Source organism: Pelmatolapia mariae, linkage group LG10_11 (assembly GCF_036321145.2).
Source record: "Pelmatolapia mariae isolate MD_Pm_ZW linkage group LG10_11, Pm_UMD_F_2, whole genome shotgun sequence".
In the NCBI taxonomy this organism is placed as follows: domain Eukaryota; kingdom Metazoa; phylum Chordata; class Actinopteri; order Cichliformes; family Cichlidae; genus Pelmatolapia; species Pelmatolapia mariae.
In genome coordinates this window covers 50,883,416-51,027,594 of record NC_086236.1, presented here as the reverse complement: position 1 = coordinate 51,027,594, position 144,179 = coordinate 50,883,416, and the positions used below count along the sequence as shown (strand labels likewise).

Genomic DNA, 144,179 nt, shown 5'->3' with positions numbered 1-144,179 from the left:
CAAGACAGACCTGTTTCAGACAGCATAATAAAAAGTTACAAAATGAAATCAGATTTGTTTAATTTCATTTTTTAAATGCTCATCAGGTGTAAATGAAGCCCAACACATTGCACTACTGCACAGGGCTGTTCAACAGCAATTTAAACTCTGCTTTTTACCCAGTAAGCTATGAGCCAGCATGCACAAAACCAACACCCTAACATGCATCGACATTGTCTTTACATGCAGCTGCGCCTTCCCCACAGTTAAATGTAAAAACATCTTTATGTGGTGTATGAAATTTCACCCCTAACTTTTTTTGCTAATATTAGTTTTTGTCTGTAACTAACACTCTGCATAGTTTTGACTGTGATTCCTTTGGGATTCAATTTATTTAATGTATGCAACTCTGTAGTTCATCTACAAATTTGTTCTCAGTGTGGTCAGCCTATCAACATCCCTGTTATACAGCTGCAGAACATCAAACACTTCTGCTTCTCATTGGAAACATTCAGCTAGTGAAGTGGCTTTTCCTGTAAAACAGCCCATTTGTTTCAGATGTCAGAGCACAGTACATTGTGTTAAAAATACCTCTACACAAAGCAACAATAACAAAACAAGTCGTTACTAGTGACCACAGGTGTCACCAACTGACCAGAAAATCTAAGTTGTTTATTTTTTAAATTTCAAGGTTCATGTGAAGGCACTGGAATAATTTGAAAATTGGTGGCGTTGCCAAATTGAATAGGCAAAATGTAAAATTCTAAAGAAAAAAAAAGGTAAAATCAAATCCTGAGGCGGGGATAAGCAGTTTACCTCCTGACCTTATGAACCTTTGTTCTCCCGCCTTTAAGCCACCTCCACCCAGCCACTGTGTTGGTTATTTAATCTCTTTACAATGGGTACAGCCTGAAATGGCAAACAAAAAGCTTAACATGTGCTTTCATGGCACAAAAAATGTCCTTAAAAACAGCACGCCATGATTTAAAAACTCATGACAAAACTTCTGACCAGGGTTCAAAGATTTAAAACTGCAGCATATATGGGGTCATCATTCCCCTGCTCCCACATGGTGGAGCATTACTACAATATTTAAACACAACAATACTGAGCTCAGAAGAGGAAAGCTGCCCCACACTAAATTTCAAAAAACCTTGTTTTAAAAAAGTGTAAATTTGTCAAGACCATTTATTTATATCAGTATCAATATCAGCTGATAACAGCTAAGCAAACAGCTGGTGGTTCAGCTGATACACTTCTGTGTTTCCATCTTGCAAATCTCATATACAACGTGACCCACCTCCAGCTCAACTCCTCATTTTTATGCTGTGTCTGACTTCATCAATGTCATGCCATTGATGCCTGCTCTGATCTGTATTCTTAGGGGTCATGCTGCACCTCTCAGCCTAAAGCTTTTCACGCATGCAAATGCAAAAGCAGGAAGGTACCAGCGCTGAGCCATACTGTCAAACATGGATTACTGTGGACAGTAATAAGAGTTTCCTTTGACCATAGTGGTTATGAACAAAATTTGAATGTCAGAGCTGAGTAAATGTGTCAAAGTTATCAAGTAGGTGTTTTCTTCGACTTTTCCAGGTTGGTGATTGGAAATTCCGAGGCCCTATCAAATACAGAACTTTGCCTTTATCTTCAGACATTTGTGCTCAACTTTGATAATGTGGAACCAGCAAACCAAGACACTGTCACAACCTTTGGACATTTTCATGAAAAGGTTGCCAAAAATGGTCTAACTTATAATACGGCGTGCTATAGTACCAGAAAATCACCTGCTTCATGCCAAAAACTCTTCTTCATTCACCTCTTTTCACTCTCTGTCTGTTTACACACCACTCTGCATTTAATCATTAATCTCTGGCTCTTCACAGCAAATGACTGCACGTTCCTGAGCCTGGTTCTGCCAGAGGTTTCTTCCTGTTAAAAGAGAGTTTTTCCTTCCCACTGTTGCCAAGCACTTACCCATAGTGGATCATTTGTTTATTGGGATTTTCTCACTATTACTGTAAGGTTTAAAGGACTTTGAGTTGACTGTTGTTGTGATCTGTTACTATATAAATTAAATTGAACTGTGTTGAATTGAAAAACTTAAAGTTTGAACCTCTCTTCTTGTTACAGGCTCCTTTAAAGATCCCTGTCAAGATTTATTTCACATTTAAACCTGACAAATTAAACATTTTTTATGCTTTTTTTTTTAACATTTTGAGTCTGTTTTCATTAGCTGCATTTAGAGACATATCTATGACAAGAAAGACCTATCCATTCATTTGCTTCTGCTTATCCGATTCAGGTTTGTGGTCAGGCTGGAGCCTATCCCAACTGCCATAGGGTGGGAGGGAAGGTACACAACCACGTACACTTATGACCAAATAATCTAACCTACACGTCTTTAAACTGTACTTGGAAGCCATAGCACTCTGAGATAACCCACGCAAGCATGGACAGAACGTGATAAATCCACACAAAACTGGCCTAGCCTGGACTCAAACCCAGGATGTTTTGGGGGGTTTTTTGCTGTGAGGTAATGGTGCTAACCACCCCACTACCCTGAAAGAATCTCTGGGCCTCTTAATTATATGCTAAGAGTTTATCTGTGCCTTCTATTAAAAGGGAATTTAAAGTTTATTTCCTCTTTACTTTTGTCTTTATCTTCTTTTGTGGTTTACTTTCCATCGTTTCTTAGCAGCAAAAGTTGTGAGATCAGTTTGTGCACACGTGACAGACATCAAAGATTTTTAGCCTCGCCTCAGTTGTCAGAAAGTCTTTTCACTGATTAATGATTGCACTTGTATACTAGGGGTATAATTTGAATTGAGAGCTTTGTTGATCTTAAAAGCTGTGAAAATGCCAGCAGGTCTGTTCAAACATTGCCACAAATAACATGGCTACAAACACACCGAGGCGTGGATTGACCTTTTTACTGCTGCACTGGGGTTTTGTCAATTATTTATCTGGAAAGTGTTTTAGGGTGGAGTCACTCACATTGTACAAAAATCACCTGAATTAGCAGCACACACCAGATGGGTGTACTGTAAAGCAAGCTTATTAGGTTTACATGTACAGTGTGTTCCTATGTCACTCGTGGATAATGTCATCAGAAAAAACAATAGTGAAAATGGGTCCTTTTTACAGCTGATTTATACAAAACTCGGGTGTGCTACATAAGCAACCTTAATGACACTGAAAACTTTAGGCTGAAGACTTTAGGCTCATTTATCTGGCTTCATAGTACACCCCTCAGGGACTGGATAGTTTTTACCATGCTTTTAACATGGGAAAGAGGGAAAAGTATATACTGCTGATCAGCTTGTTGCTCAATTGGTGCATCACTTAATCAAAGCAACATTGATGCTACACATCAGTGGCTCATACCAAACCATCCAGTTAAAAAAAATGAAAAGATTTGATGAGATAAAAATCTTTCCAGCTTGAAAGTCTTTCGTCAACATTAGTGACCTATTTGAACACCTATTTAATGTTTATATAATTTATTAAGTAACTGGATTAATCGTTAATCACAACTTTACAAAGCTTGGATTTATTAATTTAGTTGCCGGGTAAAAATCTTGATGTTTAAACATGCATGTAATCAAACCGTATCCATATTCATGACGTGTTGTCTCAGCTGCAGTGAGGTGAGTCTAATTGACTTGGATAGGGGCAGAGCAAGTGCCATCAGCAAGTGGAGTGCCTAATCTTAGCTGCTGTTGACATTTAGGTAACTCGGTAAGGTATGTGGTAGGAGGGAGGGGTTGTTGGTTGTGTCCGTGTTGAGTTGTGAATGCTGACGATAACAAGCAAATGTGGCTGTGCTTTGGCAGGAATGTGTTAGAATAAAAACCCCACTGATGGAGAAAATGTCTAAAAGTCTATTTGAGTTAGGGTTAACTGATCTGACTACCCAACAGAGCATGGAGCTCCCTCGGGGTTACCACACCCCCTTGTCATTCCAGGAAGGCTTCTTCCCCTGATCTGATAAACAAACATCTCTCCCTGCAGCCTACCTAGGTGTCTGGCATGGTGTCCTTACCTTTAGAGGATTCAGTTTTATGAATAAAACTGTTTTAAAATGTTAAAAAGAAAAAACAAAACAGAAGATGGATGGTGAAATTGTTTTACACTGTTTAGCAGTACTGCATGTAGCAGTGTGTTTAACAAAAGACATAGATAAGATAAGATAATTCATTTTTGGCCTATATTTAGGATGGACTATCTCAAAATTTCTGCTTCTTCTTCAGTCCTAAACTATAGAATCTCCTCTGTTCCACAAAGAAAGAAAGAAAGAAAGAAAGAAAGAAAGAAAGAAAGAAAGGGAGGGAAATGAACTCGAGCTGGTTTTACACTCCACCAGGCTCAGTTACCAGTACTTTAGGGACTGAAGCTTAATGGAAGGTTTTCAGAAATAAAACAAGATTAACAGAAGCTGCATTTAGGTATATGAATTTGTCCTAACCCCCTCCATAAACCCCCTTACTAAGACAGGCCCTCCCTGTTGTGCTAGAGGGACAGTATAGTTTAGGCATTTGCATGGTCTGCTTGGGTCCGAGTGAAAATTCGTCAGGAGAGGGTGAGGTCTTCTTGCAGACGTGTCTGAAAGGCAACAATCCACCAACTACTCATGCACCGTGACTGCAGACACGTGTGCGCCTGCAATGTCGGCCTGAAACACAACCATTAAGAATGTAGCCCCGCCTCTGATATGGGTGCAGCATTGATGGAATTGCAGTTGAGGATTTTTGAGATTTTTTTGCTTTTTGCTGGATTTTTAAAATTCTTACCCCCTCACACGGAGATAAGGACGAGAAGACATATTCTAATTTCTGTAATCCACGAAGCTGTGAGGTCCATTTGATCTCATAGCTGCAGAGCCAGTTATATTGTGGTTTTAGTTTTTTCATCTTTCACTAAAGAAACGGCTTTTAAAAAAGCGTTCTTTCTTTTTAAAGAAACGCTTATAAGCCAAGGAACCCAGGTTGGGTGTTCTCATTCTGTTTCATGCGGTATAAAATCTTCCAAATCCCAAACAGACGGGTTTTTTCCTGTCACTCTAAACTTAGACTAGCATAACTGAACGCAGGGCTACATTTCATTGTCAGGATATCTATCTGGATTTAAAAAAAAAAAAAAAAGAAGAAGAAGAAAAGCAGAGAAGCAGAATAAATCTGCTGGAAATGAAACACTTAACTTGTTTTTAATTGGAAAGAAATACAGTCCCTCCGCAACCCAACTCACGCAGAAAAGTGCTACTGGGATGATGGTGATGATAATGAGCTACCTGTCTGCGGGAGGCAGCCGTGGTGCTGCTGGAGGAGCTGGTGCTAATCATCCTCCCTCCCTGAGTCGTCTCCTTCTTCCACTTCTTGGTGCTGTCCTTCGGATCCGAAGGCAGTGGATTGATGAAAAGTATCCTGGCGATCAGTCCGTACAGAACCGTGGCCAGCATGAGAGGGAGCACGTAGAACACCGTGAAATCCGTGAAGTAGATGGGCAGGTAGTGACTCCTGGACACCTTGTAGGCGCAGGTGAGCAGCACCACGTTGTCGTAGATCAACTTTTTAGTGTCTGACAGAAAGAGCCACATGATGCAGTAAACAGAGGTGAGCGCCCACACCAGCATGATGATTTTCTTAGCCCTGGATAGAGTGCACAAGAATTGCGCTTTAATAGGGTGGCAGATGGCGATGTAGCGCTCCACTGTGAAGGCGGTTATGGAGCAGGAGGACGCGTTTATACCCAGGTACTGGAAATAAGTGATGCCCAAGCAGCCCGCGTAGCCGTACACCCACTGCCCGTGCAGGGCGTCGGTGATGTTGGGCAGCCCGGCGGCCGTAAGGACCATCAGGTCAGCCGCCGCCAGGCTCACAAGGTAACAGTTAGTGGGAGTCCGCATGTGTTTGGTGGTCAGGACTACCAGTATGACCATCACATTCCCCACGATCCCAACCCCACATATTAGAGTCACCAAAAACACGCTGGCCACCTTGTATTCAAATGAATAGTCAGTCCACACTCCAAGGGTCTGGTTGTCGTGCACTGACGTGTCATTCTCCACAGTCATGTTATCCATGGTGAGATTTTTCATGACAAGAGGAAGCTGTCGCTCTTTGGAGTTTTAAGAAAATTACACCGAGCTTTCAGAAACATGCATTACACAGTGAAAAATCTCTGCAGGGCCACAGTACGAACTGTATCCACCAAGAGCCCCTTTCTATAAATCCTTTAAAAACTTAATTTCATCCGCACAGGATCCAGTCAAACTGTCTGTTCTTCTCAGCGAAATCCATTCCACTTTGTGATATCGAAAAGCCATCAAATCAAACTCCAGCGCGCTTTTCCATTCACACATCATAAAGAGGTTGTTGTCTGAAGTTTGCAGCCAGAGGAGAGGAGGTGCTGCAGGCACGCTCCACGCTTCGCTCTCGTCTCACCGCTCACACAGTCATGACTGGGAGCTTCCTGCAGAGCATCTCTGCTCCTTCCAGCCCAGTGAAGTCACAGGCTGACGCACCGGAGTCACGAACTTTTTTTTTTTTTCAAACCAGGGACTCCCGTGGGGCCGTTCTAAAAATATATGTTAATTTTGAAAGTAATATTCCAAGAAAAAGTAAAACTAAGACAAAAGTTCTAATAAGAGGGAAAACCAATAAAGGTTTTAGAGTGATTTCCAGTTAAACTCGGATTTTGCTTTACTAGATCAGTTTCATCATCACCTCCACAATAACTGTCCTGCTGTGTCTGTGACGCAGTTATTTTTTGTTTTGTTTTTTAATTTGTTGGTTTGTTTTAATTATGCTATTTTAACATATCCAGAGTTTTAACCTGAGAGAAAAATCCCCATATTCTTAAGCCTAATTAATTATTCCCATCTATGTTGAACCTAATGTGGCAAATTTAGGCCCATCACACACACAAATCTCATGTAAATTTTCTTTTATATTTTTTTATTCTTTAGAGCCCAGAAGCCAGTGATGCTTTTTCATCTTTGTTAAATGTATTTTCTGTTTATTATATGTTTGTACCGCTGATTAGCTAACAGCCAATCAATGCTCTACTCGCATATGAACAAATCATAGTGAAGAGTCAGATTTTTTTTAAATAAAACACCTCATTCACGGGATACATTGAACTGAAATGTATTTATTATATCTAATAATAATAAAGATCAAGTTGTGTTAGGCACTCATTTGCTAGAGTTATTTATGCCGTCATATCTAATTGTAATATTATTGTACTGTGTTATAATTATGTACTCCTTAAAATGCATATAATAAAGAAAGTTAAACAAGTGAACAGATAACCCTGACTGTTAATGATTAGGAGGTAAACACACTTATAAGCCATTAATACATTAATACTCTAAAGCCTTGTTTCTTTCATAAATAGCTCCTTTTCACCTTTAAACTCCCATTTTACACTGTAAGTGTTCTATATTGAATCAACCAGCAACTGCACAAAAATGAAAAGAAAACCAACAAATTTACTGTAATTAACAAATTGATTTCATTATTTCAGTGAGAAATGTGTCATTTTTGCATTTCACAATATTTTAATGCTTCTGCTAAGCCTTGTACTGAAACGTTGGAGGTTTTACATATTAAATATAATTTTGCCAGGGACTTTACTGGGTATGCCTTGATAATTTGTGGGTTGAACCCCCTTTTTGCCTTCAGGACTGCCTTAATTAATGGTGTAGCTTAAGAAAGGTGCTGTAAACATTACTCTGAGATTTTGCTCCATATTGACACGACAGCATCAAATACTTGTTGCAGATTTGTTTCTCATTAAACACTCCCATTCCACCACATCCCAAAGAGCACCTTTGGGATGTGGTGAGAGCTGGTGAGTGTGGGGATCATTTGAGTACAGTGAACAAACCATAATGTTCAAGACACCAGCTTGAGATGATCTGAGCTTTGTGACATGAGATGTAAGCCTGCTGGAAGCAGCCAAAAAAGATGGGTATACTGTGGTCATAAAGGGATGGGCATAATCAGGGACAATACTTAGGTATGCTGTGGTGTTTAAATGATGCTCATTTGGCACCAAGGTGCCAAGGCACTACCAGTATGACGGTACTGGTGGTGGTCTTCTGCTGATGTAGCTCAGCTGCTTCAAGGCTTGGCATGTTGTTTATTGGGGGGATGCGCTTCTAAATACACTTTTTGCCCAAAGAATTGATGCCCATTGGGATATATATTTTCTCTCTTAATCTTAGAGGTGTTTGTGCAGGAAAAACCCCAGTATATCATTCAACAAGCCAAGTACCAATCAGTACCACCACCAGAAAACTGACACATACATGCAGCACATTATTCATTTATGCCTTACCTTTCCTTACGCCTAGTAATATTCATAAAGAGAGAGGGTAAAAAAGCTACACAGAGTGTCAATATCCAGATACCTGGAACCACGTGAAGATAGTAATGTAATAAAAGATAAAACATAATCCCATAAAGTGCAATAAGATAATACTAAACATGTTATTGAGTCCTGCAGGCACCAAAGAAAACCTGTTATGGCAGTATAAGGATATAAAATTTTCAAATATATAAAAGGTGACTTTAATATCTCCATAGTGCAATATTGTGCAATATTGTGTCATCTGTGGTAGTTCCAAAAATACTGGCAGCATGACTCGGAGCTATCTAATGTCTGACAGCAGCATATCTGTACCATATTAGATGTTTTTAAGCTCATTTATGTCTCTGAGATTTGTATTACACAGTTTGTCTCTATTCAAATTGACTTGCAGGTGAACTCTGCGATCAGCGTAGCAGGGGAATGGGCTGTCGTTGCTTCCTTCTCACTCTCTGTTGTCTACCTGCATCAACATGATTTTCTCATCAAGAAGGAAAGGAGCTGAAGGTTCACGCTGTTCAGCATTGCTTTTCCATTATACCTCTCTGTCTACATTGTTATGTAGACAGAGAGAAACCCACGAGCAACAATTTTCCTAGGGGATAACACCTGTAACATGAGCTGAGGTAGAGTTGTATGTGCGTGTGTGTGAAGTGCCTCTCAGAGGGAGAGGAGGGGGGAAAATGTCCCCTACTGTCTACTTCTATCTCCATCTGCATGGAAATCCACTGTGGATTATCAAATTGACACAGGCATGATTTAACTCTTTTTGATTAGCGCTCTTCCTCTCATCCCTGTGGTGTTTTTAGGTCCCGCAGACAAAAAAGGATGAACAAACCAGCTGAGGCAGTTGCTCATCACTAGTCCAGATTACAGTGATACTGATTGTTTTCCCAGGAAAGCTGCACAGGCTTGAGTAAGAGAAGGATGGATTACTCAGATATTAGCAGAGTAGGCAATGCAGCTGTTTATATCACTGTGTGGATAACCTTCCCAGAAGGCCTGTTCAGCAACAAGAGCTGAAAGGCGTGTAGGAAAAGAGCTACTTTCCACACTGTGGCTTGATTGTCCACAGGATGTATGCATAAAAAGCAAGACAGTGTAAAGGGATCAGCAGTTATCTTGGTTTTAGGCTTCCTGAGTTGTCGCAGTCTTTAGCCAGTTGGTTTTCTTGGGATAATCCCAGCATCCTTGCAAAGGTTTTATATCAGTGTCCACATAACTTATCCAGTGGCTTTAATTCGCTGTCACCTCTGTATTGATTCTCTCTGTGCTATTACGCTGCACCACGGGGTTCACTTAAGTGAAGTGTTTCGGTTCAGGTGGGAGACCGTGACAGATCATCACTCATCACGGCAGAGGGGTCAAGAGGTAAAATCACACAATTTGCAGGTGGGCAAAAAATTTTGTAATTACTCCCCTGAAGAACACATCCAGGCCTACAAGCTTGCATTTAACGAATATTGATTCTAGTAATGTGCAAGATCATGCTCGCTGTGATGTAGCTGCATTCTGCTGACTGCGTACCAAATCATCATTAGTCAGGCATGTGTGAATCAAATATGATCATTGTTTTTGTTTTCTGTTGTAGGTATTTTAGGATCATAACTGGGAGATTATTTATTTATCACTGAAGTGGAAATGTCACTGTCAGTCCCTTTCTTATTTGCAACAACGGTTTGACATTTTAGAGAATTTGATTTCTGATGCAAAGAATGAGCTGGTGGCCGTGGGAGAGGGGCAGCTTGCCTGAAGTCTGAAGATAGCCATCCAACAGCAACAACAATCCCCTCACGATCATAACATCATATTAGACACAAACAATAACAATAACTCATTGCCAAACAAAATGTCAAACTATCCCTTCAAGTAAAAGCAGGCTAATGATGTTTGTTTTCTTTACTGCACAATGTCATAACAGTGTGAAGTTCATGTTCATCAGCTCTGTGCATCATATCATCATATGATCATGATTCACATTCACTCAAAAATAAATCTAAGTCAAAGAGAAGAGTTTTTCTCTGAAAATAACATAAAGGCATAAATAGAAATAAACATTGTTCAGTACTTGAACAAACTGTACTTTTCACATTAACCAGTTCATAACTTTCACCTATGTCCTGATGCTGTTTCCGACCCTCACCATCATTTATTGTGGGTCTGCAATGCCACCTGGTGGTTAAGGTGTGCTACTGCCTTTAAATGAACGAGATGAGCTAAGCTGCCAGAAATGTGTGATGACTGACTATTAACTAAAGATAAGAGAGATCTATGCATATGTACTTAGGGTCTGTGAGTGCATTTTGGATGCTTGAAAGTGTGAGCAAGTGGCTGCTATCTAGTTTTGTATTGTTTGTTTGTTTTTAAAGAAATTCAAAGGCCTAATGTTGCTTGAATTTAATATCTATTCAGTTTTTGTGCTATAGAGTCCTTTAACAGTTTCCTTCGGGTTACATAGAAATGCTTTTCTTTCCTTTGTCTCCATAATTCATATTTATGAAACGCATCCCTTCAGTGTTTCTTTGGGTTGATGTTTCACCTCCAGGAATAGCCGGCTGTTGCTGAAAGATTACCAGGACACAAAACAAATCGTGATGGAGAGCCAGCCATCTGATGCTGTAAAAGGGTCTCTCTATCTACTTTTGCCCAGGAGGTAAAAGAACTGTTATGCGAGTGGCTACGGATATCTGAATATCTTATCACTGGGCACATTCGCAAATTCACATCAGTCGCTTCTGTGTTAATGCAATCCATTATTCATGTGCTGCAGCTTTTAAGAAAGAGGTCCTTTTGTTCCAACTTGAAAATTCAAGGTAAACTTGAGAAGCAAAAATTTGTACTGATGGTAGTGGTGCCAGTAGACTACTCACTGCTTGGCTCACTGTATTCACCAAATATAAATGAGTTCTTTGGCTCAAACACAAGGCTTTCCCATTTGACCGATGAATAAAACTCATTCAATTTTCTCGAAAATGTTTGCCTTGCCCATACTAAATAGCAGTTGTGACTTTGCCTGCACACAGAGATCCCAGAGCTTAACTGACGTTGACTACGTATTTGTTAAAAGAAATATGCGATCCAGACGCTAAAACATGTGGTTTGTTGTGTTATAATTAGGCCACAGCATAATAGCTGTGAGAGATAATCAGTGTCGCAGATGGAGACACAGAGGCAGAAGACAGGAGAGACCATTATCATCAAGAGCACTGAGAGCTTTATAATGCAAAAGCAGCTGTGGCGTGAAGGGATAACATCGCATTAATTATGATAAAGAGACGATAAAGAGAAGAGGGGTCGATGAAATGGTGGATTTAATGAATTATCTGAGTTGCCTTTCTTAATCACAAAGGCTGTTTGTGTGTGTGTGTGTGTGTGTGTGTGTGTGTGTGTGTGTGTGTGTGTGTGTGTGTGTGTGTGTGTGTGTGTGTGTGTATGAAGGCTAATCTTTGCATGTAGTATAAATCTTTGCCTACACACACACACAGACACATACAAGCCAGTAGGAAAGCCATTATTATCCTTCCATTATCCCACAGTGTCTGTCTTGAAGCCAGACACACCGCGTCATTTAGGAAAGTCACTGCAAATTTACTTTAAGGTCTAAAGTGCTAAATAATTCATAACAGTGTCTGCTGCCACCACTACATCGAGCATTCAAAATGAAAAAAAAAAAAAAAAAATCCCAACTAACCCAGTCGGCCTTTCACTTAATTCCCTCGTCACCCCGCTGTCTGCCAGCACTCTCCTCTCTGAAAGACCTTTTAAGAGCTGCTCGAGGGTTTGCGTGCCAGATTTCCCAAACAAACTCAAGGGCCTGTGTACACCTGCTTATTAATAATCTACTGTTCCCTGCCGTGTGGCACACTTCATCATAAGAGACCTTAACATGACCTCTAGCTGCAGGAAGCATATGGTACTCATGGCTTAGTTTGACCTACAACTTGACTGTACTTGTTATTTTCAAGCTGTGAGGCAGCTCCTAAAATCACCCACAATAACTGAGAAGATTTTCCTGCCGTTTATATTTGAAATGTGTGGACATGGCTTGAAAGAGCTCTTCCTAAACTGGTTACTAAATGTACGTGGACATTGAAACCAGTGATTTACTGAATGGGGTTGAAATACAAGAAAGAAAACAAAAAGTATGAACATTTTTTCAAACTTATGTCTTTCCTCTGTCATGGGTGAATTGTATTTCTGTCCACTGTTTCAGAAAATGTATTGTGAATCTTTCAAGGTTGTTATTCCAGCACCTTTAAAACATACAAGCACGGATCCAAAAAAAAAAGGGGGGGACATTGTATAAAATGAAAAAATTAATGCAATGATTTGTAAATCTCATAAACTCATATTTTGTCCACGACATGACAATGACAAACATAGAAAACATATCAAATGGTTAAACTATTTTTTTTTTTGATAGACTTGGTGTTACAGCCCTAGCAGGGCCTCCTCCTGAAGTTGCCTGTGTGGGCGTGTCCTACCGTCTCTCCTGCCTTAGGTGCCGCCTTTGTCTTTTGTACAGCTGACTCACATCAGCAGTTAAAGGTATTTAAGGCCAGAGAAAGGTGAGCTCTGGTGCCAGAGAGTCATGTTGGTGGTTTCAGCTAGTGAGCTGTGTTCGGTGATTGTTTACTCCTGCTCTGTGGAGAGGAGTGTTTCTTTTTTTTAACTTACTTTTCAGTTTACTGACCGATGCCTGAGTCTTTGTTTGTTTCTTCAAATGGTGATAGCGGCTTGCCCGTCTCTTTTAGCTGAGTTATCAATAGAAACTTTAATAAAAATCTTTAATTTAACCCTTTTGCCTCCCTGTCTCCTTTTTCCGACCTGGACACTTTTTGTTACTTTCCCACATCGCCTGGACCCTTTAGGGGAACGTAATACTTGGCCATGTTTACCACTATGCAGCATCCCTTCGTCTTTAAACAACAGTCCCTAAACATCTGGGAAATGAGGACACCAGCTGCTGGAATTTTGGGAGAGATATCTTGTCCCAGTCTTTCCTTGATATCAGATTCTCATTTGCCAACACTCCTGTGTCTTCTTTGTCATATTTTGCATTTCATGATTTATCAAATGTTTCCAACTGATGAAAGGTGTCGCCTGCAGCCCGGTCAGCTCAGCACCCGAGTCATCCACTACTAAGCCATGTTAGCAGTCTTGCTGAAATGTGCAAGGCCTTCTCTGAAAAAGCTGTAATCTGGATGAGAACATGTTGCTTTAAAACCTGTAGATACCTTTCTATATGTACAAGCTGCCAGTTCCATACACACTGATGCACCCCCATGCCATCAGAGATGCAGACTTTGGAACTGAGAACCGATAACAAGGCAAACATGTGCATAAACGTGCATGCCACACAGATTTTTGATGCTGCAGGTATTTATCAAAGTCAAAGGAAAAACCCAAGACCCATCCGGCTGTGGACAGCAGACATGCCGTCAGTAGGTCTACTTAAGTTTTTTTTTTTATTTAATTACATTCACTGACACAACAGTATTGCTACATTCATGCATGAATGGAAGACACTTCAGTTCTGTGTTTGTCACATTAAGCTGCAGTTTCTATGATGGTCAATCTTTATGCAAAAATGTGATTAAATAACTGAAAAACTGCTCAGCATACTGCAAAAATGTAACTTACTGCATGTGATACGTGGATTACTTGAATATGTCTTGCATAGGGAAACTAGTCTTCCCCTCTATCAGATGCATCAACTCAACTTCTGTAACATTAATATAACAGTAGAAGCCCAGATATATGTGTGATCCTAGGGTGGTGATAAGCTACAGGTTGGATTCATTGTCTTAGCACTTTGCTCAACGCTGTGAGACCTCCACCTGCAGCAATTACTGGTTGAGTGAAATACTCTCCCACTAGTGACGTCAGGTGCAGATGATTTAAGACATCCTTTTCTGTGAGTGCTAAATAATGGTGCAATTTGCAGAAGATTGTCTGCTGCAGAACCATATTGTGTGATTCATATACCGTAATATTCCCCACCTCAGTATTTGCTCTTTGATCTTTATTGTTCTCATGCATTCATGGGGCGATGAACCTACAAAAGAATATAAAATAATATACAATCGATGAGGGGAAAAAATTCACAAATAAGTGCAGATAAACATCCATATTACTTGTATGTAAATATGTTTTTTATGAGCAACGGCACACTGTGCTATATCGCTCTTACAGTTCAAGCTGTCTCCACGAACAGTCAGTGAACATTCAGTGACAGACACATACCAAAAAGTAGAAATCATAATACAGTAAAGCATGTTGAATATTGTGGCTTTACAGATTACAGCTACTGATGACCAGCCTGACCACAATTGTGAAGCCACAGCCAGGAGGGATCAGTTCAAACAGCCCTTTACATTCATTTGCATGATGAGAGTGCTGACCAAGTGTCACAGTATCAACGCCCGCCCGCAGGACGAGTGTGTCAACCACATCAGATGTCGGGTAGCTCAGATAATGGAGCGACTCATCATCTCCAAGAGCTATGGTCTGAACAAGAACTGCATTAAACAGGTCAGTGGAGGTGTGCTGAAGGGCCTGCAGAATATGTTCAATATGACAGAATACATTAGTGATTTTTGACTCTAGGAGCCGGAGTTTAGGGGCCCAATTCAGCGGTGTGACCAGCTTGTCTGATTATTAAATAGTGCAAGATTCTAATAAACTTAAAGATTGAATTGTAGGACGTTTGTAAGATCTTAGTTGCTGGATAGCTTTAGGCTGTAAATATACTTGTACTGCAAAGAACATGTTAGTTTCTGATTCTAAGGACAACAGATTAGAAAACGAAAGATGTTGTTTAGGATCACGTGATCTGCATTTTTACATGGCTGAGAGAGGACACTGTCATTTAAAGATGGCTTTGAGTCAAATACAATAAATACCGGAGTTTTACTTTAAGTGTAGGTCATACATTTATAGGAAAGTTATGCTCTCTTTAACTTTTTTCAGATGTTTCATTCAACAGTTATAAATCAGTCAACCAATTTCAAAACGGTAATTTCATCTATGCCAAATCTGTCTTATGTTGCTCTACTCATTACCACCTGGGATTTTATAAAGCATGGCTGTATGAAAGATGAGCTTAAAGGCTCTCAGCTCTAGTAGATCCCCCATGAGAGGGGAAAACATGTCTTCCACAGGATGTGGGATAGAGGGGGCCACTTGACTCTGAGAGCAGATACCTGCAAGTTCCTCTAGAGATCCAGGAAAACTGTCTTTGCTTGAGGCTGGGGCAGCCCTCCAGACCTCCAGGCCTTGCTGATATGAGAACAGAGACTTGAATGCCTTTCTCTGCACTTACAGAAACAAAGTTTTCACTGCAGGCAGTGGGAGTGTTTTGCTGTCCTTGCTAATTTATTGGCAAATCCTCACGCGGTTAAAGAAAGTGTATTGAGCTTAAGAAATTCAGGACTTTTATTCTTAATAATCCATATCTCCAGATCTTTCTTCAGCTTATACTTCAATTACCCATCAGACTGAGAAGCAGTGTGACAAGTGCTTGATCACACATGTAACCATGATGCCTCATGCTGACTTGCTGTCTAAACTGAGTTGTTGTATTCACTGGTAATAAAAACAATACACAACATCAACACTTAAACAGAAAACTTTATAACTACAGACAACCCTAAATCTCACATCAGACACACTACAGGAGCTTTCATGAAACACAAGTCCATATCAGAGTACAATAGCTTAAAACATGAATAACTAAATCAGTGAGTTATATTATGCATAATATTTGGAACATTTTGAATATGGGAGAAAAGTTGATTAAAAGCTATCCTCGACCTTCCAAGTTAACCTGTTTTGTTAGATAAGAAATAGTAGCATAGCTTACCAGAATTTGTTCAGGGTGAGGACTCAGTGAAGAGCAGTAGGATGGGGCCAAAGATTTGGTGCTGCGCTCACAGCTGTGAGAAGGCCACTTGCACCAACAGTCGTTCTGCTAACAACTCCATCTGATATTTCAAATTCAATTAATACCATTAGTGACAGAAATCACAACTATGTTGGTCACAAAACATGTTTTTTCAGGATTAAGAATGGCACAAATAGCAGTAAATAGCCTGTCACAAATCTTACAGTTCAAAGGTGTACTTAAACAATCTCCCACTCATATTTTGCAGTCTGAAAGAGAAACACCTTCACATACATATGCAGAAAGGCTAGAGCTAGTGGGAGACGTTTCCTCTCTTGTAGATTTAGGTCCATATGTATTTGGACAGAGACACATTTATTTTTTTGGTTTTGTTTTGATTATTTTGCCTCTGTGCATCATCAGAGATGATTTTAAACTAAACAATTAGGATGTGATTGAAGTGCAGACTTTCAGCTTTAATTCAAAGGGTTTTACAAAAGCATTATATTAGGTCAGATTTTCAGAAGCTCAAAAGTAATTGAAGAATTCACTGGCAAAAGTTTCATGACCAAGATGATGATGAAAAAGAAGTAGTCTGAGATTCAACCTAATGACCTAATGACATCAAGCATGGTGATGAGTCTGCATACCGGCAGGAAGTTGAGCGGCTGGTACTCTGGTGCGGTCAGCACGATCTGGAGCTGAACATGCTTAAGACTGTAGAGATGACAGTGGACTTCAGGAGACATCCCTCAACTCTGCTCGCCCTTACCATATCAGACAGCCCGGTGTCGACTGTGGAGATCTTCAAGTTCCTGGGTACCACCATCTCCCAGGACCTGAAGTGGGAGACCAACATCAACTTCATCCTCAAAAAGACCCAACAGAGGATGTACTTCCTGAGACAACTGGGGAAGCACAGTCTTCCACAGGAGCTGCTGATCCAGTTCTACACTGCAGATATTGAGTCTGTCCTGTGCTCCTCCATCACAGTCTGGTATGGTGCAGCCACTAAACAGGACAGGAGCAGACTGCAGCGGACTGTACGGGCAGCAGTCTGCGCCTGTCATCGGCACCCCCCTGCCCTCCATCCAGGACCTGCACCTCTCAAGAACCAGGAAACAGGCAGGGAAAATCATCACAGACCCCTCACACCCTGGACACAGACTTTTTGACCTGCTGCCGTCTGGCAGACGGTATAGAAGCCTGCAGACCAGGACCACCCGAAATAGGAACAGTTTCTTACCCCTCGCCATCTCCCTCCTAAACAGTTGAACTGTCACACTGCTCCCACTGCCAGACTGCAACTGCACCTTATTCTGTAGTATTCATTTCACTTCATTTCATTTCTGTCATCCTGTATTTTATGTATATAAGATCTAGATTGGTTATTTATGGTTGGTTTACACAGCTTGTGTATGTTTGTGTATGCATGTGTAGCTGTATATATCCACACGTGCGTGTGTGTGTGTGTGTGTGTGTGTGTGTGTGTGTGTGTGTGTGTGTGTGTGTGGGTGGGTGGGTGGGTGGGTGAACTGTGTTGCTTACATTGTTGAGATATGCATTGCTGTGCTTGAGAGTCACCATCTACCAGAACCAAATTCCCTGTATGTGTCTGTGCATATACATGGCCAATAGACGCAATTCTGATTCTGATTCTGATGACTATTAAGAATGAATCTACCCATGCTTAACCAAGGACAGCCCTAGCCCAATTAACCCCTCTGCTGGTAGAATAAATTCCTGGTGGTATTGAACTTTCCATTGGATATCATGTGCAGAAAAAGTAAAACAAAAGATAAACCATGAATTAAGGAGTGCTCAAATCCCAGCAGAGAGCTGAGCATTTTGGTTTTCCAGTTCTTGTGATTCCGATCATTGAATCTGTTTTGAATTCTGGGAACAAACTCCTGTGATTTCACCTCCATAAACTGCACTAACTTCTCCTCTGTTCACAGTTTCTACATCTTTACTGTGCTTTTTCTTTCTTTTTTTAGTATTATGTAGTAATACCAAAAACAAAAAATGCTCAACTGCTGGTCAACATACAGCACTCAAATTATTTCTTACAGTTAAGAGTAAAGATGTATTACCATCATACAATAAAGCTAACAAATAAAAACGAACTTTACTCAGAAAAGATAAAACATTTGTCAAACAAAGTCATTTTCAGTGAAAGAAGAATTTTATAATTGCAAACTTAAATCTTCTTTCATGTTCAGCTGAACGCTTCCCCATCACAAATGATTGCATGTTGAGCCGAACTGCTGTGCCCCACGGTAACATTCGAGCAGTTCAGTGGAAATAATTTAATGAGGGTGCATCAAATTAATAATATGTTTTTGTCCAGATGGATAGAGCTAAAATACCCAGTTTGTTAGTCTTGACATTATATTTCCATAATCAGAACCATCTCTAAACATTTTATAGTTTTAACAATTTCTTTATATGACTGTGACTGTCACTGTTCCAAGACAACATCAGCCACAGTTACATTTATGGAAAATATTTAAAGTCAAACAAAGCAGGAAAAAATTCAGCCTGCAAAAGTAATTTATAAGACAATCTTCTTTCCATCATTATTTGTGGGAAAGCCTGCTTTTTTTAAAGCATGCTAAAGCTAGCAAGCTAATGCTAGCAAATTGCTTTGTTTTACATATTTCATATGCACTTAATAGAGACTATATTATCGGTACACCTTGCCAGTACTTGGTGAACCTCCTTTTCCCTTAATATTTAATGGCATAGTCAAAGCAATGCTGGAAATCTGAACATGGTAAGCTCTGGCATTTAAACAATGCTTAGATGGCACCAAGAGACCCAAAATGTGCCAAGAAAATATTTCCCACAACAATACACCACCAACAGCAATCTAAACTGTTGATACAAGGCAAGATGTTTCCATACTTTCGTGCTCTTTACACCAAATTCTGACCCTACCATCACCAGAAATCAACGCTCATCAGACCAGTCCTCTGTCATCCCATTTGTGTTCAATATGTTCTTCTGTTGCTCTGACTTGTCTGCTTCAAGGTTTGAAATGTTGTGTTTTGTACTGGGAAATTCCCAGTAGATCAGCAGTTTTTGAAATACTCAGTCCAGTCCATCTGGCAGCTTTCTTTCCTATTCCGATGTTTATTTGAACTTCAACAAGTCATCTTGTCTGCACCTCTAAATGCGCTGATTTACTGTCATGTGATTGGCTGAGAGGATATATGCATTAAAAAGCAGCTGAAGTGGTGGGCCTTGCTCACAGCTCTCTCATACAAGGTCCTAAATAATCAGACTTCATCTTTTCTTAAAGACCTCATTGTACCATATCACCCAAATAGAGCACTTCTTTGTCAGTCTGCAGGCTTGTGGTTCCTAGGATATTTAGAATTAGAATGAGAGGCAGAGCCTTCGGCTTTCAGGCACCTCTTCTGTGGAACCAGCTCCATGTTTGGATTTAGGAGAGGGGCACCGTGTCTATTTTTAAGATTAGGCTTAAAACTTTGTTTTATGTTAGGGCTGGATCAGGTAACCCTGAATCCTCCCTTAGTTACGCTGCAATAGGTTTAGACTGCTGGGGGCTTCCTATGAAGCACTATTTCTTCTTCACTCACCTTTTCCCACTCCCTGTGTGTTTATGCACCACTCTGCATTTAATCATTAGTTATTATAATTTTCTGTCTCTCTTCCACAGAGTGTCTTTTATCTTGTCTTCTTCTCCTCACCCCCAACCGGTCACAGCAGATGGCTGCCCCTCACTGAGCCTGGTTCTGCCAGACATTTCTTACTTTCAACTGTTTTTTTAAGAGTTTTTCCTTTCCACTGTCACCAAGTTCTTGCTCATAGGGGGTCATCTGATTGCTGGGGTTTTCCCTGTTTCTCTGTATTATTGTATGGTGATAACCTTACAGTATAAAGCGCCTTGTGGCAGATGTTGTTGTGATTTGGCGCTGTATAAATAATATCTAATTGAGTTGAATCAAGTGGTGTGTTAAGTTGAGTGTATTAGACTGACTGAATCTAATCATTTAATTATTATTAGGAATGTCATTAGGCTGAACATTTCTTGGAGAGTATGCCTGAGCTCAGCCCTGGACAACTCCTGGCTCCTGATGACATGTACTGTGTTGGAGCGTAAACTACAAAAGCTGCACTACAGCCTGTATTGTTATACAGCAATAAATGATTTCTCTTTAGGAAAGCGTTTGTTTTTTAGTCTGTTTTAACTTCATTATGCAGAAAATTGTTAGATTAAACCTGCAAGAAGGTACAAAGACCCTCTGGGCATTTTTCCTGGTAGCAGCTTATTTCACATCTCATGCGATTTTGTTACCTATGTTGCTTTGCAGTCTGCTGCTCCATGACACCAAATAACTCCAGGAGCTCCCGGAGCAGCTGCAAGTAAGGTGAACTCAGTTATTTTCTCATTCATGAATTCATTTCATAATTCACATACCCACATGTGTCTAGCTTTTCTTGTCCCTCTTGCTGCCCCCTCTATCCCAACCATGACATCCACTACTGACTAAAGGAAAAGAACATCCATCTTTCATAGTCTTTTCTCTTGTGTGCGGGTCTGTGCCTTTGGTAGAAGAGGCTACAAGGATATATGGATATGCACCCTTTAGGAGCACTGAATCCCCTGCTGCCCCTCCTCTTGCAGGCCTGATGTCCTTGCCAGCAGGAAAAGTGGTGCATTGTTGCAGACAGATAGCATCTCATGTTGGCTGTTTTTACAGATTTCAGCTTGCTGCCTCTGATTCTCTGCACAGGACTGACTCTGACTACCATTATGATCTATCAGTCAGTGACCCGGGAGTATTTGTGCTTCACATCCCTCTGAAAACTAATTTCTGGAACAAAAAGGGTAAAGTAAATCTTTGCCTCTCCCTGCCATTCTTTCTTCCCCCCTCCCACTCCTGTCCCTCTCTCTTTACTCATCTGTTAAATGGAAGTCTTGTTGGGAAATGAGCCAAAGCGATTCACCCAGCCACCAGGACCCAAGGAAAATGTGGCAACTATATTTATAGCTGCTGTCTGCTTGCACCAAATAAGGTGGAACAGTCAGCAAATGAATATATCTTTTAAAATAGGATTAGGCACTTAAACGGTTGCTGGTAGTTCGTACTTAGCATTTAGTTTACAAAGTGACACTCTCAAAGAGTCATGAGTCATTTGATTAATATGAATCCTTAGGTATGGTACCAAGACGAGTACATGGAAGATGTAGAATGAATGACATAAACCTTTCAAAACATTTACATAGGGTCACAGATCAGAGGACCTATTATATGTCTAGATTAAACATGGATTAGGAGGGCTTTGAAATAGTGACCAGTAATCTTCTGAGAGAGCTCAAAAGAACAGATGGATACACAAAACACAGCTGGATAGCTTTTTCTGGCATGATAATGCCATTAATTGACATACAGAAGAGATTACTCTATGTTTGTCTATGATCTTCAGTTGTGTGGCTACAGAAATATTAAAATGCTGTACTGTATTTTTCCTGTAGAGCAGGCTCTATGGGAACTAGAGTGACCAGGTGCCCCACCTTATGTGGGACTCTACAGCATTTTATTCCCCCTCTTTCCATCCCACATTTCACCTGCCACTAGTTTAAAAAAGTCAACACATGAAATGTGTGGTTTAAAAAGAGATGTCCTGGCAAAAGGATGTATCACTGCAGCTGAAATATCACTAAAGCCTTATTGCCAAAGCAAAGCAAACAGAAAAAACTTTTGTTTTTATATTAATCATTAGTGGTCACCCACAACATTAAAAGCACTGACAGGTGAAGTGAATGACATCAATCATTGTTACAAAACAGTAACACTTTGAAAAGTCTGACCCTCCCAGACTTTCTTGCAGAACAGTTATACACACATCACAGCAAAGGCTATTTCCAAAGATAGCAGCTCCCCTCAGCAGAACAACAACAAGAAGCCCAGAGTACTGACCCAGCGCCCAGACCTATCCCAGTAAACCAAGGAGTCCCCACTGCAAACTAATTTAATTCCCTTATCTCTACTGCAATAGCATCTCTGTATGAATTGTCTCTGTGGGGGTTTAACATTGGCTTCATAGAGACCTTAGGAATCTTTCCTAAACTCCTAATTTCACCAAGAGACTTTTTTTTTCAATTTGTTGATGGCATTTGAGCTTATACGGTATTTACGATATTTCCCAGTATAGTGTGCTGGAGCTTTACAGCTATTAACTGGCATTTCGGTGCCATTTATAAGGATTCCCCTCGGCCCTTCAAGTCTTGGTTTCTGTTGACGGACAGCGATCGCAATCGACTCACAGATAGCGGCGTTCCTTTCAGCGCCACATCGTGGGCGTCGCAGGCTGTGTGTGTGTGGGAGGGACTAAGGGGAGAGCTCCCCTCAGTGCAGCCCGTCTGCCAAAGCACTGAGCAAGCTCAGAATATATTCAAAGCGTATCTACCGATAAGGCTTTTTTTTTGTCTGCCTCCGTTGTGTGGTATTATCCGGTGTGACGGAGAGAAGTCGGAAGGGATGCTTAAGTAACGCGGTGAGTTTATTTCTGTTTATTAATGCAGCTTGAGGAGGATTGAGGTTTTTTTGTTTTGTGTTTTTTTTAGTCTGGTATTAGAAAAAATATGCATCGCTGGTCCAACCCTTATGCAGAGGAGCATCTCATAGCTTACGCTGAATCCAAATTAAGTGTGCAGGACGATTAGGGTATATTTTGGGGGAAGTGGTGCTTTTATTTAAAGCTACTGATGCTTTTTACTGGAAGTATATGCACTCGGGCTGTTAGTGGTTATGAATCTCTCTGCTCTGCAGGGATTAGTTGTAGCTCAGTTTCACAAAGGTGTTTATTGATCAAGCACTGTATATTTTTAAAACAGAATTAAAATAGATAGCTTAATCTCGATTTGTACGGTTTGTTTACCTAATTGGATTAAGAGGCATTTGGCTAATCACTGGCATATAAGCGCCTTTTAAGGTCCACTCTTAAACCATCTCATCAACTTTAAAGTGATCTTTTCTTCAGTATTACTCTATATACACTATATGTGCATTCTTCATTTTACGCACAAGTTTTAGCGCATTCGTGAAATATGAAATACGAGAAAAAGAAGAATGTTATCTGCAATGACAGGAATCTCATTTATAAGCACCGTTAAACTTAGACGTGGTGTGTGTTCTTATTAGGGATGCTGTGGAGTGAAAACATCGTGGGAGGAAGGCTCAGAGTGAACCAGCGGGTGGTGAAACACGAATGGCTTCTCCAGAGCTGCTTCCCGCAAAAGAGGGAGGAAAACAGCCAGACATTTCCGACGCCCTTGACCGCGTTTCGGCCAAGCTGCATGCCCGCAAGTCAAGTGGATCAACAGGAGGAGCGATCCCGGGGGAGGGCGCCTGTAACCCGGTCCGAAGCTGCCATGGCCGGTGTCTTTCAGCACCAAGGACGGCGCCGCGCAAGGCGGGCGCGGAGATTAAACTTGGTCACCTCGGTGAGGAAAAAATTCGAGTTTGTTGCGACGAGGAATTAGAGACATCTTTCACCTATATCGACGAGAATGTTAACCTGCGACTGGCCAGCCCGGAGTCTAGTTGCAAAAGTACTCACAGAGCCGTGCGCAACGGCGAACCCTGCTCTGAGACTCTCCCCGAGCTTTCTTTTATGTCCGAGGATGATCTCTCCTTCGGGGAGGGCTCCGGGAATTCTATAGACTACGGCTTTATCAGTGCAGTCACGTTCCTGGTTACCGGGATCTCATTGGTGATCATCTCCTACGCTGTGCCCAGGGATGTGGTGGTGGACCGCGATAGTGTGTCGGCGAGAGAGATGGAGAAGCTGGAGATGGAAAGCGCCCGGATAGGTGCCCACCTGGATCGCTGCGTCATCGCGGGACTCTGCTTGCTCACGCTGGGCGGCGTGGTGCTCTCCACGTTGCTGATGATCTCCATGTGGAAGGGAGAGATGTATAGGAGAAAGGTCATCGCTTATTCCAAGCGTTCGGCCAAACTATACGGATCGATCAACCTGAAAACTAGATCCAGTCCCAGCCACTCATCCGGGCAGTATTCCTTAGAAGATGAAGTGGAGGAAACTATTACCTAAGCTGCTGCTCTGCATATAAAAGAATTGTGATTAATTGGGAAATAATACGATTCACATTGTCATTCTCTAACATATACTGTACTTATACATTCAAACTGTAAGTCTGCAACATTTTTGTCTCATACTGTAGCAACAGATCAAGCCTCCAGTTACATTTCCACGTGGCAAATAGAGTGAACAAGAAAAGCATCCAAAGCAAAGTTATCACCAGAAATCTATTATTTGGAATTAAATTATTCCCAAATGATCTTTTTATGACTAAACTATTAGGGGGGAAAAGTGCAGGGAGAACATTAAGAGCTTTGTGCCACAAACATTGTATTACTTTTTTTTGGCTCAAGATACAATCCCTGAGAGCTTCCATTTATTACTAAGGTTATTCATATTTAATGCAAACACCAAAATTGCACATAGGCACATTTCAGGAAGTAGGGGGATGCTTGTGTCCCCAGAGCAGGAAAGTGGGAGTAAGACGGGATGTATAGTTGTCCCTGTCTACTGTCACATGGGCGAATAGGCTCAGCGGTCCACATGGTAATATCCAGTGACAGTCCCTCTCTGGTGCAGTGCTGAGGTAAGCCAGTAAGGCTGGCTTCATGCATCTAAGCCAAAGCTGCACATTGATTTGATAGTTATGACAAATTCGACTGCAGTTGACAGCCATCACATCCACTCTGCACCTTCCTCTGCTCTCTGTTGATCTGCCCTGCTCCTCTTTCTCAGCTTCTTGCCTCACCTTCTCTCTGCCACAGCAGATTTCCCCTCCCCCTGCAGACCTTCAGCATATTTTAGACTTACACGCCTGCGGGAGGGGTCCCAAAAGACCACAACCCAAGTGCCTGTTACGTTTCAAGGTTGAGCAAGCCTGTGCTTACCAGTCTCTTTCCATCTTCTGCTACCTGAGGATGGACTTAAGAACATCTAATCACAGATGAAAGCGCTGCCCTATTTCCCAAACGGAAAGCTGTCACTACTTCAAAGAGCTAATTACCTCTCTCAAGTGATGTCTCACTCTTTTTTAAAAGGTTATGTTTGATGTTATCACACTGATTTGCTGAGTAAAAAATGAGAGGGAGAAAAAAGAAATGCAGGTGAGCACAAAGAGCTTAGGAAAAGAGGTTTATCCTGTGCAGACTTGCTAAAAATGTTAATGCTCTAGTGACCTGACAAGGTGAAGACCAGCTTCTGTCTCTTGTTTAAGGAGGAATTCACTTTGGTCTAGGCTTAGTCTGAGTTAAAAGAACCTTATGTTTCTCCTTGATGGTTATTAATGCAGGCTGAAAATAAAACTATTAAAAAATCTCACACAATTGTCTTTAAAAAAAAGTCATTTTTTGCACACCTTAAGGCTCATAAATCATGCATGAAGCGCTAATTCTTATTTGCATATATTCTTATGAACGGCCAAATGTTGCATTCTGCAAGACGAGTTCAAGTGACTCTTACTGTTACCTTAGTTTCTTGTCCTTTCTTTTCTCGGGCTGTGTGACCCTATTTCAAGGCTTACATTCAAAACGACATGAGTCAGCCTCTATTAATGAGATGCGGAGGCTTATTACTCGATGGTAAACAGCTCGGGGCTGTTGCTGTGCTTTTGTTCGGTTGTATTGCTTCTATATACTGTTAGATCATATACATGCATTCTGAATGACAGTAAGTTGATGGAAGATGGGAGATGATGGAAAAATGGCCTGAGATGGTAAGATTAAGCAGAAGACATTTATGTATGAGCCCGGATTTTGTCAATAATGGACTAATGCAAGTTTTTATTATTAGAGCATTTAATTTCCTGTGTGTACATCCCTGAAGAGCAGCCATTACATTTTAAAATTGCAATAAAACACTAAATGCAGACATTTCCAGGAAAGGTAATAAAAATTTATGATCCAAATAAGGCAAATTGTCCTGTTCTCTTCATAGGAGCTGTAAATCTTAATCATATCTCAATGAGAGGGCTTTCCTGGTCTCGTTGGCTGAGGAGGTGAAGTGCAACATCCAACTTGGGTTGCTAGATTCTCATTTCTTCCCACTTCCTCTTTCTTTCACACTCCCCAGTAATTCCACATAAAATTAAACCTGTTCATCACTGATAGGTCAACACCAACTGAGCCACTGTCAAAAATTCTGAATGATACTATTGAGCAATTGGATCAAAATCCAGAAATATAACACTGCACTGCCTTTAATTTACAAATGTTGCAACATCTGTGACAATGTCACTCTTGCAACACACAGAAGGCCATAAATCCCAGAGGGGGGTCATTAACACACATCAAAGAGCATCATGTGTGGTATATAATGCATTATGCTGTAGGTTTTCACATACTATTCTTTTCCTGCTCCCATTTTTCCTCTTTATCGCCCATTCTTCTTTCTGTCCTCCTCCTCACAACCAACACCAGGCTTCCCCTCATACAGCCAACTAAATGTGTTCGGGGGATTTAATCAGGGGATTTGCTTGAAGCGACAGCATTTTACATGCCAAGCTCAAGTGTATTTCCAGAGGTTTCATGCATAAGCTCTTTATCCTTGAGCAGTGCACAGCTAAATCACCCTTATTGATATTTGGTTGGCTTCTCCGTAAGTCGATCCTTTCGGGTAAGGCTGAGGTGCAGTCAAACTGCTGCCATCAGCTAATTTCCCAAAGGTGATATTACACTCCCCATCCTGTCACTGCTAAGACTACACGTGTGTGCGTGAGTATAGGTGTATTTATATGAGTTGGCATAGGTGCTGCGTGTCACCTTTTCTAGATTAAAGAGTTGCTGACCTGAAAATTTCATTTCAAACTGTTTCTTTGGACACAGAGTCCAAAGATGGTCTACAGAGGTTTTAAATGCAGGCAGTGGATGAGAAAGCTATAGTATGTATATATATATGTATATATATATATATATATATATATATATATATATATATATATATAAATATATAGATAGATAGATAGATAGATAGATAGATAGATAGATAGATAGATAGATAGATAGATATATACACACACATAGCGCCAATTCACAATAGTAACTTCAAAGCACATGACAGTTTTATGATTAATGCCTCAGTTTTTTAAAAGAGGGGGAAGATGTATTTTTATCTTAAAGTCTTGCATTCAGGGCAGAAAATCTGAGAACCCACCAGCTAGTCTGCTGACTGAGCCTCTAGAGATAATGGCTAAGTTTTGGGGGATGTAGCCAGCAGATATCTGGGCCAAGACTTTCGGTTATGTCTGTCCATCATTTTAGATTTGTTTTTTTTTTTTGTAGAAAAAGAAATGGATAAGCCCCACCTCACCTGGGGGATTGGAGCTTGGCTAGCCGTTTTTCCATATTTTCCATCTTAATGCTAATTTAAGCAAGTGATATCAAAGTTTTACTCATAAAAGTCAAATCACATGCGTTATTTAGGATTTGTTAAGCAAAAGCTGTGACTAGTTTTCTGGTGTTAACAAAAAACTCTTGCATTTACAATGTGCTTTGCGCACAGGACGGCATGTTTGCACGCACCATAGCTCAGTCATTTGCACCAAATGTTCTCCTTTAGATGTATTAGGATGTCAGAGTGGAAATACATTTTACCAGTTTGAACTGCAGGGTCAAATTCATGCTGCACAACACCATAAAACATCGTAAATGTCAACAAAATGACAAGCATGCACTCGCTGCCTCGATGCCCCCTCTCTAGCTTCCAGTATTGGAGACTTTTCCACTGAAGACTGCTCTTTGGCCTCTCCACACATCAGATTCTCCACACAGAACGTACACGAGAGGTCAGTTAGAAAATTTTTGTGTGCAAGTTTGAGCAATCAGAACACACCCACCGCACTGGAAGCGGACCAGAGGGCCACAAGGACAAGGGGAGATTAGCCAACTTTAAATTGGATATGATTTGGGATTTTTATGGGCAAAGTCACAGAACTTTGTGATCAAACTGCTAATTTCTAAAACGTTTAATTCTTCTACAATGGTTGGCTGTGTAATTTTTTGTGGTTTCTGTGTCTTTTAACAAAAAAACAGAAACAACTGGCTCTCATTGGTCATACATATTAGATAGTGTACATTCATGGCTATCCTGTGTCTGCTCTCTGTCTATCAGTGGATAGTGAGGCCCACAAAAGAAGTTTCCATTCTGATTGATTGCTTTGGAGGAGAAAGCTAAAGCCAAACTCCTCGGGGATATGACTTCATTCTTGGTTCTTCCCTCCACCACCGTACTAAGACAGGATATTTTTAGTCAATATGCATATTGGATTTTTTTGGAAAGCTCATTGTCCGCAAAGCTCACTGCTATGGATGCACTTAGCTGGGCTGTTTTACATTTAGACTCCAAGAACATCCTTGTTCAGGCTCATCCAAGCCCCTTCCCGCGGTTTCACTTTTAGATGACATGAAAGCTTTTGAAAAAATACTTTTATGCTGCCTGTGTGTGTTTTTTCTTCAGCTAACTTTATTACCATGTGGTCCCTCCAACTCAGTACTGTCTTGTCTTTCTTTCGCTTGTGCCATACCATTTTGTAAGCCTCAGCGGTTCAGCAGTTTCCTATGCTGTGTAGTAAGACTGAACAAAACCCTATTCTTACAAGAAAATACCACAACTACTGCTCCATGTCAAATCGATTTACGTCTATGGTCAGCCGTGTTCTGCATGGCTGACACTGAAACAGTCCTCAGAATTGCTCTGTCACTCCCTCGCTGGCAAACCTCAGTGATGCCTCTTTAGCTGCCTCATCCCACAGCCGGCAATAAGGCTTGCCATAACCAGATACAAGAACGTCTGCAGGGCCATTTCCTGTGTTGTACTTGGCACCTTAAAATCACTTTCTCAGACGGATAAACTATCAGTGCTTTGGCTGCTATGGTGGATGAGAGAGGAAATGAGGTGATCGGTTAGATCAATCTTACAGTAAAACCACTCAGCCACTGCAAGGAGGCAATGCAGGTTACATCTCTCTCCTTGTGTCTCTCTCAGCCTCTCTGATCATCCACTACAGTGAATTTTTAATGCGCTGTTTGCAATGGCAGAGGCTGTGCCCCTGCCAGTGATGTGGTTACACAGTGGCTGCTTTAACAATACCATTACCATGAGATTTGCATTGCGCTCAGTGCCTCCTCAGCTTAGCAGATGCCTGTAATGCAGATGTATTGCACAACAAATCACAGGATTTGTTCACCTCTTGATCACCTCGATGTTTAGCCCCTTCTGTTGTAAATCACACAGTACTGCTGGGATCTATTGATTTAATTTGTATCAAATTACTAATGTGGTTATTTGTCATGCATGGCCTCTATGTATGCTTGTTTCCCCCTATTATGCCTATGCATTTACCTCTAATTATAGCAAATAATGATTGCTTGCAAGTTTGCTGCAGTAAATTTTCTAGGTGGCGCAGAGTGTGTCCTTGAGAACAATTTCACCAAGCCAAGAAAGCAGTTTGTTTTTCTTCTACGACGTTGGAACAATGCAATGGAAATATTCAGCACATTTACATCTATACTGCCTCGAATGATTGTGTGTTTCTATTTTTTCAGCTGTGCTTTAAGCTAAATGCTAGTTCTAGCATGTGCACAGTTACTATGTATGCTGATGTGTAACTAGTATTGTGTTTATTATACTTATGATAGCATGCATTCTGCTTGGGTTAAACATAAAACGCAACTCAAGAAGATAGGGAAATAGGATCCGGCCTCTGGTGAGCATGTGTATGTGCATAAAATCAGTCTATCCCTAGAGCATAGTGCCTAGTATCGCAAGAAAAAAAAATCAGGAAGCTGACCTTTCAAGATCAAATCAGCAAGCTTGTTGTCTTTGCTTCTACTGACAGCAAAACTATTGCCATAAAAGCCTGCCACTATAATTAAATTTCCATGTTTGGATGAAAACTGCAGCTTGCTGATACATCCACAGATGTTTAACTCAAAGAATAATACTGTTTCCACCTCCAGGAATAAATCCAGTCTCCTTGTGTTCATTTGTTCATTTGCAGTTTCAGCTCTTCCTACATGCTGCTCGAAAAACAGAAATCAGCATTATCTGGAATTCAGCAGCAGATAGAGGATAGACTCTGGAGGGAGTCAGCAGCAGTGTTTGGTCTGAGGCCCAGACCAAAAGCAGGCGATGCAAAGCTGACTGCAGCACTGCATTTCATTTTCCCTACAGTGTTGTGTTACCGATTGGTATCAGTCTGCTGAGAGACGATACTGACTGGTGGAGAGAGGGAGGTTGTCGATAGGGTGAATACACCTTGAAATCTTAAAATAAGACCTCTTTTATTGATTATGTTGTGCAAAGTCGGTCATTTCAGCAGCAAATAGATCGGGTCCAGAAAAAAAGAGAGAATCTAAATAATAAAAAGAGTTCCCTTTTTTTTCAAGAGGTATTCAGAGTCTTTACTTTAAGTGAATTTGCAATAACAGAAATGTGAAGCTACAAATTTGTAAGTAAATGTATTACATTAAAAACTAAAAAGCATCAGTGTTATGTGAAAATGCCTTACTCTGGGTTAATTATGCATTACAAGCTTTCAAAGAATTATAAAACAAATATTGCATGAGTGGTAGCTTTCCAATGAATTGAGCCTTAGCTTGAATCCACAGCCAACAAGCTCTCCAAAGCTGAACAAAATGTAAAGAAAGGACAGCTAGATAAACTGAAACACAGAGAGGACCAAATAACGAGCTTGTTGTTTTCATTTATTTCTTGTGAGGACAAAAAAAATGAAAACAGTTAAAAAGGCAAAAAAGGGGGGCTGGGGGGGGGAAAGCGCAGTCCTAGGAATAGCAAAGTAACTGCGCAGGACCCTCAAGCTCCCAGGCCTCTGGTAGAGGACCTGAGCTTGAAAGATAAAAACTGCCTGCAGTGGCGGGTGAGAGGAGAATATATACATATATATATATATGTGTGTGTGTGTGTGTGTGTGTGTGTGTGTGTGTGTGTATATATATATATATATATATATATATATATATATATATATATATACATATATATATATATATATATATATATATATATATATATATATATAGTTTGACACTCCAAATCCACAATCGATGCTTCTGTCTTCAAATTGAGATTGATACTATACTTTAAGACATTAGAGGGGATATCTTGTGTCATATCACTTCAGTAGTTGGCTGCAAGCTCAATGCTAATTCTTTACTAATGTATAACCTTTACTAAGATATAACTTTTTTGGTATCACTTTTTTCCACCAGGTCATCAATGCCCCAAGTAGTACGTTTAGATTTTTTAACCACATGCTTGGTGAAAATTATATATACAGGGCATGGTAATTGAACTCCAAATTCCAATATTCCAATATCCCAAACACTATGTGCATGTGTGGAAGTTAAGAAGTTAAACATTTCTTTTTATTTATTATATGTTTATTTATTTTAAACATTTATCCTAAAAGGCCGAAGAAGGCCAGAGCTGGGACTTCACGAACAGATCTGATTTGATGTGAGCGCTTTAGGCTGAACCTGTTCAAACTCAAAAAAGGTTTGGAGAAACCTGTGAACAGTAAAATGTTTGTGCAACCTATTGAAACTGGACATCATGAAAAAAATATACAGCTGGTTTGAAAGCCAATGCTCAACAGCGAACCAATTTACCAATAATATTATTAACATTATGATGGGGAAATCGTTGGAGGATGTTACAGCAGAGGAAACGTTTATCTTCATGAACAGTCACTGCTGCTTATCTTATTCATTTGTACCAGTATAAGTATAGAGTCCTCAGAGCGATATCAGTTACATGCACCAAGAAAAGGATCGCTGTGCTAGAATTACAATCACCCATATACAGTAATATTGCCGTCAGTGATGATGATGCTTCACCTTATTGCCTGAAGATGGCAGCATTGGACCTCTCAATGCAATCCAAAGCCCATGCACTTATTGCCCTGTCAGCACCGAAGGTCTGACTTTCTGAGAATAGGCTGTGTGAAATCCCTGGATTACAGCACTGAGCTCTGCAAATCACTGCTGTTCTGTAAAATAAATAAATAAATAAAAAGTGACGTGAAAATTTAATGCGAGCCACCCTACCTTTTCTCACAGCGCTACAATCTACTGGCATGCCCCTCGGTACATTTATAAATGCAGGCACACAACTTCCTCTGGAGGATTACTCTTAGAAACCTTCCTTCCCCGCCGAGGTATTGTGCAACATCTGGCTCCGGCTGCGTATTGATCTTGGCTGAGGTCAAGACGAGGGGGTGAGTGTGTGTGTGTGTGTGTGTGTGTGTGTTGTGGGGTTGGAGGGTTGCTGTAGTGTGAGTTAAGTGCATAGGTCTTTTTTTAAGGACCTCTTGTTTGTCCCAGCGAGCATTTACCGTCAAGTGGTGCTCTAACGTTAGAGGAGAGCTAACGGCAGTCCCAGAGGATATCCTCCAGCCAGAAACTGAATAATTCATCCAGGCCTGTGGCTCCTCAGAACACCACGAGTCTGAAATGATGAGAGGTTATAAAATGCTCCTTTACCTCCCAAAGATCTTACACTTTTTTTTTATTGTCTTTCCCATTTTAAGCTCATGGCTTTTTGCTACCTCATTGTAAGGATTCCAACCCCTTTGCACTTCCTCACTTTAATCCACCTTTTTCCTTCCTCTATCTCCCGTGTCTCTCATTTTTCAATTTCAAAGTTTGATGCAACTGATACACAGATGAAGATGCCTTGGATCTGATGTCTTAACGCAATAATACCTCCACCCTCCTAACCTCCCTCCCCCCTCCCTACCTCCCTCAATGCTCTGCTGTGAAGGGGGCTCTTTGCGGGAAACTCTAGCATTCAATCGTATCTGCTCGCATCTCGAGTTTCTCAGTGGCACATCGCACCGATGTGAGGCAGTGCATTCTCATCATCCTAACCTTCAAATTTGCTTTTCTCCTCTACATTCACCGCCACTGCAATCTCATCCTCCCCCTCTTTTTCTGGAACTCTCCTCTCTCTTCCTCTCATGTTTCCCTTCCCTGTATTTGTCTACTTCATGGTCCACCTTGCAATGATGAAGCTGAAATTCCAATGGTGAAAAGTGACAGCCAGAGTTTGAAATCATGCATGAGCAGGTCTGACCTAAGAAACGGCCAGTAAATGCATTAAAAACTGGTATATAAACCTAGGAGTGGTTCCTAGGTGCTTATAACTTTGGAATTTTGCTTTTATAAAGTTTTCATCCTTTGCTAATTAATGCTGCATCCTCTCTTTTACTCTTTTCAATGCAATACATGTGGGTTTAGTGAGAAGCAGATGTTAGTCCTGTTTTACATAACAGAAAATATCTCAACAAAGTTTAATACTGAAATGCCTCAACATCCAAAGTTCCTGTAACAATCAATTTGTGATTCAAGTAAAAGCAACTATTCAGGGGAAGACTGGCATCAGTGTAACACTGAAGAAGAAATGTGATTTTGATTATTAGCATGATGACTAATAAGCTTCCAGTCAACCACTGGGAACATCCGTAGGCCAACCGCTAGCTTATCCCAGCAAGGCCTGCACTTCTTTAGCACGCCTGCCTTTAACTGTCAGGAGCAGGTTTACATGCATTCACACTGCAGAGTTCTGAATTTACCAGGGGTTTGCTAGATGAAAAAAACAATCATAAAGAATTCAGCATCAGAGTTACTGTAAGATAACATCTGCCATCATCTGCCTTCATGCGCATTGACATCCCATTTTTAATCCATAGGGTTTAATATGATGTCGGCCCACCCTATACAGCTATAACAGCTTCAAATCTCTGGGAAACCTTTCCACAGGTTTAGGTTTAAGTGTTTATGGGAATTTTTGACCATTCTTCCAGAAGCACATTTTTGAGGTCAACTAACACACCAATGTTAGTTGAGAAGGTCTGTCTCACAGGCTCTGCTTTAATTCCTCTTGAAGGTGCTCTGTCAGGTTGAGCTCAGAACTCTGTGCAGGCCAGTCAAGTTCTTCCACACCAAACTCGCTAATGACTGTTTTTATGGAGCTTGCTTTGTGAACTGGTGCACAGCCATGTGGGGACAAGAAGATGACATCTGCAAAGTTATTCCACAAAGTTGGGAGCATGAAATTGTCCAAAATGTCTTCGTATGCTGAAACATTAAGAGTTCCTTACACCACAATCCCTCCTCCACCAAACTTTACACTTGGCACAGTGCAGTCAGACATGTACTGTTGTCTTGGGAACCTACAAACCCAGATTCCTCCATCGGATTGCCAGACGGAGAAGCGTTCTAGAGTCCAGTGTTGGCGTGCTTTACGCCACTGCATCCAACACTTTGCATTGTGGTTGGTGATGTTAGGCTTGGATGCTTGATGTTATGCACCTGTGACCATGGAAATTATTGGAACACCTGAAATCAATTATTTATATTGGTGAGTAAATACTTTTGGCAGTACAGTGTACATTTACATGCCACATTGGTCACTGCTGCTCATGGGAGAGTTTTTTAGCAGTAGGACCTGGGTACCTTGCAGGCACTGAGTGGACTATGAACTCCTCTGTATAACAAAGTATTCTAGAGTCAAATGTGAGGCCATCTGTCTGTCAGGTAATGTTTGGCCCAAACTGGGTCATGCACAGCACCAAATCTACAGCAGAGTGGCTGAAAAAGAAAAGAATCAGTTAAAACCCAGACCTCAACCTGATCGAATTCCTGAAGCAGGACCCTAAGAGAGCTGTGCATGAACGAAAACCTCAATGAATTTAAACGAGGTTCTAAAGAAGAGGGGGCCAAAATTCCTCCACAACAATGTGAGAGACTGATAAAGTCATTCAGAAAGCCATTACTTCAAGTAATTGCTGCTAAAGGTGGAGCTACATGTTATTGAATATTAGGGTGTGCTTAGTTTTTCCTGCACTGTTTCTGCTTTTTGATTCGTTTTTGTTAAAAAAAACATGACACAATTCCCCTCACATACCCTCTACTATGAAAAGACAAGGCAACAGACTGGTTGTTTCAAACAGGACAGATTTATCAAGTTTGGACACTAACAACATTAGCCTAGAATAAAGCGTAAGGCATGGTGATACACAACTATATGCAGAATTAGTTCCATCGGGAAGGGCAGTCACTTACTTACCTTGCTAATAGCTACATAAAGGAGGGGATGCTTGCTGGACTGAGGGGGGTTGGAAAATTACTGGAATTAGTCCGTTGTAATTATAGGAAGCAGCCTATCCAGATCAAATTTTGGAGTGGTTTGGGGGTGAGGGTTCCAGACGCTGTTTGATAATCTGCCAAACGCTGAATCTAAAACAAACTCATGTCTTTAAAAGTTATAAGTCTGTTTGTGTATTGTGCATACAGAGGTTGATATCAGCTCTACCGCTGAGGTCCCAGTACTAAAGTTGCAAAAACTGTTGGATGCTGCCCTTCTAGTTGTGACTCTTCGAAGGCGTGGGCAGAGGAGGTATCCAACAAGCACTTGCCTGAATCATCCCTACACCTTCACTCAACAATATATTCATCATCTTTGTTTATAGTGGACACCAAATTCTGCTCATTTAAGTCTGCTGTCGCTCCATTATTGGATTAAAAAAAGTTTCTTTCTTGTGTTCTGCTGAAGACAGACTGTGGATGATGTAATAAGGGTTTTGGAGTCAACAATGCATCGAGACCGATATAGATTAAAAGTCTAAATTCAGTGGCTGCACACAGGGCCGATGCATTACATCATCCCTTGTGTGCTGTTATTCATTTCTTGCAGCGTAATTGAAGCAGCCACAGATGATGTCATCTAAACAGAGGACTTCCATTCAGAAGTTGTTTTGTTGCTCCCGTACACGATCGGGTAGACTAGCCCCATCACCATAACTCTAATAAATGGACTGGATATGGCAAGCTGAGAGTGTACTTGGCCTTTACTGAGGAGATTGGCAGGTGTTTGATATTCACGGAAGGCTTACCCCATGCATCTCTGTCCCCTACCACCACCACCCATCCCATCTCCCTAACACAATTGCACTTCAGAGTCTAAATGATAGACTACAGTACTTGTAACTTGTTAGGAACAGCAAATAAGACATCTTGCACCGAGAGTTAGGGAGGTGAATACCTCTAACCCATGCCACTCATGAGATTGATGACCTCTCAGCCTGTGAACTGACACAAATGAAATCACTCCTCTTCGCTTACGCCAAGCGTCTTTCTCTCACTTTGTCTTTCCATTTCTGTGTTTCTCTCCAGCTCCATCACCCCCCTCCTCCACCACTCCCACCACCACTCTCTCTGTCGCGGTGGCAAGGTTAGAAAGGTGCAATGAGAAAAGGGTGGGGAGTTAGGAAAGAGAGGGAGACGAGGTCTAAACAAATCTCTGTCCTGCCAGGACGTCCTCCTGCCAAGGTTTGTCTGGGAAGGCGGGGCCGCTGGGTGGGGAGGGCGGTGTGGAGGTGGGAGGGAGGGAGGGGGGGCAACAGGGAATGACGTGATCCCCTTTATTCCGGCCAATAAAACAGAGTGGCCGGTGAGATCCGGATCCGTACGTGCCGTCAAATTCAATAAGGTAGTGCTTTAATGTTTTCTTTTAATCAACCAAATTGCATTACACACTGCCTCCTCCACGAGGCTCCGCGGCGCAGAAGAAAGGGGGACTGGAGGGTGGCTGATCTGGGGTGGTGGAACTACCAAGAGGGGGCATTCCCAATATCTAAAGGAATTTTAGAGAAAACCTTCTGATGCATGTATGTTAAAGAATTGGTCCAGCACAGGCCCAGTCAGTGTCGGTTCCCACTCAGTGAGAGGAGGAAGGGACCAGTGTGAATTCAGGGTCAGACTGGGGACAGACATGGCGCACAGACAGACTACGTCATTCTGGTAATGAATGCCAGCTCAACATTGAGAGCATCGGCTGCTTTAAAGGCAGAGCACTCTCCTTCCTGGACGATGTTGTCTCTTATCATGTGCAATGCCCTCGGCAGTGCCTTCCTCCCCTCTTTCTCTTCCTCCTTTCCTACTCCAACAACTTCCTCCTCATCATTCTCGTCTCCCCATCCTCACTGACCTTACTCCTCCTCCCGCCGTTCGCCGTTCGTGCTGCCCAACACGAGTCAACCTTTCAGGTACATCACGAATGCTCTTCGAAACACTTAATCATCAACCTGCCCCCCCCAGCTTGTTTTTTTTTTCTCCATTGTTGGACAGAGTAGCACAGGGCCCAGTAAAATGGGGAGGGATTGTACATCTGCGTCACCGGCTGCAAGATCAGCTTGCTGCCCCCAGTCTGCTGATTGGAGTTTTACGATTGGATGTTTCATTCCACCTTAGATCAGGCACTGCTGTTGTGGCCCAAAGGATTACAGCCTGCTGCCGCTGTTGGCCACTCATCCGCGGATAGATGAAACTTCAGAGAGCAGTAATCCACCGAAGTAGGGTGGCTTTGCTGCTCAGCTGCCACAGCCACAACTTTAGAGCCAGCTGACATTTAACATAATGATCAGTCAGAGTGGCCGAGCGTTTACACACAGGAAAGGTTTCCCGGACACAATTAGACCACAGTCCTTGCATGGGCTAAAAATGAATCACAATGCACAATACCATAGTGTAGTCCTTCTATCCATCTAATGGTAAACTGTGAGTGGAGTGACTGGAAGAAAAGCCTCAGTCTCAGCTGTGATATTACAGTGGTCTATCCACAGAGTTTGAAAAGATGACCACAGCTACAATCTACTGTACAGTGTATAGTCTAGGAAACAGGCTGCATTTTGGTTTTAGCCATCCATCCTGGTGTGAGTCATTTACGGTATGCTATTAGAGAGAGGGTTACCCAAGTTTTCCAAATGCTAAAACAGGAATGATTGCAGGATGATTACAGGAATGTACCTCATCCTACCTTATCTATTTTGAGGAAACAGTTTAATAATTTAGTACTCAGCTTCTCTCCCTCCATATACAACACACTTACATGCATCCCTACAAATATTTGTAAATGTGGTCAAATATAGGTGAATTAAACACCTTCTAACTGTGTTCTCGCGCTTGCCTCTAAACTATAAACTGATCTGAAAGTTTGTTAAGTGTATTTGTAGCCAGTGAGTGGGCAGCCAGGATTCCTGCCTTGTAAAGAAGCAGGAATGAGAAGAATTTGATTTCTTGCAGTATTTGGCTGACGCATGAGCATTAAACTTCATGGCATATAGGTTGGATTGTAAAGTTTGGTAAAATTCCCATCGGTATTCACGTCACGGCAGTACAGTACAGTTGTTTCCTGACATGAATAATGCGCAATAATACTGCTCTGTCTATTAGATTTGTGTTTAATTACCTCATACGACAGGATTTGGCTGATGTGAGACATCATCTGCTTTTTCGGGCACTTCTGCATTGTTACTATATCATTAAGTCAGAAAAGTGGAACTTTCAGAAGAATTTTCTGCTCATGATTTCAACTCACATGATGTGTATGCTATTTACAAGTCAGAAAACTGGTGATTATGGTCACTTCAAGATGCCATTGATGCAGCATAAGAGTGGATGTTTGAAACATCAATTTTCTTTTCACTTTGTGAAAAAGAATATTTTCATGTCTGTAAATGATAAGTGATTTTAAAGTATGGTTGTGTTAATTTAATCAAAATATGCTCTGATAAGCTCTAACAAGCATTAAGCTAACCATCAGCTTTCACTATGAATGATTCATGTCGCCTGCAGATATGCAGGTCTGCCCGCTGCTCTACACCAAAAAGAACAGGAGGATACAAACTGAAACAACAACAACAACAGCATGCTGCCCGGTTCACGTTGAACTCATCCCCGAGGTCTCTGATGGGTGGATGACTTCAGCTGCAAAGTCACTTTGACTCAGTGAATCAGGAATCAGGTAACGGGATCAGGCTTCATTAGGTGACTTCAGCCGAGCTGGCAGACGGCCAGGTGAGCTGGACGCACAAATGGACATTGATTTTTCAATAAGGGCCCTGAAGCTGTCAGCCAACCAGGCTATGGTGATATCTTCTCTCGCGGGGATGGCCTTTTCTCGATGATGGCCTGACTGGCACACGACCACAGGCCACCACACCATGCATTCCCCTGGCTCTGTCTCATGACCCTACACTGGTGTTAATGTGCATTATCCTGGAGTACAGCTAATGGTATGAAGCGAGAAAATATTGTCATGTTTATTTAAAAGAGAAAAAAGTTTTGTGTGGGTGGTTGTGTGTGTCTTTGTTCTTCTTTTTACAAATCTTTGCTTAAGTATCACATTTTTGCCCTGTATTGTGGCAAAAATATGTAATGAGTCCAAAATATCAGAAGGCGATATCATGTTTTCCTGTCCTGTCACCCATATATATCTAGTCTGATAGTCAGGCTTTATGACACAGGCCTCAAGGAGCGCTTGACCCATAATAGTTTCCATCCATCTGGCCTCCCTCTAGCCTGCCAGCAGCCTCAACTCTCAGTACCTGTAAGAGCGCCATATGTTGGCCCTATGTTGAACCCTGAGGTCAGGAGGGCATCCTACCGTGAATGAGGTACAGGAGATATAGCCTGGAGTCAATCTATTGTATGATTGTACAAAATGCAAATGATAGATGTTAGACAGCACTGATATTAGGAGGGCAGCAGGAATGAAAGTGAGAGCAGAGAATAAATGAGACAGTCAAGGCAATAAAAATAAGTTGTTTTCCCACATCCACAGCAGTCCTGAAGTTTTGTTTCATTTCCCAAAGGGGTTTCATGTGAGAACGCAAATGTCTGATGCAGTACAGTTGGAAACTCAGCTGCGTCTAACCAGCCAAGTATAAACTGGATGTGATGGCCATTAGCGACAAGGTAAGGATAGCATGGTTGGGATGCTGCATAAAGTGTAGGAAAAAACATAGTGCAATGAATTGCACAGGAAAACACATCTAAGTGAGGCATTTAGGCACTTAGTTTCTCGAAAGTAAAGATGTGAAGAAGCAGACAAATCTACAAAATAAACTGTGTCTACAAATTGTGTGGCATTATCAGATGTTTCTCAGGGTAAAAGACTTTGAAGATCTCATCAGCTACATAGTATCATCAAAAAACTGTCTGTGTGCAAGGGACAAGGCAGAAAAGTAATATTGCCCTTGATCTCATCCCTGTTTTCCCTGCTTGGGTTCAAGAATGTTTTCAGAAAACACTGTATATAAGGATAATTGCCAGAGAGTCCCTAAATCCAGGTTAAAGCTCTATTATATAAAGAAGAAGCTGTATGTGAGCATGATCCAGGAACCCTGCCGGCTACTCTGGACCAAACTCATTTCAAATGTACTGAGACAAAGTGCACTGCATCACCTAAACTAAGGAAGGGAGGGACTATCCAGCTTGTTACCAGTGTTATCAAAAGTCTGCATCTCTGATGGTGTAGTGGTGCCTAAAGAATGGGCACTTGCACACCTAGAAAGGTGCTACTGGTGCTGAAAGGAATACACGGGTTTTGGAGCAACATATGCTCCCATCCAGACAACAGCGCTTACAGGGGTGGCCTTGGACACTGCATCTATTAAAACAACACGGCTTCATAATGGAACAGTCCAGGTACTGAATTGACCTGCCTGCAGTCTAGACCATTCATCAGCTGAAACATTTGGAGCATTGTGAAATGGAAAACATGGCAAGGAAGACCCAGGACTGTTGAGCAACGAGAATGGGACAATATTCCTCTCCCAAAAGTCCAACAGATGGTCTCCCAGGTATTTAGGGACTGTCAAGGGGGGCATGCTATAGAGTAGTAAACAAATCCCTCTCCCAACTTCATTGAAATGTGTTACTGACATTACGCTCAAAATGAGTCACTGTTTTTCATGAAATAGTAAAATGACTCAGTTTAAACATTTGATATATTTTCTATGTTTTATTGTGAATGAGATATGTGTTTGAGACGTTTGCAAATCTTTGCACTTTGTTGTTATTTTACATGTTACATAGAGGCCCAACTTCTTTGATTTGCGGTTGTAAACCAAAGGAGGTTAAATCAAAGGACAAGGACACATGTTTAGTTGAACGCATACCATTTTCAGTTGTTTGCTACATATAAGAAAGGGCAACTTTAGAAAACGCTGCAACATATCATCCCATTACTGTCTGAAGTTCACCCGTGAAAACAGCTATAGAGTGAGAATCTCTAAAATTCTTCTGCTGGAGAATTGCCCTCAGAGATTCTACACAATGGCAAGAGATAATTTCTTCACTCAGAGACGTCTGATTTTTCAAACTATCAAAGTATATAAACAAAGCCTTCTCTTTGTGAAAAGCTCGAGTCCTGTGAACAAAGTCCTGTTTAGTTAGACCCAACTTGTAGCTCCAGTCCCACAATGGTATTTTTACATTCTCCCTGCTGAAGTGTCTCTAAATTTCTCTGAACTGTGTGAACTCTGTGAGGGGAAAAAATTTTATTTGACTGCAGCGATCTAGAATAAGAAACTGTTTCATTTTCCTCAAAAGCACATGTCGGGATTTCGGTTTGTATGACTGACTCAATCTCAAGTAACAGCATAAAAGAATTGTAATAGGCAGCCAAAAGGAAGCTCTGAATATGATCCTTAGTGCAGGTTGTTGGACTCATTTTACTCGAATTATTGGTTTTAAACAAAGAATAAGGAGTTCTAATTAAATGTCCAGCAATGAAATGTTCAACCAGGTCATTATAAATCTTTCTCTCTGACAGGCACGCACAGATGAGCTGCATTTCATTTAGGAAATGAGCATCCCTGTATCAACAATCGGCCGCTAATAAAAAACCCTGCGTTTGGATTGGATGTCTGGGCTGTAAAAGAATCACCTGCAGATTTTTTGGAACTACTTTTAGCCTCATGCATCAATCAAGTGGCAGTTTAGTGCTCGCACTGGCCAGATTTTAATTTTTCTTTAAGCTTTATTGGAATTTGATTTGCCAAGATAAAGCTGAAGCCATTAATCTTGTTCTCCCCATGCGTCCACTCCAATAAACTCACTAAAATGGGCCTAAACGTGTCTTTTCTCCAAACCTCACCAAAGTGAATTGTGTGTGTGTTGGTATTTGATGACACAATTTTGGGCTTTATTTAAATATTTTCTGTCAGGATCAAACACTGAATTAAACTGCTGGAGATGTTTGAGAAACCGCAGCGCTGATCACTTTCACAGTTCTAAGCATCAGGCCAAAGCAATGGGCTCGAAGAAGCTTTACACATATCCACAGAAATGACTAATAGCTACTGTGTGAACAAATCTTCCAATATCAGGAAATAGTAGAGGTATTTCAGAAAAATCTCAAATCGATGAAAAAACATAAGTCAGAATTCCAGTTGTTATCAGCGGGCTGCAAAGTATGGACTTGGGGACCGCCCATGCTCAGTCATCTTTCCTCAGTTGTTTCCCTTTGCATCTTGAACATGTCGACCCATTCCGCGTCTGTCAACATCTATTACCCATGGCTTTCCCCTACATCGCTATAACCACTACCACCTCTGTTGCTGTGACAAACACAACCCTCCCCTAACCCCACCCACCCAGCCGCACTTTTAAAATTGCTCATGACTCTTCAGCCGTTGTCCCAGCCGGGCCAAAACCAAGAGCATCTGCCACACAAGTTGCAGAACAGGAAGTGGAGCAAATTCGAGTCTGCTGGATCGCACCGCCACTTTTCGCCTGTCTTATTAACCACACATTTCTCAAGGAAATTCTCCCAAACTGTCTAGATTCTTGCAGCAATTAAAGCATTTCTCTCATTCCCCCTTTCTTTCTTTTCTGTCCTCTTGGCAAGGGGCTTGACCATGTTGGTCAGGTCGTCTCAGTGTTCCTGGGCCAAAGCTGACACAACCAATCAGAGGAGGCAACCGTGATCTGACGAATAAAAGAAACAGAGGATTACAGCAGGGAGGACGTCTTAGGTTCGAGGAGCAGCGAGAATCACACAGGGCGTGCCATTGTTTCTCAACCACCGATGGTTTTTGGCAGCTGTCAGGCCTTTTCTTTCCTAAACCCAAAGAGCCGTCCTGCTCTGGCAAAAGCCTCACAAAAAGAGACATAGAGAGGGTTGCAGTGAAAATAAGAAGCATTTGTGTGGCTAGAGGGCTGCTGGCATGTTGCTGTAAACAGGAATATAAACTCTCTTCTGGGGTGAAAGGGTGAGAGGCAGGAGAGGAGGACTCTGACGTTTGCAGGGGATGCTTTCCATGAAAATGATGAGTCAGTCACAACTACTGCAAAATGCATGTGATAAAGAGAATGTGTAACTTTATATGAAGATAATGGGGTAGCTGGTTGCAGCTTTGGCATGTTTTATTTTGAAAAGCACAGCAATATTGTGATCTCTGGGAGTCCGGTCTAGCACTTATTTCCATTGGCCCTGCATCCAAAAAACTGGCCAGAGAGTTTGCAGAAAATGATACCAAGACAGCACATTTTCCACTGCACCTCTCAAAGTTGTTATTGGAAATTTGCTTTATTTGTCCTTTATTTCCTTTATTTTCTTTAGTTTGTTCCCATTATTATTTTCTCTTCACCTCAGTTTGCAGTGGTAATCAGTCAGTAGCTCTTGTGTATGGATCTAAAGTTTAGGAGACGTGATCCAAAGGGAATTAGCCCAATTAAAAAAAAACATTTAAATTTGGCTGATCTCCTGTTCAAGCTCATCTTCTCATGCATGTCTGGATGGTTTCCAGCGAGGCTATTTTTAAGATCACTCACTGGTCTAAACATTGACTACTCCAGAACCGATTCCACTGCAGACCTGATGCAATGCCTTTGAGCTTGGAAACTGAAGACTCTTCAACTAAAAACTGCTGCATTATAGTTGAAGACACAGCTCTGATCCTCCATACAAGAACCAGAAACAGAGGAAAGCAGAAGAAAAAAAATCCACCAACCAGTACAGTTAAAGTTCACTGAGTGTTGGTTAAATCTGCAAAAACAACCAACATGTAAAAGTGATTTATTACGGCTTTTATAGTAGGTCAGAGGGGTTTATGTATGACTATAACTTGGAAAGATGCAGGGTCTTTCCCTTTTGCCTCGGAGTTATAGAACAAAGTTTCTACTCTGGGACATAACCAGCATAAAACTCTTCAGAGTGTATAAATATACACAGTTATTGTGCAACTTAAGAGATAATATATTAAATGGTGATTAGCATTGTTTACTTATCTCTGGACAGGATTAGGTTCACTGTTCCACTTTCGAGGGATCATGGTGATCCCTCGAAAGTGGCTATATGCCATGACAAGTAGGTGTATGAATGTATCATGAAATGCCAAAGAGCTTTTTTAATCAATAAAATGTGACAGATACATAGGTGCACTGCTTTCTGTACATACAGCAGACATTTACCATGAACTTTAGAATCAAGAGCCAGTGAAATGAGGCAATGTTACACATATGTGCCCTCGACACTGATGGAGACAAATGAAGGAGGGTGGATGAAACTGCTCTCTGGTTATTCCGAGTGACAGCAGCAGTGTAATTGGGAAACAACCTGCTTTATCACTGAAACCAATGGGTAGGACGAAGCAGGAGACTGAGGTATAGGGCACCGAAGATAGCCAATGTTGGACTCCTTTTAATATTATTAACTATGTGTCCATTTTCATTTGTTCCTAGAAGAGGATAGTACAGTGTGTGTGTGCATGTGCATGCACTATGTGTACGGGGAAAAGGGTAGGAAAAGGAGACAGAGGACAAACACAAATTAATCTGACAGCTCTGAACAATGTCAAATCCATCCACATGAGAGCGTGCATACTTTGGATGAGATCCGCTCATTATTTATTACTTTACTACTACTTTCATGACCATAACATACTTCCAAGCATCATTAACAAGCCCAGCACAAATCCCATCTTATTTACACAGCCAGGTGCACTGAGGGCAAGGCAGGGCAAATATAAAATATCCTGGCGAGCAAAGGCTGAGAGATTATGACAGTGTCCAGGTCGGAAAGTCCTTAATATTCCCACCTCTGCTTCAGGTCAATAAAGTAAATCATAAAAGGCTATTTATTTTAGGGCTTTAATGTTTGGTTTCCATTTCCATTTCTCATGGGAAAACTTTAAGCTTTAAAAAAAAAGAAACACATGCTGCTTTTGCTTGATCCTCAAATGTAAATTGTCTTAATGATGTTGTTGAAGGGCCTTTTTAATGGACCTTTCGAGGGTACTGAAACACACTAATATTACCACTGAAAAGGATACCAGGTCGCTGATGACTCTTACGGCAGTGCGGCTCCTGAGAGGGATTCGTGTAAATCGAGTGAGAGCTTATTGCGAGTAATTAGGGAGAGATGAAATTGAATGCGATTCCTACAGCAGCGCTGCATGCTGTGCTAATGTAACAGAGCACTCATCAACTCCACGCCACAAAGCCAATATGAAAAACATCTGTTTCAACATCTCCCACTTCCCAAAGCAATGCGCTTGAGAGGATTGTGGCACTGTGACCTTGACGGTGTTCCGTTTTTATTCAGCGTCAGTGGCTGCGTTCGTGCCAGTGACTCCGTTGCCTCTGAGGCAGAATTATGACTGTGGAGGTTTGCTCTTGTTCTGTTATGACTGCTAACCATGACTGTTTTCACAGTCAGGCAGTCAAAAATGTGGTAATTCCCATTATATCATTACTGGGTGGAGTGTGAGGTCTATCTACGGTGTTGTGGTCCAAATGAGTGACTTCTTTTCTTTTTTGCAACGAATAAGCAATTCCTAATTAGCCTGCATTAACAGAAAATTGACTGAAAATATGTTAAAATATTCAGGAGCTTACTGTTGGCTCCAGTCATGGATGTATTCATGCTCTCCCAGAACTGGATTGTTCTCTAGTATTCAAAGTAGAAGGCATTAAAAATGTATATCTTACTGGCAGCTTCAGGCTTCCTACCAGAAATTTTCATCAAAACTGAAGTTATAATTAAAGCGAAAAGGCTCAGACATCTGATTTAACCACTGATTCTAACAGTCTTTGGCTCTCTTTAGAGTGCACTTTAGTTACACCTTTGTGAATAACTAAATGAAATGTGTCATTAAAGTTCATGCAATCTAGAAAAAGTCTATGCAATTCCTCTGTGAAGCTTCACTGTTTCTACCTGTCTTTCAGTTCTATATGTGATCCTAAGAATAAGACAATGACGGAAAAACATCTTATATGTAGAAAAATGGCTGTATCTTATTTCATTTTTGCTTCTAAAAAATGTATGAATTCTCCATTCTGTCTGTCCAAATGCCAACAATTGTGGAATGTGTGGAATGTAACTGTAGTTTGCAAATCATAAAAAAACATATTTACTAGCAAGTAATACAAAGAGAACTAATGTTAAAACTCAGGAAAGGATGTCAAAGAGTTTTGTGATGCTTAAAGAAAAACCCAGCTGATCACTCAAAAATTATTTAGCGCTGTTTAGCAACAATTGAGTGACATGACTGGGTAAAAAAAAAAAAGCCTGTTACAATAAGCCTTTAAGAATGACAAATAGAACAAACAGTTCAAAAAAGTAGTAACATATCTCAGCCTAAAATTGCAAAGATTTGGGTTTTTTCATCATTTAGAGAACATTCAAATTGTCAGAGAAATCTTGTAGAGAAATCCAAAGATCTGGAAAAAGTCAAAGTTAACCCCTGTGATTTTCAGCTCCCAGCTGGCAATTCATCAAAGACGAATATGAATTCATTATGAAGTTAATGTCAGCGAACACACCTAGAACATCGCAGTCAGTCAACACTGCTGCATCCACAACACAAAGTTAAAACAGTGCATTAAAAAAAGACCTAAAGGAAACACCATCAACTTATCTGGGCCTGCAACCTCTAAACTAAGGCGTGAGAGACTGATGTGCTAGTGCATCAGAATATCAGATTTTTTAAAAATTTTATTTAAAAAAGTAAACTTTCATACACTATATCTATTACATCTAAACTTAAATATTTCAAGTCTTTTCTTTGCTTTCATTTTTTATGATTCTGTCTTACAGAAACATCTCAAATTAAATTATTAGAATATTTCCTAAGATCAATGACAAAGACTTTTACAGTACAGTACAGAAAGGTCAGACTTCTGAAAGGCAAGTCAATAATCGTCCCTTGTAGCCCCTTTCCTAAAGATGTCTGCAGGCTGTGGTCATCCCTTCTGTTTTTACACCTCTTCTCTTCACGTTTTTCCAGTCAACTTTCTTCTGATATGCTTTGATACAGCACTCTGTGAGCAGCCAGACTTTACAGAAAAAAACACTTTTTCACTATGACTGTATTCATGTGCAGTAAACTAGATTAAGAGATATACATTATTCATTGAGACAGTGGATTTCTGATTTTTATGAGGTATATGCCATAATTATGAACGGAAATTTTTTAAAAAGACTTGAAACATTTGAAATATAACTTTTTGAATTTAATTACAAAAAATCACTTTTTCATGATTTTTCCTTTTTTTTCCCCCTTTTTTTTTTGCATTAGCAATCAGCATCGTTCTGAAATCAGCATCTTTTATATTAGGATGCCCTAGTGCATAAAAGGCAGAATGGAATTATATTCAATTAATCATATAATATTAATAACAATATTATTAACAACAACAACAACAACAACAATAATAATAATAATAATAATAATAATAATAATAATAATAACCTAAAAACTAAATTCACTCAACCAAAATGAACAAAATCGATATCATGTACTTGTATTCATAGCATTTAACATTTGTCCATTTAACCTTTTTTTTTTCAGAACAGGCACATGAGGGATGCTACTCTGGCAGACGCACGAAGAATAAAAATTTTAAAGTTTTCTTCGAATTGTCTTAATTAAAGAATGACCACAAGATATGCACCGTGGTTTCTAGGAAGCAGTAAAAAGGAAAACGTATTTCAGACAAGTCCCTCCACATTCTTCAGCCAAGCTAGGAGACAACTGAACGCCATAGCTGCGTATCATATTAAAATTTCAAAGGTAAATGGAGAGAGTCTTTCAGAATTGTATTAGCACTGCAGTCAGACATACTTTAAAATATTATCAAGACAACTTCTTTGTGAAATTTATTCAAAAGTTTCATGACAGTCTTATGTGGTTTATTTTACTTCTGTCATTTCAGAAAAAAAAATCACAAATAAATCAGGCTGCACGAGAAATGCAGTGAATGAAATGGAAGGAAACACAAGTTTGGCCTCTGGGTATTATTACACATTCTTCTTGGTTTTGAAGTGCTATCTTTTAGATTTTCACATGCTTCTCCGGGGGTTTTGAGGCTAAGTGAACAGTCTGGACTAAATGTGGGGCAGGAGGAGTCCAGAAACCCAAATATTATTTCACAGAAATCCAATATGTGGGTACAAGTATGACAGCTAATACGTTGGCCCCTGTCCTTGCTGCGCACCACCCACAGAGCGACAACCGCTAACGTGTAAAATCTTAACCTTCTGTCTGGATGACCTCACAGCTCAGACCTCTGCTCAGGCCAGGGTCCTCAACCTGGGTCCAATAAGCCACCCCATAACTCTCTAACACTCTTTTTATTTGTCAACCTTCTCTCTTTAGCATAAAAGCGCTACATAGCTGCATTAATACCGAGTGGTGCGTCGAGCGTCAGTTAAACACTAAACTAGGTGTGTCGAGATTAGCGTGGGTTGCGGGCTGGCGCCTCCATTGTTCCTCATTGTTATTTCAGAACCCCAAAAAATAAATAAATAAGACATTCAGGATGGTTTCCACAGGCTGAGCCATCAGTGAGGGTCGTGCGAGCTTTTGGTGCCGAGGTCTTTTCATGCAGTCATATGGCCCCAGGCTTCCAGGAGAGCTTTTTTACACAGGCCACACAAAGATACACTCTCCTTTTTTTGCTGTATCACAGCCCTTTTCCAGCAATAATTACAATGTCAGTCTGTTTAAAAAGTAGTCTTACGGGAATATGAGGCCCCCATTACCGAATCGCCCGTGTGCTAGGAGCTGGGGGGGCCATAAAACATTCATCTATGACCAGCTGTAAAAGAAGCAGTGAAGCAAAGGAGGAAAAAAAATGGCACCCTGACAGCATCACATTTAGTAGAATAATAATCACACCCCCTTTTTGCTTTTATTGCATGTAGGCTTGATTGATTAACTGCCCTGAGAAGAGGACACGTGGAAATATACCTGTCACAGTACTGGTGACTGTGGCAGCACAGTTTCCACAGATTAACCTCCATCCTGCGGTACCACATGTGCATTTTCGTTGAGATTGAGGTAAAAGTTGTAGTACCGATGGTGCAAATTGTATACAATGACTTGCATATGGCTTACTGTGATTTTTTTTTTTAGTTTGTATTAAAATGCCATGTATTTAAAATTTGTGATTGCATAGTGGCTGGGTAGCTTTTTCACAGAGGCTGCTCACATCTAGATTCCTGTGTTATAGCTTTGAGCTGACATTATGACACCAAATCAGTCCAGTAGGTAACAGGATTCAAGATGTAATTTTATACGTGCATTTCCCTCAAAAATCATAACCAGAATAACAAGTGCACAAACACAACATGCATTTTTATTCAGCCAAGTGGCATCACAGCATGTAGCAACTGTGTTAAAAGGCAATATTTATCCTTTCTGTTGTTCGAATTAGTATATATTTAGTTCAATTCAATTCAGTTTTAGTTATACAGCGCCAAATCACAACAACAGTTGCCTCAAGGCAGTAATACAGTAATACATACAGAGAGAAACCCAACAATCATATGACACCCTAAGAGCAAGCACTTTGGCGACAGTGGGAAGGAAAAACTCAATTTTAACAGGAAGAAACCTCTGCAGAACCAGGGTCAACTAGGGGCCATCTGCTGCAACTGGCTGGGGTGACAGAAGGAAGACAGGACAAAAGACATGCTGTGGAAGAGAGCCAGAGATTAATAACAAGTAATGACTGAATGCAAAGAGGTCTATTAACACATAGCGAGCGAGAAAGGTGACTCGTATATCTAACTATCATGTAAAGATTTAACATGTACGTCAACTGAAATGAATGAAGAAAAAATGCTTGAGCCATCCAATCGCATTAGAAAAAGAAGAAAAAACATTCAACTTTGACAAGTAGAGGGCTGAGGCTTGTTTTCCAGTATGTAGTGTTTCTATCAGTATTAACATTCATAATCTCTGACCAGTGTCAAAGTGGCGTTTATTCGTATTGCCAGAGGGCAGGACAGGAAAGCTGAACACATACAAGATAAACATATTATCAACAGGTCTAGTGGCATGCAAATACTGATGGTAATCAGTATTTGCAACAAAGTAAACCGATGAATGTCATAATAATAACTTAAATATGATTGTGTAAATAATCTAGCAATAACGATCCAGTTGCACAGTTACATCCAGTTGTACATACTATCTTTCCACCTTTTTAAACTTGCATTTTGACTATATACTATCTGAGTTAGCGGCACAGTGATGCGCTGGTTAGCACTGTCATGAGGAGGCTGGAGCTTGAATCCAAAGTGCCTTAAGGCTGTGTTCTTCCTAAATTCCAACAAGACACAAATTCTCTGGGAACTACAAAAATCAAGGGAACATGCATATATAGCTATAAGAAAATGACCATACTTCTCACTTAAAATATTCCTTTAGTAAATATTCCACAAACAAGACGTGCCTTATTTGCTAGCTTCAAGTCATGTTTAACACAGTATGGTGTTTAATTTGTAAATTATGGTAATATTTTGACTAAAATAGTAGGTAAAGCCAGGTATGCTTTATAACATAAACACCACGTGACCATAGCTGGACTGGCCATCGGGCATAACGGGCAATTGCCAGATGCTGGTCGATGTGTAAAAATAACTCAGTTGTTTGGTGGTGGCTATGGCGGAGCTCACAGAGGCCAGCAGGCGGATGAGGGAAAGGGGAGGCAGGAGGAGCAGAGACCCGAGGCAGGGCCGGTCCGAGTGTCAGGTGAACTGAACTTCAGGTAAGAAGTTATGACCTGCAGTCTATCTGGGTCAGATATAAACCAAGTTTAGGTGTAGTTTATTTTTGTTATGCTGACTTTTTACCGTCAGTTACAATAACTCATACTGTGTACTAGCTAGCATGACGGAGTTTCTTTACAGCTGGGTGGGTGTTATGATGTTACTGATAGTGAACTTTATTTTATTCATAAGGTCAGTTAGTAGAGTTGCCAACCGACCCGTAAAAAATGGAATTCAGAGAAAATATTACGCGTTTCGTATTGAGCTGAAAAGGAACACAGTTTGTCCCGTACTTCAGCTAGAATGGAAAAAGACACAAAGCTGGAGTTATTCTGTGTCTTTACGCTGTCAACTTTCATGATTGAAGTTGCTACTTCAATCATGAAACTGATCACTGATCAGCTGATCGGCTTTTCTCTCTTGTTTATTTATCGCCCACTTTGCTCCAGAAACAGGAAACCAGTGGATGTCGCGCTAAACAACAGCAGCCCGTTTAAGCTTGATCAGCTGTTGTTAGAATTTATTTAATATTAATTTCTAGTATTCGCTGATGTTTGCTGGAGCCACAGCTGTAAAAGCTGCTGGTCATGATATCGGTTTGGATATCTGGTGAGAGGGAAACATGAAGATGAAACCAGGAGATGTCCTTACTGAATCATCAGAGCTGAACAGGTGATGGAGAAACAGGTTTACCTTTTAGGTGACATGAATGAGTTGAAGGGAAGTTATGAACTGTTTCTGAGAGACAAATAACACCAGGATCCTTTTCTAAGTAGCTGACAGCTGGTAACTGTGCAGGGGCGGGTCTAGCAAAGTTTTGCCAGGGGGGCAGGTAGGGCATTAACAGGGAAAGGGTGGGACAAAGAAGTATTTTTATTTCTTCTTCTCATTTAAAATGTCTAACTTTTATTAAATAATTATCTGAAGCTTACAACCAAAGTTTTTATCTGACATAAAATGTATAGAAATCATACATATACCAACAAGACAGTGTACATCACTGTCACAACAGCGTTTGTTTTCATTCAAAGGCTTTATGGCTTTAATACCTGGTGGGCCGGTCTGTAGTCAAAATGCCTGGGCCGATTTTTTGTCCCAGTCCAGCCCTGCACGTGACTGAGAAGTAGCTACCATATATGCTTTCATAGAATCGCTGGGTTCTTAGTCACAGCAACCCTAACAGAAAATACAGGCTGAGAACCAAGAGAGATAGAGCTTTTGCCACTGTGGCCCCCAGACTGTGGAACTCGCTTCCTCGGAGTTTAAGATCTGTGGACTCAGTGGTCTCTTTTAAAAAACAACTAAAAACACATCTTTTTAGAATTGCATTTTGTTAACTTTTGTCTGTTTCTGTTTTATACTTTATCATCCCTTTGTGAAGCACTTTGTGATCTTTTTATCTAGAAAGGTGCTATATAAATAAAATTTTACTTTACTTTACTTACACAATTCAGATTTTACATGGTAATGACAGCTTCTTTTAAAATCTTTGATTCTGTGAGAAACTGCAAAGACATGTGAATTCCTCATGTGAAAGACTCCTTTGACATCATTGTCCAGTTATTTGATCTGCTGTTGATACAGCCCCCTATGAGCAACACTTGGTGACAGTGGGAAAGAAAAAAATACCTTTTAACAGGAAGAAACCTCCGACAGAACCAGGCTCAGGGAGGGGAGGGATATGGAGTGGAATATAAAAAGAGAGAGAGTGAAAAAAACGTGAGTGAAGCTATAGATTTAAGGTCAGAATTGTGCAAAACGCTTTAAATAAAACCTATGACATGATGTTAGTCATATAATAATTTCGTAAAGGTGAACCTGCTTCTCTAAAAGGCTAGTAACTTTTTTAAAACTTGTAAATTCACATTTAGAACCACTTATGGTCGACCCTCATACCACCACCACACAAACATACACTCCCCACCCCACCCCATGATAAAGAGTTGTGAATTTAGCCTTTGGTTTACAGGCAAAAGTACATAGCATAGTACCTAGCTCTCCACTGCTCCAACCACAACAGCCTTACTTTCCACTGTGCTATTCCTATGTCAAACCACCGCCTGTTTTTAGTCATGTCTCCTTCATGTAATTCTTTTGTGGTGGGAAAATGTATTTTTCCCTTGTACAGTTTAAGATGCACTCTTTCCACCAAATTTTAGGAAACCACATTCATAGGTTCGTCACAGGATTTATTGCTCATTGGAATAGATAGGTAGGCTGGCTCTCAATGGCATCTGAAACAGACAAATAGGCTTGGGGTTAAAGCAAATGTCAGTCCTAAAATATGATGAAACAATTACAATAGACATGTTAGATGTCAATGATCTGAAGGGGAATGTCAAATATGTCGGTAACTACATGAACTGAATGAATGAATGTGTTTCCGTGGGGGCACATTACTAGTTTGTCTCCAGTCATGCAGTTTTGAATAACAAGAACGAGCCACAGTTGAGTAAAGATATTATTATGTGTGGTTTCAAAGTAAACATCACCATCTGTGACAGTAAAGCAGAAATAATGGACCAACAGTAATGATCTATAGCTACGAAACTCACGCAGGACTTGAAGCTGACAAGTTAAATATAATTTCTTTTGTCCAATCTGATAGAACACAGAATTATAATTAAATAATGATAGACAATTCAGAAGTTAATACTTACTGAAATCTAATATTCTGAGAACTTTATAGAGTTCAATCTTCTGTTCAATGTTAAAATCATAAAACACAGTGAGTTAGCCAAGATGGCTGTCGGCATCCATATTCACTTCAGTCAGAATAAACAACCATTCAGCGCAACCATATTGAACATTGATTTTGATCACAGACAAACACAAATGACAAACACCACATGCAATGCTTTAAAATGTCTGACCCTGTGTGATCCTTGGTTCACACGAAAACATCCCAGAAAAAGTCTGATGCTGTGATCAAGGCGAGAGCCCAGAGGGCCTGAACCAATAAAAGGCTGTGGACAGTATCCAAATTTTCCCGACTATTGTAGAATAAGAAGTGCTTGGCTCAGTTTGCTCTCTCCATCTGAGCAAAGGATTGGGCTGGAGGCCTGTCTTCACAGTCTTGACTGGATGCCATGGGAGCAGGCCGCAGCAGAAAAACAGGTCAATACTGACTGTTAATGCCACGATTGAATGGTTTGTGGTCTGACCATTTGGGAGACGGAACAAAATAACATTTTACTGGGGTTCATAAACCTCTCATGGATGTTAGAATGGTTCCTCCATAAATCCTAAAGTGTTGAAGGCAGACGTTAAAGTGAAAGCTACAAGAGTGACAAAATGTATGGAACTGCAGAGGTTCAGAGGAATCTCCTGCACATGCTGGAGATTTAACTGTGTGGGCAATTTTTAAAGCAACTAAAGGTCAATGAGTGTGAATGATGCTATATACTACAGTCTGTAAAGAAGTGAGGACAAAATCATTGCCTAAAATTCTCTTCAGTCCAGTTTACTTTACATCTTGAATGTTAAATTGTAACTCAAAATCAATTCTTTATGTGAAATATGTACACTGCTAAAAAAAAACACTGCATGTTTTTTAGTGTTTATTTGGTTAAAATTTGTAAGAAAGAGGAAGAGGGAAGAGAAAGGAGGAAAGGCTTGACTTGATTAAGAGCAAAACTGTACTAACAGATGTAGCTGAACTATTATCTACAGTTACGTTCAAAGAGAGTTTCCACACGACTCTTTGTAGTCCCGTGAAAAACTAACTAAAATCCATGATTCAGCAGCTTGTAGAACTACCTTTAGCAGCAATGAATTGAAGTAATCATTTTCAGTATGATTCTATCAATCTCTCACATCGTTGCGGAAGAATTTTGGCACACTTTGCTTTACAGCCTTCATTGAGGTTTGTGGGCATTCGTTTATGGACAGCTCTTTTAAGATCCTGCCATTTCAATAAGGCTGAGGTCTGGACCTTGACTGGGTCATTGCAGCACCTTGACTCTTTTCTTTTTTCAGCCATTCTGTTGTAGATTTGTTGCTGTTTTTGGGATCATTACCTGGTTCGGTTGACCCCATGCAGGCCAAGCTTTAGCTCTCAGACAGATGGCCTCACATTTGACTCTAAAACATGTTGGCATACAGAGGAGTTCATGGTCAACTCAGTGAACGCTTCAATGAGTGCAGGTCCTGTGGCTGCAAAACACAGACATGGGACCTGTGTTTTGGTAGAGTATGAGGTGTTTGTGCTGATATGTTGTGTTTGGTTTTTGCATATGTGTAACAGTCTTGTCTGTCCAAAGGACATTATTCCAGGAATCCTGTTGTTTGTTCAGATGCAGCTTTCTAAATCTAAGTCATGTGCCATGTTTTTTAGATGCTTTCTCCTTGCTACCCTTTCAGACACGTCATACTTGTTCAGTCTTTTTCTTATTGTACTGTCATGAATTTTAACATTTAACATGCTAACTGACATGTAGTGTAGTGGAATGATGGCCTGACATGTAGTTCTTGGGTTCTGGGCAATTTCTCTGAGCATTGCATGATCTGACCTTTGGGTAAATTTGCTGGGATGTTCACTCCTGGGAAGATTGTGGCATTGTGGTAACATACACCTTTGCCAGCAAACTGCCAAAACGTCTTCTTTTATAGAGATGATCACACTTGCTGAAAATCAATCAAGTGCATTTGATTATTAGGACCTGGTGCTACTTATACTCTCAATTTCTTTGGGATTAGTAAAGGTGTACTTAGTTTTTCACAGGACTTTATGCAGTCCTGTACAAACCATTTTTTCACTATACTATACTCACTTTAATATGAGATGCTAAAATACTGGGAGATTTTGTCTTCTCCAAAGAACTGCATCAAAGAACATCAGGAGAGAAATTATTCAAAGTGCTGAATCATGGCATGGCAGACCCAGAACTAATGACAAAAATATGTGTCCATGTGTAACTAGCCACAAGAGGGGACACAAGGATAATGGCTGTCAACCCCACTGTCATGACATCACACTGTATGTTCCATCACCAAGCACTTGTATCCAGATCAATGGAGCCAGAGCCTCACTCCATTTTAAAACCCAGTAACTGTAAGTAACTCTACCTCAGTTCAATACTGTTAAAGTCCTAATGTCAAACCCAATCAATTTGAGTTTGAAGAGCACCTGTTATCAACTTTATCAGTTTTATAAAGGTAAAATCTAATTTTCTTCCAATTTGGGGGCTTGCAGGAACCTGATACATATTGGTTCCACTCCTGGCCTGCAGTACCAGTCAACTAATGAGCTGCTAAATGGATCAAAAGTCAACACAGAGTTCACAGAGGGTGAAGATGAGAAAGGAGATGTGTCTAATCACAAAAGGTGAAAAGAGGGGAGAAACAAAAATAACAACAAAGGTGCTATTTTGCTAATTACTGATCTAGTAATGCAAATATGTTATTTCAAGTTACACATTTGCATTACGCAGGTCTGAGTCAGGGCTATGTGTAATAGCAAGAGAGGGACTGCAGGTTTACAAGGCATGGTGGGACAGAGAGATTCCGCAGGTCTTTCCTTCCTACTGCTGTCAGACTCCACAACAAGGATTTCACAGCTGATCTAACACACACATCCACACATGTACAATAACACTAAGTGCAATTCTCTTTTTCTGACAACATTGTATTTCATTCTATTGTATATAGTATCTTATTCTTATCTTATTCAGATTTGACTTAAACATATGTATGATGTCTTTGTTACTATTCAATGCACTAACTAAATGTCCTTGTTGCTATAGTCATAGTACGTCCTGTAACAACTAATATCTCTTTTGCATGCGTGCAATAACAGCCGCATTGATGCCACTAGGAAAATGAAGGTTCCATTGATTTTATTGACGGGTGACTCATCCGATCGGCTGCAGTCTTTTCCAGCAGTGAGGACACCAGACCAAAGTACATCTCTGTATTACATTCATAAGGGGTGCATCAACTAATTAGATGTGATTTAAGCAAGTGCTTCCCCTTGAGAAGAAAAAAGTTGTACTAATATTATCCAAGAACTAACTGAAGTTTGAAGTAGAGCAAAAGCTCAGTTAAAGTTGATGCTCAGAGGTCATACTGGAAATAAATAATACCCACAAGGGTGAGCTTTGCTTATGGTTATCAATATGTGTGCAGGGTTTGGCTGAATCATAACGGCAAAAAAACATTCTTGGGGTTATATTGAAGTTTACAATTTAGCATGCATTTGTATAAAATTATCTTCTCAACCTCTTCATATAGACCAGCTCACAAATGTTTATACCCTGGTAAATGCTGTCTTTCTGAACCAAATCATTTACCTACATCATGTGGCGAGGGAATGTTACCTTCATTTTTAAGTAAAAGATCACACCTGCTGGTCCGTGTCCACTTTACCCCCTGCTTTAGGCAAAAGTAACAGAAGTTAGCATGCACATGTGGAATTTAGCCCCATGGTGGTTGGAAAGATGATCCTGTGAAAAGTGTGTAAACTCCAGAACGGAAGCCCCGCTGTGACCAATATATAACCCGGCATGAGTCATCCTGCCAAGTGCCCACAGATATGATGACCTTCTCTGCTTCACTATATTCTCAACAGTTGGGGCCCTGAAAGACTACGTATGAACATGCCCTCTGTGATCATCTTCAGATGTTCTTCCCTTTCCCTGGAGACAGTGAGACAGCAGAATAAGGGTGGAGAATGGAAAAAGAAACCAGTAGAATCAGAAACTATCAAAGTCTCTGGGTCATTCACTTTATACACTACTTCCTGAGTTTATTTGATTAAAATTTGTCTCAGGTAGAGATTCTCTTTAGCACTGTTTTATTCAGAAAGTTTGAATCATTGCAAAAAATGTGTGTGTGTGTGTGTGTGTGTGTGTGTGTGTGTGTGTGTGTGCGTGTGTGTGCGTGTGTGTGTGTGTGTGCGTGTGTGTGCGTGTGTGTGCGTGCGTGTGTGTGCGTGTGTGTGTGTGTGTACGCTTTGGGAGTACGAGTGAATGGTTGAGAAGACAATGGACAATCAGGAAGACTGACGTAATCATAAAATCAATCAGGATTTGACAGATAGCACCATCTCTCTGCTCACCACAGCCAGTATTTCAAAGATATCACTGTGTCAGTGCTTCAAAACTTGAACACAACCACAGTTTGAGTTCTTTTTTCCTCGTCAAGTCTACTGCAACTGAAACGAGCTGCAGGGATCATGAGGACAGTCTGGCTCACCCTTACGTTAAAGAAAGCCCCTGGCAGGTGCCAGAAGCTCCCCAAAACACATATCACATGAAAGGGAGTGGAGCTGTTGAAAGTAAACAAATTAGCAGTTGGCTTTTTGTGTTGCCCTTAGGTTTGTGGAGTTTCATTAGTATTGGAAGAACATGCAACCACAGGTAAAAAGGGTCCTGGATAGAGAATGATGTGGTATGTGTTTGAAGTGATAACCACTGGCCCTCTGCAAAGCAAGAGCTCACTAAGTCCAGACCTACAGCTCAAACACAAAGAATGGGGTAGTCTATTAGCAAAATGGGATTCCCATTGTCCCTGTGGCTTTGTTAAAGTGTAACCCAAAGGGTCAAATTTACATTCTTAAAATTCCTCAGAATACAGTTAGTATACTGTGCAAAAGTCTTGAGCCTTGATAAAGTCTTGAGCAGCAACTCAAAATGGTACTCTGTTGTTTGTATGGCCCCCATGTGCTTTTATGCACACCGAACAATGTGGAACATGCTCATAATAAGACGATGAATAGTGTCTCAGGGGATCTCCTCCCAGATATGGACCAGGGCATTATTGAGCTCCTGGACAGTCTGAGGTGCAACCTGGGAGCATTGGATGGATGTCCTAGAGGTGTTCTGTTGGGTTTAGCTCGGGAAAGCTTGAGGGCCAGTCAATGGTATCAATTTCTTGATCATTCAGGAACTGCCTCCATACTCTCACTACATGAAGCCAGATATTGTCATACAGTAGGAGGCACCCGGGAACCACTGTACCAGTGAAGGGTCTGACAATGGGTCCAAGGATTTCTTTGTGGAGGAGTTGGACTACCTGTGCAACCTCTGTAGGGTCCAGGTATGATTTCGTGCTACCAATAGTGACATTGAGCCTAGCCAAATGCAAAACTAGTGAAAAAACAATCAAAAAAGAAAAAGGGAAAAATATAGTAATCTCCACCTATAAAACCATTCCTGTTTTAGGGGTTTTGTCATTGTTGCCCCTCTAGTGCACCTCAAACCTATTAACAGCCCTCTGTGCTACTTAGCTGACCAGAACAATATCCCAGAATTGATTAAAAAGTCTTCTTTTAAATTTTTTTTTTTTATTTATAACTTTTTTACTGAGTAAAAGACAGAAAGAGAAAACAAATGGTTTCATAGTGTAGTGATTCATGCAGTTCTGTCAGGAGACAGAAATAAAAATTGGCCAAATTAAATATGGGGAGCCATCTGCTGTGTTGATCTCTTGTCAATAAGGGCTATACTGAAAGTAGCTTTAGAGAGACAGACATACATTCTCTACACTGGAGACCAAAACAACATTTAGAATAAAGGTTTTAACTCACATTCGGGCAGTGTTGGGTGTAACACGTTACTGTAATTAAATTACTTTTCCACTGAAAAAGTAGAGTAACTGATTACTGTTCATTTTTAGGTATTTTAATTACAGTTACTTACAATGTACTTGCGTTACATTGTAAAATAATTAAACTCGCTGAATATCATTATTTAATTTCAATAATTTATCTTCTAAAGGTAAAAGTAAACTCTGCCGCTTTAACATTGTTGTAGTGCAGGTGCCTGTCATTTCGCGCCAGTTTGCTGCATAGTCGTATTCTAAAGCAGAAGATGTCGGACTCGGCTGAAGCGAGTGGCTGTTTTATGAAATGGACATATTCCCGTCTCTTCACTTTTCTGAAACAAGCAGACAAGAACATTACAGTAATATGTAAGCTATGTCCTGGGGAGAAAAAACTATCGGCCGCTGTTAATAGCATGAGTAATCTACTGAAGCGCCTGACACGACAGCATAGACGAACACTTCTGAGTGATCCTTGTTCATCATCCATGGATAACATCGCGGCAACTCCTGCTAAGCAGGCAAAACTTGATTTTACTTCAGCAGCACAGAAAGCATCTGAAGGTGAGCTTAAAAAATGATTGCAGGCTACATTGTGGAAGCGATGCTACCGCTGCGTACTGTAGAGTCTCTGTCTTTAAAAAAAAAATTATTTATTATTTAAAGAGTTTAATTTCTATTGTTTGTCCACTCAAGGTTTATAGGGATTTTAAGAAGTATTTAGTTAAATTACCTATTGAGTAATTAAGTTACTTTTCAGACACAGTAATTAGATAAGTATTTTAAATACAATATTGATTAAGTAATTAGTAATTAATTAATTTTTAAAGTAACTTACCCAACACTGCATTCGGGTGAGGACTGACTGTTCTGTACTCTACTGCACCAAGTTTGTTGTGAAAATTACAATTTACCTAATGACACTAATACAGTGGAACCCCGACTTACGAAATTAATTCGTTCCCGAGGGTCTTTCGTAAGTCGAAATTTTTCGTAAGTCGAAGCACCCATCGCGCCTTTTGAGTGAACGATAGGCTATAGGCTAATTGCTAACTGCAACAACAATACGTCGTTCAAGTGGAACAGCGAAGCGCAAGTACGAAAGCCAAGGGGGTTCTCACATGATTCGGAAGGCATTGTGGGCATTGTAGGCATTCTGGGCTCAGCCAATCAGAGCCAGCGGATTTCGTTACACGGGCATTTTGCCGTAACACGGGCAGAAATATTGCCGTTAAGTGCCTTCGTAACTTGAATTTTTCATTAAATGGGGTATTCGTAAGTCGGGGTTCCACTGTATTTTCATATCCTGCTGGATGACCAGTGTTGGGAAGGTTACTTTTAAAATGTATTCCACTACAGATTGCAGAATACGTGCCCCAAAATGTATTTTGTAACATATTCTGTTAAGTTACTCAATGTAATGTAATGTAATCTGAATACTTTGGATATATTGTCATGCTTTTTACAACTACATGAATATACTATTGCTGTGTGATTTATTACTATTACTGAAGGCTACTCGCCACCAAGCTAACATTATTAGCTGGCGTTAGCTGAGGTAAGTTCGTAGACTTTGCTTTCAGAATTGCACATGATTATTTGTAGGTAGGAGGTTGTTAATGCTATCCATCAAGTATAACAGTCTGCAGTCTATGAACTAACCTCAGCTAATGGCAGCTAACAATGTTAGCTTGGTGGCGAGTAGCCTTCAGTAATAGTAATAAATCACACAGCAATAGTACATCAAAGATACTGAAGTGGCACATAACCCAGGTAGCTACCACAACTAAAACAAGGTAGTTGCAGTAGGCTAATATTAGTTTTTAAAAAAAAATAACTTACTTCCTTTAGGCTGGAGGTGGAGTCTTTTGAAGCTGAGAGCAGCTTGGTTGCTGGCAAACAGAGTTCGCATTGAACGGTCAAATTTCGCCCATCCCTTTGTTGTTTAAATATGAAGTGGAATTTCCAAGTAAGGAATGTATTCCTGCCCATGCACTGCTGGCTCTGTTGTGCTGGCTTCAGGTCCATTGTGTAACTGATGACACCAACATTAACAGGGCCCTTACATTAGAGCCTCTTATTTCGTGTTTTGTTTGGGTCTCCAGCAATGTGTGAAATTACCAAAATTAGAGAGGGGATAGCCTAACATAAACAGTAAAAGACCACCGTGTAATCCATTTATTTCAACAAAGTAACTGTATTCTAATTATCACCCTTTTAACTGGTAACTTTAACGGAATACAGTTACTTGTCTTTTGTATTTTAAATACGTAACAATGGTACATGTATTCCGTTACTCCCCAGCACTGTGGATGAACCACAGTACATACATTATCTGCAGTATCAACCTACATTTACTGTTGTTTGGGGATGAAATAACATTTGCATATTAAACAAAAGTAATACTAGGGTTATGCTTGTCACAAGATGCCTGGATGAAGATAGATAGTAAGATTCAGTGTCTTCTGTGGTCTCCAAATGTGATGAATCCAAAATATCCACATATTTTCCCAGACACCCTATCTCTTTCATACTCTGGTCCAGCCAGTAGGCCATGTGAATTGGGCTTCACGCTTCCAAATCCCTTTGCCTGCCTTCTACAGACCACAACTTCCTACCACAGGACCCCTGCCGCTCAACCAGGCCCTCAGGCCAGACCACTGGTCTACCCAACACTAATGGCTCTGTTTAGTAACTCAGAGCCTTTTGCAATTCTGCCAAGCACTCTCCAGGAGTCAAATTTGACATGGAGACCCATAGCACATTCTCACAGATTCCACAACTTCAACAGGTCAAATCATACCAGCATCTGTCTCCACCACATTCTATTTATTCACTAGTTAATTGTTTTGTAGGACCTTAGAATACATTGTGTTCTTAAAAAGGCTTCATATGGGGTCTGTAGATCTGGGGGACAATCAAGGGACCACTCAAATGAACCGGAGTTTCCCACTAGCTCTTACCATGATGTTGAGCTGAAAACAGTTGATTTCACTTTTGCATGCTTTTATTTTCAAGGTTCGTTTTCAAGGATGGTTCGTATTGATTGGACTGCCATGATGTCTATATGTTTCTAAGCATTCGTGTATATTGGTATCTGACTTTGGAGCTCAGATTATTTTTTCCTCACAAAGTTTTTCCTTAGCAAGTAAATATCTCGATGTCCACTGGATAGATAACCCAAAAATTTTGTACAGACTTTTACATGCGGCTAAACTCTACTGTTCTCTGGTACAACATACCAGCAAGTTGATATCTTGCTTAAGGCAGGCAAATATTTGCTCATATGGGCAAAACTCAATATTTTGAATCCCAGAAATATAAAATACTTTTCTGAGGATGAGTGCAAATACGAATAACTGAGGATTTTATATTATGACATCATAAAGTACTACAGGAAAACTACAATGAAGTCACAGACAGAACCTTATATCTTCCAGTTTTGAGCCAACAGATCTGCTGAAGGGCCCTGACAGCCACTGATTTTATCAGCCTTGTCTCACACCTTGTCCTAACCAAATATTTAGCTTACTATGTGCAAAACAAGGTGTGGTTTTCTGGGAATGAAGAAAATTCCACCATCCATGCTTCTGCTATTTAAAAAATAAATAAATTACAAAATATATATGCACAATTTTGCCCCCATCAAAAAAAAACTTGCATGTACTTGGAAAAAAAGATATATTCATCCTCATTGATAAGGAAAATATATACACTACACTACACATTCGCCCCACCTGACTGTCAGCACTGCACTTTTAGTGTTCGCAGCCCAGTTACACCAGTGGTGATACTACATTAGAGGGATGACCTGGATTCAGTTACAACCCACCTTTTCAATAAACCATCGCTGCTTCAGCATGAAAATAAACGAGCCAACAAACAAGAGAAATTGATCAGAGTCAGATCAGCATATTTTACAGGATTTTAACCAAAAACACTCCTACTGAGTGTATATGCTGATCACCCTACATCAGAATTCCCTTCAAAGATGCAATCTGTAGTTTCTTAAGAATTGCAGCTATTTACTGGGGTTGCTGTCTTGCATCCTGCAGTCAGAAACTCTTGCTATTTCTTCAAGGAAATGTTACAGACATGGTTTTCTGGCTTTGCTGCCAATACTGTAGCTGCTGTGATGAGCTGATAGAGAGGAACAGAGACACTTCTGTTTCAAAACATTAATCCTAACCTGACCATCACCTGCCAGCACACTACAGAGCCTCATTTCCTGTGTGGAGATTTGCCGACGGGAGTAAAAGCAGAGCGACATGCTGCAGACTACACGCTGCAGAAAAAAATCTGTCATCACAGCAGTATGGGTTTTTTTAATCTACTATAGCAGTGTTTAATTTTTTTTTTTTTAAACTGACAGTAGTTTAACCCATTTGTACACATAATGACCTCAGCAATAAATACTCTAACAGGCTAGAGAGAACCATTCTGGTTCTTGTTCCACCTATTCAGTCAACTCCAGGTTTTTCTGTCATCACCCACAAGTGTTGAAGTCTTTCAACAGAACAATAGAGTTCCTTTTTTGAATCCCATCCAGAACACCGCCTCGAGACTTCACAGGGGCCAAATATTTTGAGGTACTGTTCAGTCTACAAGAACATACAGCATTCATAGTCTCCCCATATAATCACACATAAATGACTCTCTCATATTCGGGAAAGTATCTATACACAGTGGAAGTGGGAGTTTGTGAACACTACTGGCCAAACCCAGCTTGTACCTTCATGTGTTCCATTCTTGAAAAGAGTCCAGGCACTCTCCAGGAATTTAGTGCTAGGAACTGTGCAATGCTTACATGCATTAATTCTAACTGTAACCTAAATGGTGATATTCATTGTCATTAGAAACAATTTGTGATGCAGGAGTCATGAAGCCTAAGTCACTGCCTGGACCTCCCAATCAATTATTTCTTGTTATGTCAAGTGTGTGGCAGTTTTATATCTGCCCTTCTGTTGAAAAATTCTAAAATTGTTCAGTATAATATGCACAGGGCAATGTTTCAAGTAGCTACACAGTCAACTCAGAATTTGTATTATTATTTGTTTTTTATCTTATCTTTTTTATCTGTATTTGTATATTTTTGTTTTTGGGGGTTTTTTTCTCTTTTTTTGGCTCTCACAAAATATTTTTACTACCCAAAAAAAAAACATTTTTATTGTGGAATAGATTCTTGAGCCATCCCTCATTTCTTTATATTTTGTTTCCAAGAAGCCAGACTTAAATTTTTCCAGTGATCTTGAGCAATAGCTGTAGAGATTATGTGAAGGTCTTTCAAAGTTTTTTTGGACATTGACTGCTTTTTCACTTACTGTAATTTAGGTCCTTGTACCTGACCATTTTGTCACAAATAACACTTTCATTATTGCTTTTCCTGTATTGACAACTTTAGATCATTTTAAATTTACTTACCAAATTAGCTTAAGTGCAGAACATCAGTGATTGGTAGGGACATTCCTCAACGCTATACGATTTTTAAAAAAAAAATACATTATTACTGGAGATAGCAATTTTTATAAGCTTACTGTTATCTGAAATATTATTTTGGGTGTAACCGATTGATCTTTTTAATATCTAACATTTGAAAACTCAGTGATACTGTACTATATACTATATGCTACACTATGTACAGTTAGGTCCATATATATTTAGATACTGATACAAGTTTGGTTTTTTTTCCCTGCCTACTGAAAAATATTCCAATTATAGCTATATAACAGACGCAATGTGTAGACTGACCTTTCATTTGAGGTGTGGCAGGGGTGTGGTCTCTGGCTCCGCTGCAGTGGGGGGGGGGGGGGGGGGGGGGGTGCAGCAGGCTTGAGGGGCAGTGCCAGGGAGGCTGAGGGCCAGGTGGAGGGGATTTCTCTAATGAATGTTCCTCTTTTTGAAGTGACCCTGAGGACCAGGGAGGGGTGTGTCTGCTGAGGCAGCTGGGAAGCTGTCCAGAGCAGTCAAGGTGCCGACCAGGAAGCTGCCGTGAAGAAAAGCATCTAGTGGTTGACACCCTGTAAATATAAACTGATGCACTATAACCGAATGTTGTGTGGGTCCATGGTGTGTCACATGAGGGTATTCACATTCAAACTGAATGAAGAGTTTAGGAGTTTCAGCTACTTAACATGTGCCACCCTCTTGTTAAAGGGACCAAAAGTAAATGGTCAAATGACTTAAAGGCTATTTCATGGGAAGGTGTGCGCAGTTCCTTCGTTATGTCATTATCAGTCCAGCAGATAAAGGCCTGGAACTGATTTGAGGTGTGGCGTTTGCATTTGGAAGATTTTGCTGAGAACAGACAACATCCAGTCAAAAGAGATCTTCATGGAGGTAAAACAAGCCATCCTTAAATGTACAGTTTGGTACATCCTGAAAAAGAAATAGAGCACAGGTGAACTCAGCAACACACCTGGATGTCCACAGAAGACAACAGTGGTGGATGATTGCAGAATCATATTCATGGTGGAGAGAAACCCTTTCACAACAGCCAACCAACAAGTGAACAACACTCTCCAGGATGTAGGCATATCAATATTCAAGTCTACCATAAAGAGAAGACTGCGTGAAAATAAATACAGAGGGTTCTCTGCAAGGTGCAGTGTGACCAAAGAATAGAAAGGCTAGACTGGACTTTGCTAAAAACAGCAAAAAAAAAAAAAAGGCAGCACAGTTGTGGAAATACATTCTTTGGACAGATGAAACCAAGAGCAACCTCTTCCAGAATGATGGCAAGAAAAAAGTATTAAGAAGGTGTGGAACAGCTCATGATCCAAAGTGTACCACATCATCTGTAAAACACGGCGGAGGCAGTATGATGGCTTGAGCGTGGATGGCTGGCAGTGGCACTGGGACACTAGTGTTTACTGTGGTGTGACACAGGACAGAAGACATTTTTATGCAGTCCTTTTGTTCAACCCACTGAATTAAAGCTGAAAGTCTGCATTTCAGCTGCATCTGAGTTGTTTCATTTAAAATTCATTGTGGTAATGTTCAGAACCAAAATTAGAAAAAAGTTGTTTCTGTCCAAAGATTTATGGACCTAACTGTAATTCTAGTAGCATGGTGGATATAGTTAGTTCTGTTGTTGTTATCAAGCACTACTAAGGTTATGCTTAATTTGTTTTTATGAATTCAAGGATTCAAGAAGTTTTGTTTGTCATTTGCATCACATGTTAACATGAGGTGGAACGAAATTATGTGGACACGGTCCCAAAGAGCACAGGAACTCACCATGTATCCTGCCTTCAATCTTTAATATATTATAGTGTTATTTGCCCCTACTTTTGAAAGCACATGAAATTACCACAAATATGCTTACGATCACAGTAGTAAATAAGATCTTGTAACCTGATATTGTCAGAAGTAGCATTATTAATCACAATGCTGGCTCAACTCCTGCTGCTACCATCACAGCACACTTTTTGCTACTACTAAAAATAACACTACCAGCAGCTTTGAATTCACAGCCGCTGGCACGTCATCCTAACCCTCTCCACTTCGGCATCCATATAAAGCTCTGGCTTCCCACTTGACTGGCTGATGATGACTTACAGCATCCTAGATTCCCAGACACCAGAGCTGGCCAGCAAGGAGGAAAAGAGGGTGCAGGCTGAGATGCCAGCTAGCTGGATCGGGGCATCTGTTCTGGATGATATGGCAAAGGCCTCGACTCTGCAGCTACGAACAAATCACTGCTTCTCTCCTTTTTAAAGATGGACCATTTGCTTTCCTTATTCCACTGCTAACAGACAGGAGCTGTTCAATCCAAACCTAAAGACATCATATTTAACCTCTGTAGACCTTGCTGTGGCTGCAGTATTGGATGACGCTTGCAATGACGTCAGTGGTAACAGTGAGGATGGGTAATGAGATGGAATGTATCGCCAAGGATAGGTATTTATTCAAATGTAATGTGCCAACCCTCAATCTGGAAGCTTATATGATGGTGGTGTCTGTGGTTTAATGTCTGCAGTCTCAAACCAGGGTTATTAATCTCCGGGGACTATGCTTAGCCCTGAGGGACAAGGATCTGGGTATGGGAATGGGTCCATTCACGACTTACCATATATGAGCTTGGTTCATTGGTGGAGGAAAGAAAATTAACCACAATCTTACTCATTCCCTCTGTACCAATTAAGTTCAACTTACTTCCCCTTTTCTTACAAATACCTCAGCTTTTCCAATATGTATATACCACAGTCCAAGTTTTTTGCTACCAACTGGTCTAATTGTAATTCAGGCCTCTTGTCTCTCCTGGCTTACACTCAGAACATTCAGGTAGACTTGCAGACTCTGCTACTTTAAGGATTTGATACCATTCCAGCCATGTATCAAAACAAAATAAGAACCATAAGAGTGTTGAGGCGTGAGGGCAAAAGAGTCGAGAAACGTAATAGTTCTGGGTTGTTATCCCGGTTGCTTAGACCTCTAAAAGGAAAAATAGCCCAATTTGGGCTAAAAGGAAATCGAACCAGCCTTGATCTTGGACTGAATCATTACCTCCACAACAAATCAAATTTGCATCAATGATTATTTTCCAAGGGAGGAGAAAATTCTTGCACAAAGTTTCCAGAGGTATAAACAGCAATTATTGACAAGCTTTCACCACAAAGGTAACCTAACCCTTCTGAAGAGCATGCAGCGTTCAGCATGTGATATGTATTACTTATCCAAATCTTTACGAGTGTTGCATTGCTGCATGATACAGTGGGCTTAATGTGAGCAGGCAGTGGCAATTGAGATTATTGAGCTGTACTAAAGTGTCTCAGTTGCCAAAGAGAAGGTAAACTTTATTGGATCTTGCAAAATTTGATAGCTTAAAGAAGAACTTGATCTCCCCTTTCTGTCTGCTGTGGTGTTGTTGATGCTCCTCTGGACGTGCTGATACACAGCTACAATATCCAGACTGGTGTCATTTAAGTAATTCTGCCTAAAGCCAGTGCGATGATGATATTTGAAGAAGGTGGTTTGAACTTTTGCACTGTGTTATTCAGTGGTGGAAAAAGAGCCACTGCTCAGAAAAGCGCAATTTAACAAGAAAAAATCTGTTAAAAAAAAAAAAAAAAAAAGGGATACTCTTATAATTGGACTTGATAAATTATAAATTATATGACAATATGAAATGATAAAACAATGACAATAGTAACTGACATAATTGTTTTGCAAAAAATGGACTGGCAATACATAAATAAGCATATACATAATTTATGCTTGGGGCAGGGTTAGGGGTTACATGCCATCTGATCATAAAACACTGAGTCACAATTCAGTTTAAATATTGACTATTAGTGCATGTTGCTAGTAGCAGGAGCCAGTCAGCTATTATTGGACATGCCAGACATTTTACAATAAGTTGATCAACTATATTAAAATGTGACAATTTAATATCTTCACACTTAAAGCCTTACACAAAATGTTAGCTTACCATTATTTAATGTTATAGTGTGATTGTCGTTGACTCGCAATAGCAAACTGCTAAAATATGAGTGGTGGTGCTGGTGTGTTTTGGGGCTTTTTTAATTGAATTATTTCACCAATAATTCTCCAGCTGTAACACTGATCCAGTCACATGTTAGCATCTGCAATGATGCACTGAATGCATGCATTCAACCACAAATAACACACATCATTCCACTGTGAATGTGATGTTACATTCTGTATTTATAAGACAGGGAAGTAACTGCAAAGCGACATACACTGAAAAAAAGGGATTGTCCATCTCTTGGATTTATGTGAGCGTCTTGCGTGTATTCAACACAATTGCCTCATGCTTTAAAGTTAAGTGTAACTATTTTGTGTAGTTTTTACATGATATGCAGAGAGGGAATATTAAATTGTTCATATCATGTTCGAGTGAAGTAAGTCAATAATATAGCAATGTTAAATCTCGCAACACCGCACATGATTCCACGCTTTGGATCGTGGTTTGAGGAAGGCATCCATCTCAGTCAAGTCGAGCAGCCGCCTTTACTTTTTTGGTATACCAAAAAAGGAAAATTGGGTGGTTGTTACATTTACAAAAGTCTAACTTGTAATTTGAACAAAATAATTTCATGTTTCTATGGTGAATGTAATTAAATCATGTAGGATCTATATGAAATTCAACAACTTAATTTGTTCTTGTTGAGATGACATGATACAATCTAGTAAGAGTGGTTAGTTGCTGGACTCATGAAATTCACAAGATCACATGAGATTTCAAACTGCAGGAAAATCACTGGAGTTATAAGAGGCAGATAACTATTCACATACCATGTGTATGCTATCGCCATTTATTGTGGTTTAACCTGTCAAGGACAAAAACGTACAGATTTCAAGCCTCAAGTTTCACCTGGATTGGTGGCGTGTTGGTTAGTGCTGCTGCCTCACAGCAAGAACGTCCTGGGTTCAAATCCACAATCTGGCTAGTTGGCAGTGGGTATTCTGGTTTCTCCCCACAGTTAAAGGTCATGTAGTTATTTGAGTTAGGTTAATTGGTGATTCCAAATTGCCCATGAATGTAAGTGCAAATGGTTGTATGTCTCTATGTGATAGACTGGTGAGCTGTCCAGGGTGTACCCTGCCTCATAACCTATCACTTCAGGGTTATGCCCCTGCAACCTGGATAAACATAGGAGGATGGTAGTCGTTGTAAATCCATTCAATTTTTATGTTAACCAGACTCTAGACTTTGTTGAACGTTATGTAATATTAAGACAACACGTAGTATTTAAATGACCAAGTAGTATCGGGGTAAAAGTTATTGAATAGTGTTTAATAAAATATTGAAGGCTCATGTTGCATTTCAATCACGTTTTATCAACACAAAATGCACAGATTTATTGAATATTAATAAGTTGTGTTAATTTAACTGAGTTGTTTAAGTTTCTGCCAAAGCAAAACAATGTCTGAATTAAGTAAATCCAACATGGTCTTTTTTTCAGTGTAGGTACTTTGCTTTTATATAGTAATAAAACCAGAACAGAACTGTAGTTGTGCTCAGACTGATTGCAATATGTAAACAATCTAGTCACCAAATGGGAAAAAATTCAACACAATCACCGGGCAACCACCAGTTTGTCATAGACAGGGAGGTTGCTGTCCTATTTTTCATAAAGTGTGAGTAAGCCATAACATAATCCTCTTCTATGTTTTTTTGTTTGTCAAATGCTGTGTTAAGGCTATAATGTGCAATCTTAAAGGTAATAGTGGATGTGGGAGCCAAGTTAAGATAGTTCATATGTTTTAGTAGTTATATTTCGCTGTTGTTAAGCTTGCTTGTGTAATTAATAATTTAGGAAGTAAATGCATGTTTCATGCAGGCCCACACATGGTTACAGGGGCCGGACTTTCTCACCAAACCCATGGAAGAGTGGCCAGAAGAGGTGCATCCAGTTGAAGGCCTGACTACAGATGACCCAGAGGTAAAGGGTAACCTGGTGTGTGCTAGTACAATCAAGGAATGTGAAGATGTAGTGCTGGAGTTCTTGCAGTACTTCTCATCCTGGTTTAGACTCAAAAGGGCGGTGGCATGGATGCTTAAAGTCAAGAGCATTCTGCTGCAACTGTGTCGCAAAAGGAAGGAGTTGAGTGCTGTTAAAGCTCAACCTGTAGTCGAGAGGGATATGAAAGGTTTCAAGGACAGCCTGTTTCAAGGGGACACCAACAAGCTAACCTTAGAGAACCTTGCCAAGGCTGAAGAAGCAATCATTCGCTACTGTCAAAGGAAGACATTTCCCAAAGAGATCACCGCGCTTTCTAAAGGTCAAGGGGTAAAGAGGACTAGTAGTCTTTTCAAACTGAGTCCGGTACTGGAACAAGGCATCCTCAGGGTCGGAGGGCGACTCAGCAGAGCGGCTCTACCCGAGGAGTCTAAGCGGCCAGCAATCCTGAACAAGGATCTTCACGTCACGAAGCTTATCCTCAGAGAAATACATGAGAACTTGGCTCATTGTGGTCGCAATCATGTTATCTCCAAGTTGAGAACGAAATTTTGGGTACCCGGTGCCAACTCTGCAGTAAGAAAAATACTTGCTAGGTGTATTGCCTGCCGGCGTGAGCATGGAGTTGCAGGACAGCAGCAAATGGCCGACCTGCCCCGAGACAGAGTTCTGCCTGATGACCCTCCATTTACTAACTGTGGAGTGGACTACTTTGGTCCGTACGAGATCAAACGTGGTCGAAGTACGGTGAAGCGGTATGGAGTCATTTTCACCTGCCTAACTACTCGTGCGATACACTTAGAGATGGCAGCCTCACTGGACACAGATTCCTTCATCCATGCTCTCCGTCGCTTCATAGCCAGACGAGGCCAGATAAAGATCCTTCGTTCTGACAATGGAACTAACTTCATTGGTGCAGAGCGTGAACTTAAAAGAGCCATTGCTGAATGGAATGTGTCCAAAATTGAAGACCACCTGAAACAACAAGGCATTCAGTGGACATTCAACCCTCCCTCAGGACCCCATCATGGAGGGGTCTGGGAGAGATTAATCAAGTCAGTGAAGAAAATCCTAAACGTTACCTTGAGGCTGCAGACACTGGATGAAGAGAGCCTGCATACACTTCTGTGTGAGGCAGAGGCCATTATTAATAGTCAGCCAATAACCAAAGCGTCCAGCGATCCAAATGATCTGGAAGTACTCACTCCCAATCACCTGTTGCTTCTCAGGAACAAACCATCTCTTCCTCCCGGACTGTTCGACAGGCAAGATCTCTACACAAGAAGAAGATGGAAGCAAGTGCAATACAGGGCGGAAATATTCTGGAAACGATGGGCAAGGGAATATTTGCCGCAACTTCAAGAGAGGCAAAGGTGGACCCGTCCATCTCGCAACTTTTTGGTTGGAGACATTGTGCTTATTGTTGACGATACAGCCCCACGCAACTCTTGGATTACAGGGAAGGTAATCCATACCATCTCGGACAAGGCAGGAATGGTGCGGCAGGTTAGGCTCAAAACCAAAACGAGTGTACTGGACAGGCCCATTACGAAGATTTGCCTTCTGCAGGAATCGGACTGAAGTAATCAGCTGCAGAGACTGAAGTTTGTGTACTTTGGCTCCACAAGTTTAATTTGGTAATTGTGTAATAGAGTCACAATTAGGGGCCGGTATGTGGGAGCCAAGTTAAGATAGTTCATATGTTTTAGTAGTTATATTTCGCTGTTGTTAAGCTTGCTTGTGTAATTAATAATTTAGGAAGTAAATGCATGTTTATGGTGGAACTAAAATTATTTTATTGCTGTGTTGGTTTGGTTACGTAGTACCATGAATACATGTGCCTTAAGGACTCGTGTTTATAGTAAAATCCGGGCTTCACGGCTGTATGCAAATTAGCGCATGCGGTGCGGGAGGGGGGAGAGAGAAAAGGAGTTAATACGGTATAAGCTATGCGCGGCAGCACGGTAGAACAGAGCCACACGGTTTTCCTACCGTAGTAGGTTATTTTGTTGAGGAAGTTTGAAGTTAAACCTGACCACTCCTGTAAGACGCAAACTGTGGAATAAATTTTTGTTACAAATTTTTACATCGGAGTCCTGTGGAGTTCTTTTTCCTCTTCAAACTGACCTACGCGAGTGAAGCACGGGAAAACTGGTCTCACGGCTTGTACAGTGGATACATGCAAAAGTACAATAGTTTCAATAGTTTCACAAATGTTGGGGAGTTTATTGACATTATTTATACAATTATATCGCATTTAGTGGAATAAACTGTTGTTCTTAAAACCATCATCGCAGCCTTATTAGCTATAGAAGCATTCTTGATCAGGAACACTATTATGTTTGTTTGTTGCCTTTTAGCATATTTATTGAGTTACGTCCTCTGCAAGGTTTGATAACTGATGAATAATTAAAAGTTTAAAAAGCGGATCACTGCCAGTACTGATTGAAATACATTATGCTTTTTGCACAGATCAACACACTTTGCAATGTAAAATGTGACAGTGGAAGAAGTATCTCCATAATCTGTTTTCATGTGAAAGATCCCACTTTGACCTCAGAGGAATATGTGCTGAAATTAGACTCTGTGGTTTGGCTCTGCCAAAAACCTTCAAACTTTGGCCAACACTAATACCGAGGGAAGGTCACGGGGGCAAGTGCAATTTAGCTGATCAACTTTGTCATTTAATATAGGAAATGTACTGATTTATATGCAAGAATTTACACCTACTGTTTATTAGATTTGGGGAATCATAAAGTTGCATGCACACTTTTAACTTTAATATGGCCACTGGAAATCAGATTTAACAAGTACCATTAGTGACTCCCGAAATATATGCATGTTTTAGTGTTTCTGAAATGGAGAAATGCATAATTAAAACTTTTAGCTGTTCGAAGTCCAGATGAACAAAGAGTCCATTAAAATGCTGCCATAGGTAATGGATTTTTTTTTTTTTACTCTGGCAAGCATTCTAACTATTCATTTTTGATGAGGACCCAACTCATAAACCAAGTACTTTTATTTTGTTTTTCAGTTTTTCTATTAGTCTGCTGGCAATGCCCCACTGTTTCAAGCTTTCTCTTTGTGATCTGTTACTTACTTTATGCTGTTTTCAAGGGCAAAGAATCCTCCACCAGCAGAACTTTACTCCCAATTATCATTTAAAAAAAATCTTACCTTAAAGTACTGTTGGAAACTGGCTCCACAATTTACATATGTAAGAACTGGATGAATAAACGAGTCTGTCAGGTTTACACAAAACTACGTAAATGTCTGAGAAATATCACAGTAACTGCCAACTAACTGGAGAAGCACTCTGTCATTGTGCTGTGGCTCATGTTGCATGACATCCAACTGCAGTGGAACAGGGTTGCTGTCTGGGAGATAGAGACTGAATGGAACCCATCACTATTACCTTGAATGTTTGAGGTCAACCATTTGCCATACTCCTCTCTCTGCAAGCAGATGGTAGCATTGCTAGTCTGCCAAGTTTGCGCTGACAAGAATGCGTTTGTGTGACCAAAGTGTCCATTGGTGTACATATGTGTACGTGACCACACATAAAATTGTACGCAGCAATAATATGCTAGAGTTGATTTTTATTCATCGCGAAAACCTACTCAAAAATTCCCCCTGTTGTCCACAAACAAGAGTGTACTAGTGCGTTTTCATGTCTATTACAAATCCTGTCACAGGGAATGGGTGTGATGGGTTTTGACTGGATGGATGTAAAAGGAAGATGTACTGTAACCTTAGAAAATACAAAATGAGATGCAGGCAAACAGTGTGAAGTAGATAATACAAAGGGAGTTAGTGGACCACATTGCATATCAGTATATCATGCAGTTGGGGGTCTGACTTTCTCACTGCCATAATTAGCATGTATCAGGAAACTGCAGGCGCCGTCAGGGCAGAGCCTGATCTTCAACAGGTAACAAAGGCAGATATGAGTAGTCAGGCTTGTAGCCTCCATTTCTACCTTTACATGTTTCAGAGGTATAAGATCTGATTTCCTTTGTTTGCAGCTTAACTTTGTGTTCACATGTAAAAACACTAAAAGAAAGACTGTACGTGTGTCCTCATTAGGATTCACATTTGTTTTATTGTGTGGAACTGTAGCCTAATGTTTATACTGTTAACTGGTAATTATTTGACAATGCATTTTAGGTAATTTTAAGAGTAAGCAACATATGGATTTACTTTTAAGAAAAGTAATGAATACTGCATATTAGAGTACTTTTTTTTGAGTAACGACCCCAAGACTGATGGTCAGCCACCCTATAGGCAGTGGAATGGACAAGCTATCATGAGAATAAATTAAACCACACACAGGTGCAGCTCTTATGGGCTCAGATGGATGTAATTAATAACGATACTACTGGTGATGCCTTAAAGCAAGATCCTTGGCCTAGCGCATCATAATGCAACAGGTAGGTAGGTGAATGCTGAGTCAGGCGCTAACAGCAGTTAGCAGTCGAGCATTCGTTTAGGACCCATGAAGAAATCATTTATTGTGTCCTTAATTTACAATGAGTAGGAAAGCACCTGGGTCATTTATACGCTAATATGCCATGAATTCCACTTCCATAGTGCTCCATAGAAGTCTAAAGTTTGTGCAAAGCTAAGGTTGTTAGCCTAGCTTAGCACAAACACAGGAAACGGCTTCCATGAGGTCGTAGTGCCCCGTGGGTTTCTCGCAGGCAATTAGGGAAGATCAGGCTATGTCACAGATGGCATGTAACCCCTCCCTGCCCCCAAACTAACCATTTGCAACATAAAAATGAAACATTTTGGAAAAAAGTCTATAATTCTTGATAATAAGTTGTAATATGTAATATGGTTGAACTTTCCAAGTATTTCAATGAGTGCCCAATAAAGGGTTTAAGGCTCTACTAATATACAATACATGACTGCAATAAAATGCAGTATTTGAATGACAGACATTACACTGTTGACATGATATATGGGTACTCAAACGTGAGAGAAGGAAGTGCTCAGACACCACTAAAGCTGCAATGTGAAGGAATATGTGTGTCCCATTGTTCCCAGTTGGAATGAGGTTTGGCAAAGTGCCTTGGAACTCCTCTGAGACCAGAACTGTAGCACAATAATGTATACCATTCCTGGATGGCAGCGCAGACACAAATATGATGTCTCACAATGCCTATGGAATCAAAGAACATGTTATTGCTTGTTTGCATTCATAAAAGCATGTAAAGCTTTGCCTGTGCAGCCTCCCCAGCTTCCACATATATTTCCAATCTCTGCTGCATCACTCTCAGAGTATAAAATATCCTTTTGTGGTTGCCATTAACATTCACCCAGGAAGCTCAATCAGTAGCCAATTCTGGTTTTCCCTCCTTTTTGTAATTAGGCCCCAGGCCTTGTGTGGGGTAGGCTTGTGCATTCTGGCTGAGAAGACATGCTGAGAGGGGATTTGTGGTTTGGGAAGCCTGGGCTGGAAAGAACAACTGTCTGCTGGAGCCAACGACTTGCCCCCTCTCCGATTTGACACATGCCCTACACTGTGACAGACTTTGCAGACAGGATACAGCCTCGACATGTGCACAGTCGAGACCTCTGCCAGAGAGCCTGGAGCTGAGAAGCCAGCGCAACAACCAGAAAGGAGTGTGGAGGCCGCAGAATATCCTCTGGAAGAAGATAGCAGCAGTCTGGAGCCTCCTGGTCAAGAGGCTTTGGAGTACAAGCATCGCCTGAAGCCAATAGTTTTAATTCCATGGGCAAAAGTTCCTCATATTGTTGAAATTACCACATAGTCTCGCTTGCATGTGCGCACAAACTCAAGCTGACACAAAGGCATGCCTGCACATTGTCCACACATTCATAATCACACTTTCATAACCACACATTCTCGTCTTCTTTCCCTCTCTCATACACTCGCATGCTTTTCTCAGGGATGTTCTCTTGCCTTGAGAGGAAATTATTTCCCGGCATTGATGCCCTTGGAGAAAAAATTAACTTTGCATTCATGCCGGTGCAATTGTGTACAGGAAAAATAAAACAGAACCAACAAGGAGACATTGTGCAATAGGAGCCAGAGAAAAAAGGTTTTTCCAGATTACACCACTAGTTCATAAGCAATGCTTGCAATGTATTATGTATTGCAATTCCTTCAGTTTTAAATGTAACCATCTTACCTCTTTATCAGCATGTAGTGAAGCAGTTCTTGACTATGTTATGCAAATGGGTGAATGAGATGCTTTCAGCTGGATCTAAGTAAAAAAAATAAAAACTGCTTTGATGAATATATGCGTGTCAAACATTGTGCACAAAATGAATTTCATTGCAAAAACAGCATTATATTGACACGACAAGCCAAGCAGATCTATGCAAATACCACAGAATTAAGGAAAGTCATTTATTGCAGTGTACACGTGTTAATATTCAAAGGTAACTGAGATGGAACAAAGCGCTCAAAGTTGCAGATTATTGTAAATTTGCTAACTGAGCCCCGGATGGCCAACTGCATGAAAGATGTCATCTCATTGCAGGTCTTTAAGTTAGGTACTACTTGACAGATCCATCTTAAGCAATCCAGCTACTTACTTCTTCTGCATCTCAAAAAAAAAAAGAAAAAAAGGAGCGGGTCAGGTTGTCCCTGCTCATGGCCAAAACACTATCTCATCGCCAAGCCCGGCTGTGTGACTGGACAGGGCTGGATTTAGCACTGCATGCCTCATCCATCTTTGGCACTTCCAGTCTCTCTCCCTAAATCAGACAAAGATGGATGAATTTGCAGGAAGCCTCACTCCTTCTTTCCATTCACTCCCTCACCTTGGGAAAGTTACCCTGCTCCACTTTCTGCATTTGTCTGCCCCTTTTTTTCTCATCTCCTCTACTTTGATCTTGCACACTCTTCTTACAAACTCTTGTCCCAATCCCATGGTCTTTTCCACAGGCTAGCTCCTTGCCCTTTAGATGCAGTAAAACATTATTCAACTTGTTAAAATACTAGACAACTTCAAACAGTTGTGCATGGTCAAAACGTTTCTTTAGGGGTTGTTGCCAGAGAAATGTAGTTAACATTCTTGTATTTTAGCTAAAACCATTTTTTGACTTAATTTCGTTGTGTAAACGTAACCAAACTGCAACTGAAAATATAATAGAAAAGGGTCAATCTTGCTACGTGTGCCTGTGGCCTCCCGTGCCAACGGGCACAAGAATGGCATCATGAACATTTAGCAGCATTATCTGGCATATTTCCATTTGCTAGTTAGCATCATATATATTGTATAGCTGTTGGGAACATCATTAGATCAGTGCTTAGTTATAGTGAAAGTATGTGAAAACTGATACTTCAAAATGAATGGGGCTATCCATTCAAGTGGTCAAGACTCAGGCTAAACACCAAAAATGTAAACCTCATAATGGTGTTACAGGAAAACTCGAGGGATCCCCAATGTCATTAAGCTTCATCCTCTGGGAACTCTCCGTGTTTTTGCAACGTTGTTCCAGTTCTTCCAGCCAGTTACTATGTCAGTCCCAGTGTTGCAATAGCAAAGGCCAGAGATCACCGGTGTCAGTGGGCTTATCGTGTGGGCATGATGAATATCTTAAAAAGAAAACGTCACAGCCAAAAAGCTAACTAAATCCCCAACATTTTTATCTGCTTTAGTTTTAAAAAAAAAAAATTGTGGGAATCATCCAGTGTCTGCATTAGATATCATTGCAATCCATCCAAGAGTTTTACAAGTATATTGTTCAAAGCGGGGGCATTTGATGAGCATTGCCATTCAGAGTCAAGCACTTGGGTTACCAAAAGAAATTTCTGTTTAAACTCTTAGGCGCATCTTTCAATCTTAGGGGGCACATTTTTCATATCTGACAGTGGTTTAATAGTTTACCAGCAAGCATCTTGCCTTTGCCCAAGCACTTGATGATCACAAAACAAAAAAACATGTGTCCTGTAATAAAAGTAATATTACTTGAGAAATAACCTAATTCAATCTTTGTCATTCGGTGCAAGTGTTAACTGTAAATCACTGTCATCACCCCAACTTTCGATGAATAGGCTGATCAGGCACAGTTCTTATCCAGTCCTCACAAGCTCCTCATCCTCAGGCTCATCCTTTTTCAGCTAACCTGACCATTGTAGAGCAGCCAAGGACAAGCAAACCCTCTCCAAGGGCTAATCTCCCAGAGAATCCAGGATTATGAGCAGCACTAACAGTGAATTCACTATACACACCAGGCTGAGCCAGCAGCTTAGAGGGATTAGAAGGTTCTCTCCTCAAGCTTTAGGATCAGGTATGCACAAAAGTCATGCTCCTAGACCCTAGACCACAGGGAGAAAACACTGATGAGCAGGTGCTTCTGTAGAAGTGATACTAAGATTTAGTCTGACTTAATACAAGCACAGGCCAAGATTCTGTTTTCCTTGACTCCACAAGGATATGTTTGGACCGCACAGCTGAACACAAGGAAAAGATTTATCAGATTCATGACTGTTAAATGGTGTGCAACACAGTTTTTCTTCCTCTACAAATCAAAGTTGCAGACAGGTTAAAAATAACATTACATACAGGTTAAGGTTAGTGCATGACATTCACAGCCTCTTTCCAATGTATGTCACTCACTGCTGCATGCAAAGGCTTTACCCAAATTCTTCATCTAGACTACAGATGGCACTGTTGCCTCAGTGTGGCTAGGCCTGAAGACCTGTATCTCATAATGATAATAATGACTTCAAACTGATTGACAACCTTTATTCAGCCTTTATAAGTTCATAAATAACCTTCTGAAGTACTGCAATATTTACATGGGCGCATGGGAGCATTAAAAATTAAAATTTAAAAAAAAATAAAATAAAATCACAGCTTCCAATCAAATGACTCCAATTGTGCAACTACAAGAGTTCAATTTAGCCTCAGTGCTTTTCCTGTCAAAAATAATTCATGTCCGCATTTTCTCAAATGTCCCTTGGTTTTTACCGATTCCATCAGATTGGTGAGAAAAATCAAATGCAGACATGTTCATCCACTGACCAAGGCCAGAGAGTATTAAAAACTTGAGAAAATGGCTTTCCACACTCCCAGCTCTGGGCTAGTTACTCTCTCAGTTTAAACGCTGTCCAAAAAAAGACCATAAACTCGACACTCAAGTTTTCCATCCGCCGAAGAGTGAAATTATGAGACAATTGCCTTGACTTAATAAACAAAAGAAATGGAAGTAACAGCTGACCCCGCACGGGTGAGCAACAACTTGAGGTGCACGTTTGGATGGGATTCACATTCAACCATCACAGAACTGAGTGAACTGAGTGAACGGCAGAAGAAACAAAACTTACCAGAACTAAGATGTTTTTTCTTCCCTTCCTCTTATGAATGCACTCTTTATGAACAGTTTGTTTTTTGTTTTTAACAAGATGCCACATGTTAATGACAGAGTTAATCGCAAGTGTAATAAAGCTGTTTCAACTGCTGTTCAGAGGGGTAACTGAGAAGCAGTGGAATATGTCATACCTCTGATCCTGCTGCTGCCTTAATGACAGATGCCCTTCTTAAATCGTCCAGGACAATTATTGCAGGTGCAAATTTGCCAACAAACAGAAATCCAAAAACAACCTACGTATCCCTGCTCTTAAACTGACACAGATGGGTAGAAAATTTATACTCAACTTCTATGAAAACATGTTAAAAGATTTAACAAAACAAAAAAAAAAAAAGGGGGGGGGGGGAAACAGCTGGTTTATTAAATTAGATTTTTTTTCATTTACAGATACAATGGAAACAGACAGTAGCAGACATCAGTGCAGACATGTGGGATCTCTTAAAAATAACATTTACTGTACAGCTTGTTTTTCTCCTGGTTACAGTCATATCATTAATGCAAATGTAGTAATTAGTGATATTAGCTGAACTTAAAAGAACCTAGAAAGGGAAGAGCTAGTACAGTCCAATCTGTGGAGACACTTTGTATGTTTGTTAGTTATTTTGAAATATGTGGATTTAACTCCCAGGCAGGTGGCAAAATCACTGCATTTGAGCATAACAAATGTCCTCTTACAGAACCAAACCTGATTAAAAAATAATAATTTATACAACTGGTCACATTGCAAGGCTACTTGAGCTGCCATGTTGCTCCAAGGACAGATGCACACAAGGGCGTCTAGGACATTGTGATCTGCATCGACTCCAGCATCTCCTCCACCGTCTTCATGGAGCATTTGTTCTCCTTGGTCCCACGACCAGCCAACTGCAAGTCAGAGAACAAAGGTGAGTGGCAAAGACAGAGTAAGGGGGGAGAGATGGGGAAAAAGAGGACATCAACTCATTAGATCTCTCTGCCAACTAACGTAATGGAGAGCCAAACGCGCTTAAAGACAGCTTCACAGAATCAGAGATAACCTCATCCACCCGGTAGCATGCTTCAACGACCAACCAAAAGCATCTTTTTCCCCATTTAGAATAGAGAAGCATAGAAGCAGAAATAATCAGAGACGCAACAGTGGTCATTAAATAGAATTGGTAAATGGGTCATGCAAAGTAAAATAATACCTCCAATCAGGATTTTTCCTCAACTGTTGCGTAAGTGCCATTTTCATTTTGAGTGCGCTCCGAGACAGGATGCCCACATTAGTCCTCTTCCATGGCCTCTAGTATAGAAGTATGTAACACCCTACTCTAATTTCTGCACTGTGTCCACAGGGTTTTGCAGGAAGTGCTGCAAATTATAATCCGCAGACATGTATCAGATTACTCATGCAAACACACAGAAGCACACACTTTTTCTACCCAATTTAACTTTGCCACGGATAAGGCACCCCCTCAAAAAATACCAATACGGAAGGCAACTTCCTTAACCATCGGCAAGGAACCAGGGACCCAAAACGGGTCAGTTCAATTAACTTTACCTATACAGGCATAGATTTCATTTTGTCCGTAACCATGTCTAAAGAAAGACATACATGGCAAATGATATCAGCTGATAAAAGTTATGTGCCCTGCTCATTTTCACTTAATTGTAGTTACTGTATGTTATAACAATTCTGTATAGTAAACTAAAACATATATGCAGTGAGTAAATCCAGAGTAAACAGTTCTAAGGCTCTATATTCATGTAGACAGCTGGTTGAGGTCATGCAAAATGTAAAAGCATAATAACAGAATCAAAATCAGATTAACAAAATGCTAATAATCAGCATGTCATTCTTCAAATTTGGCATGTTAGCATGCCAACACATGCTGAAGAACTGCAGTTCCTGAAGGGACCACTTAACGCCATCCCTAAAAGTGAGTCTTGTTTTCAGTAATGAAATTAACATGTTTAGAGGTGGTCTCAGTCTCTTAACAATTATAAGATTTTTAATTTCATATTTTCATAGCTAATCCATTGGGTAATAGCACGCAGCCACTTTTACTGACAGTTGAGCTGACACATCCAGCTGTAATCAGTCTGAGCAGTTTAAAAACAAAGTTAGAGAGGTAAGCCTGAGATGGTGTGGATATGTGCAGAGGAGGAACAAAGAACATTGAATATGGTGCTGCCATGCAGGAGGAAAAAAGGAAGACCACAGAGGAGGTTCATGTATGTAGTGAAAGAGGGCATGCAGAGGGTTGGTGTGACCAAAAAAAATTATGCTTGGGATGTTTGAGGAATAACACCGCTAAGCAGATTATTCTAAATCTTACATATACCATAAAGCACTGATTTATTGTTGTGACATATTTAGTCACTCAACGTTTGGTCCTTCTCAAGCCTCTACAAACAGGAAATAAATGTAGGCTTAACCTAGTCCATACTGTATTTCCATGGTAAAAGCTTTTTCCTTCTCCTTTTGCCAAACTCCAACTTAGAGAGGGCAGTTGGCTAAGGTGTACAATTGGGTGTGTAATTTCCAAGGGTGACTCATTCTTCTAGATTTAGGGTGTGTGTGTGTGTGTGTGTTTGTGTGGTGGGGTAGCTATAATGATCTGTGCATTTCATTGCTTTGCTGTCTAATGCGCCATTACTCTGAGCCCAGTAGTCAATTATCTCCTCGGCCTGAGGTGAGACCACCACATTAACTCCTGCTCTGCTCTACAAGTAGGAGCAGACTAGACAGCTCCACATCTATTTAGAGCATCTGATAATGGAGTCATGACGCAGTGTGAGCCTCTGTCCGTGACAGAAGAGCTAATCAGAGAATTTGTTTAGAGAGTTAGGAAAAGAGGCCAGGCTATGTAGTACTACTTTCACCCCTGATGGAACAACAACCCACACATCTCCAGGTCTCCTGCACATCCAACTTCACCACAGTAATTACTTTTTTCCTTTTTTTCTTTTGAAATGCAACCCTGTCAGTCATGACCCCTCACCAATGTCTGCTCCCTCGTGCGCTCACCTGCCCACAGTTTCCTCACACAAAGGTATGACAATCACCAGGTACCGGAGCCTAATAAAAGTGGACGACTGACAAGGGCGACGCTTTAAAGGAGCAATCAATCAGCCAGCACAAGCGCACAGCAGCCAGCAGCTGTCTGATGGAGGGCAACACCGCTGTTCCCTTTTAAAAATCTCAAGAGTCATTTTACCCGAGGTGAGATCGAAGAAATAAAGGAGGCAACCTCACACCTTGTCATTTAACTCATCTCACACAACAAAGGGAAGAAGGAGAAAAAAAAGAAGCACACGTGACACATGGTGGCAGCCAGGTATGCATACACGTAATGTGGTCACACGCTCACAGCTGAATTGAAATCCACACAACTCCACTAGGCAACTAAACAAATACTAGAGGTTGCAGAAGCAGAGGGCTGCGATGAATCTCACATCATGCTCCCTGGAGGACAAAGGTGTGACTGACTGAGGTGTTTCATTATCGTCAGCACAGGGTCAAAATCACACATAATCTAGCTTTTACACACTTGTCCAATGGCCTTTAAGAGTAGCTACTACTTTAGCCTGCTATTACAACTTGGCCCAGAGTATTTTCATCTTGGCCATTATTTTTTTAAGCACATTAAATCCCTGGGAAAAAATATAAATTGTTACAGAACTGGTAAATTCAGAAAAAAATACACCAAAGATTTTTTTTCTCCCTATAAAACTAATGAGAATAAAAACTTTATACAGTTAGGCACTATGAAAGTGTATCATGTACCAAACAATCAATTCCTTTCATTAGCTATATTACAGATGTGTTTCCTGTCTGTGATTAAAGCCTTTAACACACTCCTTGTTATGCTACTGTGTAACAACATTTAAAAACTTTTTGGTAAAGCCCAATAAGATGCTATTTTTCTTAGGAATGAGAAGTTCCACGAATATACAGTTTCACTATTTAAAAAAACAAAACAAAAAAAACCCATCAGGGCTGTTTTCTTATTTTAAGTCTTAGATATATGAAAAAATGCTATCAGTGTGGGATATTTATCTTTTCCCCTGCTAAGATCAAAGCTTTTCTAAGACAGGATAAGGTCAGTAAGCACAAAAATCAAAGTGAAAAGTAGTATGCACTTGACATCAGTGAAGACATTCTACATTGACTAAGCCAGCTCAACATTTTTTAAATTTATCAAGACATTCTGCAAATATAAAAGTGCTAATCTAAACCAAATAAGCTGCACCACTTCAATGACAGCTCTTCTATTTTTATTTTATTTCTATTCTTTTTTCACTCAAATCAAAGGAGCAAGTGACAGCTTAGAGCAGTTTTGTGACACTTCTGCAAAAAAGTTCACCATCATGTTACATGCACACTTTTTCCAACAGAACTGTCAGACTGAGGGCTCAACATGTGAAACGTGCCTATAAGGCAAGTAGAGTCAAATGTGGTGAGACAAAGTCTTTAGAGGCTCAGCAGGAAGCCTCACTCAGCTTCTGTAGGACCCACAGAAGCTGAGTGAGGAACCACTTATTACATTACAATCGTTTGGTGCCCAAATAAGCAACACATCTGGCAAGTATGGCAAATAATCTTTATGCTTTCGTACTTTGGTTGCCAGGACGACACTGTAAACCATTTTAGTGATACCATCTGACAAACTCCTTACTTTTGCCCCTTTCTTGCTAAAGCAGCAAATACATGCATGCATGTCCATCCTTTATTACCCTTATTTATGGCTTCCTTTTTATCTTTCTCTCTCTCCCAAATTTTGCTCTCTACAGTAATAGGGCAAAGCAAATACTTAATGGAAGACTGGCTCACAGGGAAGACTGAATCTGTTTGTAAAATATTAAAACAGCAGCTAGTTAAACACTGGAACTGAAGAAATCAGACAACATTCGTAAACGGTTTTTGGAACTGCTACGAACCTCCTACATTTTTCCTCAAATCCAACTACGGGTCACTATATCCCACTTTGAGAAAGACTGAAGTAGACTACTCTCACGCTATAGTTTAGTGTTGTCCTCTGAGAATCAGCTTGTGGCTCTGCAAGAAGCTCATCTGTGAAGCCAGTTTGCAGGATAAAGTCTTAGCAGACGCTGTGGCCTTAAGTCAACACATTAACAGTAAATGTACCCAGACACAGTAAAAGACGTCAGGGCTGTTATTACAGCCATGCAAGTCAAAGGCATCCTACAGGACTGCTGTGCATTTAAGGGTCAATACTGGGTGGTGAATACTTTTCACATTCTATGCAAATAAGGGGGATTTTAGGATCTCTGAATATTGTGTGCAAATACTCCATGAAAGCTGCAACATAGCAGAAAAGTCTGATTGGTGGTTTTCAGTGTCTGGTAGAGTGAAGATTGATGTGGGGGAAAAATGTTTTTCAGCAGGAAAGAGACACCAAAGAAAGAAAAATGAAAAGCTAGGTGCACTCACATCACATTGGATTAAAGTCTATTTGTAACTCACCTTATAGGCTCTATTTATTTGAGTGGCAGCCCAAGCAGCATACTTCATGTTGTCCTTCTTCACCTTGGCACTAACTTTAGGACTGGCAGCGATGTGACTTGCAGACTAGAAGGAAAAAAACAAGATGGAAGGAAGATGCAAAGGAGAGAACAGGGGAAGGGGTGTTCTTATATCAAAACTTGGTGAAACAGCAATAAAAGCGTAATGGAGATGAATGTGCAACCACTCTTACCATCTACCACTCCACTAGTCATTGTGGCAGAATGAAGAGAAAAAACAGACCTTGGCCTGATGACACAGGGGAAATCATTTACGGAGAGGAAAAAGTGAGCATTTTAATGCTTCATACGTAAATTGTCACTTAACAGGGCCTAATTTCTCCAACACCATTGATTCCCGCCGATGAAAGGACCTTGTATGTTTTGAAAAAAGCCTGACGTGCAGTGAAAGGAGCGCCATGTGAATCACGGTCTCTGCCTGCCCCGACAGCTCCCCTCCGAACCACAAATCCCATGTCTTTCCCATGTTCCTGCCATCATCTCCACGCAGCAAACCCCAGAGGGCTTACCCTGCCTGCACTTCAAAGCCCAACCTACCAGTGTGCTGAAACTTTAACTACGCACCAATCAACCTGGCCCTATTTTTTTTTCTGTAAAATGGTTTGGCTTCTGTATTTTTTTAGTAAGCATTTTTTTTATTTCTATTTTTTTAACTCAAGAGAAACCTCAATTTAGATGATGTCAACACAGACAGGCTATCCCTGAATAACTGTGTGCACAACTGTGGAGGGGAATCCCCAAGTGAGTGGTGTAAGTTACCAGTCCACAACCAGTCTGTGGTCAGTGCTACCAGGTCTTGTGCCACACTGACTCAGATGGTGTAAGATGGTGAAAGTTTTCCCTTATGTTGAACTTGCACCTGTCACTGTTTGGACCATCGAGGCTAGCAGACAATGTGCAAAACACATTAAGACAGATCTTTAACTACTACAAGAATAAATAACCACCTGAAGTATCCTTTAAAGACCCAAGGGTCTTTGGACGATATATTTAAAAAAAAGAATAATAATAATCATGAAAAAAGAAACCTGCTCTCTCGCCAGTCAGACTTGAGAATAAGCAGGACTAAATGTCTTGGATCTGACCTTCACTGCTCCTCTTCTAGACCTCTGTGATGTTTCAGAGGGTGTGGGTTGCTGTGAGGTGTTTGGACTATATGAAGAATCCCAGTCCAGAAAACAGGAAAACACCAGGGCTCGCTGCGCAAAGAGCTGCTTCCACTTTCTGCCTATTGCTCCCTGCATTGCTTTGTTTGTGTTTTTATGTCAGGTCTCCCTTACGTATGATGCACTGGCACTAGCACACAATATCCTGTTTAAACAAATATGTAGATGAAGGGGCTATCTGGCCAATATTCCAATTAAACTGGAACCTGATTGGATAATTTGCCAGTCCAGTCACAAAATACTGGCAACAGCTGTGCTGCTCTCTCCCTTATGCTTTTCTCCTTTTTAGCCCATAACTACTTTATTTATTCAAGTCATAAACATGAAAAAGTCTCACCAAGGGGGTATTATTACTAAAATAAAGGGCTCCAGAGGGGTAGGCTTTTCCAGTGCTGGAGTTCACCGTCTGAGTCAGCAGCGAGCTGACCCGTCTGAGAGCACTTTCTTGCTCTCCCCAAAAACATACACACACACACATACACACATACAGATAGAGAAAGTACAGTCTTGACACACTGTGGCCAGCCTCAACCTTGAAAAACCACAGCGTTACAAAAAAAGGCTCAACCACTGTTGTATTTCTTTCCCACTTTCTCTTCATTCAAAGCAGCACTCACCATGTACAGACCAAACAATGCCCTCATGTTTCGGTTATTCAGCCTCAGCGCCTGGGCAAAATACTTCCTGGACAGCTCCAGGTTTTCCAGCCCCCCCTGAGTGTACTTCACCTGTGTGAGGAGGCATTAAACACAAGCAACAAGCTGTGTTAAAGGGCAGCTCAAGCAATGACAACATGACATCTGAATAAACAACATATGACCAGCCCATGTAAACATTTTTTTCACAAGCCTATATTCCCAGTGACATAAGCACATGTCAGTGTTTCTCAGTGTTAGTAAGAGACATCATTCACTGAGAGCTAGCATTTATTCCACAGTTTGCTCTGTATTTGGTGACAGACATCCAGGCGGTTACCTACCTCAGCGTACTGCTCACAGTACAAGTGATTGTGAGGATTGATCATCATCAGCTCCTCCAGGCAAAATGCAGCTTTTCCATAGCTGTGGAAGTGACAAAGAAAACAGTAAGCTTGATACAGCTGTGGATGTGTCATCCTTTAGGTTGTTCAACTGTGAAGCACAACAGGTACGCTCAGTAAATTCACAGGTCTGAGATGAGACTGCACAGGGTACACGTCATTTCACAGGTGACAGACTTATAATATACAAAGGCCCACCAGATGAGAGGTTTATTCACACGTTTACAATAAAGGGTATTCGGTCTAGACAGCTTGCTAAGGTAAAAGCCTATCTAGTGTGGTGATTCTTCATCCACTGGGGACACTGTGTCCATCTGTGTGTTTTTCCTGTCTTTAATGTGTAGTTAACTACCTTCCTGAGGTCAGCACTACAGTAAGAGCTGGCACACTGTGCCTATACTCAGATGAGATCACTTCTCAGCAGCAGACTGCTGAGCTGTTGACCTCACACTAATCTGCTGCCACTCCACTTCTAATACACAGTTTCCCCCCCTCACAGGACCAGGCCAAGACAAGCTAAGATACAGTATATCATTGGACACAAAGCCATAAAACGTCTGCACACCTAACCAAATGCAAGCTAGCACATAGGCACACAGCCGAGACAGAGCAGACCTATCAACAGAAAATGGGCAAAGTTTTGTAGTCAAGCCTTAATATCTTAAGGAATTCTGTATTTTTATTAGCCTTTCAAGATTTTACACATAACTTAACAAACTTTATCAAAGAATAAGCTGAAAAACAAAAATCTTGCTTGTGTGAGCAGGCTTTTACCCTGTTAAAGACTTTTCTCAATTTTCTCACTTCATAAAAAAAAGCAAAATGCAAAGACGCATTTTGCTTTTTATATTGCTTTTGTGAGGAATGAAATGGTCCGACTGTTGCTTGAAATAACACGAAAAACTTATCAGTTTACCTGAAGTCTGCCATGGTAACTAGCTGAAAAATTAAGAGCATAGGAGCTAACGAAAGGAGAAAGGAAAAAAAAAAAACAGTGGAAAGGGGCTGAGTAGAAAGGGAGATCAGAGGGCTTGGGAGGTTGGGGGCTGCTTACAATTACTACTTCCTCTCTATAAAGACTTTCAGATGTGCTCGTGCAATAGCTGTGGCCTACACCAGAGCCTGCTCCATCAGTCTTGTACTGGAGCCAAATTTGTACCTCTTCTACTCTTCAACGAAAGCTTCTAACCCAATCTGCTCTTTATGGCAGCTTCTAAGCTCCCTCTACACCACAGTGCTTGAGCGAGGGTAGTGTCACCATCATGTGTGAGACTCTGTATTTATTTCTTTTGGAGGTTAGTAAAACCATCAGCAGTGGCTTACCCCCATTTTAATACCACATTCTGACTATGCATTGGACAAAAATGGATTCAAAGTATGCTTGAAAAAATTATTACTATTTATCCTGCAATTTTGGATGACCAGTTCAATTTGGTTGAACAGGCTCATAACTTGGGTCAGAATGAGAGCCAGCAGCAGATTCCAACAGTGGCTATGAGCAATACTTGCAACAGACAAAATAATCTCCTGTCTAAACATCAGCGGCATAAGGATTGTTTTAACAATGTCAGCTCAGAGGCTATTAATTACATTCTTAATCTGTTAATGCTGTCTACTACAACCCTAACAGCAGCAAGGCAGAGACAGACTGCTTTGTTTATTTTTAGCTTCCAGGGTGTTGTGCAGTGAGGGGAGGAGAGTTTATTTCTCTTGCTTTGCTTCTCCATCAACTTCTGTTTTCTCTAGTGGCAGGGGGGCGACTAAAGTGCCACCACCTTCTCCTGGGAATTTCACAGCAAGTGTCCTCTCCCTCTGCCTCCTGATCTATCCCTGTGGAAAAGAGTGGTGATAATGCCTCACTATCCGGAAGAGGAGGAGGAGGGGAAACAGGGAGTTTGTAACCCAAAATAAAGAAGACAAAGAAAAGAAATTGACACGCCTGTAGATAGAGGGCTGTGGGAGTGAATGGTGTGATATTAGAAGTGTTGGGATAAGCTTGGAGATAATCCGCTCACCCTAGGATTTCCTCTGGCTACTACAGCAATAAAGCCTCCCAGACAAAGCATGAAATATCCAATAAGTAGCCTTCTCACCGTGCTACACATTCCTGCTGCTGCTGCCTTCCTACCAGAGCAACAGAGCAACAACAGTCAAGTCTCTCTCTCTCTCACACACACACACACATATATATTTAAAAAAAATGTTGTTAAACTACACACACCGCTTGACTAACTTCTGAGCCCCAGACAATTAAGGAAGGATGAACAGTGACACAAACAAAATTATTTTTTTCTTACAGTGCTCTTGTCTGTCTGGCAGTTCTCCCTGGCAACTGAGATATCAGGCTGGGGAGTCTTTCTGCTCTCATATGTAGGAGTGGGGGCTTAAGCCTGAAATCCTATTAAACCAGTCTTATGTGGCAAACTCAGCCAGGGTTCTATTCAGACCCCTGGCTGAGTTAGGCATCTCAACGTCTTCCATTGTGGTCATCCAACGGCCCTCTGGAGATCAAGCCATCAGAATGATGCGAAGTCCTGACACAAGCAACCCAAACATGAAGCAGCTGTACCAAGTCACTTTTTATCTGATAACCCTGGCACGACAATTCACACTCAAACAACAATTAAATACCAAATTTTTGCTACACAAGATGTCTAGATCAATCCATGTGCATTTGTTAATAAACTATGATGAACATGGTGATGCTGTGCCCTGTGTTAGCTGTTACAAAATCACATATTGGAGAATCCTTTATCTAAAAGAAAAGGGTTTGTTTATGCTCCAACTGTATAAAACAATGCATCAGTTTGATCATAATGACCATACCAAATGTTTGACTTGAATAGTGTTTGGATTTGGGTATTGTAACTGTAAAGGTGGGTCCCAGTATAACCACAAAGAATGCAAGCTTTTTAAAGCTGAACATAGAACAGGCACATGAAAAAGTATATATGCAAGGAAATTTGGCTCTGCTTTCAGGGAAGTGAATACTACAATAGTTTTGGTTAAAATATAAAAATGGATTTACTCATGTTCGTTGATGTAGAGCTCTGACAGCTCATGCCATGCTTCCTGGTCTCCAACAAACCTGTAAGCAAATACTGACATTAAATTCTCTTCCTCCAGAGGAGTAAAACAATAAATGAAACTAACATATTAAAGAAAAAAATATTAGGATTAAGCAACCACTGTGTATTATAATAACAATGACAGTCTTGCAGCTGACAGTGTTTGTTGGCATTTTATGCTCAAATCATGCCAGCACTCTTGAAAGCAGGTTCGTTTTTAATTAAAATAAAAATCTGGGGAGATGAAGAGAAGGGGTGGCTGATCCCCCCCTTGTAACAAACACTCACTGCTCCAAATACTCATTGAGCTCCCGGATGGCTTCAGTGCTCTTCCCCTGGGCCTTCAGTATGGAGATCTTGCGCTTCCTTGCTGCCTATAGAGCAGAGTGTAAACAGGATTAGGAACTCAGCTTCTCAAGTGGTTGAGAGGGTAAAGAGCATGAGGGAGTGTAAGAGTTGTGAGTCTAAGTGTTTCACTTTTCAGTGTACAACAAGCTTTCTTAAAGTTCCATTATGATAATGAATCATTTTCTATAAGAAAAAACTGCACTTTTTTCCCCAAAGTAACAGCCACAGTCAAAAAGACAAGACTCTGTCAAGTTAACTTTGTTAAGTTTATTCATATTGTTACTGCGGGACTTTAATCATTATTGGAGATAGTTAGCGACCATGTCCAACGGGATACGGACACACATTATGAGTCAATGTTTGGAAGTTGGAATGAGCTCAGTGGCTGAGATAAAGTGGTGAGTCATCCCCTAACCAAGTGGGGAAAATGGCACACTCCTCCAAACCCCAACGCCTGTCTTCCTGCCGGCACAGCACGCATCTAGCGCTGCACCAGCCTGACTTACATCAGCTGAAAATTGCTTTCCGCTTCATTTTGATGTTGAATTGACCTTAAGGTGGATTAGATTCTCATCAATCTGAATTAGAAAGTATTGCCCTGACTTTTCCAAATGTTAGACTCCCCCCAGACCACCTCCTTCTTCTCCTTTTGATAGTAAGTGAAAACCTTAACAGGGGCTGCTGCTCCATTAGGAGTGCACGCCCTGCCACAGCTTATTTTATTTATGGACTGGCACTTGATTGAGTGGGGCTTCCTCTCATAACCAAAGCCATTGAGGGCTGTGTATGAGTCATGTCTAGGGGCTGTAAATCTGGGTCTCCTCTGACAATGCCATCGTAAGAAATCCACTTATCCATCAAGCTGGGACAAAGACCTGCTGACACACAGCAGCTTTAACTGAAAAAAATAAATAAAAGGAGCGCTGTGCAACAAGACATCATCGTCATAAAGGAAAGAAATATTTTAACATAAGCAGAAAGCAGGCAAGTTGAGAGAAAATTAACATTTCATGAATTTATCAACCAGCAGTGAATCGTGAATGGCTAATTATTTCCTTTTAATACCTTCTCTTTAATAAGGCTGGATGATCTGGACTGCACATCTTTGAGCTGCAACTTATTTTTCAAGAAGCTAACAAGACAGATGAAGAATAGTGTCCTGAAATTCTTCGAAGGAGAGAGATGTGCTCACTACATCTGGTCAGCACTTTCCCAATAAAATCTGAGAAGAGATAAGAAGGCTGGCCCTCTTCTCTCGAGTTGGAGTGACACGCTTTGTATCCATACAGCAACATTGTGCATCACAATTCTATTGCCTACCTGTATTCAGACTATTAAAACAAAGAGGGCGCCAATTTAATCTGCAGTCTATCATGAAATTAGAATTTATACTCACTTCAGATTAAAGATACAAGTAAGATCTTTCCTCATCACACACCCACTTCTCTTCGCCCCCCCCTTTTTCTTGGATAAAGAACATCTTTGGGCTCAAAAGAACATATGGAACTTGTTGCTCTGAAAAGTCATAGCACTTTATTAAACATAAAGTAACTCCAACCTACTCCTCCCTGTTTTTTTTCTAGCTACTGATCCAGAAAAAAAACAAAAACCTGGCATTTGACTATCTGATCCCTCTGTCGTTATGACTCTTTTTTAATTAATGCTCTGAGGACACTCAAAGAGTACAGACTAGCATATTTGTGTCAACACTGCACCATGAGTTGACCTACAGCATTCGTTCCCTATGATGAGACATGAACACACAACACAGGTGGCACACCTAGCACACTGGACATGTGTGAAACAGGTTTAAAATGTATTTTATGCATTTATTTATTTTTTTCCCCCACAGGTATGTTTGCACCCATACACAGCAGAATGGATGTTTTTAAGTTACAATCGAATCCTTTTTTAAAGTCTGAAAGTCAAACGCTTCCAAGAGTTTTCAGAGTATACTTCACATTTATGTGGTCAATAAACATTGACGTGAGGCTTTAAACTTCGCATTGCTTTTCCCGCATAAATAAACTCTTGTCTAGCAATGAATCTCTAATTGCATATGATTGTGGGTCAACCTCAGAAGTCGTCTATGTGACCTCAGCGGCTTATTTAAGAAATACTAGCTTTTTATATTGAACAATTAGGGTGAAATGAGAGCGTTGGAATTTAATATTAACGTAATCACTAAGTCCATTCATTTTTAAACAAATCCTAAACTAGCACATCCTTTTTTGCAAATGCTGTTTGCACCACATAATCTAAAATACTCACAGGAAGAAATAAAAAGGTGGAAAAATTGCATTTATGCACGCAGACAAGAATTTTGCCAGCTCATTGCTGTAGGTATTGGAACATAGCAAGCAATGGAAGGGCTAAGAGTTTGAAACATTTTTTGGACAGCGCCATGGCAAAAAAAAAAAAAAAAAACCTTGAGCAATTTTTGTTGATTCAACAATTTTGGTTAATGGGTACCACATCTATTCCACAGCCTGTAATTACAACAGCTCAGTTTCCAATCTGTGCTTCGCATGCTGGGATGCCTCGCAAGTCTTCCTTGTGGTCGCCAATTTTCCGCCATTTCTCAGGCCCATCCCCTGGCCGAATCGTAAGAGCATGTTGGAGAACATGTAGGGAGGAGGCAGCCCTCACAATAAGACAGGTGACCTAAGTGATGTCATTGAATCGTCGCTCCACCCTGCATCACTACACCCATTGAGGACAAGGATTGTGGGAAAAAGGTTTAAGGTTAACATCTCAGAGACAGAGGACATATTTGTCTGTTTTGTTCCACTCCCAGTCCCAGGTTTGAATGTCAGCCTACGCTTGAAAGGGTGGCAGTCTCTAGCACGCAGAGACCAGGAAACAGACCATTCCCTTTCCGAGTATGTCCCTGCAATCTACATTAGATCTGTGCCATGTCAGGGAGGTGTCCTGGGACTCACTGAAATTACAACTCCCATTATCAGAACAGTGGATATATTTAAAGCAATTCACTACAGATCATTCTAATAACAAAACATAAGTTGGCTATGTGCCAATCACTGTACATGACAACCACAGCGTTGGAAGAAAATCAGAGAATTTGCAACTTTAATCTCATTTTCGTTAGTGTGTCAGAATATTCACTGCAATCACCCGAGTCTTATTTCCTTGTTTGAAACGGACCGACAGAGTCATTCAGGAGAGCAGGCTATGACAAAAATGTCAATGACACTTTTGTGCTACCAAATATTGGTAGGCATCATGACTGATAAATTAAATCACTGTTGGTAACCCATACTTAAAATGTTTGCTCTGTGCTTTAGTTACAGCCATGCTTGCAATTGCTGGATCCAGAGCAGGTCTGGTTCCGGATTGGTTCAATAACTGCACTCATTAAGCTCAGACACTAATCTAATAACCTCTCATTAAACTTTTTATCTTTCTTACTGCTCAATAAAGCAACAGCTGGGTATCTGTTTCATTGTTTTCAGAACAACCCATAGACAGTATAACACTACCATAACATCATCCATTGGTTTATAAAGTCCTGTTCTGAAGCCTTGTGATAAGTTGGTTTTTTTTGCCATCTTGGTTGCAAAAGACCAGATGTATTGAAAAGGAGGAGGGATTGTCTAATGACCTGTGATTGACAACTCATTAGCCAATAAACATGCAGCTTCATACCACAGATAATCCTCCACTTGAAACATAGTATGACCAAGATTTACTCAGCAATAAAATGTTTACAGATGTCACGTGACAAAAAAAAAAAAACCCAAAACAAAACAAAACAAAAAACATTTTTCCCAAAGACTTGACCTTGAATTCTCTTTCCCCAACCACAGCTATCACCATATGGTGGCATTCAGATAGAATGCAGGATTTTAGGCACTTCGCTACATCCATATTTTACATTATGTATGGAAAAACTATTATCAATCCAACAATAAACCTTATATGACTCCTGCTGAGTGACTTATTTTCAGGGTAGTTTTTGGGTTTTAAAATAAATTGTCACTACCTCTTGAAAAAGTAGCATTTTTTTTTTTATCTCTAACAACCAACAAATCATCACAGTCAGAGGAAAAACTGAATTTCAAGTTCTTGTTATTTCCAGCCTTAATGAAAGCTAAAACATTTTGAATTTGATGTTTGATCTGATGCTTAATTTGTATTCATTAAAATACCATTGCACTAGTAGCTGTTATGACACACAGTCACGGTCAGTCACTGAACACTGAAAGACAACACACTGCTCCATAATCAATCATGCTAGCTAGTGTTTCTGATATGCATGATGTCATCTGGTAGGAAGGAGGTGCCAGCTAACAATTTCCAGGAAAAGAATGTTAAACCAATTGCAACAGAAGTATAATTTCTCTTTTGTTTTGTCATGTTTACGGCTCTACACAGCTGAGTGGTGTAAAAAGTTCTCAGCAGCTGGCAGAATGCATCATGTTTACCTTGGTAAGCCTTACAGTAGTTACAGAACTGTTATGCAAGATTTAAAGAAAGATAAAGTTATTTTTTCTGTAGCTTTTCTGTCAATATTATGTAGTCTGAATCCAGCATAAGGCTGGATAAATAAAAATGTATATTTATAATTGTAATGTAAAACAAAATTATATTTATACTAACCAGCAAAAATAATTTACAATCTCAGTGTAAAACAGCGACAAATAATTATAAAGTGAGTGCCAGAGAGACAGAGACTGATGGGAGGCAGCAGCTCTTGCAAGATAAAGATAGGGAGGCTATTTCTCCATGACACAAGGAGAACAAGCATATTCCTATTTGTTTAAAGCACAAAGCTGATGTTGTGAAATGAAATCCAAAGTATCTATGATGTGTCTCTAGCACACTGCCTGCTGAAAGAAAATATCTAATACATCTAAAGGAATCCATATGTCAGCATGGCACAGGACTTGTTGCACATCTTTTGGGGGGGGGACCAGGGGACGGGCTAGGGCTACAGCCAAAATAAACAAGCTGCTTTCTTCTGAAAACCCTTTAAAAGATTTATTTTCTTGCATGGCCACATGTCCTTATGGAAACAATTACCAGCAGGTACATTGTGTTTAAGGTATGTGGGTTTGGCAGAACACTGGCTAGACAAGTTACTGCAAGTTATTTTACAGTGATGGATAGTAAATTGAAAAGAAAAGATGGCAAGGAGTGGGCTTCAGAGAATTACTTCAGACTTGTTTGTATTACCAGCTTAACATCCAGCAGCACTTTGCACCTGAAGCCAGTAGAGAGCAAAGGTGAAGGGAAGGGAGCTTATCCCTGTTCAGTTGGGGTGGAGGTCTAAAAGGCCCAGTAAATCATCATCTTCAAAGACCGGAGCTATATTTACGCTTTACTTCCACCAAACATGTCCGCCACTGACTAAGACTATGAATCACCCCCCCAGCCACCCAGCCCCCTCCCTTAAACACTTTTTAGTTGTGTGGGTGATAGGCTGATCAGCAGTGTGGCTGAGGCCAGAGGCCAACTGGAGTTTAACTTAGCTACTCCCTCGCTAACGCCGAATTGCCTCGACAGATTTAAAGCCCTCCAAAAAGCTGAAACCACAAAGTGAAGCAAAGTAGAGCGCTAAGCAGGGGACTTTTTTTCTTTCCTTACCGTATTGGTGGGGTCATCTTGGAGAATGGCATCATAGTGCTTGTTGGCCTCATCGTACCTTCAGCATGGGAAAGTGGGGGGAAGAAAAAACATTTTATTAAAAATTAAACCAATCCCTATTCCCAGTCAAGTAAAATTAGATGGTTTGGAAAAAAAGAGTTCAAGACAATCAAGTTTCTGTACACATTATGGCAGGTTTCTAGGATTACAATGAGGCTGTACAGAAATCAGTAGTAATCTACAGAAAGAAAAACCTTCATTTAAGTTTAGGTTATTGGTCATACGGTGGCTTATATAATTTCACAATGGCTCATGCCATCAATACAAATAAAACTCCCTGTTTTTCAGATTGTATTTTCATTTGATTGTGTAGAGTTTTTTTCACCTTTAAACAAAATTAAAATGCTGCCTTTACATCTGTCTGGGTCTGCAACAGTCTTTTTCTCTCTCTGGGCCCACACATTACCACAAAACATGCATATGAACCTGATAGGCTGCTGCATCCCAAAGAGTGTGCTTCAGACTGTTGGACAGGGCCAACAAGAACAAATACATGAGCTATAAATACTGGATCATATGGTTACAAATAAATAAATAAAAATCTTGCAATCGGATGCATGTGCTCCTCACTTATGATGTGAAACCAGGCGCCAAAGAATGTTTTTTTGCTTGTAAGGAGTAATCTGCAGCGCTGATGTTTTAGCAAACAACAGCATGGTTCCTTGATCACAAATGGTTCCTCCCGCAACAGACAGAAGCACCTCTGGTTCCCATTAGCAATGAGCAGCCCTACTTCCAGCACTGATGCTTCCCTCACATTCACTTTATTACTCAGCCACACTTTGGGAGATTTCAGATGGCACCAGGCAACCACTCACGAGCCACTTTGATTTGCTTTATTTATTTAGGGACCAAGCATGTGTGTGTATGTGTGGGCAAGCATATGCATGTGTGGAGGGGAAGGCCCTTACTGTTTGAAGCTGCGTCATTGAAGTGTAGCTCTGTCTGCTGCCAATTAGATCCCAGTGTAGAGTTTATTTAATCTGACAGTGCCGAAGCAATCACTCTCAATTATCACATAAACTCTGACATAACCGATAAACCAGCAATGGTAATCTGGGTGGGGAATGTGAGTGAGGTAGTAAACAGATTGAATTACCCTGACTTCAGCTCAGTACAGACTAAAATACCCCCTTGTTTATCTTCCTTCCTCAGACTCCTTGTTCTGATTATGGTGACATTTCAATATTTACATGGCCAAGACACTCTTAAAGCACTGAGATCAAAACAGGGAAGGCAAAGAGAAAAAAAAAAAAAAGAGGCGAATAAGAAGCAACAAAATAAGGAAACAACAGCGGAATAGAAACCAGAGAGGGCTGAGAGACCCCCAGAATAACAGTGGGATCTAACCACTTCCTTCCCGGGAATCCTTACCTCAGTCTAAAGGGCCACAGGACTACCCAGCACTGAACCTTTCCTCTCTCCATTCCCTTCTTTCTCCAAAAGGAATGCTGGGTGATCCAACATAAACACACATTACCCCACACACTGTACTTACATATACCCAGACCATTGTACCACTTAGGATCTGCTAACATTTTCTTGTCCCCAAGTACCATACATAACAGTAAGGCCGTGCTTTTTTTTTTGCCTGCCCTCTCTCCCAATGCTTACCTTTCCAAAGCTTCCAGCCTCATGCCCGTTAATCGCTTCACTCTGTGGCTATCTGGAAACTGCTTCCTCAGTTCCTGTAGACAGGTCTGCAAGGATGTGGGCAGAAGGGAGACCAATTATAGATGGCAGTATTTAAACTTTATGTTACGCTGACTCTCACGCAAATACCAAAGCTTCTTTGATACAAACGGTCTGTCTTGGGACTTAACTGAACAACCAACGATACAAAAACATTCTCCCATAAGGCAAACGTCACTGTCTTAAATGAACTATTGTTTCTCTGTTACACATTGGGACAGCCACATCACTATATTTAAAAAAAGAAAAATATCTTTTTTAAAAGTGCAGATTCTCCTACTTCCACTTTTTCTTCCTCTTCTACACAAAGTTTGAATTTGTGAAAGAGAAGACAATAGTAACAATAACATTCAGCATTATCATGAATGAGATGGTAAAGTCTGCAGTGTGACCTGGATCGTGTCTGCTATCCATCAGCTTAAGTCTAGTCCTTCTGCTTTTTTTTTTTTTTTTTTTTTTAAGTCTGGCAGAAGTGCTGAGAGGATAGCCAACAGACAACTAATTCTAATGATTGAGTTCAAGCCTTCTCTGTACTCGGTGAGTCACTCATTTAGCCAAAGGGAGCTGTCACATCCATACTGACTGGAGATGAACTACTTGAATAACTGCTCCCTCACCCCCTTCTAGTTTTGCATGCAGATTTGACCATTTTCATATTTCTGAACCTAAACTCTGAATAATTACGTGACACTACGTGACAAATAAATCCTAAAGGGAAAAAAAGGTGGAACTTTGTTAGAGACGGCCAAGTTCAGTGAACGCTTGAAGCGTGCATCTCCACGTATTTGTTACATCCACTAACTCCAGTTCTTATTAAACTGTTTTTCCAAAGTACAGACGAAGTAAAGACCACTTGGCCAAATAAAAATCAGATTTTCACATTTGGCAGCGCAGGTGCTGCAAAGTAGTAATGGTTGTGAGAGAGTGAAGTTTTTGGGTGTGTGAGGAAGTGCGACAAAAACTTACCAGAGCCAAGTCATCCCGACTGCAGTCCAGGGCTGCAATCATCACCTGCTCATAAATAATCCATACTGGGCAGAAAACACACAGACAAAGAAGAAAGTGTTGACGCCCTTTCCATTCCACTGTCTGTCATAACATCTAAAACTTGATATATTAAACTATACACTTGACATAGAGACTTAGAGTCTGTCCCCAACAGCTGCATGGGATGTTTTTTCCCCTTTCCACAATGAGAACCAACAGTTTATTATTATTATTAATAGAACTGTTCTGTTTCATTTAATACATCATGGAACATTTATTATTTTCCTTTTGACATACACTGAATATTACTTAAAAACATCCCTGCCGTATTACTAACATCCATAAACACCCTTCTGAAAAATTTTACAGGCATACTATTGATTTGCTAGCAGTGAACTGGTCATAAAATGTATTCAATTTCAGTAGTTTTATTTTTACAGTTAAGGAAGATTCTTAGAGCAGGAATACACATGTATATTCAAATTATAAAACTTTTTTATATCAGCTGGATTCAACTGGTTTCAGTTAATTCAAGTTCAGTCAATTTTCAGAGTGGGCATGTTTGTTTCAAATTAATTTTTACTGTTAAAAAATGTCACTGATTTAATGTGAGATTTTGAATTAAATTTTTGTGATTTCTTTTTTTTTTTTGCTTAAGTAAGTGGGAAATGGATTATTACTTAAACAGCTTTTCTACTTTGAGCATAAAAAAGTACTTTGTACTAAATGTTACCTATGTTTATACTATACTGCATGGTTTATAACTATCACACAGACACACAACACTCCAGTGGGTAGAGTGGAAACTTGGGGTTCAGTATCTAGATCAAGGACACTTCAACATGTGGAACTGACATCTGGACGGGAACTGAACTATAGATTTCCAAGTAGTGAAAAAAGCTTATATGGGGGTCAAGTGGGGAATTTTCTCAGATTTGACTATGTTAGATGGAATGACCCTAAAAATAACTTTGACTGTACAACAAATATAAATAGATTTATTTAAAACTATGTTTTTATTAGTCCTAGCAATCATTTTAATTGCATATTAGATGCAGAAGCTTTGCAGATCACTTTGAAAGCATTTACACAACCATAAATACAGCAACCATACATCTTAATATGGTTTTGTGTGAATTCATTTTTGTGTGCCTATTAGACTGTTTGAAAGTTACACTCAACCCTATAATTTGCTTTCCTCATTATGTTGAAATGGTGCCTATGGCTCAAGAGGTAGAGCAGGTCATCTACTAATCATAAGGTTAGTGATTCAATCCCTAGCTGCTCAAATCTGTATTCCAAAAGCATCCACGGGTAGAATATTGAACTCCAATTTAACAGAGTGTGAATCTGTGTGAACGCTAGATAGAAAACACATAGGCATAGAAAAAGCATTTGTGAATGGGGAAATGAGGCATAAAACATTTTGAGTGCTTAAGTAAAGTAGAAAAACACTACATAAGAACCAGTCTGTTTACGGTTTCCAAATAAATTCTACTTTAATAATACAATACAAAGTGTTAGTATGGATATAATTATCTCTTGAGGCATCAGGGGAAAAAAACAACAGTCACAATTTGGGCGGTTTAGTAAGAGTGCAGCTATATTCTGAAGAAAAAATCCTGCAAATATTACTAACATTCTTAAAAACAGTGCTGACGCATTGTGAAACTAAAGTAGTTAAACTAACAATTCTGTAGATTCCATGCTGAGATGTTTCGCTCAGGGTTGTATGACTGTTATAACACAGACTGTAGTTTTTGTGCCAAAGCAAGTTTGATCTGCTAAATGTGGTTGGGTTAACAACATATTGTGACTGTTTTCATTACAAATACAAAGACTGTACATATCAGTTTCTAAAGAAATAAGATATAAAATTATTTTGATAAGTAGGTGACGTTTATATAACTATACCGCTAATTCTTAAACAATCCAAACAATGTAACGCTTTTCAACACCAATAAAATTATTAATGGACATTTACATAGGTGTTATAGGTGGTTATATGACAACACTTTCTACATTTTCTTCCATGTTATATTTATTTGCTTGTGAAGCAAGTCATGCAGAGCCTCACCAACATAACACGCACTAACCCTTTAACATGTTTAACTCTGTGGTGAGCTATAAAAATATGAAATGTTTATTGACAATTTTTCTTTAAGTCAATTGTGACATTACAACATTCTATAACACATAACAGAGTGCCTGCACAAGTCGACTAATGGAAATCAGCGCAACATGTTAAGCCAGCAGCTTTGATAAGTAAACTAGACATGTTCAGCCAAATGAAATACACCCAGCCTCCACCCAAAAGGTTTTATGCCAAAACAAACAAATGTCCTTAGTTTTTCTTCACTTTAATGATTCCAACTCATGTTTTGATAATTGCCATCTCATTTCACAGCCAATTTAGGAGTTGGTTTCAATAAAAGCATAGCATGTCAAGTGTGCGTCCGATTCTTTTAAGGGGTTTGTAAATCATTATGATTTGAGGAAAACGGAGAGTTTTACGAAGTAGTGCAGCAGGGCAGCTAAAACAATAAATAAAATCTGCAGGAATAACAATATGGTGTGCACTGTGAAAGGTAACTGAATACACTCATTATTCCTTTTTTCTTTACACTATTAAACTGTGTAGGGCTGTATTCCTGCTCACTGTATTTCTGGAAAATAATCATGTTTTAGTGTTTTTCCTGACAATCTACCAATTTAACTTCTGTATCGACATTTACTCATCAAACCAAAGATATTAAAATGTGAACTTGTTTCCGTTCACCCTTTTTCATTTTAAGCATTATCACCTGTCCAGACTTGTATTCTCAGAACTGTCTTTGCTTATCTGCATGGTCCACATCACAGTAAGCTCAAGATCATGTCCAGAAATTAAAAAGTCCACAATGTTTTGATTCTCTCTAAGAACAAGAACATTATTATTGACAAATTTTACTGAGGGTTATTAAGTAGTTTTAGTCACTACAAAGTAGAGCTGGGCGATATAAGATTTTTTCATATCACGATATGTTTTTTTCATTTCAGGCGATAACGATATATATCACGATATAAGCCAAATAACTATATTTGTAAGATTTAAATGTGCCGTTGCTCACAAGTAAAATGTGAAATAATCTGCAGCTTGTTTTGATTTAAATATTTATTTCCCATAATAAGTTCAACAGGGTAGATGTACTTAAGGAACGTGAGACTTCAGTTTCAGATAAATAAAGGCAAATATTGCAAACTACACAAAACGCAGCGCTAAAGCGTTTAAGTTTCAAAATAGAACAAACAAAACAGACTACTAAATTGTCAATTTCACTTAGAAACAAAATATTAATTCTAAAAATAAATCTTAGTTTGTCTTACAGAAGAACAGACAAAATTGACTAACTTTTGTCAATATCAAATAAACTGAGAACTAAAAGGAAATTCTCAATCTCTCCTTGTTGTATATCTTAGCTTTTCAAACAGTTTTAACAGTGACTTTAATCTGACAAAAGCCGAATGACGAATTAGCGCTTTCAGTCAGAGATTGAGCATGCACCGGTTTATTGTATTTCCAGACTTGCTTTCGGCACAATTTACAGTGCGCGCTACTCTGTTTTTTGTCAGACTTGAAATAGCCGAAATACCTTCGCACTACGGAACTTCTATGGCCCTTCCGTTCGACAATCTCTCCGGCATTGGAACCATCATCTGTTTTCTCTTCGGTAACCTTCGGTCACGCTCTCGGTTGATTTTTCTCTAGTCGGCAAACTCATTTCCTCCATTACCTGGGCAGCCCGGCTGCAAAAACAAATACACATGTGCGCCTTGGCACTTGTGCTGTACATAACAAGTCACGTGACGTGACGCTGCGGCTGTGATTGGTTCGGCTCTGCGCTACTTAATTTGGATTGGCTGTTCTTTTTTTCTTTTTTTTTTTAAAAGGACAAGAGAGATGAGGCCTATCGCAATAGTTTAAATTTTCTATCGAGAAAAAGTTATTTCGCAATACATATCGTTATCGTTCTATCGCCCAGCTCTACTACAAAGTATAAATCCTAAACTATTGCCTAAATACTGCAATTTTGAAGGTTGCCACTAGTGAAAGGGAACAAACAACTCACTGTTTTATTACAAGTATAAAGTTTTTCCCTGTTGTTTTGAATTTGTCATAAAAAGACAAAATTTTCTCTGCTTTTACGTTTAGTTACCTGTTTTAATACTACCAAATAATATAATATAATCAGTATTCTTAGGTGTAACGCTCCACCTAACCATACACACAAAAAACATGTCTATAATGACATAAGATGACGATCTTCAGATTTATTCAGCCTTGACACACTTACTGTCATCTCCCAGTTTAGATGCATGTTCACTGATGAGTTCTTCACCAACATCCACAATCTGTTCACTGTTTCTGCAGTTATCTTCTCTCCATTTCCGCAGCTTATCTCTCATCTCTTTGGACAGAGACAATGACAAATAAGGACAACTGCAAACTGAGATAATTAACAGATTGCAACACAATTCACTATTTCAAGACCTTCACTTCTGTAGCATTCTACCACACGATTGTCAAGTGTGAGCGACATACAGCTTTTCTAAATCACACTTTATTACCTATAAATGCACTCAAACCTGTCCGGCATTTGAACCGGTGTGGCTGAAGAGACTTACGATATTAGGACCATTACACACACCAAACTTTATATACTATGCATGTATTTAGCTTAACAGATTTGACAGCATGACACGAAAATGTTCGAGCTACTAGGAGACGTTATGAATGCACACAAGTGCATGCGGAGAAAAGGCAGCATCAACATTAGTACGGTACTGCGTTACTGTCGCCGTGTTCCAGCTCTTTTACAGGACCCGACACCTGCGTAGTCTCAGCTGTGGTGGCTACCGTTAGCCGCTGCATTAGGCTAAACCGGGCTAAAATGATAACAAGCCGTGTGTCTTTTCTTCAAAGAGACAAACGTCGGTTTCCACTGCACACTCCCGGTGCTTTCACGCCATCATTACGCTGAAGCTAGGAACAATGAAGCGGTTACTGACTACTGCGAACATAAAACTGACTGGGTAGCACACTTTGCTAACTATGTTTAGCTAACCACTTTAAAGGGTAGCTTGAGAGCTCGTATATTAAGTCTGGAACAGCGACGACTCCACGTCATGTCAGTGCGCAAGATAACGCCAAAAGCTTTCAAAAAGTAAGAACACGTGCCTGTGTGACACTTGAAGAGTAGCTATTTTATTTATATTTAATCTTACCTTCCCATCCTACATCGTACATTTCTGCTACCGACGCCATCTTTTCCTTTGTGATAACGTACGCCGTGCTTACGTCATGGACATGCCTGCTGCGATTATGCATTATTATTATTATGTCCAAGTCTTTCATAACGCTTGAGATGTGCTATAATTCATCCAAACAGCTTACGTATTTTTTATTCATACAATAAAAAATCCTTAGTGTTTTTGTCTAGACTTAGCCTTAGGGTAAATTAGGTCCCTCTCTTGCATTGCAGTATTCAGCAATACATCCCAAAATAAATAGCAGGTACAGAAGGCATTTACAATCCAGATGATGTCGTTTTCGCGCTCCATTGCCGTTTTTATATGTTTCCCTTTTAAGTATTGGGTAGGATAATCGGCATCTCGGTTTCCTCTGAAAATATGAAATGTGCTTTCCAAGCAAATCTACCGTTTTATTCTGATTTCCCTCAGGAGCCTCTGTGAATCTCATCCCCTCGCTGTGGATGCTTGCTCGCACACTTCTCTCTTACCACATTACACACTTGTTGATGTGGACTCAGCACAAACTTGCTTACAGAGACATTTCAGAGATTTGATGTCATATCCAGTGCTGCTCACTGACCATAGCCTAGTGCTATGCATACTTTGCCGATGCTCTAACGGTGAGAGGGCAACAAGATTATTTGTCCATGACTTCTTCTTCTTCTTTTTTTCTGTAGGACACTGATATGATTTTAAAAAAAAAACAAAAAAAACAGTCTGGCTTCAACAGTATAGGGCAACAATGAAATGTCATCATGCCTGTCAGAGACACAATTAATAACATTGTATGTACAGTTTAAATTACACTCAGCTCTGACTATTTGTGCACTTGTAATTTTCAAGTCTGCACATGGCAGTCAGTTGATATGTGGTTGGGTTTTTGCTGGAGCACAGAATACCGAAACAGCCACATTAAAACAGTCACACACGCTCCTCTGGGGTGGAAGCCTTCCCCTGTCTGCCAAGGTGTCACTGAGGGCCAGGGCCCTAATGGTGACCTACAATAAACACCATGTGGCGGGCGTAACTCTTGGGACTTTCAGGACATGATGGTAAAAGCACTCTGTGAACAAGCTGTCCATAACTTTGAGATGCAGCTGGATGTGGTGATGGTAAAAAAAAAAAAAAAAAAAGCCTCTTGACATAAGGCGTCTGTTTAACTTGGAGCAGCTCTCCTGTGCAGAAATGTCACAATACAGGAGATCAGTTGCAGCAAATTGTGCTACTTGACTGTGCTTACGTAGGTTTCCATGCTCTGTCCCACATATGGCAAACAGGACAAGACTATATATATTTTCCTTTTCAGTCTCCGTGTATAAAGAAGAAGAAGAAGAAAGAAATATTCCAGTAGAAACACTTCACAGGCATTATATTTTGATTTCTGACAGAAGCAATCAGAGTTGGCAATCTCTGAAATGAACAGTTACGACCTAAAAATTGAGGTAACATTGAGGTGCTCTCTGTGGTTTTGAAATAGTCCCTGTTCCATCTAGGTTTCTCTTTCGCTGCTGTTGTACAGTGAGATGCGGAAAATGAAGACAGATGCAATTAGCAGCAATGTTTGGACTCAGTCTTCTGGAGCCGGCGGCGCTGTATTTACTTTGAAATCTGATTAGGTCTCCTGTCTGACCAAGTTGACTTCACCTCACACCGAATAACTCTGTACAGATGACTTCAGCACGCCTTGCCTCTGATGGACTCCCTCTATTGCACCTTTGACCTCACCCATATGACTGAGAGGCCCTGAGCGGGAAATTATGGCACATCACAATTAGGCTTGCTCACTGTCTTGCTCTTCTCCCTCTTGCCTTCGATGCCAAAAACAATATTCAGTCTCATGTCAGAGCAGCACTGCACTGGTAATTGACGGTGCTCACACAGCATGGGTCTTAAGATGTATTGCTCCCCTGACACCTTGTGTAGTAGCCTGATTGCTCATTGTGGATTGGAGTATTACCACATGTAGTATATTATGTATTGCTGGATTGGTTTAACATCCAATCATCCTTTCTTGCTAAATCCAAACAGGGATTTCACATTACTGTGCGTGAGATTACCTCCAGCAGACTTCAGCTCAGTCTGCAGGTGATTTCTACAAACCCTTGACAGTTCCATCTATTCATTTCCAAATGAGCATGTAGCTCCACTCCTCCTGAAATGTGTAATAATAATAATGAAAGAAGTCATATTGGAAGACTTTATATTTGAGTTTAAGCTTACATAACCCTCGGGCAGTCTTATTAAAGAGAATGTTTGATCTCTAAGAGAGCATTTGGCAGTGGCATGACAATTTTGACACCTCCGAGCCAAATATTGAAAATGTCTTCTCAGTCCAATCCAAGAATCACATCATCTTCACTCTAAGTCTCGGCAGCTGGTGGAGCTCATCCATTCCAGCAGCATTTTCTTTTCTTTTTTTTGTGTGTGGGTAGAATTTGAAATATAAAGCACTTCTACAACTTCCCAGGGGGTATGAGTTGAGGTTTGCCATTCATGGAAGGCACGGTTATTGTTCACCAGTATTACTTTCTTTCCATGGCTGCAAGAGAATTTTTTTGTCTAAGGCACAAATACACACGATAGCAGTTATTACAGAATTTCAAATCCACGGAAAAAAAAAAATTCAAATCGCCCCAGTGCAGCACATGCCTGTAACTTTACAGCATAATCTGGAGTTATCAGATTTCACTTTTTTCTCTTTCTGGTAAGAATAATCATGGCCACAAATTTGGAGATAGTGCCGCATTCTCTCTAATGTCATGTTTTCAAAGAAAATTACAGAGAGGAAAAGTGAAGCTGTGCATAACAAAAGGAGCAAACATGGAAACAGTGCTTGTTGAGGAAGGATTAGATGGGTCAAAAACTGATCAGCTCCCTTGTGTATCCTCTGTGTTATTGCTGATGTGTTTTGAAGACAAATCAAGGTGACTTGTGCAGCTGCACAGATGTTCTGCCTGGTGCCACTGGGTGCACACTGGGAGTTTGTATCGTTTTCTGGCCCATGGGCCTGGTCGATAACCTTCATCTCGTTGCCATAGAGTGTGACGGTGCTGAAGTCAGCACTGGGCCCTGAATCAGGAGTGTGGGCTGCTGATTTATAACCTGACACGCAAACAGAGCGAGGTGATGCATATCTAAAAAGTTTACAAAAAGAATCATTGAAATTCATATGAGATGCCGGAATTCAGATTCAGCTCAGGGATGCTTGGCTTTGCAACCTCCAGCACCGAGTCATTTGTCTTCAGATCTTATTGATTTATATTTTGACAGATATTAGACTGAGGCCAGTGGTGGGTGTCTTTGGCACTGTCATCTCCTCTCCCACTCTTGGATTCATTTGTTGACCAAGAAAGCTTTCAGGGAACCAAAGAGCTGAGGTTTTTCATGGAATATTTGGCCCATCTCTCCAGCGCCCTTTGAGTTTATCCCATTAAGGCCGAAAAGTATTTTCTGCAAGACAAACATGTAGAGTGATAGATAGCTCGTGTGCATGCTGAAATGTGTTGCTGTTCCTGACAACATCCCAGTATTGAACCTGGATGTTACGTGTGGTCAAACCCGTGACTGCCTGCAACTGCTTCATCCTACAAAAACACACATGCCTTGATTTACAGAGGCATAAATGGTGGATGACTGTTTATATTTACTCCACATTTTATGGGCTTTGTTTAAAGTTTTGATAATCCTTTGAGCCCAGACCTCTTCATTCACTACCCCTGGTTGTGTACCATTGAGAGCTGACAGGAGAAAATCATTAGTTACTCTGTTGGGTGGGGTGACCGTGAAGCACCTTGGCAGAAGGAGAAGGCAAAGCTGAAGAAACATTGGCAGGACATAGTTAAGTTAGATAGCAGACCACCATGAAATATATCCACACAGAGGATCGGAATTAAATCTGAGAGACAACTATCACAGTAGGACTGGGTGCAAAAACAATTAACAAGCCTCAACCTCAGAAAAGAAATCCTTTCCATTTGTTAATAACAATGAGGGGAATGACACATTTCTAACCTTGTAATTAGTTTTTGTGACCTTTTTCCTGAAAATAAATAAATAAATTCCATTGTTTTTTAATTTTAAAACCATAAATTGAACAAAGGTGGTGGATGTAGCAAAAATGATAGAAATTAAAACTCATAAACGTAAATTCATATATTTTTTTTATTTATCAGAAAGATCAATAAACACACTAAAGGTTAAAAATGATTAGATTTTTTTCTTGGTAATTATTTCATGGTTCAGGCTTTACAGATTCAAGCTAATATCTGTTTGGTAAATATGAAGCTACGGCCAACTGCCTGCTAGGTTAGCTCTGGCTGAAGATTGGAAAAAACAGGGAAACGCCTAGCCAACCCAGCCTCTGTGCCAAGGTAATAAAATCTTCCTACTAGAGCTGCTAAAGTCCCACCAATAAACACAGCGTATCTTATTTCTTCAGTTCATACAGAACTCAAGTGTATAGCTCTAGTTTTCATACTGGTTTGTGTTGAATTTTCCTTTTTCCTTGAGCAGTGACTTCTGCGAAGTAACTGTGGCTTGATATAATCATTTATGTCAATTACAGTCATTTTCCCCATTTCTAGTTCTCATGTTGAGCTAAATTAAGCAAAGATAATTTAAACTAAGCTAAGCTAAGCTAAGATAGTCAACTCTAATTCCAGCTTAATATTCAGTAGACAGCCATGACGGTGGCATTTAACTTCACACCTCCTGTATACCTCCAGGATACTGGGGCGTGCAGCTCGGATCACAGCTGACCCTTCTCACCCTGGACACAGTCTGTTTGACCTGCTCCCCTCAGGCAGGAGGCTCTGGTCCATTTGAACCAGAACCTCTCACCTTAAGAACAGTTTCTTCCCCTCTGCTGTTGGACTCATGAACAACAACCATAAGACTGTTCCCACCACAAACACATGACCCTATACTGTGTTCTCTGCATCTGTTCCATTTTTGCACTGATCATCACCTGTGTACATGTACATATCAATCTGCTTAGCACTTTTAATTTTTATTTTTATGTTTATTTAAGTGTTTGTCTTACAGCATGTTTTGCACTAAGTGCCGCAGCAATTTCCTAATGTTGTAAACCTGCTCAACATTTGGCAATAAAACCCTTTCTGATTGTGATTCTGATTCACATCTGATGCCTGTCTCCCTTTTTCAGCACATTTTCATCTATTGTCTTTGGTTGTCTAACTGAGGTTTACTTATCCTATGACTGATGTACATCTGATGTAGATCACACATTATAAGGTGATATTACTTGTGGACATTTGAAAAGAAATGAGTTGAACATAGCTCTGTGTTCGCTGTCTTGGGCTGTTTAATGTGCACGGCTATGTATTCTGAGACTTCTGTTTGAAATTAGAAAACAATGGTTGAGGTTGTGTTCAACAGAAAAATGATAGCAACTAACTGATCACTGTAAACAAGAAAATCTCTTTTTTTTTCTTTTATGCCCTATACTATGACCATTCAGAGACTCTCAGGTCTGGATGGAAGAACCGGTTTAACATATTTTTGCGAGATCGATATGTTATTAGCAAAATAACATTACTGTGGCTTTGGAGAAGAAAACTGAAACAAAGTCAAAAGAGAGGAAAGAGAATTCCCCTTCACATTTCCCAAAATACTACCTCCCAAGTACCTTTTTTTGTGAGGATTGGCTAGTTGAAGCAAAAGAAACCAATCCAACTTGGCCCTTGAATCCCTGTTTAAAATACATCATTTCTACATCATTTAACCTATCTGAGAATGCTTATTGGCTTTGTCTGCCCCAGTGAAGACTTTTTTTTTCACCACTGCTTCCTAATTCAATATTGTGTAATAACAAGTATTATGGCCTGCACATAAAATGCAAGTACACAACTCACATTACACTTTAAATGGACAATATATTCCACATATTTATGTTTAATGAAGGAGCAATTACTGGGTTTTGATCATTTTGCAATAAATTAGGTTGGAAGACCATATGGAGGTTTTTTCCTTCACGGTAACTGGATGAAAATTAATAGGGCTGTGAGAAGGCACGCTTCACTTTGTGAAAAAGTGAGCCTGTTCTTGAGGTGATTAAGGTCTTCTTTGAACTCTCCTGTAGACACAGAAAACCACTCTCACGTGTCAGAATAATGATGCTATATTGCTTCTGTCATATACTGGTACATTACGTTTAATCGAGTACCTCACATTGAACTTATAGCAGCGTTACTATGTAAAGGAAAGCTGAAATAAAAATATTAATTCAAGATCCACAATTACTCCTGACCCCTTTATAACCTGTTCTCCCATCTCCTGCAGTTTTTGTGTGCAGTCCCTAACATTTTGACAGGAAAAATAAAATATTTACTGGAAGCGTGGTTTCTAAAAAAAGTGTAAGGTCTATTGTTCCTAAAAGTGAAATAGACGTAAGGATTAAACAAAAGATCAGTTCAAACAGTTGAAGAACTCATGCAAGAAAAAAAGCGTACAAGCGGAAGTATGTAAAAATATGAATACAGCAATAAAGAAAAGAAAAGAAGCATTGCTGCCTGCTTATATCAGCAAAATCTAGTAAAGAATATTGTAACACAGAAGGTATTTTATTGTGATCTTATAAAGCGAGCTAAGTGCCGGCCAAACTGGCCTCATATTAAATCTATGAATGAGCTAACAGTAACAAATTCCCTAATCATACTTGCCAAACACACCGAATAATTTTCACGGATACCTTTTTTTACTGTGCAACCATTCGTGAGACCAAGCAGACAACAAAAAAGACGTCTGAGGAGAGTTGAAGCTGTGTTTGCTTTTTTCTTTTTCATTTAAAGCGTGCTGCCACTGAGCGAGAGCTGGCTGTGTCAGAAGCACCCAGTAAAACAGAAACTGGCCACGGTGAGTGGTGTCTGTTTATGACTCATTTCTACCTGCAGTCAGGCGGCAGGGAGAAGTGCAAGGGGAAGAGGGAGAGACTGGCGCTAACAAGGGGAGAATTGTGTGGGGATACAAGACAGCGCCGTGTGGTTGTCAGGAAAACAAGGTAGCAGTGAAACCCATTAGAGATGGGCCATTCAGTAGCTGATATTGGCTGTTGTTGACCGGGTATGGTAGACACATGGGCACCTTCATGAGGCAGCTGCTGAAATGAAGGTGGACAAGGGATAGTTTTGATGCACAGTGAAGACATTCTAACCTTTAGGAAAAGGAAAATAATTGGAAAACGATGCGGTTGTTTTCATTACAATTTAGACGGCAAGCAAGTGGTGGTTAATATGACTTTATTTGCCCTCAAACCGTTCTCGTCCCATAAAGAAGTCATACAGCAGAAATATTGGTGGTGTCTGGAGGAAAGCCCATGTTTTCACATTCAACAATATGTTCACATGGACCCCTCTTTGTAAATGAAATGTTTCACTGTACAAACACCACAAGGAAATTATTGGAATTCTGAAATTATTACAAGTCACAGTCATGTATCCTTCTCAGAAACCAGTAAAGGAAAGACAAAAAAAAAACAAAAACAAAAAAACCTTGCTCATTTCCACACATAAGCAACGACACAGCAAAAGGGTAAAAATGTATGTAAAACTCATGTCCTTTACTCCATGACAAAGAACCATATTGTCATGGAGTAATAAAATGAAGTATTACACTTTAAAAATCATGCACGTTTCTTGGAAATAATGTATTTGCCATTAGGGAACATTAGTTGAGAATCATGACTTTACATCTATCTGGGAACAGTTAACAGGTACAGGTATTTGGGCATTCACCTGACTGACAGACTGAAGGACCGGCAGTATAGTGTACAAGAAGAAATGAGCAGACTGTTTCCTAAGGAAGTTCAGAACCTTTAATCTGTGCAGCAAGATGTTGGAGATCTACTACCTGTCTGTAGTAGCAAGTGCCATCTACTTTCCTGTTGTTTGCTACGCATCATCATAAAGCATCAGTGCCTGAGATGCCAGCAGGATCAACAAAATGATTCACAAAGCAGGAACCATCGTTGGCCTGTATGTGGAGGTGTTTGTGTCAATGAAGGACAACTGCTCTCCATCATGAACAATCCATCACAGCTGCTCCACTCCACACTTCTGAGGCAGCAGAGCTTCTTCTTCCTCAGACTGATTCAACCCGTAAAGAACGCTTCAGGAAATTATTCCTGCCATTCTTTATTAAACTGTATAATAAGTCTTCTTTCTGTGACAGGTAAACACACCTGTCAGGCATAAGATTTGTCTTAAATTCATACATACACTTAAAAAAATTTTTTAAAAATCACTCTAACTTTTTTTTATTATTATTATAAGCTACTATTTTTATTATTTATCCTGCTGCTGTAAAACAATACCAACAAAATTCAACAGCCTGTCTATCTCGCCTCAAAATGGTATAGTGGTAACATAATGTCATACTATGTACAGAATTTTACGCGAAATCATATTGGCCTTTGGAAACACTTCTAATCCCACTGCTAGATTTTTTTTTCCTCAGCGAGGACATCGCTGATTGGTTAGTTTCTCAGCAAACAGCTGCGTCATACTACTACTTCCCTTTCCCCCGGAGCAAACATGGCGGAGTACGACCTCACTACCAAAATTGCCCACTTTTTAGACCGACATCTCGTTTTTCCTCTGCTGGAATTCCTGTCTGTCAAAGAGGTACGAAGTAGATGAAAACTTTAACATTTCGGTAGATTTTTTTCGGTGTTTTAACAAGCAGATGACGGTGTTTAAGCTGCTGTGAAAACCCATGTACTCCACGAGCCACATTGTTTGCCGCTTTGTAAAGAAACGATATTTAACCGGAAGTATGAAATGTAGGAACGACATTCAAAGTAAAATAAATAAATAAAGTTAAAGTTACCGTTTGAACAAAGCCTGTAAACGTCGAGGATTTCTTTAAAAAAAAGAGATCAACGTTTAGCGTAAAGATTTATGTATATGGCTGAAGAAAAACGTATAACACGAGATTTTATGAGCTATAGTGTCACACTTAAGAATTCAATTTGTTCCATATTTGAAAGACCCGAGTCGGAAGTTGTGCATTTGATTGTGATTCACTTTACACTGGTAAAACCAAGCTTTTTTTTGAAGTTTTAAATGCAAGTTTTAAGTTTAGCTAAGTGTACGAGTCCACGTTTTCTAAACTCGAAGCAGCTGGTTTTACAGAGTTGTTTGGCGGTGGTACCAGACTTGTCCTTATTCAGTTCAGTGATGTTGCCGTGTGAATGTGCCAGGCGATGAAACATACTGTAGTCCTCTTTCTCTCCGGTAAAGATAAACCCCAAAACCTGAAAAAGTGAACAACTGAAAAAAATCATGCCCAGTGCTGAGATAGTCATTTAGTTCGGACGTTTTGGTTCACTTAATACAACGTTTGTGGTCAGCAGATTGATGCAGAAAGCTAATAAGACGAGCAAGTTTTTTCCGGTCGTCTGAAACTACTTATCTACGGAAAATGGCATACTAGATGTTATTGGTTTAACTATTGCCGCCTTTAGTTGAATCGACTATAGCCAACAAAGAGAGTGCACTGTTACAAATACAAAATAATTGTCAGCTTTTGAAGTAAGTATCATGGCTTCTGTAGTGTTAATGTATTGCCGGACGTTATGGAGGAGATGTGTTAAATGTATTCAGTACATTGTGCTTTGTAATAATTTTAAAAAATCAGTCTTTGTAACTTTGAATTTCAGGGTTTGAATTAATGTACAAAACACTCTGTCCTCTGTTCTCTTTCCTATTATTTGCCATGTTTTTAGATCTACAATGAGCAGGAATTACTTCGTGGAAAATTGGACCTCCTCAGTGACACAAACATGGTGGACTTTGCTATGGATGTGTACAGAAGCCTGTTTGCTGAGAAGGAAATTCCCCATAGTAAGTGGTGGTGCTGCTCAGTGGCTTATCCCGGTTTCTCCAGAGCTGAAACATACACTACTCTACACACGTCATTCAAAATTGATTTATCAGTAAACTTGGTTTTACAGCCATTTTTAGTACTGGGGTATTGATTGCTAGTTTATAGTGTTGCTGCATCTAATGACTTTCTTTCTCTTTCCTGTGTCAGCGCTGAAGGAGAAGAGGTCAGAGGTTGTGGCCCAGCTAAAGCAGCTGCAGTCAGAGACCGAACCCATCGTGAAGATGTTTGAAGACCCTGAGACAACAAGGCAGATGCAATCAACCAGGTAGAATCTGTTATTTCCTACTCTAAACATATCCTTCAGCTGTATTTAATTACTGTCCCAAAACAGATTTTATGCCAAACATGAGGAGTTTGTAAAATTTACTGGCTCTTGGGTTAGTAAAACCGGTACAGCAGCATAGCTAATGGATTTTATGAAGTCCAAGGAGCTGCACATTGAACGAAAAATGTGTCTTCATGAGAAGGCTAAGTACAAGTTTAAAAAAAAAAAAAAAAAAAAGGGCAGATGGATAATGTTATGATTAACTTTATCGGGACTGTTTTGTGGTATTTCAATTAAAACAGTCATTTCCAGCTTTATCTGTTCATTTGTTTCTTGGCAAGAGTGTGTAGGGTTTATCAAGATCATTTTCTAGTTTAATCTCTTTTTGGTTTGTGCTTTGGCTGCACTTATTTGTTTATTTAAGCCACATACTTGTAGAAACTGTTGTGTGAGATTCAAAGCCTGATAGTGGCAACAGTGTATTAGCGCTTGTCTTTTTATTGTTCGTTTGCCGTCAGCAGAAAGTGAGGAGGAAAGTTTCTGTCTTATGTTTTACATCATTCTTTTCTTGGTTTATAAAACAATAGGAAACTCTCCGGGGGTTAGTTGTCTTTAATTAAAAAGGACAGTTTTATCCCATCATTCTGGACTAAATTCTGCTTAATGCAGTTGCTTGTTTTTAACGTTATGCCTCGTTTATAGGATCACCTGGTGCTGGAAATAAAAAATAAGTTGTCCTTTGTCCTTTAGGTTAAATGGTTTAACAGAAGATTCACATCAAACAGTTTCCCCAAGTGTGTTAGATTAAAACTCTCATCTTGTAGTTTGTATTGAAGTTACCACTTACCAAGCTTATTTTGGACTTCTTCTGAAGCCGGAATCCAAACTCAGCTGTCATAGTAGATCATGTTTTACCATATCTATAAACAATCTGTCATTATTGGATACACTCTGTGGAATATAATCACCATTAGGATGACCAGTGATTTATGTTCTCATTTGTTTGGAGTTGTTAAAGCACTGAAAACCACTTTTGGGTTTTTGAGTAGACAAGCTACTGATTGCTTGGTGGGGGTTTTTTGTGTGTGTGTGCTATCATCTCCTGACGGGTGCAAAGCAACAGATTGGATCTTTTGCATCATCAGTTTGTTAAACACTGTGTTAAACAGCCTAGGGTTTCAACGATTAAACAATGGAGTGCCATGAAGTTGTAATGTTGTCAGTTTTACTCTTGATACTGGAGAAATAAATAAAACACATTTCCTGTTTAACTTTACTACATTAAATTTATCTCGAAAATTTTATCTCACCAACTTCTCTTCTAATTTACGTTAAGATTAAGACGGTTGTCTATGATGCATTTTCCATGTTCCCGATCCAGAAGAGAGATCTCTCTTTTGGAGCTTGTGTGTGAAGGGCAGGAGCAGCAGCACCACCATCCAACAGACACACACAGCCTGCTCTTAGTGAGGATTGGGAAAGCTGTGGTTACACTTGAGTATAGTCACACTTGTTGCCACATGTGCAACAAGTCTTTTGCATGTAAGAGCACAAACATGAGCAATATGTGGAAAAATCTAGTGAAATCACATCACATGCAGGAGGAGAAATGCATCTGTCTATTCCCCCCACGTGGGTTGCATATAGAACCTACATACTTAATTAAGTAAATGATACAAGCATGGGTTACTAGTGTATAAAAGCAACCATCAGTCAGCTGTGGATGTGCTTTTAAATGCAATCTGAGCTGCTGTTCAGATGTCTACTTGTCAACACAGACTGTTTTGTTAGTATGAAGTAGCCCACTGGACAGGGAGTAGGAGGATGTCTGCCTGGTACATGGTGATTATATAACTCTAATCACCAGCAAATTGAAATTGTTACTTTGCCTCTGTCCTCAACTCAGGTGTACTGTGTTTTCTATTTTATTTATGCCGCACCAACTGACAACAACAGTCTTTTCAAGTACCCTACAAGAAAACTGCTTCTCAGGAAATTAAAGGTTAATAGAGGGTTAACTGGATCCCCACTAATGGTATAACTGTCCTCAGCCTGATCAGCCCCAGCTACTGGCCAGTCGTCTTACCTGAGTAAATCTTTTCTGGCCTCGGGATATTTCTTATGTGGAACCTTATTAAGAAACTGTTTTGTGGCAAGAAATGCACATGCTAGTGGCTAGTGGGTGTGTTAAGTGATCGCAATATGTGTTACTAGTGTGGACAGCAGGCTGACATTTCACAGTAGAGGGTGGATATAAAGGAGCTCAGAGAAACAATCCACCCAACCATCTTTAGCTTGAGAGCCTAAATCAAATTCATTTAACAAACATCACACTTGTGCCAGTAAATGCACACTCATTCATTCCCACTGTGAAAGCGAACTCAACCCAGGCACACACATAGTTTCTATGTGGTGTTCACATAAATAGATTTTAGGTCACAGGCAAAGTTGTAAAATGCATTCAGGAGAGAACAGTTAAGGGAAGCCAGTGCATTCCTTTATTTTGACAAACCCATAGAGACACAGAGGCTGTGCTGAGAAATCAGTATTCACTTTATTCACCAGACATCATTTGTTTGACATGGCTAACATAGATTTATGTTGGCCAAACCAAATGTAATAAACAGCCTATCACACCATTTTAAAAGTGAAATGGTCTTCATTTATGTATGGTTCTTGATTTAGCCCAAAAGTGGAAAAATATACCTGAATGATGGTCTAAATGCCAGTTCTTTAGCCAAACGGCAACTCAAGTTAAATGGTCTCTAACTACAGGAACTGTCTTGCTTTCTTCTTTTTCTTTCTTTCTTCCAGGGATGGACGAATGCTCTTTGACTATTTGGCAGAGAAACATAACGTAAGTTGGCCTGATTTGCTGACATCTCACTTCTTCGCTGCATTTCCCATGGCTCTTGTGTGAACTCATGGTTGTTTTAGGGGCAAAGCGGGAGGGACAGGCCGAGCAGGGAAATGCAAAATTACTTCCCAAAACCCTTAACTCATTTTCGGGGTTTGTATGGCTTGCACAAATTCTGTGGACATTTACATTCTGTGGTGAATTGTTAAGAATAAACGGAGTAGCTCGGGACTCGTGGATAGAGCCGCAAGAATGCCGGAGGTTCTATATTTACCGTGATGTTTGGCTTCTTACCCTCCCCTCCATCGGTCCCCTCCTACTCCGGTATCCCGCTGACCTGCGTGCTGTCCTCAGTGTACCTCGACACAGCCCAAGCTCAGAGCCCCTCAGTATGCACTGGGAAGGGCTTGGGCGGCAAAAGGCACTCGCTGCCTGTCACGGTTGTACTGAGTCTTCTTGAATGGCTTGACGTCAGCTCACGCTGCTCTGAAATACTGGACAGGAAGGACATTTAAATATAGGAAGACATGTAGGCTTGAAATGATAGCCCCATATATAATATATAGTTCATATGACCACATCTTGGAAGGCGTTTTGTTTTGTTTTGTTTTGCTTTTTTTAAGTTAAATATTCACTTCCTTTTCATTGGGGGAAAAAAATGATTTAGCAGTGTGCCACCACAGCAGGGAATTATTCAAATGCAACAAATAAATATGGAATATTGTCATATTTGTGATTTCATTTATAGGTCATTTGTGTTTCTCTGGAGTTTTTGTTATGACTGTTGTTAAACATTTGTGTTTATTTTACTTTTAACAAAACAAAATCATAATTTTATCCATAATGTGTTTATTTTTATATATATATATATATATATATATATATTGTGTATGTATGTGTATATATATTGTATTTCAGCTGATTACATTTTGATGATACCAGCTCATGTTATTTACTTTTTATTTAATGCAATGATGGTTTGACACTTGACGTTGCTATTTTGTTCCTGATCGGTAAGCTCACATCATGATTCTAATGGCATGAAATGCTGCCATTTTTAAAACCTGAGATACATGGAAGTTGTCTTTGAGCACATTCCTGTGACACACTGCTTGTGGCAGTAGTGAAACTGGGGCCTCGCCTACGGGCTCTCCTAACTTGTTTCATTTTAACCCAAGCCACAATGTTTTCTCAGTTTAACCAAATCATTTTGGAGGCTAAGTTGAACCAAACAACTAGAGAAAGTAAAAAAGAACAAGTGGTGAAAATGCTAACGAGTGAGTGAAACTGGACACCACCACATCACCTGTTTACTTATATGATCAAAAACTTTTTAAAAACATAATTTACAACTGTATAATGCCTGTACAAATAATGTTCTGTAAAGAATTATCATATAATTTTGATAATCTGTCAACATTTCAATGATTTCATTTTTTTTTTAAGGTCTCAATACATACCAATGTACCCTTTAGAAATGGTATTTATAAAGTTTTAGTCTTACCATTTCACGTTGTCAGCAATTCACATTGTCTCTGTAACATTCGTGTTTATGCTGCATTTCTCTTGCAGTTTCGTCAGGAGTATTTAGACACCCTGTACAGGTATGCGAAGTTCCAGTACGAGTGTGGAAACTACTCTGGTGCTGCAGAGTACCTCTACTTCTTCCGTGTCTTGGTAAGCTTTCAGCTTTGGTCGCACACATTTAACACATTTACAATCTATTGAACATGAATAGTGGCATTTGCTGATAACCGGTACCCCTTCACTTAACAGAGTGCCAGTACTATTTTTCTGTCCTCATTTATATACTAGCTTAAGGCGTTCGTCTGATATATTAAAATTGAACGTCACATTAGGTTTGCCAGATAACTTTAATTCCTCCATATGCCCGTACTTGCATAGCAGAGGAAAAGAACACTTAGAAGTAATTGAATGTGAAAAGCTTACGTCATTGCCTGTTCAATTCCCTGCACGTCTTCTGTATTAGGAGACTGCTGCTCTAGGACTTGAGTAGGATCTTTTACTGGGCCAAGTGATCAGTGGCGGACTGCATAATCTGTCTGTAGTCTTCTCACGGGGCGGGACTCAGTAGACAGCTTATTGATTTGAGTGCTGTGGCCAGAGAGTCGCTAGTCACGACTTCTGAGCTTATGTACTTAGTTATGCAAGGCATCTCCCAGTTACCATTAAGAGGGTTTCATGCAATTTGCAAGGTGTTTCTAAGAGGGTGTGTGATTATCATCGGGGATGAAAATTAACTGTACGTAATTAATAGCTGTCTTCATCGTACAGCTATCTTTCTTTTCTGAATTTGGAGTGATGAACTGGAGGACAAAGCCAAAGTTTTATTAAGTAGTTTTCAAGATGTTTCAAAGTCCAGTAATGCCAGTGACTGTCTCACAGAGAAAGATAATTACTGTTCACCGAGACCACTGCCAGTATTCTTGTTTGTGCACATGCACACTCCCTATGTCCTCTATAATGGAGCCTGACTGATATATTTGTGAGGCTGATGTACTGGCCGATATTAGCTGTTTTTCCAATGTAGTAGTATCAGTATTTAAAACGGCTAATAAATGAAAATTAAAAAGGTAAAAAAGAGACGAGAAACACCCTTCAACCATATTATGAATTTTGATGATGCTTATTTTGTCCAGCGAAAGGAATTCTGCAACTTCCCTGTTGGCAACACAACACACGTTTGGAACGCCAGAAACACAAACAGTTGATCTTAGCTGAGTTGGGCAGAGCATAAATGAGTAATCCACTGGATGTTCTGACAATTAAAATTAAAAAAAAAGGGGGGGGGGGGGGGGGGTGTAAAACGGCAATGTCATGTTATCTTATTAAGGAATTATAACTACACCCAATAAATGCTGGGAAATCTGATTATGTTTAATTTGTCTGAAAGAAAAAATATCCGCAAACATTTTTTTTTTTAAATGCCCAGGAGGATATATTAGTATCACTCTTGTTTTTAAAAAAAAAAAAAAAAAAGAAAGAAAGAAAGAAAGCAAGCCCATATCGAGTGGCCTCTACTTTACAAACACAAAGTCATATTGTGTATAGAAGCAGAAAATGGGAGTGGACTCACCTGGATGCATTAAAGAAATCACAATTGCCAAGTTTTGGTAAGTGCAACGATCAGTGGTCGTGGTGTTTTTGTGACACGTTGGGGACTCTCCAAGCTTGTACAATTTGTTGACTAAAGTCATTTGGAATAAATCAAAATGTCCTGCAGAAATTAAACTCTATTGTTACTCCTTGTGTGTAATCTTAGATCAAGTGTTTGTGAGTTAAACTCGGAGCTGAATGTCCTATAATGAGCGATGGAAGCAGCCTGCATAGTTGGTGGTTTCAAAGTGTCTCTCTCTTGTCCTCTAGCTTTGTCGTTCTTTTGTTTCAGCATTTAGCTGTGTGGTAAAGCAAGGACTTGTGCTAAAGCAGACCAGGGAGAATGGGAAGAATAATATCAACATTTTGTCTGTTTATTAGAGTGAAAAATATTAAGACCATTTTTGGTTGTTTCTGTCTTCATTAGCATTTGATACGGCACTGCATCCTGTCTTTTGGATGTCAGTGACTCTGCCTAGTCATTAGGGCTGCCACAAACGATTATTTTGATAGTCGACTAGTTACCGATTATTTTTGCGATTAGTGGACTAATCAGATCATGCATCCATTGGACATAAAACGTACAGCTTATTGCACCAGCATGCATCTGCTCTTATATAACTATCATTAGCTTACAGCTTTAAGTGTTTAAGGTATGTGCTAACTAAAAATAAAGACAAGATGATAATATATTAAATTTTAATGAAATTTGCAGATTGTTTCGGTGGAGTTTAATAAACACAGCCGTCTGCTCCTTGCTATCTAAAATATAACGGGACACCGGAGTATATTCTCGAGCATCTCACACTTCTGATAATCAGTTGTCTGCTTGACGTTTATTCAGCTGTGTAAAAACTATAACTTTAATCTCAGCCAAACCGATTTACTCAGGAACAAATAATATACTGAAAAAGCCAAACAATAACATTTTTAAGTTATCTAAGTGACTTATATGTCATGTTTAACCTGAGTAGCGAAAGACGGCGGTGGGGTTGAAAACGATTTTCCGGGAGTCCGGTGTTCTCACCGCCTCTAATGAGTCTTGAACCCCGGCTAGCTATCGAGCTGCTGGGTAACAGATGTCTCAGAAAACGTCGGAGCGCTTTTGAAAATATGTGGTGTCTTGATAAACTGAGCAGATATTTGAAGTTTACACAGTTACATTCTCGCCTGAAAATATGTTAAACATTTATTTTGTGACCCAGAAAGAATAATAAGAGTAATATTAAAACTAACTAGCTGCCGCCATTGTTGGAAACTGAGCAGGGCCGCGCTATGAATGCTTGAATTCTGGGATAGGTTGGGCCACGAAGTATACACCCGACCCATCCTTCAAATCTGGGGAAATGAAGGGCGCATTTGTCGGCCGCATTTGCCGGAGTCTTGGAATTTGGACAGTCTTCGTGTCGCTGTAACGTAATTGGCCTACAAATGCAGCCACAGGAGGATGTGCTTCCTGAATTTGGACACAGCTACGATACCGGACGCAGCTTCTTCAGGGTTTAACGGCAGCTGGCATCCTTGTACATGCAGTGCTGCCGTCTTCTGTTTCATTCCGTTATTACACTCTTAAATCCTACTACTTATTCCTACGTCTTTTGGGATCTTACAAAGCTTCAAACGACGCGTCGACTATTTAATTAGTCGTCGACGATTTTGATAGTCGATGTAATCGTGACTAGTCGACTAATCGTGGCAGCCCTACTAGTCATGCACGTCTCGGTTCCCCTCCAGAAAATCTTGGCAATGAGTTTAAGCAATGATTGACCTTCTTCCCTACAAACAACTCTTTTAGCCCAAAGCAGTTGGGTATTTTACTGATGTGCTCAGATCTGTTAAAGGAAGAAACAAATCAATAGTGTGTAAGAAAAGTCTTCAAAAGCTTGCAAGGCGTATGACCCACTATCCCAACAACAGTTGTTTATGGCGCTGCAACTCAGTCTAAATAAACCAAAATTGCTCTAATTGAGGTATGCTGTTCAAAGTCCAGCAGCGAGGGCTTTTTTCCCTTTTTTTTTTTTTTTTTTTTTTTAACCCTCAAATTGTTAGTTTCCTCATTTCCAGCCTCTGTAACTGGATATCTGTTGCTTACTCTTGACAATGCAAGAGGCTTTTTAGAAATGGGAATAGGTAGAAATGGGTTTCATTAGTGAGACTCTGTGCACTACTCCCTCTCCTCCTCCTGTCTTTTTTTGTGTTTTTGTGGACCTCCCATCCTCACAGGCCCCTTGTCTGCCCCCCCCTCCGTATGGGAGAGGTGAGGTTCCATAAAGTCATTTAACGTGGGAAACCCAGTCAATTAAACGAAGGAAGCCAGCCTTGCAAAATCCATGCCTCAGGTCTTGTTACAGTGTGGCCTAGCCCGAAAAGAGCAACTTATTCATATCATCACTTAATGCAGGGATTGAATGTTAAGAATAAAGATTGAGTATCCCGACGGATCCCCAGCACAGTAAATTTATTGTTGCTGGTCAGTCAGCGAAAATGTGCCCATTTCACAAACCAATGGAAACTTAAGGTAACTGCTGGAAAAACCCAGGTATTGAAACTTTTCTAGCGTGGCGACTAGTGAAAAGCCAGACTGTGTGTGTGTAGAAAGCTGCCATAATGACCTGGAGGTCAGCCAAACGTAGCAGGCAGGGACTTCCAAGAGAGAAAAAATAGCAAACAAAACAAAACACTAGAACAGATGAAACGCTGACCTTTATATCGGCAGCATAGCCAGTTTCTTCTCAGAGCTACAATGCTGATCTTTCTTGTGACTTCTGCACACCCCCCTTCAAAAAAATCATTCATTATAGACCAGAGACGTGCTCTGTGATCAAAGAGCGCTGCTCCGACTGGTTGGATGGACACAGCATCTTACTGTTTTCTCCTTTGGGGGAATACCACAAGAGATTTTCCAAATATTTTCCCTTTACCTGCCATCATCTCATATTATAACAGCTTGATGAAATGTTATCAGACTGTAGCTGGTTTTTGCTAAGCAAGAAATCCCTTTATAGCCAAATAATCACCAATTTCAGTTTCAGCGGAAACCTGTTCTCTTATTTTTCCTTTTTTTGTTTAAAGCCTTTCCTGCATGTGTGCATCTGTCGTGTCTCACAGTCTACTACAGCAGCTGTCCGATGTTGTACAGGGGCGTTTGGTTAGCATCTAGGTTTCTCTGGACGCTCCACAGACACCCACCCCGACTTCCTGCTTGATTCATGTCAGTGCGTCTGGTGTTTGGTGTTATCGTGGACTACTGTGGCGCACAGTTTCCCATGAGCCCTAGGGTGTAGTCCAGTGGTCCACTACAGAGTGATTGCATCGCAGAGGTTCAGAGGCATTCTCAACCTGCGTTTCATTACAGGATTCTTTTCTTTCTTTCTTTTTTTTTTTTTTGTTTGTTTGTTTTAGCTGGGTTCTGGGAATCAGAAACTGTAGCCTGCAACACGTTTGAGAGTAATTATCCTCTCAAAGATGTGTCTTGTTAGCCTTGGTTCATATTTCAGCCTAATTACCTTGTGATTAAGACGGAGTTGTCCAGATTTATTGAAGGTGATGGGTGGCACTTTTCATTTCTTGTATGAAGAGCAGCAATATTTGCAAGAAATACTAACAATGCCAATTTTCTTGGATATTTTGAAGTTGGATCATTTAAATATTAATGAAGACTTATTTGATCACTCCTGTGCTGCTCTGTTGCACAGACTTGGGCAGTGTGATCTTGACTCAGCAACATCCTAACTACACAGCCACGCTAGCAAATAAAAAGTCATGACCTATGTGCCACATTCATTTAGAACAGTCTTTTATCTCCGATGTGTGCCCTAATTTTATCAGTCTATGATATATATTTTTTGGATTAGTTCTGATTGCAAACAAGTCAAAAGTAGCCCCTTGCAATAAATACATTTCAAATTTTAAACGACGTTTCATCTTGCTGAAGCGTTTTTAAACCTGAGGACCTTATTGACATTACCCAGTCAAGTGAACTCTCCAACCAAAATGCTATAATTCTGTAGGACTGTTCAGGAAATTTCAGTGACACATTCTTCAAGTATGTCCTTACTTAATGTGGCAATTTACCCAAAAGTGCTTTGAATGTGGTTCTATTAAAAAGTCTTTCATAATCCATTTCTCTTGTCTGTCAAGCTCCATTCCCCTGCCATGACATAATTTAATTGGTTTGAAGGGTATAAATGGGAAAAGTTACTGTATCATACAACACTGCTACTGAAGCCAAGCAAACGGTGACAAGCCCTGGCTTGCTGCGTATGGATGCAGATGTTGCTGCTTGGTCTGCCAGCCTGTATGAGAACAACCTTAATTAGTATTTGGTCTGTCAAGTAATGTGGAAAAACACTTGTTTTGCAGGTGGGACTGTGTCATCAGTTTAACAAATGTATCATGTTGTCCGTTTCAAGGTCCCATCTACAGACAGGAATGCCCTGAACTCGCTGTGGGGCAAACTGGCCTCTGAGATCCTGATGCAGAACTGGGAGGCAGCCATGGAGGATCTCACCCGCCTGAGAGAGACTATCGATAACAACGTAAATGCCCCACTTCTCAGAATTTGATACCACATTTAGATTCCCTTACATAGACTCCCGTATTGACATTTCACTTGCAGTACAGCTCTGCTGTGGCGTTTTATTTCTTGCCACACACACTCATCTGACTGCTTAAGAACTTGGATTTGTGTGTTAAGTCATTATCGGTGTTTCTTTGGAAGCCGAGGTGATTTCTTTGTTTTGAAGATGAGACGAGCTTTAATATAACTGTCTTGAAACATATTTGTGACATAAAATTACTTTCTTGTCTTTTTTTCTTTGCCTTTTGGTGGCCTCTTTTGGACCTTCTTTTGTGTCTTTCTTCGTGCTCGACTGGGTTTCTGCCTTGGCCTTGGCTGTGTCCAGACCGTCAGCTCCCCTCTCCAGTCTCTTCAGCAAAGGACATGGCTCATTCACTGGTCTTTGTTTGTCTTCTTCAACCACCCCAAGGGCAGGGACAATATCATTGAGCTCTTTCTGTATCAGCCACAGTAAGTACCGTTTTTATTATATTTTTTTTCAGTCTTTCGACTTCAATCATTCTTTTAGACAGGAATTTGAAAACTGTTGAAACAATCCCAGGAAGTAGTTGAAAAGATCAGATACATTTCCCCTGAACAATGTCTAAAAGAAAGGCACAGTTTTGCAGTGTGGTTGAGACTCGGCCCTGTTGGCTGTTTAAACTACACTCAAAATGGCATTTTGTGGTTTAGCATTACAAATGCAAATGAAAATGAGATAATGTCTAGAAATCTTTTTTTTTTTTTTTTTTGCATTTTGAGAATGGCCGTGACTGAAAAATTATATGCTGTGGCTGCAGTGTTATATTTTGACCCTCTAACGTGTTATCTGATTTGTATATATCAAAATGCTTCATAAAACATTTTACACGCTGAACTTGATTTAGAGGGAAACTGTTTTCTGTCATGACACGTTTTTTTTTTTTTTGGTGGTGGGCTTCCTCATGAAACACTGCTGGTATTTTCAAAGTGGTTTCTGAAGTGTGTTTTCGTGTGGTCTGTTTACTCTCCAAGTCGAGAACCAGGCCATATGTATCGCAGTTCGGAAACTTTATACACTGTGTTAAAATTTGCACACCACCTATTTTGATGTCTTAGCTCCCTCCCCTGTTCTGATTGCAGGCTTGTATAATTGTACAGATGATTGGGCTCCACAGACAGTATGACAGGCGACCACAACACAGCACACTCAAATGTCTGGTTCCCTGAATTTTACTCAGTTTTTAATTTTATTGTGGATGATTAAGGAGGCCTGCCCAATAATTACTCATGAAAAGCTCACCCAGCCATCTGTTTGGACAAACTGAGGTAGATTTGTGTGCTTTGCAGTTTCACAGTCTTGAAACCTCATGTTTTCCCCGCTGAGGCTTGGCTTGGCTCTTGTTTCCCATCTCTTGACCAGTACTTCCTTTGGCTGAAGTTGGTGACCAGTGGTTGGCCTTCAGCTCCACATTTGACCTCCCTTACCCCTGCAGTCAGCAAATGTTGGTCCAAAGCCTTGTTTGTGTACTATTGACAGAGTGTGCAGACCTCAGGGGAAATAATATCCAGTAACAAAGTATAAGACTGGTGCAAAATAGTCAAACACTACTGCAGTAGTACACCCTGTGTTACTTGATTGTTGAAATCACTCCTTGGGTTGTTTGACATGACTTTCTTTTTCCTACAAGCTGTAAAATGGGACCTGCTCCTGTGTTCTCACACAGACTCCTTAAATAGAGGAAACCTGAACTCATAGTTGATTTCTTGGCTGCATGCCTCAGTAGCATCTTCAGTAAACCAGTGCAGTGATGCTTGTTGCCTGAAAACTAAAAAAAAAACAAGTCTCCTAAGTGGGTTAGAGTGAATGCACCAAGAAGGCTATGGTACAGTGATTCATGCAAGATTGCTTGTTATTGGAGCCCCCAGGAGAATGAGTAGGTGTAAGTTAATCAGGAACACAGCAGGGAGCGTTGTGGGGTTTTTTTTTTTCTTCACGGGAGTCAAGCAACTACAAAGCAAGAAAGGGAGCTCTCCTAGAACCAGGCCAACAGTGGCTTTTTAAAGGTAGCCCACTGCCATTTTTAGACTGAACTTCACAAATGCCACAGGTTCCCCTGTCCCTTTAATTGATTTTGATAATTAAGCCTGGTTTAAAACCGCTTCTCTGAGTAACATGTGCTCCTTTGGCCTTAGCTATGGGAGAACTGAAGGAACCTACCTGGGCTAAAAAATTAGGTGAATTCAGTTGGCTAAGGACCGTGGCTTTCGAAAGTCTGCTAACCTTTTACAAAAAAAAAATTAAACTGCACACTAAAGGACTGCAAACCCTCTTAAAGTCATGATAAGGGCATTTTAATACTGGGTATTACAAAACTGTCAGAACACACAGTGAATTGCAACTTGGTGCATATTTTCTTGGATAGCCGCAGACTGGGCAGAGTACACGATGACTCCAGTCCACTGTCAAAACTATTTATAAAGAGCATGCGAGCAGATCAGAACTCAGCCATGGAGTAATGAAAGAAGGTAAATCACAATTTACTTTTACACCATGTGAACAGCAAAGGGCTTGCTGGTCCTTAACCTGGGGCAGTAACAGCAGCACACTGCACTATGTAAAGCAGACAAGCTGGCAGAAGCAGTGTGATGCTTGGAGTAATGTTTTGGTGGGAAACCTTGCATCCTGGAACTCATGTTAAGATTACTTTGACACATACCACCTACCTAAACATTGCTGAAGATGTTCACCCCTTCATGGCAGTGGTATTCCCTGGTGGAAATGGCCTCTTCCAGCAGGATATTGCATTCTGCCACAAACATTTTTCAACAATGGTTTTGGGAATATGACCATGTTGTCTTGGCATCCAAATTTCCCAGATCTCAATCTGATTGAGCATGTGTGGGTTGTGTTGTAAAAACAAGTCCACGTAGTTTCAACATTGCAACTCAAATTACTTAAAGGACCTGATGCTACCCCCCCAGACTCCCTCAATACCACAAAGTGCTATCAGAGAGAAGTCTAGTTAAATGTCCATGTCTCTAATTTGGAGATGTTTTGGTGTCACAAATACTAGGCAGGTGGTTTTAATATTGTGTCCAGTTGTTGTGCGTGCAGCATGTTTTTACAGAAACAGTATCTCCACAGTTGGTGTGGGATTATAATGAGCCTGAAACAGGGTTGTCTCTCTCGTGTTCAGCCCTTAGCAAGTTGACCTGTGCTTGGAGCATCAGTCTCTCTTGGATTGAGTTTCAGCTACTGGGCAGGTCCCTGCTCACTGATCTGTATCTTCTTGCCAAAATCCCCCCCCCAATAGGATGCTAATGAAAGAAATCGCTAAAACTTGAACCCATGCCGACCCAATGAAGGTCCTGTTAGGACATTTATCTGTTTATCTGCAAAGGATTTTCTCTGTTCAAAATGCCAGGAGCCTGATAAGAATCCCAAAATGTTATATTATGTGTCCTTGTAAAGATCACATCTATGCTTACGTTGGTCTTATAAGTGATTGCTTTCATCCTACCTCACTCCAGATACCTCAATGCTATCCAGACTATGTGCCCCCACATCTTGCGTTACCTAACTACAGCGGTCATTACAAACAAGGATGTCCGTAAACGTCGGCAAGTTCTGAAGGATTTGGTGAAGGTCATACAACAGGTAAGGAAACACAAAAAAATCTGTCACACGGTGCACAGTTATTAGGTCATTACTTATTGGCCATACTGGCTTTGAAGGGTGGGTAACTGACCATGTAATCCAATAGCATTGCTAACACTTCACTTTAAGCACAGTGGGTATATATGTTATAGTTTGAGTCAAGCAAGAGAAGCCTTGAACTCCTGATGAATGGCAGTAAACTGATAAACTGTTGTGTGCCTGTGCCTTATCTACCAATGACAGTAGTTGGTTCAGAGATCTAAGCACTGTTTTGATTGGCTGTTGGTAATGAATAAAAGATGTCCTCAGTACTCTCTGCTCTATAGCCTTATGTCAGTTTAGGAAATTTAGAGCCCTTCAGAGTTCAGAGCATGGTTTCATTTATTTAGCAATTGTGCCCAGCAGGTGGTGGCTCTGACTACATTGTAAAACGCTTGAACTTCACATACAGATAGTGATTCACGTTTGCTATATTTGTCATATTTATTTCTAAATAAACTATATAAACTACTTGCACCTTACCGTCGATGAGCCATAACTTTCTAACTTAGACACATAAATATGTTTGTACCTGTGGTTTTTATGTTCTCAGGAATCTTACACCTACAAAGATCCGATTACAGAGTTTGTGGAGTGCCTGTACGTGAACTTTGACTTTGACAGTGCTCAGAAGAAGCTCAGGGAATGTGAATCGGTGAGTACCCACTTCAGTCATCTCACCAACAGTAAATTTGTCATTTTGCTCCCAAAGGGAGAAAGAATGTTGTTTTGTTTTTTTTGTTCATCTGCGTGACAATACGGGGGTCTTCTGAGGACGTCTGATTTGTGGGTCAGACTCCTGAACTTTCACACAGAGCATCATAGTATTAATGGTTAGTAATCATGTCATCTGTGTGTGACCTTCTGCACGTTCACACAGCGATTCTTTTCGCCGCAGTTCTGCGTGGGTCCAGTGAGGCAGAGCAGTGATAGGCTGGGCCTTGTATCTCACTGTCTGATATGTAGAGGTCTCCTTGGACACTGTATGACTCAGGCTTCAGTCAGATTATGCTATGGCCTGTAATTGACCCATCAGCCTAGTCGTTAACAATAAAAGCTTTATAAGCACAAGTCTCCGCAGAGGCATGCAGACACTCGGTTTAAGAGGGAAATCTGTCATAACACCACTGTTCAGAGCATTTATTTCAATTTCGGTTTGCAATGATGAAATGTAACTTAATATGAAATGTGAGTAGCTTACAGTAAAAGTCTTCTTTGTGTGTTGACTACAAAGCTTAACACACTGAACAGCATGATGATTTGAGAACTTGTCCTTGAACAAGATAAGATTTACAGCTCACTTTGCGGAAAAAACCCGCAAAGACATGATGCAAAATAAAAATAACATTCTGCCCTCTTTTTCCCAAAACCTATTCAAGGTCTGTGTTCAGTCTTTTCTAGAGAATAGTGCTAATTTAGTCCATGTTCTCCTGCATTTCATACACTCAATTTCAATAATTTGCAGTAGAAACGCACACAACTTGGTCCAGAGTTAAAAGTAATCATATAGCTTATTGTTCATCTTCTTATATTACTGACTATATACAAAAGACTGGCTACAGCTGCCTTTGCTGGGACACCTGTCATCCAAAGAGGTCACACCAATGTCTGGGCTGGTGGAGTAACAAAATAGTTATTTATAAATAAATAAATAAATAAATCACCCCTGTTTTTGTTTTTTGTTTTTTCTGTTTTGTTTTTATTTTTTGCAGGGGGAAACCATCTGTAGAGGCCAGCACCAGATTGTAAACATGCGTTTTAACGCTTTAAAATTGAGCGTTTTAACATGAAATTCTTTTGGGCACTTTCGCATTGTTTACATTTTTTAGCTCTGGAGGTTGCTGCTTAGTGTGAGACGAGCAGAACAGGAGCCCACTCTTAGAAAAACGGCCCCACTCTACCACTAGAGATTTAAAAATGCCACAGGTTTTTTTATTTGAAAGCGTTATTAGACTGGGTGAATAAGAAATAATGGCTCTTCTGACTCATTTTTCACTTTAAGGTCAATTTAATTTTATTTTGGGCACTGTGGTGCATAATTGAGTTATTTGGCTTAATTTGTATCTTCTGATCTCAAATATTGCCAACAGTGTTCTTTTTCTTAAGGTTAATTCAAGATTTTGCACAGTTTTTACATTTGAATTCTGTCAGGTATGTGCGTGATAGACAACATAATAGGTACATTGAAACTAGACAGTTGCCAGAGTTTATCAAAGATTGTTGCATTAGTGGCCTTTGTATATAAGATACATGGATACTCTAAAGGATATTCTGGACACATTCTGTGGTAAGTAATCAAATTTAAAGACAGAGCAGGTGTCCTGATTGTTGTGCTATGTACATGTTGTGTGTTTATTTAGTAGAACTTGATCTCCTAGTTAATTCTCTGCATACACACTGTAATTTGGCTTTCCCAGATGACGTGCTAATTTGGAGGTGCAGAGGATTAAAAGACTGAACTTAGGGCTATTTGGCCCCCGTTTCATCTTTTGCCTCTTGTAGATAAATGAAAAACATGTGGCCTGATCAAATGGCTCTTTCTTAGGAGAAAATGTTTATAACTCATGTCAGTGGTATACTTAAGGTTCTGTTTCATTTAGATTTATTCTCTTTTCTCTAATACGGAGTCATCTGCCTCACCATATCGCTACTTTACAAATGAGGAATTTAAAACCAAATTAATTAGCCAAATTTGCTTTTATGTGGTTATGTACTTAAAAAAAAAACAAAAAAACAAAAAACACATCCAACGTGGGGGAAAAAAAATATTTTTCTGTAGGGTCTTCACAGGCTAAACTATGACACGTACTATCATCAACATTAGCACGTGTCCTGTTTCACCTAAGACGTGAAACACACCCTCAATCACCGTCCTTGTTAAACACTTGCACGCTCTTTTTAGGAGCTCTCAGGGTAGGTCCTGACCTCACCTCGTGGGGTTCTGTTTACAGACTCGACTGTGCTTGAAACAGATGCTCACTCCCAATTTCCTCTCAGAGCCCAAGTTATTCCAGGTGCTTTTAACACTAGCTTACCTGTCAGTCTTATCAGAGCATGTGCAGTAGGCACAAAAGGCTTCTATTAACCTTGTCCAATTCACAACTAGTTGGGTGGTTCTAAAAGTGTTTAACAGCACCTCTAATGTATTACTGTGATGGTATGCAAACATGTGTTTGCTCCCAAAATGGTCTTGTTTGAAGTCGGTGAGACATTTGTGCGGGGAAAGAAAAATCACACGCAAGAGAATAGTTTCACTGGTTAAGGGATCTCACAGACCATGGAGTGATTGAAGTAAACCACTACACACTGGAATTGGTTTTTGTGTTGATGAACATTTGTAGTGCCTCACATTTGATCCGCTGAGAAGAGTGGCACCCATTTATTTGCTGATTGCCGTAATAGCAGGACATGCGTATTGTTTTCAGCTCTCCCAACTTCAGTTCACTGCAGCCGGTACAAAAGTATGAGCCAAGTGCTTTCAAATAGGGAGTTTAGCTTGGTTAGGCTGTACAAGTTGTTATTTGTTTCTTTCCCACTCCACCCAGATCTGGAATCGCTGTCAGATGTTAGATGCTTGCATGGCAAAAGAATGAAAAGTATAGGGCTACCTATAGTCCGGCCCTCAGATTGCACATAAATGGGCTCTTCGGGCCCCTTCCAGAATTTGTTTAAGCTTTGTGGTCTGAATCCCAGATGACAATAATTAGGGCACTTAGCTGTTCAAAGTTTATCAGCCTTAGATAAGCATTGTCATAGCTGAAAACGTGTGTTGCCTGATAGCGCCATGTAGTTGGGATTTATTCAAGCAGAACTTTGTGCAGATAGCAGCTTTCTAGGCTTAAGAAAACAAAGAGCTGGTAATCCTTACAGAACTTTTGAAGATAGAGGTCTGTGATGTGAAATAGCTCTCACTGGTGCGTTGGAATGCAGTAAGCACTGGGAAATGGGAGCATTTCATACAGTAGTACCTCTGGGACCATAGTTGGGACATGAACATTTATAGCAGATTAAATGGATGAATAGGCCATATGCAGCAGTAAGAAAGAGTCAAAATGAGGCTGTATTTGTTATTGTAACCGGCCACAGGTGATTTTATTTTATTTTATTTTATTTTTTGTACAGTACAGATGGCTGAAAAAAAATCAGTGTCATTTGTGAATGGAATTGAACTTGTGGTGTTGCAGATGCTGGATGACAGTAGCTGTGAAATTTAACAATCCTACAGAGAGGAGAGAGAGAGAGTTGACACTGAACCAACAGACCAGCTGACCGGTGATAAGTCGCTGACAGGGTGGTCATCTCTGTGGCTGGATCTGTTCTTACTGAATGGTGTCATGTGGTGGTTGTAGAATCTGAAGATTTGTGGTTGTTTTTGAAGTGTATTACTTAGAGAGGGAACTTTATTCTGAAACAAAAATGCAGACAGTGTGGTTCTTCCTACCCCATTTACTACAGCAAAAAACAAGTTGGAATTGGGCTTAAGTGAACTGAATTCTTTTTCCCCTTATTAAATAGGACATTAAATAAAAGAGGCAGACAAATTGAAACCTGTAAAGCAGCACTCATGACTTTCCACTCTGTCTGGTCCAAACTCAGATTTGTGTGTATTTTAGGCCAGTGTCCTGCATTGATAGAAAAAAGAATTGCTTTAATACCTGTTGTACAGTGCTCTAACATGAACTTCTTCCCGTCTCTTAGGTTCTTGTGAATGACTTCTTCCTGGTTGCTTGCCTGGAGGACTTCATCGAGAACGCACGCCTCTTCATCTTTGAGACCTTCTGCAGAATTCACCAGTGCATTAGCATCAGGTTAGTAACACACATTGCTCAAGAGTTGTCTGTTGTATTGGATGTGAAGAATGTGTATTCCCCAACTAGTTGGCAAGTAATTCCTGGAAGCTGCTGGCAGTTGCTACATGAAGTCTGTTGCAAAGAGGGTGTTGAACCAAAAACCACCTCTGGCCGGTTTGAAAGCTGTGAATGTCTGTGTGCGTAGAATATGTTTGACAGGAAAACTCTGACTGACATCATTAATGATTAACAGGAAATACTGTTTAATATCGCTACACTTCAAGATGCAGGAAGTAAGAACAGCTGCTTTGCGATTAATGAAATTTTCCTGAAATGAGTGTTTATTGGCCTCTCCGTGCACAGCCATGCTAACCCCACACATCTTGGGGATAAGTATTATGGGGTTTAACTGCTTCCAGGTCTCTACAGGTTGCTGTGCTTACTAAACTTTTAAGACCACCTGTCAAGGCCAGTTCACTACAAGTTGTCTTCCAGTAAGAGGTCAGGGTTTGGATTGCTTTAGATGTTCCCAGCTGCTCCAGTACACATAAACATTTCAACTCTCTTTGGCTGGGTAAATGGAGGTCAGGGGGTTCTGTAGGTCTTAATTTGACTGTTAGCTTGAAATTCAATTTAGTTACATTAAAATAAAATTGACCTTGGATCCATCCCCAAAACCAAGAAATTTAGTAAATGCTAATTATAGTGAGCATTAGCGGCGAGAAAGAAAAAAGATTATAGTAATTGTTTGTAATTAAGAAAGATTATAGGATTTGGCATCAATTTGAGAGTTATAAAGATAAAGAGAAATTCAGCCTTCCTAGCTATCACGCTTGTCTTTGTAAGTGTTATCTCTGACGTTAGGAAGTGCATATGTTATTCTGTTGTTCATACTGTTCCAGACTAATTTACAGTACACATTTTCCACTGCTTTCACACAGCAGTATGCCGTCCCTCAGGCCTATTGTGACTGCTAAAGATTTGAAGGAAAGGCTGTATTTCCAAGTATGGTTCACAAACACGTGATGCTCAGTGGAAAGAGGGAATGAATTACTTCTTCTGACACGAAAATGATTGCATTGACTGCTACATAGAGCTGTGGAGGTCTGTAGTCAAGGTTGAACTATGGAACATGATCAGGCCCTGTCGAAATCTCCAATTGCAGATTGTCTGGAATTGATTAGGAGTCCTGGTTCTTTTTGGCAGACTTAGTGCAATTGGATCCATTTACTTGTTAAGGACCACAAAAGGTTAGTGGTAACATTGAAAGAGGAAGTTGAACAGTGATTTTTCTACTTTTCACCTTTTTGTGTGTCCTCAACTCTCTTGTTTGTTGAGGTTTCTGAAGCAGGAACACAAACCAAGGGTCGTTCTAGGGATTTCCGTGTTTATTTTTGGTGGTGTTATGACGATGGACAGAACATGTCTATTTTTGACAGACAACCAAATTCCAAGTCATTAGTCCTCTACCCAGAAGCCCTCTGCACCCAAGCGTGGATTCAAATGAATTTGATGGCTGTTTTTAATGAGGACATTTTTACAGCTGTTGGCCATGATGGTTTCACAGATATTTAGCCTTCCTTTTGCCCACAGCTTGAGATACAAAAGTAGACCAGAAGTTGGCTTATTTTAGTTATTTTATGCAAGAAAGGCTTATGTAAAATGTACTGTAGGCACTGAAAATGTGATTTAGCCCACACTTGCAATCTCTCCCCCCCCCCCACACACACACACACACGTTCTTTCGTCTAGACTTTTCAGTGTCTCAAGAGTGTGTGTGCGTGCGTGTGTGCGTTTCCAATTTAGCTTTGCTTTCCTTGTTTGATTTACAGGCTTTATTTCCTTAGTCCTTCCATAAATGTTTCAGACCCTGCTGTGACCTCAAATGCACACTTGTCCTTTGACATTATGAGTAAATGCTTGAGACGTGGTCATTTGGGGAAGTTTTGTCCCGTTCCCCCCCCCACTCATGACTGGATTGTTTTGTACACAACAGTTCACTGGTATTTGGAAGGGGTGTCGTGTGTATTTGGAAGTAACACTGAAGAGCTTTCCACCTCACAAGTGAGTCATTAAAAAGACCACACAATCATTTCGGTTTCTCCGAAAAATCAATTTTACCCCAAGCCGAAAACGAGGTTGCTCCAAATGGCTTGGACTCTTCTAAACACTATCATATGTTAGTGTTTAACAATGCATTCATTTTAGGCCAGCCATGTTAAGAAAGGGTCTACTTTGGAGAAGAACCCCAACCCCCCCCAATCCTCCTCTCTCCCTTAACTGAATTAGACCCCAATGCCTGACCTCTCTGTGCAAGTGTGAGCTTGGTATTGAGACTCACAGGAGTCCTCTAGCCTGAAGTCGAAAGCTCAGGAGCCAGAGCGAGTAAGGGGTCGAAATGAAAGTGATCCTTCTCCCCAAAGGAACAGGATCATGGTTGTGTAAAATAAAACCAGGCGTGGAAGCTGCCTGTTCGGCTTTAAGGCCAAAAGATGTCAATAGTGTGGGTTGTTAACTCTGACCTGCGCACTGCATGCTCCCACATCTCTGTCCTTTTCTGTCTTTTTTTTTTTTTTTTCCTTCCCCTCAGCTCTTCCTTCTCTCTGAGATATAAGTAAGGCTAGCTGTTGAAGAACACTGTCACTAGAACATAAGATAAAGTTACCCTGCTCTGATATACAAATGTGCTTCCTGGGAGGAAAACATTGCCAGACTTTATTTTATAAATTAGATTAGAGGGCTTTGACTCGTACAGGCCAAGGCCTTGGGCCTTTTGGGGCACTTTGCGTTCCTGTGTTATACTGCAAAGACAACAGTGAGAAGGGTTAAGGATTAGCTCAAGTCCCCAGCGAGGAAACCAGATCATGTTTGTTTTGAACACCATATCTGACCTGGACTTGACTGACATGCGTCCCGACTTTCCTGAATTGTCAAACAAAACATCCACAGTATTCCTGCGCAGCAATCACCTAATCACTGGGGTGAAATTAGAACCAGTTTCAAATTTACTTTTGAATTTGCGTTAGATTAATTGTTAAATAAATAGTTGAAGAATTGTTACTAATATCAGTCAGCTTGATAGAGTGCGATGTATAGTACCCTTCAAAAGTTTTAGGTGCTTTTGATGCCTACAGTTGTACCCCTTATATTCCAGTCTGCCTGCCTGATGTTACTGAATAAGTCATCCTGTACCACGTTAATGATCCCACATACAGAGTTATTAAGGACTGTCTTCAAGATCCTGCAACACATTGCCTCACAGAGCATGAAATCTAAATCTTGAATTTCCAAAGTTGACAGTGTGAGCTGCAGCTACTCATCAGCGCATCATTTACTTTAAATTAACACTTGCTGATGTGAAATGGTGTCAGTGCGATCACCGACATGTGTTAACCATCAAACCTAAACTTGGGTCTTTAGACAGCCTGCACACAAACTTGTGACGTTCCGGACAATGATCCATCAGAGCAATTTTGTTGTCATGGATCATTTTCCACAGGTTTGATGAGCTGAAGTGTAATCAGCTGTCCGGCAGAGCTAATGTTACAAGGTTTGTTGATATGAGTGACAGCTTCATCAGCCTCCTCATATCCTTTCCCCTCCTCTGGGCTGCTGGGATACTCGTGAACTCCTCGCAGCTGCCTTTTTTTTTCCTGTCCTGTTATCCACCTTCTCAATCACTTCACTTGTGGTGTAAGTGTTGAGAGATGTGCACTGTCACTTGGAGACCAAACCCTATTTTTCTCATTATGCTGAGGTAATGCGTTTTATTTGTTGTTTATGCTTTTAATGCCTCATCCAGACACTGACATCATTTCACTTCCCTTCTTTATGTGGTTTTGCCACCATTTGACCAACATTCATGGGTTAGAAAGTGGTAGTCTTTTTTTAAAGTTTTTAAGCCTTGAGGTAAGACAGACATATCACAAATCCAAAATAAGATTACTTCCCACTAAAAGAATGTCTTAAATAAGCCTCTGAGAGCGACAGTTGAAATCTGTACTACTGGTTGAATTTGTTTGCTGAGGCATGGCGTGAGAAGTGGTGTGGTCTGGGCAGATTCTTACTTATATTGAAGGGGTCTCGCGAAATGTGGTTAATTGACCAGGAAGTGATCATTAACAAAGTCAGTTGTTTTATACAGGCCTTTTTAACCTGTGCTATTGCTTTTTTTTGTTTTGTTTTTTGCAGGAATACCGATTTTACGCATTTGTGCCAGCAGGATTTGTGCTTCTCAGGGGAGGGGCTGGTTTCATGGTTTTGAGATGAGAGTTGCTGTAGTCATTCTGAGTAGTGCTCAAAGCGGCCGTGAATATTTATTGGGGCCCTGATATGAAATGTGGTAGGCGTGGAGGGTGGTGAGGGTCAGACAAGAGGAAAGAGGCAGGAAATGTAGGGGGAAGGGGGTATCGAGGGGGTCTAGTTATTTTGAAAGCCGCAAGGGAAGCCAGCTGCAATGGGGAAAGCTTTGGATCAAAGAATGCCAGCCACCCTCATAACCCCCTCCTTATACTGTGACACATCTACATCCAGCTCTATCAAAGAGCAGCCCGGTCTCCTACCTGGCTTTTACTTCAGGGGACATTTGCTGTTTGGAGTTGTCTGATGAGCTTTAGCAGCCAGGTGGACAAAGAGTGTTTCCTGGACAGAGCTACAAAAAAAGAAAGGGTTAAATAATTACAGAGGTTCACAACATGGGGTAGTACCCATTCTTCAAATTGAGTTGTTCATACAAGTCTGTAAATCAAGCTCCCATTAGCAGGGGACCATTAGAAGTGTTTGGGTGTGTTATATACTTTTTGCCTGAAGCGCAATGTGTTGGCCATTTATAAACGTTGTCAAATGGAAATAATAACCAGTCATTTGGCACCTAATGTGCAACATCAGTCATAACATAGAGTAGCATTAAATAAGACTTACTGGGTGCTAGAACATATTTCATGCATGAATCAGCACACACAGCAGCTACATTTAATTGAAGTCAGGGTTTCCAGAAGCTAAATGTTACCTGAGAATTAACAGTAAAATTCAGTTGGGGTATTTTATTTATTTTATTTGAAAATGGCAGTTTTCAAAAATTAAGTATAGCTCCATGATTTAGTAGATTAGGCTCACCTTTAGTGTAAATAACTTGAAGTAACACTTTTCTGTATGAAATTGTCTTTGTCTCTGGCATAGTAGTTCTTGGCCTGCTCTTCTATACAGCATTGCTTCATTTCATTGAGTTTTGTGGGGAATCATTTATGCACATCTCTCTTAAAGTCCTGTCACAGCATTTCAATCAGGTTGAGATCTGGACTTTGACTCGGCGATTGCAGCGCTTTGATTCTTTTCTTTTTCAGCCATTCTGTTGTAGATTTGCTGCAGTGCAGGAGATCGTTCTTTTGCTGCATGACCCCATATAGACCAAGCTTTAGCTGTTGGACAGATGGCCTCACATTTGACTCTACAATACTTTTGTACTGTTGATGTTCAACTCCAAGAGTCCCGTGAATCCGAAAATCAACCCAAATCATCACTGCTCCACAACTGTGCTTGACAGTTGGCGTGAGGTCTTGGTGCTGATATGCTGTGTTTGGTTTTTGCTAAAGGTGCCACTGTGCATGCTGTGTGGACGAACATCTCCACTTTGATCCCGTCTTTCCAAAGCATGTTGTTCCAGAAGTCTTGTGTGTTCTTCTTCTGTTTTTATAGAGGTGCTCACACTTGCTGAATCAAGTGCATTTGATCGGAAGCACCTGGCACCCTCTTAATTCCTATGAAAGCAGTAAATGTGTACTTACTGCTATACAAGACTGCTTGGAATTTTCTTAAAGTGTCAGATTTTATCAGCTGTTTTTTAGACTTTGCTAGACTGTTGGTGGCTCAGCATAGTGCTTCAGGCTACAACAGTTGAGACTCATGCAGAAGTCGTGACAGTTCGATCTACGTACATTGGTTCTTTTGTGGGGAGGATTTTATTCCCTTTTTTTTTTTTATTGCTTGGGATTTTTCATGTCAGTATTTGATAACAAGAATAAAATCTGTAAACACAGTATGAGTATTGTTGCTGTTGTAATGGAGCACGTTGTTCTTAAATTTCTTTTCTTGTTTTTACCTGACAGTCGCTGCAGACACAAAAAGACAATTTCAAAAAGGCTCATAAACAAAACCGTTTAGTTTAGCATCCTAAACTACTTACAACAATATTGATAACATTGTTTTTTACCAGGTATGTTTTTACTACCTTATTTTAGCACTTAGAAAGGTGCTATTCCATACACGTACACTAATGCACAAGAACAGCTGATTTTTGCCGATATCCTGTCATTGGCTAAAAGTATTGGTCAAATTAAAATTCTAACTTGATTGCTGACCAATGACACATCCTCTGGGAACTCTTTAATGTCTCTAGAACATTTAATATCAACGTTACTTTGAATTATTTCAACCGAACCAGGTTAGAGCTCACTGTCTCCTTTTCCTCAACAGCATGCTGGCAGACAAACTGAACATGACTCCCGAGGAAGCCGAGAGATGGATCGTCAACCTCATCCGCAACGCCAGGCTGGATGCCAAGATAGACTCCAAACTGGTGAGACCCTCTGTCTTCTTCCTCAATCAGTCAGCTCTGTGCTCAAGTAATGAATCAAATCCTTTAAAACAAATCTCAGCAAATTGGGGGCTGTTCCAGAACCACTTCTGTGTAACCTCAGGAGGGAAAAGGAGCCCAACGCTATACTCATTCTTTAAATTTTATTATTTTTTTAAAATGGAAGGGTAGCTATAAGGACATTGTAACCGCAGTATCTGAGCCTTGTTACATATCCTCTTATGAGGCTCTATGTTGATCCTACATGTTATGGCATACCCATCGCAACAGTTCTCTGTAATCAGTAAATCATAGCTTAGTCTACCAGAATGACATAGAATTATCTAGATGTGCCTACAGTAGAAACGAATAGGACCTATGTGATACTTCTGGTTGGTCATTGTAGAATAGCATGCCTGCGAGACTAAAAGTTATTGGCATTATTGTGAGGCTATTATCCATTCTTCTAGGGCCATGTGGTCATGGGGAACAACGCCATATCGCCTTACCAGCAGGTGATTGAGAAGACTAAGAGCCTCTCGTTCCGCAGCCAAATGCTGGCCATGAACATTGAGAAAAAGCAGGCCCAGAGCAACAGAAACGAGGTGAGTAATGCACAAAGTGTACATTTAAAAAAAAAATTCACACAAATCTCCACTCCCTGCTCGTCGCGGTAGGGGAAGCAAAACTCACTTAACTGATCAGACTGAAGGTCAGCGTGCACTCAGGGTAGTTCAAAGCACCTCAAATGATCAGCTCAGAAGAACAAGGCTCAAGAATGTTGATGAACAACCATCAACAAAAGCTCTCTTTACACGGAATAAAGCCAGTAAGAGCAAGTTTAACAGAGCTAATGCTTTCATCCCTCCATTGCTCTTCAAAGGCCTAATGACAAGGTAGATTCCAAACAACCATAAAACGAGGCCCGAGCTCAGTGACTCAGCTCAGCAGCGTAAATAAGGTGGACCCTCACTCTGGCTTTGGTGAACATTAGTCAAAGTCTGGAGTTTTCTGCACTTAGGACCTGTTACAGATGTCTGGCTCGGGATCCAGGCATCCCATTTAAGTCTGTTTTTGATGTTGACCTTGCACGTTATGGCGCTATGTAGGCAGTTCAAATATTGCAGCTACGCGCAATGCTAAAATGATGCTCCAAACTCCCTGAAAAGTTGACATCTGTCAGAGCGGATTGACGGGCAGCCCGACACGACCGAGACCAGGCAGTTACAGCATTCATGATATGTGCGCCTGTTGAGTATCTTTTGATGTGCTCAATTAGCCTCCTCCCTATTGTTTGAATGTCTGCAGCGGGAGTGCAACCCTAAACTTATCCTATAAAAAAAGCAAACACCCCCCCCCCCCCCCCCCCCCCCCCATTAAGGAGTTTTTGTAATTATACCAAAAAAGAGAGGTTGCAAACGACTCACAGAGCACGATTACATCCTGCTGTCCTTAAGGCTACAAATTACTTGCATATAGGGAACATTTACAGCCTACCATGTGGGCCAGCTGCTTAGGGTCCCTGTCAGCTCTCACAGCCACCCAGCACTCACCAACAGAACACACACACATCACACACACCCGACAAGGGGAAAACGTCATCATATAACTGCTTGCACATGTATGTTACTTTTTTTACATTTCCCACAGTCAACAAGAAAGATTTGTTTTGATCGCTCACAGTGATGTGCAAATGGTCTAAATGTGATGTTTTCTTCACGCTTCTCTTGCAGACACCAAGCTGGGCAGGTCAGGAAAGCGGATTTTGATGGATCACCCGTGCCCTGTGGTGTTGCATCTTTTTTTCCACACTTGTCCCTCAAAGAGCAGATTACTGTTTTGCACTTGGTTCAAGTCATCACCAATTCAATAAAAGTGACCAACAAAACCATTTTCACTCATGATTGTCTTATTTCTGGACATTACATTCTGCACTTGAGGTTTGAGTGGTCAGAACTTTGTTTTTTTTCTCTCTCTCTTTTTCCTTGGTTTTTTTTTTTTTTTTTTTGCTCCGGTAATACTTGATGAAGTTTTAATGTTCGCATTGAGTCACCGAGTGGGACAGTTAAGACTAGTGCGTGTGATGCGGCTCATTTGTGTGCTGTAATGATGAATGGCTGTTTAGTCTGTTGGTTTTATGGTGTTTTTAGTGGTTCACTTCACTGTGGCAGGCAGCCTCCCTGAGTGGGATGTCAGCTGAAGGAAGGAGGGGGGGGGGCAATGGAGGTGATGTGCAGTTACCAGTGGTCACACTGTGTGCCAGTCATCCTGTCCATCTGAGGACATGAGGGAGCCATAAAGAACCATTAGCCAGACGGACACAATCTTTTTAATGTCCCACCCCACCCCCACTTTTCTCTGCTTTCGACCTTCTCATAACTCAAGTCCTTTGACTCTCCCTAACTCCCTCTTTATTGCTCACAAACAGGGTGTCGATCCTTCATGTGCCTTTAATTTTCTTCCTACATGCAACTGAACTGCTAAACAAGGAAAAAAAAATACACCTGCACTTTCCAGAAAGTGCAGAGAGTGTTTGATCACCCGTATGTGTGCTTCACCCGTAAACGTGCTCCTTTTGAGTGACACTGTCCTGTCCAAGAAGCAGCAGGACAGACCGATAATAGGCGCTTTCCCTCTTTTTATTTTCTTTCATAATGCGTCACAGACCAGCTCGGTTGACAAACACAAGTGCACTGTGTACATTTAGAGGTGAAATATGAAAACCTGTTTTTTCTTTTTTGTTCTTTTTTTTAAGTGGGTTTGTTCTAAGTACACAGCATGTCCCATTTTATTTATTCAGCGTGCTTTGTAAACATAGGTATCGGAGAAGGGTTTCACAATCGGTTCTATTTTTAACTGAGATCGCTTCTGGGCTTTGCTGGAAAAGGTGTGATGTCAGATTTAGAATTTAACTATGATTGAATTGTTTCTTTTGAAAAGGTTCTCATCAAGACAAACACAAAAAAACTAGCAGAATTAAAAAAATACTTCCATTTTTAGACACAAACACATCTGCTAAAATGTAGATTTATCTTCTTTGGCTGGAAATGATTATCACAGTTACAAACAGAATAAATGAAAAGGTAAATAAAAAAGCTGCCTATTAAAGCCACATTTAAATTCACCAACATGTAAAGTGAAGACTACTGAACTATATATATGTATGTGTGTGTATGTAT

General features: G+C 40.3%; 4 protein-coding genes across 4 annotated transcripts in view; 2 read left to right on the top strand and 2 right to left on the bottom strand.

The window, feature by feature from the left end:
* Positions 1-6,448, bottom strand: part of trhra (thyrotropin-releasing hormone receptor a) — a 10,358-nt gene extending 3,910 nt beyond the window's left edge. The window contains exon 1 of the mRNA XM_063487694.1: positions 5,270-6,448. Within this exon, the coding sequence (XP_063343764.1) occupies positions 5,270-6,076 (807 nt within the window). The 5' untranslated portion in view covers positions 6,077-6,448. The remainder of the gene's footprint in view (positions 1-5,269) is intronic.
* A 16,168-nt stretch (positions 6,449-22,616) lies between these two features.
* LOC134636446 (transmembrane protein 74) lies at positions 22,617-26,199 on the top strand. The gene is made up of 2 exons (XM_063486430.1): positions 22,617-22,765; positions 23,413-26,199. The coding sequence occupies exon 2, from the start codon at positions 23,480-23,482 to the stop codon at positions 24,323-24,325; it is 846 nt and encodes a 281-aa protein (XP_063342500.1). The 5' UTR covers positions 22,617-22,765; positions 23,413-23,479; the 3' UTR covers positions 24,326-26,199.
* A 53,652-nt stretch (positions 26,200-79,851) lies between these two features.
* On the bottom strand, positions 79,852-105,310 carry emc2 (ER membrane protein complex subunit 2). Its single transcript, XM_063485677.1, has 11 exons — positions 105,234-105,310; positions 104,303-104,416; positions 99,948-100,012; positions 98,904-98,989; positions 97,230-97,287; positions 91,563-91,648; positions 91,235-91,294; positions 88,147-88,228; positions 87,785-87,895; positions 85,943-86,047; positions 79,852-81,354 (listed from the first exon to the last, which is right to left on the bottom strand). The coding sequence occupies exons 1-11, from the start codon at positions 105,271-105,273 to the stop codon at positions 81,268-81,270; spliced, it is 894 nt and encodes a 297-aa protein (XP_063341747.1). The 5' UTR covers positions 105,274-105,310; the 3' UTR covers positions 79,852-81,267.
* Positions 105,311-113,793: 8,483 nt separating this feature from the next.
* On the top strand, positions 113,794-142,891 carry eif3ea (eukaryotic translation initiation factor 3, subunit E, a). The gene is made up of 13 exons (XM_063487777.1): positions 113,794-113,899; positions 115,003-115,120; positions 115,311-115,428; positions 118,243-118,285; positions 119,858-119,962; positions 125,815-125,940; positions 126,307-126,431; positions 129,474-129,600; positions 130,193-130,294; positions 134,338-134,447; positions 140,901-141,003; positions 141,471-141,605; positions 142,734-142,891. The coding sequence occupies exons 1-13, from the start codon at positions 113,810-113,812 to the stop codon at positions 142,767-142,769; spliced, it is 1,338 nt and encodes a 445-aa protein (XP_063343847.1). The 5' UTR covers positions 113,794-113,809; the 3' UTR covers positions 142,770-142,891.
* Positions 142,892-144,179: the final 1,288 nt, after the last annotated feature.

Bases quoted from the DNA above. Each gene is read 5' to 3' on its own strand.
- LOC134636446 (XM_063486430.1), top strand. From the start codon at position 23,480: ATGGCTTCTCCAGAGCTGCTTCCCGCAAAAGAGGGAGGAAAACAGCCA.
- eif3ea (XM_063487777.1), top strand. From the start codon at position 113,810: ATGGCGGAGTACGACCTCACTACCAAAATTGCCCACTTTTTAGACCGA. The intron at 115,121-115,310 runs GTAAGTGGTGGT...TTCCTGTGTCAG, and splicing joins TGAGAAGGAAATTCCCCATA to CGCTGAAGGAGAAGAGGTCA. The intron at 129,601-130,192 runs GTAAGGAAACAC...TTATGTTCTCAG, and splicing joins TGGTGAAGGTCATACAACAG to GAATCTTACACCTACAAAGA.
- emc2 (XM_063485677.1), bottom strand. From the start codon at position 105,273: ATGGCGTCGGTAGCAGAAATGTACGATGTAGGATGGGAAG. The intron at 91,649-97,229 runs GTAAGGAAAGAA...TCTGCTCTATAG, and splicing joins AAGATGACCCCACCAATACG to GCAGCAAGGAAGCGCAAGAT. The intron at 81,355-85,942 runs GTGAGTTACAAA...TCTGACTTGCAG, and splicing joins AAATAAATAGAGCCTATAAG to TTGGCTGGTCGTGGGACCAA.